Consider the following 144,179-nt stretch of genomic DNA (forward strand, 5'->3'; position numbering starts at 1 on the left):
CCTTGGAGAAGTCCCGTGCGAGCGATCAGGAGCTTCATTCGCGCCTGACGGAGGCTGAGGCTGCTCGCATTGCTGCCGAAGCGAAGCACAAGGAGGCTCGGGCTGAGCTGCTGAGGGTCTCCACCGAGGCGGAAGGCCGGATTGTGGCGAAGGTCTTAGAGGCGAAAGCCCAGATTATGGAGCGGGCAGAGGCGGCGCTGGCCGAGAGGAGTGCGGAAATCGGGCGTCAGGCGGTAGAGGCTTATCGCCAGTCCGCCGAGTTCGCTCATGATATGTCGGAGGCAGTACAGACCTATCGTCAGTCCGACGAGTTTGTCCGTGACGCGTCGGACGCGGGGGCCGAAGCCTTTGTCTTAGGCTTCGAGGAGGGCCTGGCAAGGGTGTCGGCTAAGTACCCCGAAGTTGACCTGAGCGAGATTTCCCTTCTCGACTCCTCTCCGGCGCCATTGCCTGCTGGTTCTCCTGCTGCTTCCCTACCTCCTGCGGACGAGCCCGACGTTCCCGACCCGGGAGTTCCTCCAAGCTGACCTCTTGTCCCTTTCGTTGTCTTCTTTTTTTTTTTTTTGCATACCGGCGTTTTGCCAAATTGTATGGGCCTCGGCCCTGAAACAATGAAAATTAATGCAAGTTGAATGTTTCTTCATCTCGCCTTCGTCCTTCTTTTTCTTTTAACTCTCGGTAGCGTCTTGCTGACTCCTGGCTCCCGAAATTCTTCCGGCGCTAGGCCAGGCATCCGAGGGTTAGGCCTCAGGAAACTCTTCCGGCGCTAAGCCAGGCATCCGAGGGTTAGGCCTCGGGAAATTCTTCCGGCGCTAAGCCAGGCATCCGAGGGTTAGGCCTTAGGAAATTCTTCCGGCGCTAAGCCAGGCATCCGAGGGTTAGGCCTCAGAAAATTCTTCCGGCGCTAAGCCAGGCATCCGAGGGTTAGGCCTCAGGAAATTCTTCCGGCGCTAAGCCAGGCATCCGAGGGTTAGGCCCCAGGAAACTCTTCCGGCGCTAAGCCAGGCATCCGAGGGTTAGGCCTCAGGAAATTCTTCCGGCGCTAAGCCAGGCATCCGGAGGTTAGGCCCCAGAAAATTCTTCCGGCGCTAAGCCAGGCATCCGAGGGTTAGGCCTCGGGAAATTCTTCCGGCGCTAAGCCAGGCATCCGAGGGTTAGGCCTCAGGAAATTCTTCCGGCGCTAAGCCAGGCATCCGAGGGTTAGGCCTCAGGAAATTCTTCCGGCGCTAAGCCAGGCATCCGAGGGTTAGGCCCCAGGAAACTCTTCCGGCGCTAAGCCAGGCATCCGAGGGTTAGGCCTCAGGAAATTCCACTCGTTGGTCGACCAAGGCTGGCGCATGCCGAGGCAACTGGTCGGGGCTTCAGGCTAGTCTGCTCCCGGGATGGTCATCGGGTTAGCCTGGCATCCGAGGGCCGAGCCTCGGGACCTTCCACTCGTTGGTCGGCCAAGGCTGGCGCAAACCGAGGCGACCGGTCGGGGCTTCCGGCTAGTCTGCTCCCGGGATGATCATCGGGCTAGCCAGGCATCCGAGGGCCGTCAAGCCTCAGGAAATTCCGCTCGTTGGTCGGCCAAGGCTGGCGCAAGCCGAGGCGACTGGTCGGGGCTTCAGGCTAGTCTGCTCCCGGGATGGTCATCGGGTTAGCCTGGCATCCGAGGGCCGAGCCTCGGGACCTTCCACTCGTTGGTCGGCCAAGGCTGGCGCAAACCGAGGCGACCGGTCGGGGCTTCCGGCTAGTCTGCTCCCGGGATGATCATCGGGCTAGCCAGGCATCCGAGGGCCGTCAAGCCTCAGGAAATTCCGCTCGTTGGTCGGCCAAGGCTGGCGCAAGCCGAGGCGACCGGTCGGGGCTTCCGGCTAGTCTGCTCCCAGGATGATCATCGGGCTAGCCAGGCATCCGAGGGCCGTCAAGCCTCAGGAAATTCCGCTCGTTGGTCAGCCAAGGCTGGCGCGAGCCGAGGCGACCGGTCGGGGCTTCAGGCTAGTCTGCTCCCGGGATGATCATCGGGTTAGCCTGGCATCCGAGGGCCGAGCCTCGGGACATTCCACTCGTTGGTCGGCCAAGGCTGGCGCAAGCCGAGGCGACCGGTCGGGGCTTCAGGCTAGTCTGCTCCCGGGATGATCATCGGGTTAGCCTGGCATCCGAGGGCCGAGCCTCGGGACATTCCGCTCGTTGGTCGGCCAAGGCTGGCGCAAGCCGAGGCGACCGGTCGGGGCTTCCGGCTAGTCTGCTCCCGGGATGATCATCGGGCTAGCCAGGCATCCGAGGGCCGTCAAGCCTCAGGAAATTCCACTCGTTGGTCGGCCAAGGCTGGCGCGAGCCGAGGCGACCGGTCGGGGCTTCAGGCTAGTCTGCTCCCGGGATGATCATCGGGTTAGCCTGGCATCCGAGGGCCGAGCCTCGGGACATTCCGCTCGTTGGTCGGCCAAGGCTGGCGCAAGCCGAGGCGACCGGTCGGGGCTTCCGGCTAGTCTGCTCCCGGGATGATCATCGGGCTAGCCAGGCATCCGAGGGCCGAGCCTCGGGAAATTCCGCTCGCTGGTCGTGCGCTTGTCGCTCGCTGCCCGACGGGGTTTCTCCGTGGCCAGCCGCGATCATGTTTCTCCTTTTCTCTAAGCGTTGCCTGGGGGAACACGAGAAGGGCATTAAACGCTAATTAATGCGTTACCTGAAAAATCGGATCGCCAGCTGCTGCTTGCGAGGAGTGTTAGTTGAGCGGCCGCGATACGCGGGTTCTTCGAGGAGGATACGGCCTGGGCGCGAGCGGAGATATGTGGACCTAGGGGTACATGACACCCGGATTGTCCTGCACAAAGAATGCGGTTTAAGGAGAATGACGCTTAGGAAATCGCGGGGAGATACGCCTCGGGAGCCGGAACGGCTCCGGTTTCAATGCGCCTGCATTTATTGGAGCCACCCGCATCGGAACGACCAGGGGCCGCAGTTTGGCTATAAATACAGGTGCAGGTACGATGGAGTTTGCCAAGCCGGAGCTGTTCAGGTTGCCATGGATCGCGGACCTCCTCCTTGGCATATGACTGAGAGACTCCTGTTGAAGGAAAGGGGAGGCGCTCCCCTTGCGACTTCAGCCAACTAGCCGTTTCATCTGGGATCAACAAGGAGGGTCTTCCCGGCGGAACTCCGCTCTAGGCGTTTCATCCGGGATCACATCTCCCCTCCTTGAAGTTCAGCCTCCCGATTGAGCTCTGCACCAGACGCTCAGTCCGGGACCGCGCCTCCATATGCTCTTCCCCCTCGAATTCCTTCTCTTTCCTACCACTGGGGAGGATGGGAATATCCTTTGGAGGCGGCGTTCCCCTGGGGGCAGCGGGAGCTTCTTCTGCGGCGGCTCCTCGTCTTTTTGGTGAGGTGCTGGATGGCGCCTCCGGTTAGAAGCACCCACTTCCGGTGGGATTGCAGCTGCTTTGGGTTGAGGGTTTGGGATCCTCGGTCCTCAGCTCCACGGATTCTCCACCTCTTCTTTGCTTTCTTTACTCCCTAATTCCCCTCTGGGAATTTCTTGTAATCACACGAGCACGCCATTGTAACCAGAAATTATTGAAATAAAAAGTGTTGCACCTTTTCAAATTGTCTTTCTGGCCTTGTTGTTCTACTGGTAATACATCCGCAGGTTAGCGGAATTCCAGCCCCTTGGAATTTCTCGGCCATCTAGGGCTTCCAACTGGTAGGAGCCAGGTCGGTTTACCCAACGAACTTTATACGGGCCTTCCCAATTCGGCGCTAGCTTCCCACCTTCCGTAGGTTGAGATGCCTTAGCTCGCCTCAGCACCAGATCTCCAATTCTGAAAAGCTTCGGTCGGACTTTGGAGTTGTAATATCGGGCCACCCTCCGCTGATACATTGCCATCCGAACCTGCGCCATTTCCCTTGCTTCTTCCAAGAGATCCAGGTTCCCTCGGAGTTGCTCCGAGTTGGCCTCGGGTCGGTGTGCGGCTACCCGAGGTGAGGGAAGTCCGAGCTCTACGGGGACAACGGCTTCCGTGCCATAGGTTAGGCTGAAAGGCGTCTCCCCGGTAGGAGTCCGATGCGTGGTCCGATACGCCCAAAGGACATTCTCGAGTTCCTCGACCCAAGCTTGCCCCGTCCGTCCGATCCGCGCTTTGATACCTTGGAGGATTGTCCGATTTGTGACCTCGGCCTCGCCGTTGGTTTGGGGATGCGACACGGACGTGAACCGATGTTCGATCCCGAACTCCTCGCAGAAGTCTCGGAAATGCTTGTTATCAAACTGTCGACCGTTATCCGAGATGAGGACCCGAGGTACCCCAAATCGGACAATGATGTTCTTCTTTACGAACTTCCGGACTTGCGCCTCCGTGATGGTGGCCAGTGGCTCTGCCTCCACCCACTTGGTGAAGTAGTCGATGGCGACAATCAAAAATTTCCGCTGGGCCGAAGCGATGGGGAATGGTCCGAGGATATCCATTCCCCACTGTGCAAAGGGCCAGGGGGCGGTGATTGGCGCCAAGGGAACAGAGGGGACTCTCTGGATGTTGGCGTGGCGCTGGCAGGCGTCGCATTTCCGTACGTGATCCTTTGAGTCTTCCAATAAGGTCGGCCAATAGTAGCCTTGCCTCATGATCTTATGTGCCAGGGACCTAGCCCCCAGGTGCGATCCGCAGATGCCTTCGTGGACTTCGCTGAGGGCGTAAGCCGCTTCCGAAGGGCGGAGGCACCTTAAGAGGGGGGCGGTGAACGAGGTCCGATACAGCCTCCCTTCGTAGAGTACGTAGTGGGCGGACTTCATAACAAGTCGCCGAGCTTGATCTTCATCTTCGGGGAGGATCCCTTCGGCGAGGTAAGCTACAAGCGGGTCCATCCAAGATGGTTCCGGATCAATTGCCATTACCGCTTCAGCCTCGCCGATGCTCGGGGCATCTAGGGTCTCCAGGTATATCGCCCTTGACAAGTTGTGTGCCTCAGCGCCCACCAAGCGGGACAACCTGTCGGCCCTAGCATTTTTGCTCCTTGGGACCTGCTGAATGTCAATACTGCCGAAGTCGGGAATGAGTGCTTGCACCTTCCGGACGTAGCTCTGCATGGTCGGGCTCCGTGCCTCGAACTCCCCTCGAACCTGTCCGACCACCAGCTGGGAGTCGGTGAAGACCTTCAGACGCCGGATGCCGAGCTCCTTGGCGAGTTTGAGTCCCGTGACTAGGGCCTCGTACTCCGCCTCATTGTTGGTCACTGGAAATCCGAACCTCAAGGCATACTCGGCTATCACTCCATCGGGATTGGTAAGGACCAGCCCAGCCCCTCCACCTTCAGGGTTCGACGACCCGTCAATGTGGAGCGTCCAGATCGGGAGATCGAGGCTGGGTGTTTCCGGCGGCCTAGGTTCCGCCTCCTGCACAGTGCACTCAGCGAGAAAGTCCGCGAGCACCTGGGCCTTGATGGCGGGCCGGGGCTGGTAGCGGATGTCGAACTCACCAAGTTCTACTGCCCACTTCACCAGCCGTCCCGCATTCTCAGGATTGCTGAGGATCTGCCGCAGTGGTTGATCGGTCAAAAGGGTGACAGAATGAGCCTGGAAATAGGGGCGAAGCCTCCTGGTCGCAGTCAGCAGCGCGAAGGCGATCTTTTCAGCCTTCGTGTACCGCGTCTCGGCATCCCGGAGGACTCGGCTGGTGTAGTACACGGGCTTCTGAAGTTTTGCCTCTTTCCGAACCAGTACTGCGCTGACTGCGGTTGGGGAGACCGCCAGGTAAAGGTAGAGCATCTCCCCCTCTTGCGGCTTGGACAGCAGGGGAGGAGACGCCATGTACTCCTTGAGCTGGTCGAACGCCACTTGACATTCAGCCGTCCAGAGGAAGTCTTTCGGGCGCTTCAACACCTTGAAGAACGGTTGGCAGCGTTCGGCCGATTTTGCCACAAATCGTCCGAGCGCGGCGACCCTTCCAGCGAGCTCCTGAACCTCCTTCACTTTGGTCGGAGGGGACATATCTTGGATGGCCTTGATTTTGTCCGGGTTGGCCTCGATCCCCCGCTGGTTGACAATGAAGCCGAGGAACCTCCCGGCCGAAGCACCAAAGGCGCACTTCGCTGGGTTTAGCTTCATACGAAACTTCCGCAAGGTGGAGAAGGTCTCCTCCAGATCCGCAATGTGCTGATCCGCATGGCGGCTCTTTACCAGCATATCGTCCACGTACACCTCCATGTTCCGGCCGATCTGCTCCTTGAAGATTTTATTGACGAGGCGCTGGTAAGTAGCGCCAGCGTTCTTCAGACCGAAGGGCATTACCTTGTAACAGTACAGCCCCCTGTCTGTTATGAAGGCCGTTTTCTCCTCGTCCTGTGGAGCCATCATTATTTGGTTGTAGCCGGAGAAGGCGTCCATGAAAGACAGCAGCTGATATCCGGAAGTCGCGTCGACCAGTTGGTCTATTCGCGGAAGCGGAAAGCTATCCTTGGGGCACGCCTTGTTCAGGTCGGTGTAGTCGACGCACATCCTCCACTTCCCGCTCGCCTTCCGGACAAGTACGACGTTTGCCAGCCACTCGGGGTAGCTCACTTCCCTTATGAAACCTGCCTCCAAGAGTTTGTCTACCTCCTGGTCGACCACCCGGATCCGATCCGGGGCACAGTGTCTCTTCTTTTGCTTTACTGGTCGGTGGGTCGGGTCGACGTTGAGGGCGTGAGAAATGACCTCCGGGTCGATCCCAGGTACATCGGCCGCCGACCAGGCAAACACATCAGCATTGGCTCGGAGGAATTCCACTAACCAGAGCCGAGCTTCCAAGTCGAGGTTGGCACCGACCCGGACCGTGCGGTCCGGGCGGCCTCCTTCGAGGGGAACTTTGATTACGCCCTCGGCCGGCTCCCCGTGCCGCAAGGCCACTTCGTCTCTGGCGTCAAGGGACTCGACGCTTAGGGCCTCCATGGGCTTCTTCCCTTTGAGAGTTGCTAGGAGACACTGCCGTGCGGTTGGTTGGTCACCTCGGACCTCTCCAATCCCGGCCGCCGTGGGGAACCGCATGAGCAAATGGTAGGTAGAAACCACCGCGCGAAGGGCGTTCAGTCCGGGTCGTCCGAGGATAGCGTTGTAGGCCGAGGGGACACGGACGACCAAGAACCCGAGTCGCACCGTGGCTTCTGCGGGTGCAACGCCCGCAGTCACAGGCAGCTCAATGACACCTTCGGCCGAGATAGCGTCTCCAGTGAATCCTATGAGGGGGGTGGATGTTTTGTGCAACAATTGTCGGGACAAGCTCATCTTTTGGAAGGCCTCGTAATACAAAATATCAGCTGAGCTTCCACTATCCACAAGAACACGCCTTACATCATAGTTCGCCATAGTGAGAGAGATCACCATGGCGTCATCGTGGGGAGTCTGAACCCCCTTTACATCTTCATCACAAAAAGCGATTACATTTCCGACCCGCTGCCTCTTCGCGACGGCCACTCCTGATGCTTCCGCCGAGCCCCCTGCGTTCCTCACGGGCCGAGAGCAGCCCCCAGTGATGGTGTGGATCACTCCCGCAACGGGTCGATTCTGCTCCCGAGGCTCCTGAGGGGCCGGGTCGGCCGGACGCGGGTCTGCCGGGGGACGTCGGTCGTTTACATATCGACCGAGACGCCCTCGGCGAATGAGAGCCTCGATCTCGTCCCGAAGCTGGAAGCAGTCTTCGGTATCGTGGCCGTGGTCTCGGTGGTACTCACAGTACGCCCGAGAAGGCCTCCTCCCAGGGATCTTCTTCATCTGCCTCGGGACCGGGAGGTCCTCCCGCCCCTTGACCTCCATGAGGATCTGGGCCCGGGGGGCCAGGAGTGGGGTGTACCGGTTGAAGCGTCGGTGCGGAGAACGAGGGCGTGTGGCGCCGTGGTTCCTTGCTGGTGACGGGCTTCTGCGCCGGCGTTGAGGCGTCGGGCTCCTCCTCTGGGGTGCCTCTTTTCGCCTTTTCTTCCCGGGCTTTAGAGGGGCCTCGGCGGCCTCCTTGTTCCGGTGGGAGGCTGCCTCCTCGGCGTCTGCATACTGGTTTGCCCGAGATAACAGCTCCGGGAAGCTCCGCGGCAGGCGTTTGTCCAGGGAGAAGGTGAGTCTGCCCTTCCGGAAGCCACGCTTCAGGGCTGAGAGAGCCACTTCCTGGCTCAGGTTCCGGACCTCCAGTGTAGCCTTGTTGAAGCGGGTGAGATAATCCCGCAGGCTTTCTCCCTCGTTTTGCCGGACATCAAAGAGGGAGTCGGAGACCAGTCGCCGCCTGCTACTGACGGCGAAATGGCTGATGAAGAAGCGGGTGAACTGGTCGAAGGACTGGATGGAGTTAGCCTCCAGGCCGGCGAACCATGCCCTTGCCGGGCCACGGAGGGTCGCCGGGAAGGCCTTGCAGAGGAGCGGATCCGATGCTCCATGGAGGAGCATAAGAGTCCTGAAACTCTCCACGTGGTCCCGCGGGTCCGCCGCCCCGTCGTAGGGTTCGATCGCCGGCATTTTGAACCCCGACGGGTTCGGGGTCCGCAGGATCCTCGAGGCAAGCGCCGGCTAGGAGGAGATCTCCAAGTCAGCGAAGGGATCTTTGGAGTGGCCCTTCAGGACCTGGAGTTGTCTGTGGAGATCGTCCACCCGCCGGTCCAGGGAGCGCGACCGGTGGGTGGGGGACAAGGAGCGGCGCGAGGGGGACCGACTGGAGTGCGGGCCCCTCGAGGACTGGGGTGTCTGAGAACGCGCCCGGGTCCGCCTCTCGTACCCCGCACAGCTCCGATGAGAAGGTCCTGGCAGAATGGACCGCACTCGAGAATCCTCCTCGCGCCGGCGCTCCTCTCCATGGGAGAGGAAGGAGCGCGGGTTGTGAGGAAGAGGCGAGTGCTCGGGGGGCAGCGGCTCCTGAGCCCGTTGCGGCACCCGAGAGATCACACCCTGCAGATTCTGCACTGCCTCCGCGAGGGTGCGAACCTGCTGGGCTAGCTGGTCGAACTGAGCAGCTTCGACCGTCTGAATGGGAGAAGGGGCGGTGGAATGCTGCTGAGAGTGCGTTGGGGACGCAGCAGCCTCTCGGCCGGAGGCGCGAGAGGCTCCGCGACCGGAAGCATTGGAAGCTCCACGACCACCTCGCCGTGCCATTACGATCGTTCTAAGATTCGTCCCTTCCTCTAGCGCCAACTGTTGCTGGTGGTCCAAACCGAGAACGATTGGCACTGCGGTGTGAACGGGGTTCCGTCTGAGTTGTCTTGGTTGGTGTTGGTTGCGCTCCACCTTCCGCCCAGAAACCTGCAAACAAGCCTTGCACCACCACCAGGGTGGTGATGGCCCTCCGACGGTCAAGTCAGAGGAGATTGGAGGAGGAGGAGAGGTGATAATCGCAAGTAAGAGAGTGCTCTGGGAGATATTGCTCACCCCCCCTTTCTCCCCCCAGCCGCATATATACCTGGCTGGGGGGTCTCTCAGGGGGGTTCGTTATCGTGGGGCACGATGGTGTGGCCACTGACATGGCCGTTACAGGGCGTCGTGGAGCAGCACCGGGTACGGCCACGTCAGGGCATAGTGGGGCTCCGCTTTGTACGGCTGATGCAGGAGATCGTGGAGCAGCATCGGATACAGCCGTTGCAGGGAGTAGTGGAGCAGGAGGCCGCGGCGTGCCTCTGGGGAATAGCCTGTCGTTATCAAGAGATCTCCGACTCGGGTCGGAGCGCTGGATCAAGGGGCAGCCGACTCGGGGTCGGGCTGCGGAGCCGAGGATATCCGACTCGGGGTCGGATTGCTGGATCAAAGGGCAGCCGACTCGGGGTCGGGCTGCGGAGCCGAGGATGTCCGACTCGGGGTCGGATTGCTGGATCAAAGGGCAGCCGACTCGGGGTCGGGCTGCGGAGCCGAGGATGTCCGACTCGGGGTCGGATTGCTGGATCAAAGGGCAGCCGTAGTCTTCCTGGGTGCGCGTGCCGGTCACGTGGGGCATGGCGGCTTATTTCCCCCGTAACAGTAAGAATTAAAACTTTTAAAACTAATAGGAAGATCAAATCTTCACCTTGCGCGGGTAGATGATCACCGCGAATCTGAATTCGTGGTTTTAGGAAGAGGGTTCGCTTGAAGCCGTTCAAACGTCCGGCCTCTACGGGTATCCACACGAAGTAGAGATCCGATCAACGTTTCCTTGTCTCCCCGGGGTGCTAGCTCCCTTGCAGAGACTTCCTTTGATGGCTGATCTCCTCTCTTTCTTTCAACTCTTGAAAGTGCTTGAGAGGAGGAAGAAGAAGGAGGGATGATGAAGAAGAACAAGAACCCTTTGCAGCCTTCTCTTCCTTGCTTGCGTTGGAGCCCAAACAAGAGAAGAAGGATGAGCCGGCAATCCCTTTCTCTCTTCTTGCTGATGGCGGCTGAAAACCCAAGGGGAGGATGAAGGGCGTACGGCACAAGGGAGAGGAAATCCCAATGCACTAGGTGCTGCCCCTTGAGCCCCTTTAAATAGATTGTGGAGCTCCTAACTTTTAGGAGCTCCATACTATTTTCCAAGAGGGGCGCCGGCCCCTCTTACCTTGCCGCACCAAAGAAGAGAAGAAGGAGGGGGCGTACGGCCCTCCTCTTGGTTTGCCCTAATCCTCATCTAATGAGGATTGGGAGGCCCTAATCCGGTTTAGTCCTAATTCGATTAGGCTTAGCCAAATTTGGTTCAATGCATACTAGTCCTAATCCAATTAGGACTTGAATGAACCATGACTCAATTGAACTCTTCAATCCTAATCCAATTAGGAGTCATGTTGATTCATTAGATTATTAATTAATTTAGACTTAAGGAATCCTAATCCAATTAGGATTTATTTAATTTTAGTCCTAATCCAATTAGGACTCTATTTGAATCCGAAGTCCTAATCCAATTAGGATTTCTAGGAATCCTACTCCAAGTAGGAATCCAATTTTAATTCAAAACTCCTAATCTCATTAGGATTGAGGAATCCTATTCCAAATAGGAATTCCAGTCCTAATCCAATTAGAACTCTAGGTATCCTACCCGAAGTAGGATTCTTGTTTCAAGTCCAATTAATTAATTCCTTTTTCCTTCTTCAACTTTTTATCAATCAAATTGATTTCTTGTGATTCCTAATCACGATTTCAACCATCGGATCGGTCAATACTTCTAGTGTGTGTGACCCCATAGGTTCTATTCTGACTGGTAGTGAGATATATTGTGATCTCTATCACTATATCATTGAAAACTCCTTTCAATGGGTTGGAACGATTCCAACTCAACTCATTAGGGTTTATCGATCATCAAGATAATCCCTATGAGTCCCACCATCCACCAGTGACACCTAGCAGCATGTAGTGGCTACCCAGCAGAATGGAATGATGAACCTCTAGGTGCAGTTAACGTGTGATACAGTCCTACTATCGTGGATCCCTACAGGACGGAGGTCATGGACAACTCGTCAAACCCCATCGTCTGTCATATGTCAAGATTTATTCGACTTGAGTTCGATAGTGGAAAACTCTTTCTCCACTTTACTGCCCTGGCCAAGGTCTTAGAACTCAGTCTAACAAATCACATAGGATCACTCCTCTTCTATCAAGATCGATAGATTCCTTGTAGGTGCATACCCTACTCCTACAGTGAACCTACTGCAGCCAATCTACACTGCATGGACCCATATGGCTAGAGACCATGTATGTGTGCAGTCAAACTACAATAACCTCACTGTGAGTAGCCGAAGCACCGCAGGTCAAAGGACCAGTCACACTACTGCAACATCAAGTAAGTCACTGACGAGTGGATAGACATCCAAGTGACTTCTTGTCTTGGTCACGCTCAGTACCCTTGTTCTCTAACAAGCACCTGCACTATCACTTCAGTGTCCCTACACTGTGGACTCAAGTCTCGTCCATCCAGAAGAAAAGTGATCTGTGCACTGATCGGATCGATCACCGTCCTCGTGATGATCCATTGATCAGGAGCATTTAGAAATTAATCACCAATGATACATGGCTCAAATTCTCAACTCTTGAGAATATGTATCATCATCTTATTAATTTCTTGGACGATTCATAGACACATAAATAATATGAATGAAAAGATGCCTTTTATTTATTCAATAATAAATAGTCAAGTACAAAATTATGTCCCTAGAATCAACAATGTGTCAGCCAAATTGGCTTCTAGGGCATACATCTAACAATCTCCCACTTGCACTAAAGCCAATTGGTCATATATCTTAGGCCCATCTTTTCAAGGTGGGCTTCAGTCTTTTGCTGACTCAGCTGCTTAGTGAAAGGGTCTGCCACGTTATCCGCGGAGTCTACTCTCTGCACCTCTACATATTTTTTCTCCACATAGTCGCGTATGAGGTGAAAGCGCCGCTCTATATGCTTAGACTTCTGATGAGACCTTGGCTCCTTAGCAAGGGCTATGGCGCCATTGTTATCGCAGTAGAGTGTTATGGCATCTGATGTCATCACATCCAGCTCTGCAATGAATTTCTTGAACCAGAAGCCTTCCTTAGCAGCTTCAGAGGCGGCGATGTATTCGGCTTCCATAGTAGAATCAGCAATGATCGGTTGTTTAGAACTCTTCCAATTCACCGTACCACCATTGCACAAGAACACGTATCCAGATGTTGACTTCCTGTCATCGACATCAGTCATGAAGTCTGAATCTGTGTACCCTTCTACCTTTAACTCTGATGATCCTCCAAAAACCAAGAATAAATCTTTAGTTCTTCTCAAGTACTTAAGAATATTCTTCACAGCTGTCCAGTGTTCTTGACCTGGATTCGACTGATATCTGCTTGTGACACTCACAGCAAGAGCTATATCAGGTCGTGTACATAGCATGGCATACATGAGGCTTCCTATTGCCGATGCATAAGGAATCTTGCTCATGCGTTGAATCTCCTCAGATGTGTTGGGGCACATCTTCTTGGAGAGATGAATTCCATGCCTTAGGGGTAGGAGACCCCTCTTGGAGTTTTCCATGCTGAACCTCTTCAGCACCTCCTCTATGTACATCTTCTGTGAAAGGCCAAGCATCCTTTTAGATCTATCTCTATAGACCTTTATTCCCAAAATATAGGATGCTTCCCCAAGGTCTTTCATGGAGAATTCTTTTGACAACCAGACCTTGACCGAGGTTAGCATGGGAATATCATTCCCAATCAGGAGAATGTCATCTACGTACAGTACGAGAAAAATGACAGCACTCCCACTAACCTTTTTATAAACACATGGTTCCTCTTCGTTTTTGATGAAATCAAACGTTTTGATTGCATCATCGAAACGAGTGTTCCAACTCCGAGAGGCTTGCTTTAGTCCATAGATGGACCTTTGCAGCTTGCAGACCTTGTGGTCTCCATCACTGGAAGTGAAACCCAAAGGCTGTTCCATATAGATATCTTCATCAAGATATCCATTCAGGAAAGCAGTTTTCACATCCATCTGCCAGATTTCATAGTCATGAAATGCTGCAATGGCAAGCAATGTCCGGATGGATTTTAGCATGGCTACAGGTGAAAAGGTCTCCTGATAGTCAATACCTTCGCGCTGACTATACCCTTTCGCCACAAGCCTTGCCTTATAGGTCTCTACCTCTCTATCCGAACCTATTTTCCTTTTGTAGATCCATTTGCATCCAATAGGTACAATACCTTCTGGTGGATCTACTAAGGTCCAGACTTGGTTGGAATGCATGGAGTCTATCTCTGACTTCATAGCTTTCAGCCATTTCTCGGAATCGATATCAGATATCGCCTCGTTGTAGGTTTTGGGATCCTGTATGTGATCCCTATCTCCCACTAGGAACATTTCCTCGGTATCCTCTTCTAGTATACCTAAGTATCTATCGGGAGGATGGGAGACCCTACTAGATCTACGAGGTGGTTGAGGGACATCGTGTACTGGCTCCTTATGAATAGGTTCTATAGGATCCATGACTCGTTGCTTTTAAGAGACTTTCTCTTCAAGCTCAATTTTCCTCCCACTGCCTCTATCGAGGATAAACTGATTTTCCAAGAAGATGGCATGACGGCTCACAAACACATTGTGATCCTCTGAGACGTAAAAATTGTATCCTAATGACTCTTTAGGATATCCTATAAAACGAGCACTTATGGTCCTAGCCTCTAACTTGTCCGCCTGTAGTCGCTTGACGTGGGCCGGACATCCCCAAATCTTGAGATGACCCAGACTTGGTTTCTTACCATGCCATATCTCATACGGTGTGGTAGGAACGGATTTAGAGGGAACTCTATTCAATAAATAAATCGCTGTGAGTAAGGCATCTCCCCAAAGGAACATAGGTAAATCAGTGAAGCTCATCATGGACCTGACCATATCCAATAGGGTCCGATTTCTCCTCTCTGACACCCCGTTGAGTTGAGGTGTACCCGGAGGTGTCCATTGTGAGACTATGCCGTTTTCTTTGAGATAGTCCCGGAATTTCCCACTAAGGTATTCTCCTCCTCGATCTGATCGAAGGGCCTTAAGAGGTTTTCCAGTTTGTTTTTCTACTTCATTCTTGAACTCTTTGAACTTTTCAAAGGATTCAGACTTGTGTCTCATAAGATACACATACCCATACCGTGAATAATCATCGGTAAAGGTAATGAAGTATGAATAACGTCCCCTGGCTAGCACATCGAATGGGCCACATACATCTGTATGTACTAGGGTAAGTATTTCAGTGGTCCTCTCCCCATGTCCTACAAAGGGCAGTCTAGCCATTTTTTCTTGAAGACAGGACTCGCAAACTGGATATGACTTGGAAGTCAATGAGCCTAAAAGCCCATCTTTATCCATTTTGTTCATTCTGTCTTCTCCAATATGGCCAAGCCTGAGGTGCCACAAATATCTTTGGTTTATCTCATCTCTGGATCTTTTGGATCCTTTGGCACTCACATCTTGCTCAGTAACATTCACAGATACATCCATATGTAAATGATAGAGACTGTCAATCATAAAACCACGTGCTACTATTTTATTTCTCAAATAAATAGAACAGCAGTCTTTGTCAAATGTAAAAACATGACCTTCCTGTGCTAGACATGAAACAGAAATCAAATTTCTGCTAGCAACAGGTACATAGTAGCAGTCTCTAAGTATTAAACTAAATCCAGACGGTAGTCGCAGATGGTAGGTGCCCACAGCCACAGCAGCAACTTTTGCCCCTGTTGCCAACCCGAAGGGTTACCGCACCTTCCGCCAGCCTTCTACTTTCCTTTAGACCCTGCATGGTAGTGCACAAATGAGCACTAGAACCAGAATCTATAACCCAACTAGAAGTAGAAGAAACCGTTAGATTAGTTTCAATTATGAGCAAGTCTATACCTTCTGAAGGTGTGTCACCTTTCTTGTTCTTTAGGCTCTCGAGGTATGAAGGACAGTTTCTCTTCCAGTGGCCTTCGACATTGCAGTGGAAACATTTCCCTTTGTCGTTCGCCTTTTTCTTTTGAACTTCCTTCTTTGGCTTCTTGTCTTTCTTCTGCTTCTTTGCAAGCTTCTTTTTCTTCCAAGTAGACTTTCTCTTGGAACCAGAAGTCAACTCAGCAGCAAGGACATTGCCCCTTGAACCTTTCAAGGCTCCCTCAGCAGTTACCAACATGTTGATTAGTTCAGTCTTAGTGCATTCAATCTTATTCATGTGGTAGTTTACTATAAACTGACCAAATGAATCAGGAAGTGACTGTAGGATCAAATTCACTTGTAATTCCTTGTGCATGTCCATACCGAGCTTCTCAAGCTCCTCTAGGTCCTTGATCATGGTCAGACCGTGATCATGGACAGACTGCCCTTCGCGCATCTTCGCTTTGAAAAGCCTCTTGGACACTTCAAAACGAGCTATGCGACTCTGCTCACCATACAACTCTTGTAGGTGTGCCAGTATGTCCCTAGCAGTCTTTATATTTTCATGCTGGCATTGGAGTTCATTAGACATAGATGCCATCATATAGCATTTTACTCTAATGTCATCGTCCAACCACTTTTTATGCATCTCACGCTGAACATCAGTGGGACGTGCTGGTAATGTGGGGATATCTGAATCGAGTATGTAGCCTATCTTCTCACAGTCCAAAACTATTTTGAGATTTCTAAGCCAGTCCTTGTAATTGGTTCCGGTCAGTCGGTTGGTCTCAAGAATACGGGTCAAAGGGTTTGAAGCCGACATTGTATCTGCAGAGAGTAAAGATTCTAGTTAGACTTTTGTACTTGATCCTAATCTGTCCTAAGGTCTTTTAGAACAAATTGTGACTCCCACTATTTTCTCGAATTCCTCACACTCCCCTGGTAGAAAAACGGAAATCACACACGACTAGGGTTTCTAGTGGGTACTGCGGTCCCACCAATTTACATGCCACCTCACCTAACAGTTATTGGTGACACATAGATGGATGAGTGTACAACTCTTGTACAATGCTTCTCAAGCATGTTGCAGTGCAACTTGGTCTCTAAGCCATGAAGACCTCACCTAACAGTTATTGGTCCCATTTCTTAGTTAAGTCAGACCCACTGTATAACCGTAGGAATAAAGTCGTCATTGGGTCCTCACCTAACAGTTATTGGTGCCCAACCCCACCTTTACCCTACAACATCTCATGTCTATAGAGAGGTCCAGCCCCCCAATGCAACTTGACCACTGTATCCAGCCGAGACAAGTCAACATCAGAAAGGCCTTAGCAGCTCTACTACAGTGGAAGACCTATTGACTTAATATTGGTTAATCAGGTCTTAGTGTTTGCAACTTGAGCCTTTCATAAGAGGTAATCGAACAATTGGCCAGGTAAGCAGGTGGGAGGCTCCCCTTACTCAGAGAGTAAGGTCCTAATTAAGTAACCACCTTTCATGCTTTCCTAGACACCAATTAGATCAATTAATCTAATATGACTTGCTCATGTCGGTTCACTCTCGACTTGATTGAGGAGGTTTTGATTTAGGTCTCAATTGGGTTTGCTACATCACATGTAGACCTATCTACCCGACTCTCATTCACATCACATGCAAACGGCGCATTGCAGGGCAGTTATAATCGCGGCAATAATTAAAGCTAAACTTTAACTAGGTGATGATCATGGATTCTAATTAGGTCGTATTACAAGCACATGCACATCAATTGATCAAGTGGTCTTCAACTCTTGAATTGGTTCCAAGCCTCCTTGATTCGATCCTTGATCAACCCTTGATCCCATCGCCATCAACCGCTTGGATCACCTTTCATCTCATGCCTTTGCTTCAACTTGATCGTTGATGTACATCACATCACAGAAATACAACCAGATGTAAAATAAAAATAAAAATAATTTACATCTCCTTTTAGGAGGCACGCAGGCCTCTCAAAACATCAAATAAGATGCATGCAAGCATCTGAAAAATTACATGACATCGCAGATCACATCGCAGGTCATTACATTTGATACCAAAAGGGGTTGAATCCTATGATCATCACCGTATGCTACAATTATAATTTTCAGATCTGAAACTTAACTGATTATATCATGACATAGGTCGCTGATCATGCTAATCATGATTCTAAACTTTGTAATCCCATTAACAATGCAATTAGAATCATCTTTTTATCACATAAAAATCAGCATGTAAAAATCAGCACCCCTGAAAAATCTGCATGCAGAATTTTTCAGCATGCATGATCATTTAATTTTCAGATCTAATATGCCTTTAGATATTTAATTCTTACCTTAATCTACGAAGCCTAGGCTCTGATACCACTGTTGGGAACCCGCCCATGCCGCTGATATTTCAAAAAATTTTTCAGATGGCAGCGGAATCGGCATGCGCGAGTTCGACGTTCATCACATGAACGTTGTTTCGAGACCTTTCGTAATTAGGTAAGAATTAAAACTTTTAAAACTAATAGGAAGATCAAATCTTCACCTTGCGCGGGTAGATGATCACCGCGAATCTGAATTCGTGGTTTTAGGAAGAGGGTTCGCTTGAAGCCGTTCAAACGTCCGGCCTCTACGGGTATCCACACGAAGTAGAGATCCGATCAACGTTTCCTTGTCTCCCCGGGGTGCTAGCTCCCTTGCAGAGACTTCCTTTGATGGCTGATCTCCTCTCTTTCTTTCAACTCTTGAAAGTGCTTGAGAGGAGGAAGAAGAAGGAGGGATGATGAAGAAGAACAAGAACCCTTTGCAGCCTTCTCTTCCTTGCTTGCGTTGGAGCCCAAACAAGAGAAGAAGGATGAGCCGGCAATCCCTTTCTCTCTTCTTGCTGATGGCGGCTGAAAACCCAAGGGGAGGATGAAGGGCGTACGGCACAAGGGAGAGGAAATCCCAATGCACTAGGTGCTGCCCCTTGAGCCCCTTTAAATAGATTGTGGAGCTCCTAACTTTTAGGAGCTCCATACTATTTTCCAAGAGGGGCGCCGGCCCCTCTTACCTTGCCGCACCAAAGAAGAGAAGAAGGAGGGGGCGTACGGCCCTCCTCTTGGTTTGCCCTAATCCTCATCTAATGAGGATTGGGAGGCCCTAATCCGGTTTAGTCCTAATTCGATTAGGCTTAGCCAAATTTGGTTCAATGCATACTAGTCCTAATCCAATTAGGACTTGAATGAACATGACTCAATTGAACTCTTCAATCCTAATCCAATTAGGAGTCATGTTGATTCATTAGATTATTAATTAATTTAGACTTAAGGAATCCTAATCCAATTAGGATTTATTTAATTTTAGTCCTAATCCAATTAGGACTCTATTTGAATCCGAAGTCCTAATCCAATTAGGATTTCTAGGAATCCTACTCCAAGTAGGAATCCAATTTTAATTCAAAACTCCTAATCTCATTAGGATTGAGGAATCCTATTCCAAATAGGAATCCCAGTCCTAATCCAATTAGAACTCTAGGTATCCTACCCGAAGTAGGATTCTTGTTTCAAGTCCAATTAATTAATTCCTTTTTCCTTCTTCAACTTTTTATCAATCAAATTGATTTCTTGTGATTCCTAATCACGATTTCAACCATCGGATCGGTCAATACTTCTAGTGTGTGTGACCCCATAGGTTCTATTCTGACTGGTAGTGAGATATATTGTGATCTCTATCACTATATCATTGAAAACTCCTTTCAATGGGTTGGAACGATTCCAACTCAACTCATTAGGGTTTATCGATCATCAAGATAATCCCTATGAGTCCCACCATCCACCAGTGACACCTAGCAGCATGTAGTGGCTACCCAGCAGAATGGAATGATGAACCTCTAGGTGCAGTTAACGTGTGATACAGTCCTACTATCGTGGATCCCTACAGGACGGAGGTCATGGACAACTCGTCAAACCCCATCGTCTGTCATATGTCAAGATTTATTCGACTTGAGTTCGATAGTGGAAAACTCTTTCTCCACTTTACTGCCCTGGCCAAGGTCTTAGAACTCAGTCTAACAAATCACATAGGATCACTCCTCTTCTATCAAGGTCGATAGATTCCTTGTAGGTGCATACCCTACTCCTACAGTGAACCTACTGCAGCCAATCTACACTGCATGGACCCATATGGCTAGAGACCATGTATGTGTGCAGTCAAACTACAATAACCTCACTGTGAGTAGCCGAAGCACCGCAGGTCAAAGGACCAGTCACACTACTGCAACATCAAGTAAGTCACTGACGAGTGGATAGACATCCAAGTGACTTCTTGTCTTGGTCACGCTCAGTACCCTTGTTCTCTAACAAGCACCTACACTATCACTTCAGTGTCCCTACACTGTGGACTCAAGTCTCGTCCATCCAGAAGGAAAGTGATCTGTGCACTGATCGGATCGATCACCGTCCTCGTGATGATCCATTGATCAGGAGCATTTAGAAATTAATCACCAATGATACATGGCTCAAATTCTCAACTCTTGAGAATATGTATCATCATCTTATTAATTTCTTGGACGATTCATAGACACATAAATAATATGAATGAAAAGATGCCTTTTATTTATTCAATAATAAATAGTCAAGTACAAAATTATGTCCCTAGAATCAACAATGTGTCAGCCAAATTGGCTTCTAGGGCATACATCTAACACTAACTTGGTTTCTTGGTTTAGCAAGAAACAGAATTCAGTTGCCTTGTCCACAGCTGAGGCTGAGTTATTGCAGCCGGAAGCTGTTGTGCCCAAGTTCTTTGGATTAAGCAACAACTTGAAGATTTTGGTATCAAAATGGACAACATACCAATTAGATGTGATAATACAATTGCAATTAATTTAACAAAAATCCTGTCCAACACTCTAAATCAAAACACATAGAGATTAGGCATCACTTTATAAGGGATCATGTGCTGAAAAATGATGTATTGATTATGTATGCACTGAAAATCAATTGGCCGATATCTTTACAAAGCCCCTTTGTAAAGATAGATTCAACTTTTTAAGGAATGCTTTGTGCTTGTATGATCCTAGCAAATAGATTGAACTTGTAATGCAATGCTTTGTAAGCTCTAGAGATACATGTGAATGCTACTCAAACTAATAATACACTTCAAGGTCACATATAGCAAACCTAGTGCTTAATAAGTGAAAACATGAATCTATCAAAGTTAGATGACGAATTGATTGACTTTCCGGAGGATGGTTACCCTCCCTTGGACTCTTCATGGAGATATTTTCAGAGCCTATTTCATAGGCATTCGAAATTTGGTCAAATATTCCTCATTTCAATATTGATAATTCAAAAATTAATTATCAAACTTTTATAGGATGTATTATTGAGGGGAAGGATCACAAACAAGCTCACTCTATATTCACCAAAAGAAATCATGCTGATTATTGTGGTTGAATAAAACAAATTGGGAAAAGATAGAAATAATTCTGAAATTTTTCAGTGCCTGAGACGTCTCTGGCAAATCACAGAGACGTCCCCCCGGCGAGACGTCTCGCATTAGTCGCGGAGACGTCTCGGGGACCGAATGAAAGTTTTTAAAATAGGTCGAAACAGCTCGAGCCGTCCCGAGCTGCCTTCCTTCGTCCCCAACGAAAACCTAAGCCCTAGCCTTCATCTTCTCTCCACCACAAATCGAACCAGAATCTCTCCCCATTTCCCTAGATTTCCAATCAATGGCCCCTAAGAAAGCTAGGCGTACGGGTGGGAGGCGTCCTAGGGTAGCAAACGACGACGAGGAACGGAGGAAAGAGCCCTCCGCGCCGTCTCCTCCGGTTGCTCCGCCAACCGTGACCCTCTCCTGTGCGAATCGTACAATAACCACAGGTAGATACATTGATTTTAATTTCCTAGCTAGTGAGGGGTTCTCTATTGGAGAGAGACTCCATGCCCAAGGTTGGGAACACCTATGTTTCCTAAATATGTCAACCTATCCCGGCCTAATAAGAGAAATGTTTAGCAATTTGGCCTTAGGGAGCTCGGGGTACACCGGATATGTCCGAGGCACATTGGTAGAGATCAATGAGGACATCTTGTCTAGCTTATTACAAATCCCCAAGTACGGTGAGGCTCCGACCTCACATCCCCAAAGGGAAGTTGCCTTAAACCTAATCCTAGGTAGAGAGGACTGCGGTCCTCTTGACATAGTTAAGTCCCAAGACCTCAATGCTGAAATGAGATTGCTCTTGAGCATAATCAACAGGGTCTTGTTCCCAAAAACTGGTCGCTTCGATTTCGTTTCGGAGCGAGACTTAGCCATTATGCACCATATCTTGCTAGGGATTCTCCTAAACCTCCCGAGGCTCATGTTGAACTACATCTCCATATGTCATAGGTATTCCAGATTTAGCATACCATATGGGATGGTCTTCACCCTACTGTTCAAACACTTTAAGGTACCTATCCCTGAAAATGAGCCAGAAAAACCCTTGAGAAACACTGATTACTACAATGAGAGCACACTACATAGGATGGAGTTTCACAAGAAAGACGGGTCTTGGGTTAAGGTCTCTAAAAGAAAATCCCAAATCATAGAGCCTGAGATCCAACATCAGGAGCCTGACCACCTCTCTCCTCCACATAGCCCTATGGCCTTTCCTGATGTACCTTCCAGCTCGGCTGGACCATCCACTTCAGTGCCTCCTCCTCCAGCTAGTGGATCATTATCCTTATCAGATGAGCAGATGCACACCCTAGCATCTATGATGTGCCAGCAGATGAGGGAAGAGATGAGATCAATAATCTCTGCTGAGTTAGCTCCCATCCGTACCTCACATGAAGCACTCCTAGAAGAATTGAAGGAAATCAAAGTTCAGATAGAAGCTATAGCGTCAGAATTGGTTTGTGTGGCAACAAACCAAATAAGAAGATCATGTGAGATACAGGCTGAATTGAAGATCATATCGGATGGTCTTCAAGAGTTGGCAAGTCCTGAAGGAAATGTGGGCAGTGTGGCTGCCCAACTTAGAGGAAGGATTGACAGGGCAACCCATGAGTTTGAAGCACTAGTGACAGCCTTCAATCAATCTCAGGGAGATCACTTTAGAACCCTAATGGATTCAATAAATAGATTTATAGAGGCTGCTGCTGGGGCTATTGAGCGTGGTCGCCGGTGAGGGATATTTTGTGGACATCTAGGGTTTATCTTTCTGTAAAACCCTAGGCTTATTTGGAACTTCTTCTCTTGTATTAGCAATCAATACTTGTAATGGCTTTTTATACTTGTAATAGCTTTTTATCCTTGTAATGGCTTCAAATGATTGTAATACCATATGAATGTCATACCCTTCTTTTTGAAACTTTGTGTATGTTTCTAATTCTGTGATGTGCCATGAAAATGTCATAACATACTTTAAATGTTCAAACTTGACAATGTGCAATCATTTTACTATTTTGCCAACTTAACAATGCATATTAAACAGGGGGAGCACAACCTGTACTAACTGTATTTGAAAGGTCTGAAATGAGTTCCAAAACAAAGGGGGAGTGAAATGAATGCTGAATTCTAATAGGAATTGCGTTTTAGGTACCTAAGGAAAATTTGTCCCCTTCATTGTTGATGACAAAAAGGAGGAGTAGAACCACCAATATGGAAATGGAATGCAAAATACAAAATTTACACTCATACTTGAAAGTTTAATTAGAATCAACAAAATGAAAAGATAAAATTGAAGAATGTTGGCTTTAAGACAATTGTCCTTCTGGAAAAGAAAGGGGGAGTCAAAAGTATTTGGTTTCTTAATTGTTTTTAGCATCAATATTTCATTAATTTACACACTAACTTGATTCAAATCTAAAAGTGATAGATAACATGCCAAAATTGCTCAAAGAGCTACTAAGATCAATACTTATGCATAAGGATAGAACTGACAGTTGACTATATTGAATTATGCATACTGTATCTAGCTCTAACTAAAACACAATACTTGTACATCTGATCAAATACTGTGTATATGTTTAAATTTTAAATTTTGCATATACTCAGTGTTTTGTCATCATCAAAAAGGGGGAGATTGTTGACCCCCTAATGAATTTTGATGAATACAAAACACTAGAGTATAATTCCCTTTATATTAACAATTTATTTGAGGATTTCAGGTGTTTAACTAAGAATATTGTTAAGAATTGTCAAGGCATGTTCCCATATTTTTCAAGGATTTATTGAAGATTTTTTTGAGATGAAGAAATCAGATCAGGGGCAGCCGAGACGTCTCCGGTTTGTCCCAGAGACGTCTCTGGCACGTAGAGGAAGAAATGGCACGTCTGGAGACGTCCCCGGCACCTGCCGAGGCGTCTCGCAAGGTCGGAGTCGACTCCCGACTCTGCGGAGCCGACTCTCTCAGAGACGGCAGAAAGGTCGATTTCAAGGGATACGCGCGAGTCGTCTCCGAAGGACGCGGAGTCGTCCCCACACATAAAGCACAAACTTCCGGAGACGTCCCCAGATAGCGCGGAGCCGACTCTCTCAGGGATTCCAGAGGACTCGTTTTTCATTGAGAGAACTTCGGAGTCGTCCCCGACATCGCGGAGTCGTCCCCACGCATAAAGCATGAACATCCCAAGACGTCCCCGTAAAGTGCCGAGCCGACTCTCTCAGAAAAACAGAAAAATAAGAAGTCGAGCTGTTCTTCTTCGGAGTCGTCCCCAGAAAGCGCCGAGTCGACTCCAACATCGTCAAAAGAATTTTTATACAGCCGAGACGTCTCGCGTTCAAGCGGAGACGTCTCCGGAGCGCCTGGGACGCGACTGACACACTTTTGCAGGTTTGTTCGAATTTCAAACGGCTATATTTTTGTGTCTAACGGATCTATTGCTTGTAGGGCTATAAAAGGGAGCTTTTAAGTGCCTTTAAACCATCTTTTCACCAACCAAACACAAGATCATTCAAGAGAGAAGAAAGAGAAAGAGGTTCAAGGGAGTTAGTGCTTTCAAGAGGAGAAATCAAGTGCATTCAAGTCTTCTTCTGATTTCGTGCTCATCTACTCACTCCCACTCGGCAATCAAAGCTCACATTCAAGCCAACGTGATCCACATCGGAAGAACCATCATAACCCACGCTTCCAACGGCAAAAAGAGTTCTTCCGGTTTTGTTGTTTCTCATTACTATATTTGCTTTCATAAGAGCTTTTAAATCTTTGTAAAACGTTTGAATATTGAGCTTGTTCCAGTCAAGGGACTTGGAACAAGGGATAGGCATCCCAAGCCTAAGTTAAAATTGGGGGATTGTAGGGTTCATTGTTAGCCTGGGGTAAAACAACGAGTTGGGTAGTGCACTCGAAAAACTACCGGACTGTAATCGCTGATTATAGTGGAAATTCCCAAAGGTGTTTGGGGAGTGGATGTAGGAGCAGTGGAAGCTCTGAACCATTATAAACCTTTGTGTTTGCGATTGACTGTGGTTACAACTTTAGTTTCACTTTTGCACATACACTTGTGTGTTTTCTTTTAATTAGACAAAAAGTTTTAAAACACCCAATTCACCCCCCCTCTTGGGTGACCATCTCTGGGCAACAGATATTTATAAATTCTATACAATTGAAAATTGTAGTAGATCTGAAATTAATCTAGTCTTTTAATTTTAATCTTTCCTTTAGATTTCATAAATCTGAGTTAGAGAATTTTAGAAAATTTTTGAAATCTACGTTTCCTAGAATGTTCATGAGATGAACGACCCTGCACGTATCTTTCCGCTGCGATCGTCACAACGTGCAGAGGTAACCCGACATTTTGATGTATCTTTCTCTATATGATTTTGTATATGATGTGCACACTTGTATACTCACTCTTACATCACAAATGTAATCAACTTTTTGATGAAATGAAATGAAAACATTTCTCGTCTCTATGCAATTAGTGTGTATATCTATTTTACTGCATAATAACTTACTTTTTGCTAATGACAAAAAGGGGGAGAAGAATAAAGAATATAGCAAAGTAAAAGCAAACAAGAAGTACTTTAAAATTTCTAAAGAAAAGAACATAACAAAGTAAAAGCAAAACAATTGAAGAAAAGAAATGTTATGCAATTCCAAATGAAAGGAGTTTAAAGCTTAAAAGCTTATTGAGTACACCTTTCATAAATCGAATGTCTAAATTTTAATTATGTACATTTCTATCTAATTTTGTTTTGTCATCTATGAATTTTTAAACTAATAATTTGTATGTGCAAATTTACTTGCATATACTCAGTGTTTTGTCATCATCAAAAAGAGAGAGATTGTTGATCAATTGTGTTTGATCTCCTATTTGATTTTGATGAGCCCAAAACACTTGAGTATATTCTTTATTGTACTAATGTTCTTAAGTGAGTGTTTCAGAAGAAATTACATAAAAACTTAAGAAGAATTCATTAGAAAAAGGTTCAAAGAAATTAAGTTTAGTTGAACACTTAAAATGAACCTTAGTTGTCATTGGACAATCCACGAGACGTCTCCTACTATGGACGAGACGTCTCTGGCACTTAGAAAATGAACTGGCACATCCTCGAGTCGACTCATGACTGAGGCGAGTTGACTCCCACTGTAGAACAGAAGACTGTGTCAAACGTGCCAGTGCGCGAGACGTCTCCAGCTGAGTGCGAGCCGTCTCGCAAAGTGAAGAACAGAACAGTACTCTTCTCCGGGCAGAACGCGAGCCGTCTTTCTCAGTAAAAGACAGTAAGTCTTTTTCAAAGAGCCAGAGTGCAAGTCGACTCCAGTTTGTTACAAGTCGATTATCTACAGAAAGACAGAAACTCAGTTTCAAAAAGCCAGAGCGCGAGTCGATTCCAGTCTGTTACGAGCCAACTCTCTGCAGAAAGATAGAAAGTCAGTTTTAACGAGCCAGAGCGCGAGTTGACTCCAGTCTGTTACGAGCCATCTCCCGCAAAAAAAGCAGAAGACGATTTTTGAAGAGGCCGACCGCGAGCCAACTCCCCACATGCGCGAGATGTCTCCTACCTCAGGCGAGCCGTCTCCTTGAATGCTCGAGTCAACTCTAAATTTGTTGAGACTCCAACGGCTATATTGTTAGAAGTCTAGAAAATGGCAAAACGATTCTTTTCCTCCTCTAACGGCTAGTTTTATGGAAAATAGGCTATAAGAAGGCACTATAAACTGTTCTTCAATGACAAGTGATTGAGCATTAAAGTGCATTAAAAGAGAAGAACAATTTTTGAGCTTTTGAGTGGGATTTCAAGTCAAAAGAGAAAAAGAGCTTCTAAGAGAGATCTTTGCGTTCTTCTCAACTTTCAAGCTGTGTGATCCTCAAGCTTTTCAAGCCATCTGAGAAGGGTCAAGAGAGAAAGAAGCCAAACTCTGCAGCTGCCTTCGTTTCAGGCTTTTTCTCTCAATTCATAGTTTACATTTGCTATATCTGCTTAGTTTAAAGAAGCTTGTAACTGTCTTAAATATTCCTTCCATATCTTGTAACTTGATTCAACGAGAGAATTGAATCAAGGGGTTAAGGCCTTGTCCAAGCCCTTGAATTGGATAGTGTACAATCAAGGTTGGTTCTTGTTGGTAATCCAAAAAACCAACTAGATTCGTTGTGATCCCGGATAAAACAACGAGTTGGGTTGTGAACTCGCAAAACAACCGAGCTGTAATCTGAGAATTGTAGTGAAATCTCAAGTGAAGCTTGGGGAGCAGACGTAGGAGCAAGAATTAGCTCCGAACCACTATAAAATTTTGTATGTTTGTGTTGTGGTTTATTTGTCTTCCCTTCTTTATTGCATTTCCATTATTGCTTAAGCTTAAAATCAAGAAAGCTTTCACTAAGTAGAAAAAGGATAGCATAATTTTTAAAGACCCAATTCACCACCCCCCCCCCCCCCCCCTCTCTCTCTCTCCTGGGTTGTCTTCTGGGCAATACTTATGATGGTTTTCTTATTGAAAAGCCTAACTTTCTGTTACATCTAAACCACTATGCTCCCTATCAAGGATATAATCCAGGCTCCACGAATTATACATAGGTTTGGGCCTAAATTTATTGATATCTAAATACAGAAAAGCATCATATCCTTTTGGTCAAGGGACTATAAAGATATGCCTAGTTCACACCTCAACCCTTAATATAGTGATCTCTGAGATTGGTTGTCGGTGTTGCCTGTTCTTATTTGCAAGTAGATATATACCATTAAGCAAATAGTCAATACTTAAAATATCAAGATTGAGTTCCTCATCCCAAGTGGCGATAGAAATTTAATTCAATGTTTAATTAAGATCAAATAAGGGGAAAAAATTGAACTCTACATTCAATGGCTTGGATCAAATAAACTTAGATAGTCAAAATTTGTATTAGTTTACACAAATTTTCCTTGTCTTCATGATGAAGGATCTTCTCCTCTCAATTATTATATTTGAAGTTCTTTGTTTTTCAAAACAAAAACTTCAATAGTTATTCATCAATCAAGATAAGTAGTCTTTGAATATGAAGTATGATGGAAATCTTAAATCAATTTTCACTAATTGGTTAAAGGATGCCTTACGGGAGAACAATATTAGTTTCAAAGCCAAAACTTCTCAAAAGTTTAAGTTGTAAAATGCAATTAAAGCCTCTAGCTCATTTAAGAGATTTTATTAAACCTAAGCACTAACTGGATATAAATGATGAATCGGTGTTTGTAGTTTAGTTTATTTTAGTTGATGCTCCTAGAGTATTTATTGAATATATTACTGAGATGTTGATTTCAAAGTCCTCAACTTCTAAAACATCATGTTATTGTCAAACTCCTCCATTGCTAAATTAAGAAAGGTTAGTAACATATCTTTTGGAAAATGCACTAAGTACAAAGTACTGATCTATAAGCAATCTACAATTATAATCAGCAAAGGTTCTACAAAAATTAATTCAATAGATAAGCCTAATTCATCCAAAATGATGTATTCCTAAGTATCAGCATTCATCAGCTGTGGAGTTCAACAGTGATGACTATTAGCTAAATTCATCAAGCCCCAAACCCCAAATTATACACAAAAAGAAGGTTTGTTATATTAGGTGGGTTTAAAAATGTGGGAAAATATAAATATTTTGATATTATAAGAGCAATAACCGAAGATAAGTTTATCTCTCCAATAAAACACAACTCCATTTCAGGGCATTTGGATCCTTGTTCCTTAACCCTCTCATAGGTTGAGTTGCAAGTGGTAGCCCAACTCCAATGCTTGGAGGTCTATAGCTTGCCAACTCCAATGGATAGAGGTCCGTAGCTCGACTACAGGCTATAACTCAAACACAGGCCTGCTACAATTACAGCCCAAAGTTGCCCAACTCAAGATCATATGACTTCCACCAATGAACATCAGGTCTCGTGTAAGCAAGTTGCAAGGCTTTGAATCAGCTGGGCTTTGAGGTCTCAGAGACATAACAAGTAAATGATCTTTTAAACAGACAAGAGAAATGCATCTCATATAATTGGAAAAGGAAATAGAATTTTATTTTATATTTTAGTTAATCATTTAATTTTATTTTGTTTTATTCGATTTTATTTAATTATTTTCACAGATGATTGAAGTTTATTTGATGTTGTCAATTAAATACGAGTAATAATATGAACTGAAAGAACACTAAAAGAAATATGTAGAAAAATTCTCAAACTATAGCATTTACCCTATGTTTGGTTGGGATCATGAGAAGAATGGATGGGGTTAGGAGGATGGATGTCCCCATCCCCACCATTTGGTCCAGAAAATCTTAAGAAAAATGGATGAAAAGTAGGAATTACCAATCCATTCTAACCCACTATCCATAAGGGATGGGGCATGTAAAAGGATGCAGTTCTACATTTGCAAAATTATCCTCATTAATATTCCCTAACAATTTTTCACTTTTTCATTCATTTTATTTATTTATTTATTTATTTATTTATTGTACCTATACTATTAACACTATTCTATTAAATTTTATTACTAATTATTTTCGTTTTAGTACATAACTTGCACAATTACAAATAAATAACTAGAATTATATTCGAGTTTTTTTGTTGATATTCAATATTTTTAGTTAACTATTTTTATAAAATTAATTAACTATTTAAATTAAAATATAAATTAATTAGTTATTTATATAATTAATATATAAAAATAAATTAGTTCATATATAATTAATTTATAAAATCATTTACTTAATTAAAAGTAAATTAAAATTAAATATTTATATAACTTTTTGTATAATTACAAATTATAAAGATTATAATTTTTTTATATTGTCCTACCTCTTTAATATATATAAGTATTATAAATTAATAATAATATTTTTTTATCAAAAGATAGTTTAGAAAAAATATCAGATGTCATCTATCCTGGAAGATAGATGAAAGACTCATCCAACCCTAACCATCCTTCGTACCAAACACAAAAAAGTTTACTTGCAATTACCTATTTGTTTGGTTTGCATCATTTTAAATCGGAAATGGAGTTTTGTTATTTATTATTATTCCCAGTATGGAGATTGGTAGCAGAGTTTTTAAGACCAAAAAAGCATGAGTTACAAATATCAGCAATAGAGTTATCAAAACTCCCACAAGCCCAATACAGAACAATTAGCCAAATAATTAATACTAGCTGGCAGTTAGTATGAGCAAAGGCGTGAAAAGGGTCCCTTTGTTTAGCGTGGGGATCACCCTAAGGCATGGAGAAATACACAATGTTCCATGATTTTCCCACCTATTTATGCCATGATTGGAGAGAAGCTTAGGAATCCTCGGCAGTAAAACTTCTAACCTGAACAATTCGACGCAGAAAAAAACAAGAACTTAAAAAGAAAAAAAAGGAAAGGCTACACTCTTCAGCTGCAACGAATAACCTTTTCCCTGAGGAAGGGGCGGGGCCACCAGATTCTTAGATTCCTAGTGTTGATTAGCAAACTGTCTGCAACCAGTCACCTTAATTCTTCTAGCCTATCGCTGTTTGGTCAAAATAGGGGCTCTTGTTCCATCGGCATATTCAAACTCATGTTCGAAAAGCTGCTTCCTTTTTGCTGACCCTCCATGATCCTTAGAATCCAATTATTTTCCACGAAACTATCAAGGATTGAAAAGGAAACGAAGTAGAAGAGGCAATAGAACGAACATTTTGAAAGCAAGGAACATTATTCTGGATTCCCGACCCTGAAACTGGAGACTTAATCCGTCCAAGTCCCTCTAATTTGAAGCAAATTTTAAGAAACAGCGACAACAAGAGGAGACATCCCCTGCCTCTTACAACATCCCCATCAGCTAAAGCAGATGGAATATAGCAGATTAAAATAAAATAAAAAAGAAAATAGAAAAGAAAATTTGCGAAGCACTCCAACGACACACGACAAACGCATCATCAGGAGGCAGTGCGGGGGGTTACCCTCATACGCTCAGGCACCGCATAAACTCCCACTCCTCGTCCTCCTCGTAGCTACCCCCGTCGCCGGCCACAGCCGCGCCGGCGCACCCTTCCGAGTCGGAGCTCATCCCGTCCCCGCCGGTCTCGCCACCGACGACGAGGTACGGCATGGAGCGGAAGGCGCAGGCAAGGGTAGTGGCCACGGCGCCGGCGTCGACCACCCCTCCACGAGCGGCGGACTCCTCCGCCCGCCTCTTGAGTGCCTCGAACATGAGCTCGGGCTCGTGCTGCATCGCTCGAAGGACATCCGCGCACGACGGCCCTGGCACCGCCTGCGTCACCGCGAAGCAGTGCGGCCCGTCGCTCTGCGTCACCCGCACAACGCTCGGCCCCCCGAACAGGTTGTGCAGTCCACCGAGCGCCTCCTGGTAAGCCCCTCCCAGAAACATCCCCAGATAGTAACCCCCCTCCTTGCCGCCGCCGCCGAACTCGTGCAGCGGGAGGCTCCGCCGCCCGCCGATGAATCGGTCCACCTTGCCATCGCTGTCGCACGTCAGGTCCGACAGCACCCCCTCCACCACCGGCTGCTGGTCGAGCCGGTGGATTGGGACGATGGGGAACAGCTGCCCGATCGCCCAGAAATCCGGAATCGAGGTGAAGAGAGAGAGGTTCACATGGTACGTCTTCACCGGTTTAGCCAACCCGATCTCCTTCGCCACCAGCTCGCAGAGCCCGTCAACCGCCGCCAGGTGCTCGAGTCCAAGAAGCCCATCCTTGAACTGCTCGACACATTTCCTCTTCAGCTGTTCCGTGTAAATCAGGCACTTATCGCAGTCAAACTGAAAGGTGGCCTCCATCAGATCCCGGTAGTCGCCTCTCATGTCATCAGGCAGGTCCTCCAGGAGGTAGGTCAGGCCGGGTCCAAGGGCCGTGGCCGGATCGACCGCGGCGACGGCTGTGGATGACACAGCCTCGAAGATGAGGACCGAGTGGTGGGACACCAAGGCCCGGCCGCTCTCGCTGCAGAGTATAGGGGGCGGCACGCCTTTCCGGTCGCAAGCGTACTGGACCGCCCGGACAACGGCTTCCGCATACTCGTCAAGGCCGTATCCGACGGACATGTCCGACCCACTGGAGTGGGAGCCATCGTAGTCGATGCCGAGGCCGCCCCCCACGTCGATCACGCGCATCGCCGCACCCAGCCGCGCCAGCTCGCAGTAGATCTGTGCGGCCTCGCCGACGCCGTCCACCAGGAGGGCGGTGGACGGGATCTGCGAGCCGATGTGGAAGTGGAGGAGCTGGAGGCAGTCAAGCATCTCGAGCAGCTGGAGCTTCCGGGCCACCGAGAGGATCTGCGCCGTCGTCAGACCGAACTTACCCTTCTCGCCGGACGTCGACCCGAAGTGGCCGGAGTGCCGTGTCCGTAGCTTCGCCCTGAGGCCGATCACCGGCCGGACGCCGATCCTCCGGCTGGTCTCCACCACCGTGGAGAGCTCCTCCTCCTGTTCAAGAACAATCACCACGTTCAGATCCAGGGTCCGCGCGAGGAGAGCCAGGGCGACGTACTCCTCGTCCTTGTAGCCGTTGCAGATGAGGAAGGCATCGGGGCTGCCTCGCGCGAGGCAGCTCATGGCGAGGAGGAGCTCCGGCTTGGATCCGGCCTCGAGGCCGAAGCGGAAGGGGGCGCCGAACCCGACGACGTCCTCGACGATGAAGCGGTCCTGATTGCACTTGACCGGGTAGACCCCCTGGTAGTGGGCGCCGTAGCCGGTAGAGCGGATGGCGAAGTCGAAGGCGGAGTGTAGGGACTCGAGGCGGTGGCGGAGGACGTCGGGGAAGCGGACGATGAGGGGGAGCTGGAGGCCGAGGCCGCCGGCGGATTTGGGCTCGGAGGCCTTACGGACGACCTTCGTCAGATCGATCTCCTGATGGGGGAGGGTGGAAGCACCATAAGGGTGGACGGCGATGTTGCCGGCCGCGTTGACGGAGAAGTACGGGGCGCCCCAGCTGTCGATCTTGTAGAGGGCGGCAGAGAGGTCGGGAGACCAGAGAGAGACGTGTTCGAGGGCCGCCGCCGTCGAGGCCGTCGGAGCGCCGCCGGGAAATGGTCCCGGCGCGGGAAGAGAGCCATCCCAGGCGAGGGCGTAGCCAGGAGGGGCGACTGCAGCGCCTACGCAGGCCAGGGCCGGCATCTCTTCCCGATCGCAGTAAAAATGGTAGAAAAAGAAAAAGCTAGATTTCTCTCAGATTTGAAGAAGGGGGCTTTGAAAGCCGCCGAGGCCGGAGCCCCGGCTACCCCCCCAAACGAGGCAGGAGAGGACTGAAATAGAGGAGAAGAACTCTAGCTCGCCTTTAGAGCAGCTGGATATCCCCACGCCGCACCTTCAGAAGACGGCGAAAACAAAGAAATAGATGAAAAACGAGAAAAGAGAGGAAATAAGCCTAGATAGCCGAGGATCTGGGAGACCAACCGCCCTGGATTTGGCTGGGATAACAGATCTGAGATCCGAGAACAAGGGATCTACGAGCGGGAGAGAGAGAGAGGGAGGATGGCTTTCTCGATCTCTCCGACGCACGGAGCGGAAAGAATAAAGAGGAGAGAGGAGCAGAAAGAGTACCTAAAGTCCGGCGGCGAAGGACGCCGGAAACCTAGACGCGGGCGGCGGAGGAGTGGAGGAAACCTAGCGGCGTTATGGCTCCGGCTGGGAATAAAACACAGAGTTCGGGGAGCGGGCGAGAATTGCATGAGAACCGTGGGGGGTTTTTATAGGGCAAAAATAGCCATTTTTTCCTTTTCTTCTGGCCGGAGGAAATAGTGAAAATTAAAAAATCTCTTTAAAATCTACCTTTTTTCTATTTTTTGATTTTTCTTTGTACCAATTTATTGGTAGGAAGAATAATGATGGAATATCTCGTCCGTGACTTTTGCTTCTTCTTTTGTTTCGTCTATCTCGCTAAGATTCGAGATCCGCCTCTCCGCGTCGATTTGCCGCGTGGCCGTGGACTGGGTCCCGCGCCTTCACCGAGTCTTCAACGCCCGTCACTCTTCATCTCTCTAGAAACCGCCGAGTATAATCTCGTGGTAATATCGCGATACCTGGGATTCCATTAGTCTATAGTGATGAGGGTGAACCGGCGACGGCGGGCCGTAAAGGGCGCAGGCCTTATCTAGAGAAGAAAGCATCTCATAAACGGAAACTACTGACGAACCAGATGATGCCACGCTACCGCTCGAACGGATTATCTTCCGAAAATCACGCGAATCAAAAAAACGGTGGCGTTCAAAATGGCATTGGAAATCGATAGGTAACCATGCTGTTATACTCGTGACCGTCAAGCACGTCAGTGGACCGTTTAGAGAGAGAGGGAGAGGGTGGGGGGGCAGTTTACATATAAAATCTAAAGAATATTTCATATTGGCCATTTTTCCTAGTATATAGGGACAAATAATAACTTTCGTGGCTATTGTTTCGAATGATTTAAGCCTGAGCAATTTAAAACAACTAATAGGCCAATAACTGCGTTATTGGAAACTTGCCCTGGATCCTGGATTCATCATAAGGTGGTGGTGGAACCCACGGTTGGGTCCCTTCTATTATTATTCTAACAGATAGGAGGACACCCTCAGTGACCAGGGAAGGGGAGGTCAGAAGCGGGGAGGGTGCGTTGTGGTCCGGCGTAGACGGTGTGGAAGGGATCTCCGGGGGATGATCTACACCGTTGAAATCGTGCAGCTGTCAGTTATCCATGTAAAGAATTAAAAGGAACGAAATTTAACATAAAGCAATGCGCGGTTAGGAGAAGGATTGGGCCGGCCACCAAACGTTGGACATTTGTCTCCTCTTATTTTGACTATTTAAGCATATCCTTAAGGGCCCAAGTTGGACCTGTTCGTTTGCGCGCGCTTTTTCCTTGGCAAACCGGATGGACTAAACCGCACGACAATGAAAAGTCTTCCCTGGATGTAATTAGTCATTAAATTCATGAGTAATTGGTGTGCATTGTATGTTATTGCTCATTCTTGATTTATCTTTAGAAATTTTTCCTCGTTTCCTTTTAACTTTTTAGAAATGAATTCCCGCTGTTTATATCTCCTAAATAAATAGCATTTGCACCATACTTTTTTTCGGAAAAAATATAAGGAATTACATCTTTATTATTATTATTATTCCATTTAAGAAATAAAAGAAAGAAAAAAAAAGAAAAACTAAGACGGGAGGAGATCTGGACCAAAATGGGACGGGCAAGACTCAAACCCATGTGTTTGGTACCCATCCCAAAAACTTTTCCAAATGCATTAGACAGAACTCTAAGACTTGTTATAAGCTAAGGTTGTTTGGCTGCATGCAAGTTTTACTAAAACAAATGCCTATAAAACATGATTATATTTTAAACAAATTTTACGGAAAACAAGATATCTAAAAGAAAAGTTTTACGAAAAAAAAGAGAGTCTGGAGAGACTTGTTTTCCATAAAATTTATTTTTAGATTATATGACTTAACAATTTTGCCAAAATAAATTTTATACAACACAACTGAATAATTATTTTTATAAAACTCATTTATTTTGAGTTTTCTATATAATTGTTTTAATAAAACTTATCAATCAAACAATCTCAAAATTAGTAGTTTCTTATACTAGATTTCTATCAATATAAAATAAACTGTTATGATGAGACAATAAGAAGTGGTGCCTTGATGACTAAAAATAAAATAAAGAGTGGTGCATGAATAATCCTGTTTCCCACGTGTCCTCTAAAGGAAGGCAAAAGCAATTAGTTAGGTGATACAATGGAAGAAACAAATGTTAAACCAATTAATGCTTCATTAAATGTGAAATATGTTGTAGTCACCAATTGCGTCTGACTCTATGTGCAATGCACCTCCAGAAATGGATAGTATAAAAGATATATAATAAACTTTATTATTTATATATCATCAGCATCGCATTGTAAAAAATTAATTTAACAAACAGAGCAAGTGCAACATCAAAATTGTTTTCTTGAATCAGATGCTTTGTCTCCATTATTTTCATAGTGATGTAAGAAATATAATGTGAGAATAATTAAATGACCGATTATTTACACGACATCCTAACCCAAAATCTGGTTAAGTAATAGCCGCTTGGTATTGTTACAGATCAAATAATGAGAAACTAGTCTAAGTAATGAGAAATAGGTTAAGAGGGTCAAGTTTGATGTGAAAGTTATTAGCCGAGGGATTGAAAGTGGTTAAGGAGAAAGATGGTTTGAGGAGTCAGTCATGTAGTTTGAAAAGAAGAGCTTCCTTGGTCGATTCAAGTAGTTTGCCAATTCTTCACATTCCTATATTTATGTGAGGGCTTTACCCAGCAATCATCTTTTCTCTTGTAAAAGAGTCAGTTTCATGCCATCCGAGATTCCCTTTCTGATCTGAAGATGATGGGAATCATCAAACAGAGTTGCCAAGATCGAATGTGAGAGATTGCCATTTGATTTACCGAAAGCAGAGGAGGAATTAGTAGCAGGTTATCAAACCGAATATTCAGGTATATTATTTTTTTGATTTTATATTGCTTCTTACCTAAATCTATTACTTTCTTCATTATTTGTAACAGTTCTTTACTTAGGTGGGTGAAATTTTTCTATTTCATACATATCTATGATTGAAGGAAAATGGCTAATGTGGTGACATGTAACTAGACCTAAGAGTAGTAACAATGATGAGATGATCAAGTCCTTAGTAGATACCATGCAAGATAGACCTAACCATGACTAAAAGGAATTAGTTGGATTAGGCAAAGTGATTGTCTGAGACTCAAGCCAAGTTCTAAAGCTAGCAGATATAGGTTGATTATAAGTATAGTTTGTCAAAGAGGATAAGTAGTGATTTAAGAAGACGATTGCGCTTTGTGTTATGGAAGGAAGCCTCAAAAAGAAGATGTGAGTGGTGGAAGTGGTTGCTAAAAAATCAAAAAATGATAAATCGAAATGTGGACAATAACCAACGGAATAGCAGTTACTAGTAAGAGATAGTTTTTGGCATCAAAAGAGGATAACTATCTGAAAGTTTAGAAGAATGTGTAAATACGAAATAGTAGTCTAAAGAGTGGCCCTCTAGCTACCAATTGAATCAAATAGCAGAATAGTCACCGCTCCCTGTCTCAAATAGGTCGCACTCTACTAGCAAAAGTGTTTGAAGGTCAAGGTTGTAGGATTCATTGCCATCTATGTTGGGTTTTGACCCACATGACCACATCGTGGTCAGTTACGATCCCGTGAGAAGTGGAGGCATTATCCTTGATGGTAGGATAACATAACGGGTCTCACCCTCTGCCTAGATAGGGAACACGGCATCGGTCTCCATCACCGGGTGTTCGAACAGGGGCCAAGAGGGAGATACGAACTAAGGACTTGATCATCCAGAAAACAATGGATCCAGGTACGCTTCCTTTATTTGAAGACTGGTTCATGATCCTATTTATAGATGTTCCTACATGTGGTATCAGAGCCTGGTTCATCCTAGAACCAGATCACAGTAAAAGGGTAGATCACAGGGACAAGGCAATGATCGTTTTGGCCAGTATAGAGGCGATCTGATCATCGCCATGTTGACCGGCCGTCACTGGGATGCCGGGATACTGTGCCGAGAGTCGACCATTGCGTTGTCCCTGGATGGCTTTGGCACCATAGAGGCGATCTCCGGCATTGGGGTTGTTTTGCCGGCCATCACAGGGTCGGATTCATGGATTTGAGAAACAACCCCACTCGGGGTGACCCTGCTGACGCTGGATCTGGCCGGCATATGCCGCCGTGAGCCATCAGAAGATCCGGCGTAGCCGCCGGCCATGGTCTCCCTCCCACTCTTAAAAAAAAAAAAAAGGGGAAGATAAAACTCACCGGAGTCAGTGCGGGTGGTTCGACCGTCCGGGTGACGCCGTCGGGCGGCGTTTCGTCCGGCGTCGGGCCCATCCCGGTGGCGCCGTCGGGCGGCACTTCGTCCGGCGGCATAATCGCCGCCCGCTGCTCCTAAGAGCCGACGGGTTGGGTTCGGCGGAACCCCAACCCGCCGGCGTTGCCCTGCTGGCGTGCGACCGCCGGTGGGCTCGCCATCGGGCGGCGAGTCCACCGGAAGGAGGCGGCGCGCTCGTCGCCCGGCGACCGGAGGCTGGCGGGCTGGGTTCGGCGGAACCCTAGCCCGCCGCTAAAAGAGGAGGAAGACGGGTCGGGATCGACCCGTCTTCAGTTCTTTAAAAAAAAAAAAAGTATTAAATTATTCATAACGGGTCCGGGTTTTGAGTTTTAACCCGAACCCGTAATCGTTAACCCGCTGCATTTAAAAGGGCATAACAGGCATAACGGGTTCGGGTTTTTTTTTTTTGGGTTTCGATCCGAAACCCGAATTCGTTTAGCCAATAGAAGGAAAATTTTCCGTTAAGCCCTTATGAAACATTTTATTTTTTCATACAGCCCTCCCGGGGATGTTAAAAGAATGAAATGTTTCTGTTTAAGTCCCTGTGAAACTTTCTATTTATACTAAAGTCTTAGAGGGCTGTTACAAAATGAAAAATGTTTCTATTAAGTCCTTGTAAAGTATTTTATTTATACTGAAATCCCTAGAGGCGATGAAATTGTTTCTGTTAAGCCCCTGTGAAATATTTTATTTATGCTGACATCCTTCCAGGGCTGTAAGAAACAAAATATGTTAATTTAGTCCCTGTAAAGCATATCATTTATGCAGAGGTCCTCAAAATATGTTAATTTAGTCCCTGTAAAACATATTATTTATGCAGAGGTCCTTGTAGGGTAATGTGATAAAAAAAAAAAAATTGTCATTTATTTTACATTTTAATATACTTGATAGCATGATATGACACATGTACTGATTGTGTAGATTAGTAAAATATTAAATACATGTTTTATTTTAATTTGTCATATTATGAATTGTCAATTATGTGCAATGTCATTATTTTAATTTGATGTCTATATTATGATATAGTTTGGTAGTTGCCAAAGTAACCCAACTAGAATGTTTAATAGACATCAAGTCATCAAATACTCTAATCCCAGGTATTAAGATAATGACTTTGCAAATTATGACTTACAGTTTTTCAATCATGAGATATTATGGATTGGCCCAAAGGTGCACCACTTTCAAATGATTGATTTGCTGAGTTAGGATAATTAATGAGTATCCTTGATTTAATAGGTATTGGATGCTCAAAGGCAACTGACCTATTTAAATTTTGGACCTATATCATTAATTATTCCTAGGTGAATTGGGAATCACCATAATAGTAATTTAGTGTTTCATAATTACTACCCAAAGGTGTATTATGGTAATACTGTTTATGTTATTCATCATTATTGCTAACTCAAAGTGTTAATGTTGTAAGCATTTTCTTATTGTTAATTTTCTTATTGCAGTATCTATTCCTGTTTCGCTTCATTCGCAAGCTTCATCTGTTACGATCTTTAATGGAACTAATTTCTCAGAGTGGAATGAACAAGTCCAGTTTCACCTAGGTGTTCTGGATCTTGATTTAGCACTCCGATCTGAGAAACCGGCTGACATTACTGATTTGAGCAGCTCGGAAGAAAGGTCTTTTTATAAGACTTGGGAAAGATCGAACAGATTGAGCATTATGTTTATGCGGATGAGTATAGCGAACAATATCAAGTCAACGCTTCCTGAATGTGACAGTGCTCAAGCATTATTGAAAACTGTGGAAGAACGTTTCCGATCTGCTAATAAGTCTCTGGCTGGGACATTAATGGCTAAACTTACCACCATGAAATTTGATGGTACTTGTGGGATGCATGAGCATATCCTTGAAATGACAAATATAGCTGCTAAGCTGAAGGCTCTTGGGATGGATGTGAATGAATCCTTTTTAGTTCAATTTATTTTGAACTCCTTGCCTCCTCAATTTGGATCATTTCAAATTCACTATAACACTATTAAGGATAAGTGGAATGTGAATGAATTGACCAGTATGCTTGTACAAGAGGAGACAAGACTTAAGCAACAAGGATATCATTCTGTCAATCTTGTAAGTCATGGAGCCAAGAAGAAATGGAAGAAGCCAAGAAAGGGCATGAAGAGTGGACCATCCAAGGGTAAAGAGCCTCATCATGATACCGAGGTTCATAAGAAGAAACAAAACAAAGATAGATGCCATTTTTGCAAGAAATTGGGACACTATCAGAAGGACTGTCATAAACGCAAGGCATGGTTTGAAAAGAAAGGTAAGCCTTTGGCTTATGTATGTTTTGAATCAAACCTTACTGAAGTTCCTTCTAATACTTGGTGGTTTGACTCAGGTTCTAATGTTCATGTTTCAAATACGATGCAGGGATTCCTTACAACCCAGATGCAAGATCCAAATGAGAGTTTTATCGTTTTGGGGAATGGGGTTAGAGTTCCTGTAACAGCTGTTGGAACCTATCGTTTGCTTTTAAATACTGGTTGTCATTTAGATTTGCTTCAGACTCTTTATGTTCCTTCTATTTCTAGAAATTTAATTTCTGTTTCTAAACTTGATGTTGAAGGATATTTCTTTAAAATTGGGAATGGTAGTTTGCGTCTTTTCAAAGACAATGTCTTCCTTGGTTCTGGTGTTTTGTGTGATGGCTTATATAAAGTGAATCTTGATAATCATTTTGCTGAAACTCTTATGACCTTGCATCGTAATATTGGAATTAAACGAAACATGATAAATGAAAGATCTTCTAACTTGTGGCATAAAAGATTGGGTCATATATCCAAAGAAAGATTAGAGAGATTAGTAAAGGATGGAATTTTGTCAAACTTAGACTTTACTGATCTCGGTATGTGTGTAGACTGCATTAAGGGAAAGCAAACCAAACACACAAAGAAAGTTGCCACAAGAAGTGAAGAACTTCTTGAAATTATCCATACAGACATTTGTGGGCCTTTTGACTCCCATCATTTGGTGGAGAGAAGTATTTTATCACCTTTATTGATGATTTTTCACGTTATGGTTATGTCTATTTGTTGCATGAAAAATCTCAGGCAGTGGATGTCCTAGAGGTATACATTACTGAGGTTGAAAGATAATTAGATAGAAAGGTGAAAATTGTCAGGTCTGATAGAGGTGGTGAATATTATGGTAGGTATGATGAAACAGGACAACACCCTGGCCCATTTGCTAAACTCTTAGAAAAGCATGGCATACGTGCTCAATACACTATGCCGGGAACGCCACAGCAGAATGGAGTAGCTGAAAGGCGTAATCGTACACTTATGGATATGGTTAGGAGTATGTTAAGTAATTTTCCGTTACCCATATCGTTGTGGATGGAAGCCCTTAAGACCGCTGTATACATATTAAACCGGGTTCCTAGTAAGGCAGTTCCAAAAACTCCTTTTGAGTTATGGACAGGAAGGAAACCGAGTTTAAGACACCTGCATGTTTGGGGTTGTCCGGCGGAGGCCAGAATTTATAATCCACATGAAAAGAAATTGGATTTTAGAACGATTAGTGGATACTTTATAGGTTATCCCGAAAAATCCAAAGGGTATAGGATTTACTGTCCTAACCATAGTACGAGAATTATAGAGACCGGTAATGTCAAATTCATTGAGAATGGTGAAACCAGTGGGAGTGATAAACCACAAAATGTGAAAATTCAAGAAGTTAGGGTGCAAGTCCCTTTACCCATAACTTCTAAGAAAATTGTTGTTCCTACAGTTGTCACACAGTTTAATAACAATGAACAACAAATTAATGATCAAACACTCCATAATGAAGTTATCACCACTGAACAAGTTGTAGAAGAACCACAAGGGATGACATTAAGGAGATCTCAAAGAGAAAGAAGATCTGCCATTCCAAATGATTATATGGTTTATCTACAAGAATTTGATTTTGATATAGGGACAAGAAAAGATCCGGTTTCTTTTAAACAAGCCATAGAAAGTATTGATTCGACTAAATGGATTGATGCCATGAAAGATGAGTTGAAATCAATGGATCAGAATGAAGTCTGGGATGTTGTTGATTTGCCCGAAGGTTGTAAAACAGTTGGGTGTAAGTGGGTCTTTAAGACCAAGCTCGACTCAAAGGGTAATGTTGAACGACATAAAGCCAGACTGGTGGCCAAAGGTTTCACTCAGAAAGGAGGCATTGATTATAAAGAGACCTTTTCTCCTGTATCTAAAAAGGACTCATTTAGAATCATTATGGCTTTGGTTGCACATTATGATTTAGAGTTGCACCAAATGGATGTAAAAACTACTTTTCTGAATGGGAGTTTAGATGAAGAAGTCTATATGGACCAGCCCGAAGGTTTTCCATTAAAGGGAAAAGAACACATGGTTTGCAAATTAAAGAAGTCAATATATGGTCTTAAACAAGCTTCCCGACAATGGTATCGCAAATTCAATGATACCATCATTTCCTTCGGTTTTAAGGAAAACACTGTTGATCGGTGTATATACCTGAAGGTCAGTGGGAGCAAGTTTATCTTTTTGGTCCTATATGTTGATGACATATTGCTTGCCAGTAGTGATCTTGGCTTATTGTATGAAACTAAGGTTTTTCTCTCAAAGAACTTTGAAATGAAAGATATGAATGAGGCAACCTACGTGATAGGCATTGAAATATTTCGTGATCGATCACGTGGATTGTTAGGGTTGTCTCAAAAGGCATATATAGACAGAGTTCTAGAGAGATTTGGTATGGAGAATTGTTCAGCCAGTGTTGTTCCAATTCAGAAAGGGGATAAATTTAGTCTCATGCAATGCCCACAGAATGAATTGGAACGTAAGCAGATGGAAAATATACCTTATGCTTCTGCAGTTGGTAGCTTGATGTACGCTCAGACCTGTACCAGACCGGACATAAGTTTTGCAGTTGGAATGCTAGGAAGATACCAAAGTAATCCAGGGATGGATCACTGGAAAGCTGCAAAGAAGGTGATGAGATACTTGCAAGGAACAAAGAATTACATGCTTACATATAGAAAGTCAGATAGCCTTGAGGTGATTGGCTATTCGGATTCAGACTTTGCTAGATGTGTGGATAGTAGAAAGTCAACGTTTGGCTATTTGTTCCTATTAGCTGGAGGAGCAATCTCATGGAAAAGTGCCAAACAGACAAGCACTGCTTCGTCCACCATGGAAGCAGAATTTGTGGCATGCTTTGAGGCCACGGTTCATAGTTTGTGGCTGCGTAACTTCATCTCGGGACTTGGGATTGTCGACTCTATTGCCAGGCCGCTGAGAATCTTTTGTGACAATACTGCAGCCGTCCATTTCTCCAGAAATGACAAATATTCTAATGGTGCCAAGCACATCGAACTTAAATATTTTGTTGTCAAGGAGGAAGTTCAGAAACAAAATGTGTCTATAGAAAATATGAGGACAGAGCTCATGATTGCAGATCCTTTGACAAAAGGTTTACAACCGAAGACTTTTAAAGAGCATGTTGAAAGAATGGGTCTTAGTTGTAATCCATGATATTAGTTGAGGATTGTATTATGTTTATTTCTTTGACACTTAGATATAATTGATTATGTTTCTGATTTTCCTGTTCTTCAAATATATGTACATGTATGGGTTTGAATGTATGATTACAGGAATTGTCTTTGACAAAGACATAATGTTTGACCATTAAAGATACTTCTCATTTATGGACTATGATTAAATAATTTGCTAGTGTTGTAGTACTTGGAAGGAACTATGTCATTATATTGATGTGGAACCGCCTTGACTCGCATTAGTAAGCTGTTTAATTATGGTATTATGATGACCCAACTGACTATGGATTAGAATGATGCGCGCCTAATGTTTATATCATTTCTAACCAAAGTATGGTCATATGGGTCAAGTGGGAGAATGTTGGGTTTTGACCCACATGACCACATCGTGGTCAGTTACGATCCCGTGAGAAGTGGAGGCATTATCCTTGATGGTAGGATAACATAACGGGTCTCACCCTCTGCCTAGATAGGGAACACGGCATCGGTCTCCATCACCGGGTGTTCGAACAGGGGCCAAGAGGGAGATACGAACTAAGGACTTGATCATCCAGAAAACAATGGATCCAGGTACGCTTCCTTTATTTGAAGACTGGTTCATGATCCTATTTATAGATGTTCCTACAATCTATCCTCTTTCTAGCTCAGATATCGATGGCATGCCCACACATCAATCCACCCAAGTCTATTAGCTTGTTTTCCTTCCTATCCCCAACCCAAAAAAAAGAGAGAAAAGAGCACCAACACTGTTAGATGTCTCATAGAAGTTGGTACTACATAGTAGTATAGATTATTAGGTAGGGGAATTGTTTCTCTGCAACAACACAAGACTTGAAAGAGTCTCTAAATAAACAGTTTTCTTGTTTCTTGATCATGACATAATAAATCATTTCGAGCAAAAGAAAACTAATAATATTTAAATATTGGTCTTCTGATTTTATTGCTATTTTTTCCTCAAGCTATTTACAGGCACCATCTTTCAAAATGGGAGGAGGAGCTTGACATATGGTGCTTGGCTAGTTCAATGCGAGAAATCTAATTATGGTACACTTCACTTATGTCATCTCAAAACTCAAAATCATTTAGTAACATAGTTAAATGACTATTCTACTTAACATAAGCAAAACATGGTAGCACGTCAATAACAAATATCCCAAATAATTTGTAGTGCATTAATTATTTGTTTTTAATCGTCTTATAAATGGCTAAAAACTATTCTTTTTTTTGTAGACATACCAAATTATTTGTTCAATTGGACAATATATATTTCCAGGACAATGCAATTGCATGGCAATTACAGCATGATTAATTGTAACGGCTGCAACTTATGGTACAAGGTCATGAAAAAAGCCTATAATTTGACATAAGACACGTCAAGATTCAAAATAAAGTTAAAAGTATCTTACATCCAATCCTTCGATAATAGTTTGCATGAAAGTTTTTCTTTTGGACCTAATTTTGGTTTTTTATTTAGTAATTTCTCATGGCACCTCTAAATCTTCTCCTTCCTGCTCCTTTGTATCCATACTTTATAAATATTTTTTTCATTCTTTAATAAAGCGCGGATAATGACTTACTTCTTCCATCATTAGTCATTATTTCAACAACAACAAAAAAAAATCTCGTGGCACCTCCAGACCGGTGACCACCTCACCATATATAGCTACATTAAGACTTAGTGGTGCCGCTTCGCCTATGGACCAGAGCATTCCATGAATCCAAGCGTGACGCATCACCATTTGCAAGAGGGGCACCGGGCATGCACAGCCTTTACATGACACGTCTCTCTTTGGACCACGTTAAGTTACAAACTCATGGTTGAAACATCACCATCTGCAAGTGGACTTAACAAAACTTAAAACGCGTCAACTGTTCTTGGATCAATTTGGAGCCACAGATGAGCCAAGTAGTTTGTGAATACCACGGACTTGGCTAGACTTAATCAGACTCGAGGTCATACTTCATCAGAAACTCAACATCTCAAACTTGTATAATTATCAAACAGTTTAAGCATGATTATTTGCAGTCGAGCTTTAACTAGAGCTTGGCTTAAGCCTGACTACGCCTAGCTGGCAGAATCTACGCCTCCTTGAGTCAACAACTTTCACAATCCGAGCCGCTCCCACGTCTTCTATGGACCCCACATGGCCATGCGACTCCATGAAGAGTGTGAGTCACATGGTGTGCTCTCACTTTTGGGTCCAGCAAACACGGCCAATGGCATCTATATACCAAGAGATTCTAGACGTTAGCTGTTATGCTCCTTTCACGATATTACTGTCGTGAGAGGATCCATTCGATTTTTCGAGTACTTCTCCTTTTCCTTTTTTAACTCTTAGAAAGGGTCATGTGGAGAGCGAGGCTAGGCCGACCTTATCCCCGGAGAATCTGTGCGTTGACGCCCCAGCCGACGGTTTGAACGCGGTGTTTTCGACAGGAGAGCCCGACACGCAGGCCTTCACGGGCAGCGCTCGTCAAAGGGATCTCGCTAACGGTCAAAAATACGGCCACAACACATCATGGCTTGCGTCTTCCACCGCCCCAGGGACAAGTTTGGCAATTTATTTTAGGAGCACTCCCACGTGCACGGTTTTATCTTACTTTCACGCATGCTTGGTCCAAAACAAAGGCTAACAATTAAAGCGATCATCTGATCAACAAGCCTGATGGTCAGAGCTGGGCATATGAGGTAAGACTTGGTTCGATGTTGCGACATCATGTATCAAAGCATTTGACATATATGAGATCTCATGCATGCGCACATAAGAAACACAACAATGCACCTCGTCCTTTATATACATCTTGATGTATGATATTTGACCAGTAGCACTCAGACTATGTGAGCATTAGACTTATCGAATGCCTACTAGGTGAGGAATATATGGATGTTAAAATGTCTGTGTCATCTGTTTGCCAGTCATGCGTGCAAGTCTAGATATATCGACTATGTTATAGTAATTCTAGATGCAACAATATATGCAATTCAGATAAAATCGACTCATTGTGTTAGGTGAGGCATAAATCTTAGAATGAACAGTCATCCGTTTGCCATTCACTGACATGGGAAGAGTCATGCATGCAAATCTAGATACATCAGCTATTTTGTACATAAATTTGGATGCGGCAACGAACGTCAGATGAACACCGTTTTCTAGTCCAAATATTGAGCCAAGGTATTGGCTCATATGAATATTTGACAGTCATGAATATAAGATAAATAAAATAACCACTTTTATTGCTTTATTTTGACATATATATATATATATATATATATATATATATATATATATATATATATATATATATATATATATATATATATATATTGTAAAGCATACTAGCTAAGAATTTCTAATCCTTCTTTAATTTACAATATCCCATTTGGTTTCTGATTTAGTTTAGATAAAGTTAAACTTAAAAATTAGGCATCTCTATGTTTTCTATCATTTAATATTTGATATCTTAGTCATTATTTATTGGCCAAGTGATTAGAAAGATTACCAGATTCTGTGTGGACCATTTTGACTACAATCGAGAGGACTGAACCGGATCTAGAAGTAAGATTTGCTGCATTAAAAAATTGGATCGTGTTCTAAAATTCTGGAAGCCATAACCTACCCATATGGCATCCAATTGAGGCATATTTTTTTTTTTTGGAAATCAAGTAATATTTTAAGCTCTATGACGTGATATCTCACCAAACGATGAGGCACACCAAGTAATTAATCATGATCAAATTCTATTGTTGGGGTCTTAAGCAAGCCCGTTTAAGCAAAAAAAAATTTCTTTTAGGAAAAATTTGGCTGATATATCTTCCAATTAGGAAAAATTAGATAGAGCAGCTACAAATAAAGTTATGTATAAGTCGAGATCTACATCCTGTAGAATTTTAGCTTCTTTATGATTATTGCCATCAAAATCTAATCTAGTAGATAGAAGGCTTCTGGCGGATCCGCAGAAGAGGAGGAAGATCCAATATGTGCTGGATGACCTATACATAGAGAATGAAGAAGAGCTCGAAAGTCACCGAAGCTGATCCAGTCGAGAATCCTTCGATGCTTAAGTCAGACAAGACTTCAAAAAAAAAAAGCAGAAAGGAGAAGAAAGTATTGTAGAATAATTTGAGATACATACTTGGCACCTTGAGCCCCTTTTTATAGATGTGAAGTCCTTGTTCCATTAGGGTTGGACTTTTCAAAGTCTTAAGTTAAGCGAAGAACTATCTCTAGGCTTTGCTTATCTAGATCTACCTAGAAATATAAGTGTAATACCTAAGTCGTCTAGGCCAGGTCCATTTGGCCAGCCCATAAGCATGTTTCAGCCTAAAAATGAAAGAAAAAAAAAGAAAAAAATATGATGCACATGCTGCGCACATGCGAGGAGAGAAGATGACTCCCGATGGGAGTCTTCTTCCTCTCGAGTTTGACGGACGGAATCTGACTCGGAGTTAGATTCCAGTTGGGACTGAGCTATATTTAGAGCTACTCCCCTCATCCCCTCCCATCACATTGAAGAGCCCAAGTCTCTGATCGACTCTATCACTGAATATTCTTTATTTTTTCTCCTTGAATGCCGACCACTTCCGACACCGTTACCATTGCTAACTATCGCTGAAAGCCAGATAAGAATCTGACAACCTTTAATTGGCCTCTCTCTTTCTCTCTCTCCTTCTTTCGTGGTCCTTGGAAGCTTTGATTCTCGCTGATAATCACCAAAATTTTGCCAGAAACTGGATGCTTTGTTTTTCCTATTTTTGTGAAAACCAGCCTTCTTCTTCAATTTTTTGGTTGTTTCCATCGCTAATGCCTGTCGCTGGGGTCCATCCCAGAACCCCTGCAGTAGCTTATGGCCATGGTCGGAGTTCTGGCCATTAGAATCCCTCTGTTTCATGGTTTAAGGGATCGAAACCTCTATTTTTGATGGGCTTGGGTGCTATCGGCCACCAATCATCACCGGCCGCCTGTTGGTCGGCCGTGAGTCTCCTGACCCCAGATACCACCACGGTTACCTTTTTCTGCTCCTTTCTAATTTCTTGGCTAGAGAGACAGACTCTGTTCTCTCTTCCTCTCTCTTTTCTCTCTCTTCTCCATTCTTTCTCTCTTTTATTTCTCTCTCTACTCTCTAGAGATGATAGATCCAATAAGATACTCCTCGTAGTGATTTTGAATCAATCATGGTTGAAGGGCAATGGTCCATGGTCGTCGGGTGGCGCGCTAGCCCCCTCTTGGCCCATTCCGGACATTTTTAGAATTGGTCACTCCTAATCTCTGTTGAGCCATCTATGCCCTAGTCCGAGCATGATTCGACGAAATCACCTTGATCGAACCAACCCGGATGTTGGGCACCCCTGCTTGGTCAGCCCTATGAGGGTATTGGAATTTAGAATTTTAATTTTTAAAATAATTATGATAAAATTTTAATGAAAATATAATTTAGGCTCTTAGAGGGACTTTTAGGATTAATTAGATCTATTAGATAGATTACATTCGCAAGATAAGTAACGTAACCTTTTTCTAAATTTATTGATAAATTATAAATATTTTCTAAATCGAATTATTCTAGAATTATTCTAGATGTATGGTGTTTTATTATTATTATATACATTTTTTAGAATATTGTATGATTCTTGATTGAATGCATTGATTTTGATATGGATTATGTTTGATTGAATTTGATATCTCATCTTACAATTTGGAACACTGAATATACTTTTAAAAGGTTGATAGTTATATGACTAGACATGTGACATCTTATTAGATCGAAAGTGTGATTAAGTGTGTAGAACTTTGGTTGATCTAAGCCATTGAAATTTGCTTGTTCTGAGAGTTGCTAAGGTCAGTTTCTTGATATGAGAGTTGTTGAGTCGGCTCTTTAACCTGAGAGTTGCCGAGGGTGTCTTCTCAATATGAGAGCTATTGAGGTCAACTCTTTGACTTAAGAGCCGCTGAGGTCGACTCTTTGACCTTTGCCCTATGACCCGGCCTTTAGAGGCCTTAAGCTTGGAAGGCATCTTTCTGTAAGTCGTTATCACTTAATGTCAACTCATAAAGGCTACAGTCTCCTTTGAAGAAGCTTCAGAAAGCTGTCCCTATATGAGGTCAACTTCTAGACTCTTACCCTCTAGTTCGGCCTTTAGAGACCGTTATGCTTTGGAGTTCCTCTTAATGGGTCCTTCTTTATGTCAGCTCTAGGAGCTATTATTGAGCGACGTCGGCTTATCTTTGCCTTTGCCCTCTAGGCTGGTCAAAGTCGTTATCAAGTGAGATCGGTATATCTTTGCCTTTGCCCTCTATTCCCAGCCTTAGAAGACCGAGTTACAAGAGTTTGGCTTAAGGTTGGTTTTTGGTCCTAGGCCATTCTAGTGTTTGACTTTCTGGGTTTTTTTTTTGAATGAGTTATTTGATATCTAGTAACCAATTGATCAAGTCAAGTATTGCCATCTCCCATCTGAGCCTAGGTGGTGCTGGAACTTTTCACCTCGGCTAGCTTTGCATGTGATCGTTTAGGTCAGGCTTGCCACTTTCGATCCAACCTAGTTTGGGTTAGGATTACCTCCTTAGCTAGCTTTGTTCGCCATCGGTTAAGTCACATGTGCCACCTTCGATCCAACCTAATCTGAGCTACGATTTCCTCCTTAGCGAGCATCACTCATGATCTATCAAGTCGAGCATGCCAATTTTGATCCAACATAGCCTGGGCTAGAATTTTCTCCTTGGCTAGCTTTACCTACGACCAGTCTGGTCGGAAGTGTAACTTTCAATCCAAACCAGCCTAAGCTAGGATTTTCCTCTTAATGATCCTAGGGACGGATCTCATGGATGTTGCCTCAGCCTAGTTTGAGCTAGAAAATTTATCCTTGTAGTCTCTACCGAGGATGGATCCCATTGGTGTCACCTCAACCTAGTTTGAGCTAGGATTTTTCATCCCGATAGTCCTTGGGATGGATCCATTGGTGTCCTCTTGGCCTACTTTAAGCTAGGACTTGAATTTTGGAGAGTTGTGAGCTATGAAAGCTAGTTCTCAAATATTTAAAACCATTTCGAAATGTTTAGATCAATAAATATTCAATTCATACATGGCAAATGTGTCATACCTATTTGAGTCTTGTGAGATATACTGTAGCTTAGTTTGTCCCCATACTTGGGTTTCGATCCCTTGTCACCGAGCTCAACAGATTTTTGCTATTTTGCATGCCAATAGAGCTAGCTCGATAAAGTTCATGTGCTGGATCCATCCAAAATGGTAAAAATAGATAGGGAGGCATCAAATTGATCTATAGCTACAAGTATGTGATGACGAACTGAAGAAATAGGTATAAAATAATCAATTATATAATCAAAATTAGGGCAAACAAAGGCCGAAAATGGAAAGAGCACATCTAAGAATTTAGGGTACGAGTTTTGAACCATTTACAAAATGGGTGAACCGAGCGGTCAAAGAAATTGAATTTCCTTGGACCAATCTGGTCAATGTAGCCGGGCCCAACCAGCCAACGCTAGATGTTGACAAGTCACCCAAGCTGATGATGCGGTTGGATCCACTAGACCGCCTCGGACTTAATTATTTGGTTATTTTTGCTTTTAAGTCCTTGATGTTAATTTTATTTCAGCATAGCCTTGCTCGGGTTAGCCGACTTGGCCTTTATTAGAGTCGCTTTGGGTTTAGTTGTTTCTTGAATTCAATTAGATCAAGTCAAGGGGTCAGGTAGCCACCTATAAATAGATGTGGTGAGCACCTATTTCAGCATGCAAAAATTAATTGAAAGGCTTTTGCCCTAGCTCTCTTCCCTTCTCTCTTCTCTTCTTGTGACGCCTTCCCCCTCTACCTAGGCCGCCATCCAAGGCCGCCGCCCCCTCCTTCATCTGGCTGCACCACCTCTGTCCCGAGAGGCCAGCCACCTCCTCCCTCTTCTTCCTCTCCTCCTTGATCCCTTCCAGCCTCTACAACAACTCCATCCCGTTGGATTATCAGCCCGTCCTTCCCTGCGCAGTCATCAGTCGGAGGCTGATATCTTAAGATCCCGATATTCTCTATAGACTCACGACCAACCGATGGAAAGCTAACGCGGAGATCTACAACATATCCAAAATTAAGATCGATCTGACGGACGGATCTTTAAAAATCGTATCTGCAATCAGGTCGGAACTACCCTTCCAGAAATCAAGAAGAGTCAAGAATCTTGGGATACGGATCAAATTCTATCGGATCGCATCAATTTGGTATCAGAGCAGTTCAATCCTTGGCCTTGGAAGATGGTGAACACCCGCTCTACAACCTCGAAGCAGCAAGAAGCGGCATCTTCAAGGGGCGTCGACCCACATCAAGAAGGCTCGCGATCACCCGCGGCCTCGGCGGACCTGAGACCCGATCTTGATTCCACCGACCGTCTCTTGGAGTTCTTGCGTGGGAATCAAACAACTATGCAGCAGAGCCAACAACAATTGATGGAGAAGATGGATACCACGCAACGCCATATCGAGATGATGTTGCAACTATTGCTAAATCAGCGGCAAGAAACTCCATCGGGGGGAGCTCCGCATCGGACCCGGGTGGAATCTCCGGCCCCTACCCGTGGACGACCAGGACGGAGGGGACCCCCTCCTCGTGAGCCTCTCCTTCCCAACCCACCAGAGGAGATGCGGCTGGACCAAGGAGAAGATCGACCTAGACCTCGACCCGAGCTCATACCGATTGGTGCACGCGCTAGGGCTCGGGGGATAGCCCGATTGGCATCGACGACGGGTCAGATATGGAGGATGATCCCATCCAAAATTTTCAGATGAGGAACCAGCGTGTGGGGGAGTACCCACGCCGAGGATATGAACGAGATCGGGACCGTAATGGAGATCGAGAGGGAGGAAATCGCGGACTGACTCTTAGGCTGAAATTTCTCAAGTTTAAAGACGGCGATCCTCTCGATTGGGTGTATCGAGCTGAGCAGTTCTTTCACTACCATGGCACAGCGGAGGACCAAAAGGTATTGATCTCATCTTTTCACCTAGAAGAGACCGCCCTGCGATGGTTTCAAACCGCCGACCGAGCCCGACCTTTCAACGGTTGGAAGGATTTTTCTGCAGCAATTTGTCGGCGTTTCGGCCCTACCGAGTACGATGACTTCCGGTCTATGCTATCAAGGGTCACCCAAAAGACTATTGTTAGAGCCTTTCAAGAGGAGTTTGAGAGGATCAGCAACCGAGTGGTGGGGTGGAGCGACTCCGCGCTGAAAAGCGTATACCTCGGAGGACTTCGTGTCGACATTCAAGCCAAGGTGAGGACTTTGCGGCCACAATCTTTGGAGGATGCTTTTGCCTTGGCCCTAATGGTGGAAGAGAAGATCAAGACCACTCGATCAGCGGCACGGGGCAGCTGGACCAACCCTCGGGCCGGCCAAACCGCATGGGGCTCCATCGGCCAGCCGAGAGCGCCGACGGTTGCAGCAGCCAACACAGGGCCGAGGACCCCTCTTCGCTTGTCAGGTGATGTCAAGAGGGTTGAGCGTCCACCCGGGAGGACCTTGACACCAGCACAAGTGGAGGAACGTCGAGCAAAAGGCCTATGTTTTCGCTGCGACGAGAAATTTACACCGGAACACCGGTGTGCGCGGCCCGTCGGAGCGGTGATGTTGATCGACGGATTGGAGGACGAGGCCGTGGCTGAAGATGGTGATGAGGTTGCTGAGGACGAGTCCCAAGATTTAGAGGCCAAGGAAGAGGACGTGCCACCTCAGATTTCATTGCATGCCTACTCCAAATCGGCGACACCGAAAACGCTACGCGTGGACGGCATGATCAAAAGACGTGTGGTGTGTATCCTCATTGATACGGGCAGTACCCATAATTTTTTGGATGAGAGGCTCGTCAAACAGACCGGTCTCATAGCAGAGCCAACATTGGGCTTCGACGTGGCATTGGGTGACGGAGCCACGTTGAGGGCGAAGGGCATATGCCGAGGCATCACTTTGACGATCCAGGGCAGCCAATTCAAGCTCGATCTCTATCCGTTGGCATTACGAGGAGCTGATTTGGTCCTTGGTACGCAGTGGCTGCAGAGTCTTGGCCTGGTTACATTCGACTTCGCCGAGATGTGGGTGACTTTCAGACGGAGCGGACGGCGAGTTAGATTGGATGGCATTCGGCCTAGCCCAAGGGCTGCACTTCAGCCCCTAGTCGGCTTGCCCGGACCCGGCGCGCACAGCTACTTGATGCAGCTCTTACCTCTGTCGACGGAGACCACGATGGAGGCAGGTATATCTATTGATTTGGCTGCTCTCTTACAGGGGTTCGCAGATTTATTTGAGGAGCCTCATGGTCTTCCACCCGAGAGGGAGCACGATCATCATATAGAGATTGTACCGGGAGCAGAACCGACGAATGTGAGGCCTTACCGCTACCCGCACGTTCAGAAGGAGGAGATCTCAAAGATGGTATGAGAGATGTTGGAGAGCGGCATCATTCAGCCCAATAGAAGCTCATATTCATCGCCGGTGCTGCTGGTACATAAGAAGGACGGGATGTGGCGATTCTGCGTTGACTACCGGGCACTTAACGCGATCACCGTTAAGGACCGATATCCGATTCCAGTCATCAAGGAGCTGTTGGATGAGCTTGCTGGTGCAGAATACTTCAGCAAACTTGATCTCCGTGCCGGATACCACCAGATCCGTGTCAGGCCCGAAGATGTGCACAAGACGGCGTTTCGGACACACGATGGCCATTATGAGTTCCGGGTGATGCCGTTCGGCCTCACCAATGCACCAGCGACCTTCCAGAGGCTCATGAATGACATATTCAGACCATTACTACGATGGTATGTCCTTGTATTCTTCGATGACATACTGGTTTACAGTCGTTCATGGCAGGAGGACCTAGAGCACTTAGAGGAAGTGCTGAAAATTCTGCGCAGAAATCAATTGAAGGTAAAGCGATCCAAGTGCCTATGGGCCGAGCCGAAGGTTGAGTACCTAGGCCATGTCATCTCTGCTGCAGGTGTGGAGCCGGACCAAGCAAAGATACATTGCATGACCGATTGGCCGCTACCCAAGTACCAAAAGGAGCTGCGAGGATTTTTGGGCCTAACCGGTTATTACCGCCGGTTTGTGGAGGGATATGGAAAGATCGCCACGCCACTGACCCTGTTGCTGCGAAAGGGCGAGTTTAGATGGACCGAGGCAGCGACGGAAGCGTTCGAGAAGCTCAAGGAAGCCATGACGACGGCCCCGGTTTTGGCGCTACCCGATTTCGCCAAATCGTTTGTAGTCGAGTGCGATGCTTCCGGTGCCGGCATTGGTGCTGTTTTGATGCAGGAGGGATGGCCAATTACTTTCATGAGCAAGGCGTTGTCCCCTAGGACCCGCTCGCTGTCCACATATGAGAGGAAGATGATGGCGGTCATCCATGCAGTCGCAAAGTGGAGGCCGTACCTTATCGGCCGCCGATTCATCGTTCGGACTGATCAGCAGAGCCTTCCATTTTTTCTTGAGCAGCGCATACATACTCCAGCCCAGCAGAGGTGGGTGTCGAAGCTTCTCGGCTACGACTATGAGATGGTGTACAAAAAGGGCGCAGAAAATCGAGTGGCGGATGCACTATCGCGCCATCCCGAGTCCGACGAGTTGGCGGCTTTGACTACGCCGGTTTTTCCTTTTATTTCAGACTTGAGGACCGCCACATGCCGGGATTCGGACCTAGTACAGATCCAGAGGGAGTTGGCAGCAGACTCGAGCAGTCATCCCGAGATCGAGGACCGAGATGGGTTGATTCTGGACCATGGGTTGATCCGCGTGCCCACCGATTCAGCCATGCGGCAGGTATTGATCCAGCACTTCCATGATACTCCTTTTGCTGGACACGAGGGATTTTTCAGGACTTACAAGAGGCTGAGCCAGAGCTGTACATGGGTAGGCATGAAGGCAGCGGTCAGAGCTTATGTACAGCAATGCGATGTGTGCCAAAGGGCGAAGGCGGATTCACTGCGACCTGCGGGTCTACTTCAGCCTTTACCGATTCCTGATCAGGTTTGGAAGGATGTGTCGATGGACTTCATTGAGGGGCTGCCATTAGTTCGAGGGTACTCAGTGATCATGGTCGTTATGGACCGCCTCAGCAAGTATGCCCACTTTTCGGCGCTCGCACATCCATTTTCTGCTCGACGGGTGGCAGAGGTCTACATACGGGACATTACTCGATTACATGGTATGCCTCGGACTATTGTTTCTGATCGTGACCGCATTTTTGTTAGCGCATTCTGGCAGGCTTACTTCAAACAGCAAGGGACGAAGCTTGCCATGAGCTCGGCTTACCACCCTCAGACCGATGGGCAGACGGAGGTGGTAAACCGCTGCATCGAGCAGTACTTGCGCTGTATGATTGGTGATCGGCCCCGAGAGTGGCTTTCTTATTTACCTTGGGCCGAGTATTCGTACAACACCGCTTTCCACTCAGCCATAGGGATGACACCCTTTGAGGTGGTGTATGGACGAGCACCACCGACGCTGCGAGTTTATGATCCACTGTCACATGCGGACCGAACAGAGGCAGATTTTGAGCTCTTAGACCGTGATGCTACCTTACGGCGGTTAAAGTTCCACATAACGACTGCGCAGAACAGGATGAAGTAGCTGCATGATCGGAAGCAAAGAGATCCAGTATACGAGGTGGGCGACTGGGTATACGTCAAGGTGCAGCCTTATCGACAGTTGACACTGCGGCCCATGGCGAACCAGAAGCTCTCTCATCGCTTCTATGGGCCCTTTTAGATAATGGAGCGCATTGGACCCGTGGCGTATCGCTTGGACTTGCTGACTACATCGAGAGTTCACCCGGTATTCCACGTGTCGCTTCTGAGGGCTCGGCTTGGACCCAAGACATCTGTCGGCCCAATCATACATGAGCCACCGGAGGACGAGGTAGTGGAGCCGGTTCGAGTGCTGGCGAAGCGCAGAATACGAGTAGAAGGACGACTGGAAACCTAGATACTAGTGGAGTGGCTGGGGAGGGCAGCAGACCAGGCCACATGGGAGTTTGAGACTGAGATACTTGATCGTTTCTCTGACTTCCGACCTTGAGGACAAGGTTAAGGGAAGCGTGGTGGAGTGATGCGGTTGGATCCACTAGACCGCCTCGGACTTAATCATTTGGTTATTTTTGCTTTTGAGTCCTTGATGTTAATTTTATTTCAGCATAGCCTTGCTCGGGTTAGCCGACTTGGCCTTTATTAGAGTCGCTTTGGATTTAGTTGTTTCTTGAATTCAATTAGATCTAGTCAAGTTAAGGGGTCAGGTAGCCACCTATAAATAGATGTGGTGAGCACCTATTTCAGCATGCAAAAATTAATTGAAAGGCTTTTGCCCTAGCTCTCTTCCCTTCTCTCTTCTCTTCTTGCGACGCTTTCCCCCTCTCCCTAGGCCGCCGTCCAAGGCCGCCGCCCCCTCCTTCATCCGGCTGCACCACCTTTGTCCCGAGAGGCCAGCCACCTCCTCCCTCTTCTTCCTCTCCTCCTTGATCCCTTCCAGCCTCTACAAACAACTCCATCCCGTTGGATTATCAGCCCGTCCTTTCCTGCGCAGTCATCAGTCGGAGGCTGATATCTTAAGATCCCGACATTCTCTCTAGACCCACACCTACCGCTGGAAAGCTAATGCGGAGATCTACAACATATCCAAAATTGAGATCGATCTAACGGATGGATCTTTAGAAATCGTGTCTGCAATCAGGTCGGAACTACCCTTCCAGAAATCAAGAAGAGTCAAGAATCTTGGGATACGGATCAAATTCTATCGGATCGCATCAGCTGATGTGGTAGGTGATATGTTGATGTGGCAGAGGATGTGGCTTCTTCTCAATGGGTCAGATTTAGGTTGAAATATGACAGATCTAAACCCAGATCCATGAAGAGGTTTCGCTCTTCATGAGGCTTTGGATCTGAAACCCTAGAGCATGGTTGTTAGAGAGGGAAAGGCCTATATTAGAGAGAAGGCACTTAAAGGGAGACAAGCAAGGCGCTGCAGGAGAGCAAGGGCAAAGAGGATTCAGGTAGCAACATCATTGACGATAGCAATGAACAAAGGTAGGCAGCCTAAGTTGATGGCGGGAAGCTGGAGCTCAGCAAGGTTATTGCTGAGGCAATGCTCAAATGAGGTATCTAGCTTCTTGAGGGCATCGAGGTCGAGCACCTCCACACCATAGCTCTATGACTTCTCCACAACCTCCAGGAGACAAAAGTTGGTCTTTCAATGTTGTTGGCAGTAGCTGACGGGTGGGGGCTTTATTGTGCTTCCTCTTGATGTAGAGAGCAGTAGAGGCCATTCATGGCAAAGGTCGTCAGCCATCGGCAGAGAGAGTGGAGATTAGAGAAGGGCAAGGTTGCTGGTTCTCGTGAAGGAGGAAGTGATGATGGGTCTCATCGGAATGGAAATGTCATGGAAATGATGTCATGGAAGAGGGGTTGATCATAGAGCGAAAAGGGCAGTGATCAGCGATGGTGGCTCAGGCTGCGTTGGCATCATCCTCAGCCTTGGCCTTCTTCCTCTTTCACATAAAGAAAGTTGGTGGTGGAACCAACCAAGATGTATGTCATCCGACCCAACCTCAGACTCTTTCTTCCCGACCTACATGGATGCAGATGAACATACCCTTGGCAGCCTTCATAGGGGACGGGGGCACAATAAATGTTGGATCTAAAGACCACAACCATGGTTGCAGTTATAGTGGCAACAATGGTGGAGGTGTATGCTCGGTTAGGCTTCTTGGTCTCACCATTGCCGAACTCATTATTGTTGTCAAGCTTTTTGGTGGAGAAGAAGGATCCAGCCTCACCGAGACATTGGTGCTCTGGTTGCATGGTAGAGAAGAAGCTAGGATCTTGGATCAATCCAAAGCTCCAAATTGACTGGAGGAAGAGAAGATATTCGATGAAGGAAGAAGACTAGGTACATTCTCATTTCCCATAGACAATGCTAATATGTTGCCTCCCAAATCCAATTTGCTAGATGGAAGGCCGCTAGTTGATCTATATTAGAGGATGAAGATCTAATATGCATTGGATAACCTAAACACAAGGAAGAAGAGTTCAAAGGTTGCCGAAGCTAATCCAGTTGGGTACCTCTTGATGTTTAAATAGGGCTTTGAGGAATAGCAAAAAAGAGAAGAGAGTATTGTAGAATAATTTGAGATGCATACTTGGTACCTCAGCCCCTTTTTATGGATATAGAGTCCTTGTCTCACTATGGTTGGACTCTTTAGAGTCCTAAGTCAAGTGGAGAACTATTTCTAGGCTTTTCTTATCTGAATCAGCTTAAGAATATAAGTTCAACTAAAACTAGTCCCTACTATGCCACATGTTAGCTTATGATTGGAAGATGAGATTTAGCCAAATCAATGATTATTTCAACTAGTTATATCTATTTTGAAAAAGTTACTTTCACTTTCAACTAGAAAAGAAATTCAACCCGAATTGTATAAGGGAGACCTTAGTAGTATAAATAGAGACTATGCAACTCGATTTATTATCCATAAATTAAAGAAAAAGAGACCTAGATCATACTTTCATCAATTTTTCTACTTTTTTTAAAAAGATTCGAGATGTGTAGGTTGAAAAATTATTTTCTTCTTCTTGATCGGATCACCAAATGAAGGAATAGAGTTAGATCTTAAATTTTCTTACAAAGACTTTATTTCAGTTGGGAGAAACCACTATTTCAACTCAATTCGCATATAGGAATTATTTCATGTGTAGGACCTTCTACATTACCTTATCTTTAAGAGATTTCCAATAAGATAATCTCCATGCAGGTATTGCATAACAAAATTTAGAGAAAGTATGATATCAACAAATGATGTTTTCACATTTGCATCTGTCCAGAAATTTCGTCCATACTAAAGCAGGATACAACAATAGCATGCGAATAGCTTCATAATTGATATCTTTTCCTATCTTTAGGATTGCATATGCTCTATTACTTAACATGTAATACAATAGGGGTGTGTAAAAAAGGGGCCAAACTACGAACCTAACCTAAATCGGTCTCTTTGATTTAGTTTATATCCTTTTTTTTAAAAAAATTGGTATGGTGTTGGTTTGAAAAAGTCTTGAAATAAAAATATTCAATTCAATTTCTATTTGAGTTTTTAGAAAACTGATTCAAATCGATCCGACTTGACCCCTATTCAACCCACATATACATATATATATATATACACACACATACATATATATATACATATATTTATGTATATATACATATATATATACATATATATATACATATATATATATACATATATATATATATATATATATATACATACATACATACACACACGTTCAAACCAACTTGGCCTGAACCCAACCTGGCCCATATGTATATATAAGTATACACATTCAAACCGAACCGACCTAACCCGACCCATATGATATACGTGCATATATATTCTTTTTTTTTTTATATACATATTTAGACTTAGTCTAGTCCATTTAGTCCAGCCAATTGAACATCAATATTATATTAAATAAAATTTTTATATTTTGACTTAGCCCAATCCATGCAGTCCAACCCATTGAACATCAACTCAATAAACTTAACCAAACTAAACCAAATTTTTTGGGTTTGTTTGAACCCCCTTATTTTAACAAGTCAGTTTAGTTTTGGTTTCAGTTTGAGAAAACCGATTTTAATCAGTTCAATTCCAAAAATAATCCTAAACTAACCCAACCCAAACAAACCATGCACACCCTTATATACATATGTGGGTGCAAAGTCCTAATTGGATTAAGGCCATACACTACTTCAAAAGGATTACAACCAGTAGTTTGACTTGCGAAACGGTTGTAGGCAAACTCCTCCTAAGATCCCACTGACGAATGTTTTTACCCACTCACGGTTTGGTGCTTCAACTTTCTGCCCTCTTCTACCACGGCCTCGACTAGCCATGATGCTATGATACCAATTTGATGTCGAAAAAATAAAAGGAAGAGAAGACAAACAACGAGCAAACCAAAACTACCTAGAATTTGAGCATAATGGTAAAACCAATTTTTTAAGGACAAGGACAATGGATAGATAAAAACTCACTACCCAAAGAAATCCACCCAAGGGATACAAAGTTTGATGGAAAAAAAAACTCACCACCCAAAGAAATCCATCCTTGGAATACAGAGTTTTAATTATCACTACTCACAGACAATCTCTCTGAGATGCATAGCAAGAGCATGCTCACCAGCCAAAGAAATGCTTAGAGATACAGAACACCCAAAAGAAGGAACCCATCAAGCCAAAGGCTTAATCCTTAATTCACTCAAACTTGAAATTAAATTTTCTAAAAATATAACATAGGGCATCTCTTTATATATACACATTTGGAATGCTTTTCAAGCAATTACAATCAATAATCCTAAATGTAAGGAGAAAGAAAAACACCATAAGAAAAAAGATCATAACCAAAAACATGAGAAAAAGCATCCCAAACTTAAAAAAAGGAAAAAACATCATAAATAGGCTTTCCAAAATTTACCTTTATTTAGGTATAAATCAAAAATAAATTGCCATAATCCCTGGTTGAAAAAGACTCTCCTTAAGCACCCGTGTCAAAATTGCCATAGACAAAATTTCTTTTTTGTTCTGCCGTTTGAAAAAAACTCTCCTTAAGCACCCGTGTCATGAAATTTGCCTCCTATAATAGCCATCATTCTAGCATCAATAAGGAACCTTATGAAGCCCTTTATGAAAGAAAGTGCAGGTCTCCGCTACTGGGATGATATTGGTGAAAAGAAGTTATTGGGTCCTGAGTTAGTCCAAAATGCCAGGAAAAAAATTTATTGATCAAGAAAAGATTCAACATAGCTCAAGATAAACAAAAAAGTTAGGCAGATAAGAAAATAAGAGAAATAGAATTCCAAGTGAGTGACTTTGTTTTCTTGAAGGTTTCACCCTCAAAAGGTATCATGAGACTTAGGAGACATGGTAAGCTGAGTCCTCGCACATCGGGCCCTTTGATATTCTCGATAGAGTAGGAGAGGTTGCTTATAGATTGGCCCTGCCGCCTGAGCTATCCAATGTATACAACGTCTTCCATGTTTCTTTACTAAGAAAGTATATTCTGGATCCGAGTTATATGGTGGAGTATGAGCCATTGCAAGTTGAAGAAGATTTGACTTACAAAAAGCTTTCCATATGTATTATTGATCACAAGGAGCAAGATTTAAGGTGGTGCAGTATTTCCTATGGGAAGTTCAGTGGAGCAATTATTCAGAAAGGAAGTCTACTTGGGAGCTTGATGAAGAGATGAAAGCTAAGTATCCACAGCTTTTCAAAACTTCATGTATGCTAATTTTGAGGACAAATTTTTTTGAAGGGGGACAGAATGTGAGAGCCTAGTCCATTGACCGTTTTGCACTTGTTTTGGGCTTGTGGGCCGGCCCGAAGAGGCTAGCCCAGCCCTTCATGTGCACTGCATGTGACGAATTGGAAGAGGACAACTCTGGCAAAGATTCTCCTTCCTCCCCGATTTTGATCGCGATCGCGATCGAAATAGCTATGTTCCAAGCCAATCTAAACACCGAAAAGCTCGAATTTTTGCCTAAATAAGACTCCCCATCCTCCTCCTTTGAGACCCATCAATGATTAGGGCTTGGGTTCTCTCGATTTCAAGCTTCGTTCTTGAAGTTCTTCCTCCAATTTTTGTCGAAAAGAGTCGTCGGGAAGCCTCGCCGGACTGAGGGATGAGTTCTCTATCTTTTTCTCTTCCTTCCATTATGTTTTGGGCCTTCGTTCCCATGGATAATATTTCAATTTAATAGGTACATTGTATCATTATCTTGATGTTTATTAGTTAACCCAAAAAATCAACAAAAGAGGGACACATGGCATGTACATGGATGATGACACATCCCAAACTTGCTACACAAGCTAGACATGTGAAAACATTTTTGGCCCTCATGACTTGATATCAATAATGTCACATTTTTGGCCCATCATGGAGCATAGATAAAGTCACATGTCCAACCCATGATAATGCATCAATGATGTAATATTTCTATCCAATAACGGAGTATCGCGAGCATCATATTTTCAGCCCATAATGAAATATAGACGTTGTCATCTTTCCAGCCTATAACAAGGCATCAGTACTATCATGTTTTCAATCCATGTAAAGGCACCGACGATGCATAGCTAGTCGATAGGATTTATACCAAATTCAATTTATCAAGTGTTCAAATTCACATCCAAACATAATCAAAATCATTTTTCTAAGCTTTATAATAGAGTTATAGTTCTAAAGTTTTCCAAACTTGTTCCATGATAAAAAAAAATCCAAACCACAACTAATCATGAATACTGTTTTCATTTAAAATAATCCTAGCCAAAACCAAGAATATGAGAATCTCACAATCAAAACAAAAGTTTAATAGCTTAATAAATCACAAAAAGGATGTGCTAAGGATACTTACCTCAAGACATCTAATCTATTGACTTGCAAAGTGCAATTGATGATAATCCAATTCAAGTGGTGCACAGTCTTAACAACATCCAAAAACACCGAAACAATCCCTTCAACAACCTAATAATTATTTACAGCATATCAAAATACAACCTACATTTGCATACAAATGATTTCCTAGAATTATTTTGAAAGTCTTGGTAAAGGTCACTAGACCCAAAATAGAGTCAAGGCACTACCCAAATAAGACCTCTCTATCTTTTGAATTGACCAATTATAATAATAATAAAATCCAGAAACAGATTTTTATATATTTATATGTACAACACAATATGCCTCATGATCTACATTTAGAGTCTAACCATATGGTTCCATATTCTGAATTTCAAGAAAATAATTTACTGAATTTTAACTTCTGAAATATTGTATCCTCAGCAGAAAACTAACAAACAGAAGTTTTATTTTGTAGAACTGAAATTAGAGAAATATAATATTAAATAATATACTATTCGGTAGTTGAATTTGCTAAAATTTATTGTACAAAAATTACTGTGTGTAGTTCTTTATTTGCAGAATTGAAGACACTGAAATGTAATGAACAAAAACTAATAATTTGAATATTACTTTGCTGAAATTTATTGCTTAGAAATTAAGTACATGTTTTTCAGTTTGCAGAAATTAAAAACATATTCCTTTTGCTGGAAACTAATTTTGTGGAATTTATTTTGTACAGAATTCTTTTTTTTAACCAATTAATATTTAAAAAAGTATTTGCATGTAAAAATAATATTAGAGAGGATAGAAATGTACCAGGAGACCCTCTATCTGTTATCATGGAATCACACCCTCCCTTCACTGCTTCACATAGGATGACATGTTAGCGCAAGGGACATTCCCATATTTTCTCCTATTTATAATATGAAAATATCCATCTCAGGATCTTATTCTGTGCTCATTTGACTATCGTACTGAACTGGCTCAATTGTTGGATATTAAATAAATAATTAGCATGGAGAAAAATTGAACTCAAGACCTCCAGTAAATCCGACCTCCAGCAAATTAAACTTAAAATTTATAATAGATACATATAAGATATGCTGAACCAATTTGAACCAGCATGATACTAGGTTGGCACAAAGGTGGTTTCACTCATTCTGCTCAATTTGGGGCAAATCAGGCTCCTACTCTTTTTCTCTTCTTCTTTCTTATTGTCAATCTAACCTTGGGGAATATCTATCACAGAAGCAAGGGTAGTGTTATAGAGGGCTAATCAACTATTTCTCCTCATTTTGTTTGCATGAGTTTGTTAGTTGATATGAAGGCTTTTATGGTTATTGATTGCACAATACTAGGAAAAAGGACAGCAGAAGACTTCTTCTACCTTCTTGACTTTTCAGCTTGTATATGTGATAAATTAACAAGAAAAAACATATTTCGAAAAGAATTCAAATCCTCGCACAAAACAGGGGAAGAGCATAAACTAGAACAAAGTAGATTTTTCTTCTTCTTCTTCATTCCAGCACTACAAACAAGTTCTCATACGTGGGTAACTAACAACATATTAAGTAAACATAAGAACTTAGTTAAACATAACAACAAATAATATTGTGTACAGTAAATTCTAGATTTCTAGCACACTAACGTCAACATGCGCTTATACAAGCTCCAAAATACAAGCCAAGAACTTATACAAAAGAAAGAAAAATTAGAGAAACACCACCTTTACTTTAACCAATTTGCATTGACATCTTCTGGGCTTTAAAATTTTTTATTTGGATCCTTTGAGTTACCATCATGGCCAAAGATGATTCTGCTGTTCATGACCATTAGCAGAGTGGTGTTATGTGCCCATCACCTGATAACTTAAATTTCTTTTAGGACTAAAATTCCCCTAGAATAATTAACTACTTTTTAAGATTTTCGATACACTATATATGATTAGCAATGCTGATTTTGTCGAGTATTGCTACCACAATTATAGTGAAAATAGGAAATAAAAAATCTGGTCATGTCCATCTTGAAGAAAACATCCACCAAGGTAATCACGTCAAGCCAGGCACTGTGAGCTAGAAGATCTGAAATACATCCAGCACTTAATGGGTTTACTCGTTCTGAGCATACTATGGTGTTTAAAATTATTGTATCTCTTGGCATTTTACCAAATACTTGTCGTGTATATTAGCCGAACCACAGATAGGATCGTCTAGATGTTGGTGGGGGGATGATCGTGAATGATAGCATAGAGAGGAGGCAGGGTAGAAAGATAATGGCTAGCGGTAGCAAAAGATTGCGGCTTGCAACTAAGGGAGAAGAGAAGGGTGTCTGCACTACTCCCAATGCCTTATATTCCATTGACCTCAAATCAACATCATCAAATGTCTCCACACTTTGTTCCTTGTTGTGAAAACATTGAATCACTTTTCGTTTACTAATAAATAGGCATTGCATGAAGAACTGAAAGGTAAAATAGGATTGAGTGGAGCAAACCTATAAGGTGGAATATTCCTCTCTTCAGTATAAAAGAAAATCACCATCAGATGTAACTCCAAGATTATTCTACCTCCAAAATTTGGTTTCAAGGATGTCACACACATGATGTCCTAAATTTCTAAAACCAAAAAAAACTTCTTATGATCATAGTCAAGTGCTACTTGGGTTGAGGCTTGAACATAGCCCGACTTCATAGATAAAACTTAGTTCTTGAGTCGAGCTTGCACTTATTCATTATTTTCTTGGATCAAGCTTGATATAGTGTTAAAGATTATTATTTATTGTTTATTATTATCCTTGATCAAGTTTCATATATTGGTATAGCGGTACAAGGCAAGGACAAAAAGGAAAGCGAAGAAGGTGTGATAGGAGCAAGGAGGTCGCAAGGGTGGGCTTGAAGTGGAGGTCAATTCAGATAACAATTCAAAACTCGGACAGTAGAGTTTATTGGGCATTGAGGTTCGGTTCTCCGCCTCCATCTCCAGGCGATGGAGGAGGCGTGAGAAGAATTGTGGAAGGCGGAGGCGAGGAGGAGAAAGAGGCGGAAGATAGTTGAGATTGATTCATAGAGAAGGGGTAGCACATGAGAAAGGTGAAGCAAGATGAAGAAGGAGGAGGTGGAATAGAATAATATAATTTAGGGAAGCGAAAAGGATTACGTAAAAGGCTTAAGAAGAATATAATATTTTAATCTTTCGTGATGGCTCACTAATAGCATGGGATGGTGGATGTGTTGTAAGATCGCATTGGATCAATATGGAAACTCAATTGACCCATTAAAAGTTTTTAAAGCCGAGGAGGTATGAGTGCAAAACGATCAGAATAGAGAGGGTGTTTCTATAATTTTTCCAAAAATAATCGGTGTGTTACTACATTGTTGTCCACTTGGGGCAGGACTAGTAAAAATCGATGCGCTTTCTGAAATCTCAACTATTTGGACCTGAATCTAAAGAGAGGGGTGGCCTAGTTCATGAGACTCTCACAGCTGCAGAATTTGGAGAGGGTCATATCACACAGCCTTATCTTCTTCGCTTACCAAGAGATTGTTTTCATCTTTTATGCTGATGAACTTCAGGCTATAATGAAGCAAGTTTATTGTTATGCCAAAATTCACCCTCTTGGATCCAAATCCAACTGGTCCTTACATATTTAGGGTTTGGTCACAAGTTTAGACTACAATTCTCTATAAATCTAGGTAGATTGGGAGGTGCCAGAACCTCACCCAGTAGCATGCCTACTAATAACATAGGATATGGTAGGATTCAAAACCATGCACAGTAGCTTGTCCAGGCTCGTCATATTATATAGAAACAAGCCAACCAGCCAACGCATGGCTTGATTCGGCTCGTTCATAGCTTAGTTTTGCAGTTAACCGTAATTCTCCCGAATTTTTCACTAGAAAAAGGTGAAGAATTTTGTAGAGTGAGTCCGTTGACAAGCACTGCACCGAGATACTGTTTGGCTTCTTAAAAATACAAAATGCTCGGCCTAGAAGGCAACACCTAGTGCGGGTTCTCAAATCCCGTGGCCTTTGTCGAGCTCTCCTTGCAAGGTGGCCCACATTTTGGTTCTTAAGATTCCTGGACAACTTGGAGACTCCTCAAAGGCACCAAAAGGCAGCGCATTCTAATGCGATGTTTTGGGTCTTTAAAATCTTCTCATTTTATCGAGGAGCCGAAAGTGCAATAAAGAAGGGACCTTCCTTCGAATCTTGTTCCAACTTTACGGGTTCAAACATTCAACGTGACGCGCGTAGCATCCATGCTTCCGAGCGCCGACAAAGGCAGACATTCATCACGGAGCATCCATCGTTGCCGATACTTTTAAGGTGTCGGCAACTAAAATTTTTATTCTCACATGGCCGATATTTTTATAGTGCTTTCGAAAGAACCAATAATAAAATTACTAATATTTATAAGCATCGGTATATACGTTAAAAAATATTAATAAAAAGTCAAATTTTTCTTAGTGATCATGAGCTCTCCTACTTTATAGAGGTATTAATGGATAGCAAGAGAATTATTTAAAATAATTATTTTCAATTAATTAGTAAAATACAAGCAAAATACCTCTGATTCAGAGGATATGACAAAAAATAAATATAAGATATTAAAAACTAAATATTGATTTACATTTAAAAAAAATAATATATCACCATCAAATATGTGATATAAAATTACTTTTTATGTCCAAAGCCCCATACTCGGTCATAAGGATAACGAAGTCTTTAATAATAAGTACGGATGCAAATGGGCCAGGTCAACCTGTGACCCGACTTACATAAAACCCGATCCAACCCGAATTTTAGGACCCGCGGGGCCGGATCGGATCCTAAATTTGGAGCTGTTCTATTTTTTGGGTCAGATCGGGTCCACCCAATTTTGATTCGGACCTAGACCTGATTCGACCCATTTTTTGGATCAGTTTTATACTATTATATAGTAGAATTTTGAATATAAAAATACATAGATCCGGATCCGACTCGAATCCGATCCGATTCGAATGATCCGTCGGGTCAAAATTTATAGGCATGGACCCGATCCGACCCGAGCCGATTTTTAACTGGATCGGATCTGGGTCTAAAATTTAGATCCGAACAAAAAACCGGATCAGATCGGAGTCAGTTAGAATCCAACCCGATCCGACCTACTTGCAGCGCATAAAAAAAATAAAATTATCAAGACTGCAACAATGCATCCTCACCTTATTTCTAATGTAATGAAAAGAATCTTTCCTAATCACTGACTACCGCAAAAAAAAACCCTTCTAACTACGTTTCTCTGGACTCCAGTCGGATGCCCTCCCTTCATTTCCTTGTTGGTGTCAGCCATTCCCTCTCTCTCCTAATCACTAACATCCAAGAAAAGGGCTTCGGATGGGAATGACACTCATCTGTCAGACAACTTTTGGATACTTCAACATACTTAGGCCCTATTTGGGGGAGCTTTTGGAGGGCCAGAAAGCACTTTCTGGCCCTCCAAAAGTACTTTTAGATGAAAAACTGTGTTTGGTAAATTTTTCAAAAAGCTGTTTCAGCTTTTGCGGGAAGCTGAAAACAGCTTTTGGGAGGAAGCTCCAATTTGGAGCTTTTAGGAGGAAGCTGTTTCAGCTTTTTCGGAAAGCTGTATTTTTGACAAAAATGTCCATATTAAAATAACATAATTACATAGTTTATCCCTGTATAAACCTAAAAATCTGCTGGAGCCAAGAACCCAAGCCGTCAGACTCCCTTTCGTAAGAAAATGTATTTTTCTTTTCAATTTTTGTATGCATCTCTTGAACCACATTTTAGAAGAAAAAAATTTTATTCCTTTTCCATACCTTTCAAAATCAATCTATTGTTTTTTTTTTTTATCATCAACCTCGCGGCCCACGCTGAGGTCCTCCTCGAGCGTGGACCACACAGAAGAGCCCCTGGACCGCGGAAAATTATTTTATGGAAAATTATGGGAAATTATTTTATACTAATAATTATAATATTTTATACCTTTATTTTTGTATTATACTATAAATATAATATCATATTATATTATATCATAATACATTAATATGTTATGTTAAATAATTTAATATTATGTTATATTATGAAAAATTAATTTATACTAACAATTATAATATTTTATACCTTTATTTTTGTATTATACTATAAATATAATATCATATCATATTATATCATAATACATTAATATGTTATGTTAAATAATTTAATATTATGTTATATTATGAAAAATTAATTTATACTAATAATTATAATATTTTATACCTTTATTATTGTATTATACTATAAATATTATATTATATTACATTACATTATAATACATTAATATGTTATTTTAAATAATTTAATATTATGTTATATTATGGAAAATTAATTTATAATAATAATTATAATATTTTATACTTTTATTATTGTATTATACTATAAATATAATATATATTACATTATATCATAATACATTAAAATGTTATGTTAAATAATTTAATATTATGTTATATTACCAAATATTAATTTACTCTAATAATTATATTACTATTATGCTATATTAACATAATATTATTTTATATTACAATAATATTATACTATATCGTATATTTATGTATTAATTTATGTTATGTTTTATTATGTTCTGTTGTATAATACTATGCAATGTCCTTTATGGTAATTTTGTCATATAAAAGTACTTTCTCAGCTTATTTACCAAACACAAAACAAAGTACCACAGCACTTTACAAATGTAGTTACCAAACAGCAAACAGCTTTTTATAACAGCTCTACTTCAGACAGCTCTACTTCCAACAGCTCTACTTCCAACAGCTCTACTGCCAACAGCTCCCCCAAACAGGGCCTTAGCATGCTGCAGAGGTCTCTTCCATCTTTAATGCCCATTTATATCCATTCCTACAAAGCTGTCTTCAATCTTTATTCTTCCCATCAAAACTCCTGGAAAGAAACAAACGAATAGATTCTTTCAAAGGGAGCCTCTGGTGGTGGTAAACTCAATACCTGGTCATCAGTTTAATGAGTTTGGATGTGCTTCCCGTCGAGAATTTTCATGACGACAGCATCCCCGCTCTCCACGTGGTGCGCATATTTCATCCTCCCAAAGTTCTCCCCCTCCTCCTATTCTTAACCATGGCCAATTATTAAACTTTACAAATAATCAAGGAAGAAAAAAACCCTTCCCGATATACCAAAGTATTTTAAATATACTTCTCAAAAGAGGCTTGCGAATGGGAAAGAGCCTCATTTAATTGGATGACTTTTGGATGCTCTAGCATCCTTCTAATCGTGTACTTCACAAGTTGCTAAGAACTCCATTTAGGAGAAAAAGAAAAATAAAAATTATATTTAGATAGAAGAGGGCTCTACCTCTCCACAAAATTAGGGCTGAAAATGATCGAATATAGATCGAATATTGATATATCTATATTTGTGTCTATATTTTTCAATGAATATAAATATGAATACGGATATTGAACGAATATCAATTTAATATCTATATTTGTTCTAAAAAAATATAGATAATATTAAACATATCCATATTTATTATAAACGGATACAAATACGAATCAGATATTAAATATATACATATTTTTTTATCTGAAAACAGATATAAATAGGATATTTTTTTGTATTAATTAAATTTTGAGGAAAATTTAATAGTGAAAACTAGCGATAAACATATGATCATAAAGAAAGGATTCAATTAAAAAAAAATTTTAATAAACATTCATCAACAATTAAATAATCATAAAAGATATATTCAATAAAAAATTATAATTTCAGCAAGCATTCATCAAAAGCAAAAAGTAAAATTTTAATGAAAGCAAGAATTCAAAAATAAAAACCATAATGACATATTCATAAAAGATAAATTTAATTAAAAAATTATAATTTTAGTAAATATTTATTACATAAAAGAGAGATAGTCATAATTCAAAACTCTCTTTAAAGCAAGAAGTAGATCATAGAATTCTAAGATATTTAGAAACAGAAATAAAGAGTATCTTATATTGAGAATTCAAATGATCATGAACATTCTTCCTAGTTAACATGAATATATATTCATCCATACTCATAATAGAAGTACCTAAATATAAATATGAGAAAATAAGAAAGTCAATTAAGATATATGAATATTCCAAAATAATAATCATTCAATATATATATATATATATACTTACTTTCTCACTAGAGCTCCTATATTCTAGCTTCATCTAATGACACAATTATGATAAGGAGAACTATAATATTATATCAGATCTATGGCATCCAATATTAAAAGAGCATGGATTTAAATGATAAGTGAATCAATAAGTAGCATAATGCCCATAATACAAATGATATAAGAGCAAGGATTTAAATATATAAATAGCATCAAAAACACAACCACCATCCACCATAGTTAATCTCATTTAAAGATAAACTTCAAAGACATCCCAACACAAATATCTTTAGAAAAGTTTCATAAACTAATAAGTAGAATAGTTCAATTTAATGGAATGACATCATGTAACAATCTTCAATGCTCCAATCATCCTGTAATAAAAATGATAATATTAGTATAATAGTTTCAACATATATAAACAAAAAGAATATACTAATTTTTTAAAATGATGTATCATATTCATTTACTTTATCATAGTATATAAATTGATGTTTATTTGTTTGAGTCTTCAACAAAAATAGAATAGATATCCGACACAACTGAAGAATCAAGATCATGAATAATAGATTCAATAGTACCTAAAACAAAATTTAAAAATAACTAATAAACTACTATAAATAAATTAAATTTTACAAAAATCTTATATAAAATACAATAATTACCTTTTTTCTCATAGCTTAGCCAATCTTGAGGACAAATCACAGCTTCAACAATATCAGGATCTAATGAACTTCAGAATGCATCTATCACTCATCTACGTATACTAAATGTTGATTTCGATGCCACCATAAATACTGAAATTGCTAAAATATCTCTTACAATTCAACCTAAGATAGGATACTTTGGGCCATTATATTTCACCAGCCTAAATATCAAAAACATCAACTTCAACCTATGGCAATAAAGGCTCCTCCACATATATATATCTAAATCTATTTTCACTCGTTGCTGCTGTGTGTTCTCCTTCAAAAATTATGCAAACCTTATTTTTCTTCCTGCCATCTCATGAAACTCACCAAAAATATATTCACTACCTCTCGATGAACCAATATCATCCATAAGTGAATGAAAGAGTGTTGCCCAGATAGACAACCCAAGAGGGGGGGGGGGGTGAATTGGGTTTTAAAATAATTTGAATAATTAAAACGATGTGGTTGACTAATTAAAAACTATTGCAAGTTATTTAATTAATGCTAAGTGCTGTGAGTGATGTGAGGGGAAGAAGAAGAGAGACAATCCAACACAAACACAAGGTTTTATAGTGGTTCGGAGCTAACCCTTGCTCCTACGTCCACTCCCCAAGTCTCACTTGGGAATTCACTATAACCCCCTTGGATTACAGCCGGTTGTTTTCCAAGCTCACAACCAAACTTGTTGTTTTACGAGCTCACAACGAACTCGGTCGGTTTTTCCAGGCTCACCGACTAGAACTGCTCCGATTGTTTTTCCGGGATCACAATCAAACCCTTACACACGTTGGTTTTAACTCGGCTCACCAACCAACCTCAATCTCCTTGATTCAATCCCCGATTGAACCAAGTAAATACAAGTTGTTGAAAGAAAACAGAAAATGAGCTTCTCAAAAAGCAGATGAAAACAATATGAACAATAAATGAAGTTAAGAAGCCTCAAACGCTTTTAGATTGGAGATGAGGAATGGCTTCTTAAACTTCTGGTCTCCTCTAGAAAGAGTAGTCGACTTGAATGCAGGAGAAGGAGGCTTTAATTGCTGGGAAGATGTAGTTGGAAGCAGTAAATGCAGATCTTCCTCTTTTTCGTTGAAGAGCACGTTGCGGAGCTTGAATGCTTGATTAGTTGGAGTGGAATGGTTGTTCTCTCCCTTGCTACAGTCCTCTGTGGCTATTTAAGCCAACCCCCACGGAAACTAGCCGTTAGAGTGCTTTTTCTGCCCGTTCTGAACACTCTGCGCAGCCTGACAATATGACCGTTGGTGGGTTGGAGTCGACTCGCGCGATCAGGAGTCGACTCGGCTGTAGCGGGAGTCGACTCAAGCTTTTTCGGAGTCGACTCGGCAACTGTTCCAAATTTGAATTAAAGTTGCCTTCACGACTGGGAGTCGACTCGTCTTGACCTGGAGTCGACTCGTCAACTTCTGGAGCTGACTTGGCAATTTTTGGAGTCGGCTCATCCACTGAAGTCCGTGGATCCAATTTTGAATTTTGTCCACTCGAGTCGACTCGACTGTCCTGGGAGTCGACTCGAATCTCAGAGCCCGAACTTCCGATCCTCTGTCTTTTGGCTCGTCCAGTCTTGGAGTCGACTCGAACTTCCTTGGAGTCGACTCGGCTCTCAGTTTCCGAAAGATGGTCTTCTGCCTTTTGACGTGAAGCTGTCTTGGAGTCGACTCGAGCTGTCTGGGAGTCGACTCGAATCTCAGAGGCAGTAACTTGGTTTTCTGTCTGTCTTGGGGTCGCGGTGTCTTGGAGTCGACTCGCGTATTGCGGGAGTCGACTCGAATCTCAGAGTCCATAAAATGCTCTCTGACTTTTTCTTTGTGTACCGCTGAGAGTCGACTCTTGCTTTCTCTGGAGTCGACTTGCCACCTATCGGAGTCGACTCGCGTTCCACTGGAGTCGACTCGAATCTCAGACCCGAAAACTGTTCTCTGACTTTTCTGCCTGTGACTGCTTGGAGTCGACTCTTACTTCCTTGGAGTCGACTCGGTGAACATCGGAGTCGACTCGCGCACTTCGGGAGTCGACTCGCTGACAGGTTTTGAGTTGAAGCTTTCTGTCCTTCTGTCTGTTCTCAGTCGGAGTCGACTCGTACTTATCTGGAGTCGACTCGAGCTCGTGCTAGTGAACTTGATATGCTTGGAGTCGACTCGTGATACTCGGGAGTCGACTCGAGTCTCAGACATTGGTTCAAATAGACTCCTTAACTTATCCAAAAATTATGAACCAAGTCTTGGGACACTTAGACAGAATTTTCACTGAAACACTCAATTGAATTCATTAGTAATCAAAAGATATACTCAAATGCTTTGAGCTCATCAAATCAAATGGGGTTTTAATCAATCACTCCACAATCTCCCCCTTTTTGATGATGACAAAACTTTGAGTATATGTAAAATGAATTGCTCAATAAATAATGAAATAAAATCCATAAATGAATTCAAATATCTGGAAATTCAATTTATCCAAGCTTGAAAGGAGTGAAACAATAAATTTCGGAGTTAAAGCTCCTCCTTTCATTTGGAATTATATAAGCCTTCATATTATGCAATCAATTGTTTGGCTTATATGTCATTAATGATTTAGTTTGATTAAAATTCAGATTCTCCCCCTCAACATATGCATTCAACTATGTTTTGATTCTCTGAATTTCCTTTTAATGCTTTGAAGTTTTTGAACTGAATTTTTTGTATTTAGAGGGAAAATCTGTCAATTTGTTCTTGTGTAGGATTCAGCTAATCTCCGAATATCCCTTGAATAGATTCTGGAGATTACTCCATTAGGAGCCCCAAAAGAGAGATAATGAGCCTCGAGGTACCGAATCCACTTAGAACAAATTTGTGTGTTTTTAAGAGTTTTATGTTTTTATTGATTTCCATTGATTTCTTTTACATATTTCGCCCCTTTTACATACTTTATACATATTTCTCCCCTTTTTTTTTACATATTTTATTTCTCCCCCTTTTTGTCATCATATCAAAAAGGAGGTAATCACACACAATCAATGGCACAACCAATCATCAAATGGCACATAATTGAAGATAAAATGTCTACTCATTGTATTGATATGAATGTGAATACATGTGAGAATACAATAAGTAAAGTAAAACAAGACAAAACACAAAAACATCTATGGCCTCCTCGAGGATGAGGCACCTCCTCTCGAGGATGTGGGTCCTCCTCTCGTGGATGTGGCTCCTCCTCTCAATCGGCTCTGCTCCATGAGGAGAGTGACTGCATCTGTAACATGGCCAAGCTGCGTGATAATAGACGTAGTGGCTCTGCTATGTGTAGTGGAGAGCTCAGTCACCGACGTCTGAAGCCCAGTCACCGACGTCTGAAGTGCGTCCAGCTTGTCGATGAGTACATTCGACAAGCGCTCGGCCCCCTCGGTGGTGGTGTGCATGTCACGACCTATGTCCTCTCGCATCTGTCGAGTGGTGCTCGTGACCTCACTCATGCTGTGGAACTGGGCCTGGACCAAACTCCGGACATTGTAGATCTCTTTCCGTACATGAGCCGTCATGTCAGTCACGGCTGTCAAGGAAGGGACCAACTGAGAAGATACGGGTGCAGGAGTGGGAGCAGGCACCGCACCTCGGAGCTCCCGAAGCAGCTCATCCCTCACATCTCTGACTATCTCCTGTCGCAGCTCCCGGAGCTGCTCAGGATCAATCCGGACCTCCATGGATGGTGGAGCCGAGGAGGAAGGTCCGGCGGAGGTGGTAGGAGCAGGAGGAGTGGATGGAAGGTCTGGATGGTCTGGAAGGTCTGGGAGTCTGAATCGGGCTCAGGACTGGGTGAAGGTCTGGTGGTCTGAGCGGTGAGGGTAGACTTCCTAACCCATACCCCCTCTCTCTTCCGAAACCCCATCCTGTGTAGGGTCCCCGCACGCGTGCGATCAGTCCATCGCAAAGCGCGAAAGGGCTCCCCCTCAGGAATGGGAACCTCGTACTCCCTAAAAAGAAAGGTGAAAATCATGCCGTATGGGAGGGTGAGCCTAGGTCTATCTAGGGGCTCACACATATACCTATAGATGAGCTTAGGGAAGTTGATTGGGGTGTCCTGAAGGATATAGAACATAAGAGCTAGGTCTCTCTCATTTACAAAATCAAATCTCCCTGTCTTAGGGAAGATGGACCTAGACAAAATACTCAAGAGGATCCGCACCTCAATCGGTAGTGAGCTCGCGGATACCTCGTCTAGAGGTGACTGGGGTGGATGTCCTAGAACGGCCGTAAGGGCCTCAACCCTATCCTCAGGGTGTGCGGGAGCCACCCCTGCTAATGGAAGGTGGAGGATGTGGGCAATAAGATCCTCCGTGACACGCAAAGGGACACCGGCTACTGTGCCCTCGATACCTCCATCTCCCCGATGGACGGTACCATAGAACTCTCTAATAAGGCCCGGGTATGTGGGGAGGTCCAGTGTAAGGAAGTACTCTAGGCCCTGGGCCCTAAGTCTATCACCTATGGTGAACCCTTCCCGGGAGAGGAAGTCGAAATCGACATACCTCCCGGTGGAGACGACCTTCCCGGCCAATGGCCTCGCGGGAACCGCCCTAGGCGGGGAACGAGCCGGAGGTGGTTGCCTCGCGGGATCGTGCCGCGCCTTGGAGCGCCGCTCGGGACCGGCCTCGGGTCGGGACCTCTTCCTAACTACGGTCTTACGCGGCATTTTGACCTAAACTGAGAGGAAAAACCTAGAGGACGGTGAAGGACCGACGGAAAAGACTCGGAACCGACCGGGAATGACCTAGGAAGGGAGGAGAACTCAATGTCCGGCGAAGAATCGACGGAAAAATGGCTTGGAGACGATCGGGGACGACCTAGGAGTCGGCTCTAGGGCTTTTTGAACAGTGGCGGCTTGAAAGAAAAGTGTTTTCGAAACGACAATTCTAGGGTTAAAAAGTCGGATCCCGACTGCGAGTCGACTCTACTGAGTCGTGAGTCGACTCGACCTCGAGTCGACTCCAGAATATGCGCGAGTCGACTCTCCTTATGCGCCTGTGGACCTCGAGTCGACTCCTGACAGTATGCGAGTCGACTCCCCCTCTGCTGCCATCTTTGCGAGTCGACTCCCGCCAATGCGCGAGTCGACTCCCCCTTAGGAGCCGGCTCTGAAACTTACTCGAGTCGTCTCTAACCTTGGCACGCACCTAAAAATCATGCTATAATCGTGCCAAATGAGGGAAAATCACCTAATTAAGATCTGATTTGATGATCATTGAAAAGGAACTCTATTTTAACCACATTGTAATCATCAAAATCAATGAATCTAGTGGAAACTACCACTAGGATGGATCAATCACTCCTAATCCCCTCCTAAGCACACTAAACCTCTCTTCACTTAGGGGTTTTGTAAAAATATCTGCTAATTGATTATCAGTACAAACAAATTGGAGTGTCACATCACCATTCAATATATGATCTCTTATGAAGTGATATCTTATCTCAATGTGTTTAGTTCTTGAATGTTGAATTGGATTTTTAGTTAGGTTTATGGCACTTGTATTATCACAATTAATGGAAATTTTATCTTGTTTAATGCCATAATCTTCTAATTATTGTTTAATCCATAAGATTTGAGCACAACAACTCCCGGCTGCAACATATTCAGCTTCTGCAGTGGATAATGCAACCGAGTTTTGTTTCTTGCTAAACCATGAGATAAGGTTTTCTCCTAGAAATTGACACGACCCGCTGGTACTTTTTCTATCAAGCTTACATCCAGCGAAGTCTGAATCTGTGTACCCTATTAAGTTTAGGCTAGATTCTTTAGAGTACCATAGCCCTATGTTCTTAGTTCCTATTAAGTATTTAAAAATTCTCTTAACTGCAACTAGATGTGATTCTTTAGGATTAGCCTGATATCTAGCACACATGCACACACTAAACATAATATCAGGTCTACTTGCAGTAAGATACAGTAAAGATCCTATCATACCTCTATAAAGTTTTTGATCTATAGATTTACCTGATTCATCTTGGTCTAACTTGCATGATGAGCTCATGGGGGTGCTGATTGACTTGTTTCCCTCCATGTCAAACTTTTTGAGCATCTCCTTGATATATTTGGCTTGATTGATGAAGATGCCTCTTTCAGACTGTTTGATTTGAAGCCCGAGAAAGTAGTTCAGCTCTCCTATCATGCTCATCTCAAACTCACTCTGCATCAAATCAGCAAATTCCTCGCAGAGGCGATTGTTAGTAGCACCGAAAATGATATCATCAACATAAATCTGTACTAATAACATATCCTTATTTTGCTTTTTCAGAAATAGTGTTGTATCTATATTTCCCCTAGAGAATTCATGTTCTAATAGGAATTTGCTAAGCCTCTCATACCATGCTCTAGGTGCTTGTTTTAAACCATAAAGTGCTTTATTTAGCTTATATACATGATTGGGGTATTGATGATTTTCAAAACCAGGAGGTTGTTCTACATATACCTCCTCATTAATATACCCATTTAAAAATGCACTTTTTACATCCATTTGAAATAGTTTGAAGTCCTTAGAGCATGCATATGCTAATAGTAGTCTAATCGCCTCAAGTCTAGCTACGGGAGCAAAGGTTTCATCAAAATCTATACCTTCTTCTTGATTATACCCCTTTGCTACTAGTCTAGCCTTATTCCTTATAACAATTCCATTTTCATCAAGTTTATTTTTATAAATCCATTTAGTACCAATAATTGGATATTCAGAAGGTCTCTCTACTATATTCCACACTTTGTTTCTAGTAAATTGGTTTAGTTCTTCTTGCATTGCATTTATCCAATTTACATCATTTTCGGCTTCTTCTATATGTTTGGGCTCAAAGTGTGAAACAAAAGCTAGATGGTTATTCAAATTCCTAAGGGATGCTCTAGTCCTAACGGGTTGAGATGGATCATCTAGAATTAGTTCCTTAGGATGCCCATGAGCATACCTCCAAGCTTTAGTTAGCCCATGATCCATAATAGCCTCTTGGCTTGATGATTCTCCTTCAATCAACTTTTGATTATCATCTTGTAATCCCATCTCATCTATCTTTTCTTCAAGTATTTCAGCATCATCATCAAAATTAACCTTCTTACTAGACGAGATGTCACTAGAGTCATCAAAAACAACATGTATAGATTCTTCTATAACTAAGGTTCTTTTATTAAAGACTCTATAGGCTTTACTAGTTGTAGAATAACCTAAGAATATTCCTTCATCAGATTTAGGGTCAAATTTCCCTAGATTATCTTTCCCATTATTATGCACAAAACACCTACATCCAAAAACATGAAAATAATTAACCTTTGGTTTTCTGTTTTTCCACAGTTCATAAGGTGTTTTCTTTATAATGGGTCTCAATAGAACTCTATTTAGTATGTGACAAGAGGTATTAATGGCTTCTCCCCAAAAGTACTTAGGGAGGTTACTTTCACATAACATAGTTCTAGCCATTTCCTCTAGTGTTCTATTCTTCCTTTCCACCAATCCATTTTGTTGTGGTATTCTAGGTGCTGAGAAATTATGGGTTATCCCCTTCTTACTACAAAATTCATTAAATGACTGATTTTCGAATTCGGTACCATGGTCACTTCTAATGGCTATGACTGAAGACTCTCTAGCATTTGTTACTTCCTTATGGAACTTCTTAAACATAGAAAATGCTTGATCCTTATGCACTAGGAACATGACCCATGTGTACCTAGAGTAATCATCTACTATAACTAGACCATATTTATTTCTACCTAGGCTTGTTGTTCTAGTTGGACCAAATAGGTCCATGTGTAATAATTCTAGAGGCCTAGAGGTAGAGACACATTTTATGGATTTAAAAGAGTTCCTAGATTGTTTGCCAAATTGACATGCTTCACAAATTTTGTTCTTTTCAAATTTTAATTTTGGCAAACCTATCACGGAGTCTCTTTTAACTAGTTTAGTTATTGTGTCCATGCTTGCATGACCTAACTTACGGTGCCATAACCAACTAGCATCATTATCTTTAGTTTCATTTACAACTAGACATTGGTTATGTTTTGCAAGATCTTCTAGGTCTACAACATATACATTTCCACGTCTAATCCCTTTAAAAACTAAACTATTATTATTAGGATTTGTTATAATGCATAGTGATGGTTTAAACATAACATCATATCCTTTATCACATAATTGACTAATGCTTAACAAGTTATGCTTAAGACCATCAACATATCTAACATTATCAATAAAAGTAGAAGGGGTGATTTGAACTTTACCAATACCAATGATGTGACCTTGGTTGTTGTCTCCAAAAGTCACAGCACCTCCCTTCTTAGCTTCAAGGGTGAAAAATTGATCTTTGTCACCCGTCATGTGCCTTGAGCAGCCACTATCCAAGTACCAGCAGTTTTTGTTGACCTTGGCTGCAAGACACTCCTACACAAGCAAATCATGTCATCTTAGGTACCCAAGTTTTCTTGGGTCCTTCATGGTTAGTCAAGTTGGTTCCTTTTGGAACCCATACCCTTTTAATTTTCCTTTTTGTTTTATTTTTCCTAAAATTACACACATTTGCTTTATGACCTATAGTACCACAGCAAAAGCAAGTTATTTTCTTAGTTTTAGTTTCCCCAGCTTTAACAAAGAAGTTACTAAGAAGTTTTTGTTTATTTCTTGGTTTATACCCTAAACCCGCTTTATTAAATACGGCTCGTTGACTATTAAGTATCATGTTTAATTTTTCAGAACTATATGTAAATTTTTCAACTAAGGGTTTGTATTTGTTAAGTTCTTTAGTTAGAGTTTGATTTTCTGCTTTTAGGTCATTAAGTTCTTTTGTGAGATCCTTATTTAAGATTTGTTTATGATTTTTAAGTTCTGAAAGTTCCTTAGTTAGTTTTTCATTATCTTTAGTTAAGGTACTATTCTTTTGAGTTAAAAGTTGGTTGCTTGTCTTAAGTTCTATATTTTCTTTGATGATTAAATCCTTATCCTTAACTAATTTATCGTATTTATGTAGGTATGATTGATTAGCTATTTTTAGTTCTTTATTCTTAAGATTTTTGGCCTTATATTCTACCATTAATTCATTAAATGCATCATAAAGTTCATCAAAAGAAAAATCAAGATGCGTATCGGAAGTTACCTCGTTTTCGTTGGCCATGAAGCAGAAATTGGCCTTCTCTTCTTGTTCATCATCTGATGAGGAGGATGATGAGTCGGAGTCGGATAGTGTAGTGACAAGAGCCTTCTTCTTCTTGTATTTACTCCCCTTCTTCAGTAAGGGGCACTCTGCTCTTATGTGACCCGGCTTCTTGCACTCGTAACACCCAATCCCCTCATTTTCCCTTTCCTTACCTTTGTCCTTGCGGTAGGAATTTGAGGGGCCTCTCCTTTGATGATACGCCTTCTTGTGGTTGATAAATTTCTTGAACTTGCGCACAAGAAGTGCCTCACCATCATCTTCCTCATCTTCTTCTTTTTCACTGCTGCTGCTGCAAGATAAGTCCTTGTTAGATGAAGTAGATTTTAGTGCTAATACCTTTTTCTTATGAGAGGACTCTTCCTCGTTGTGTTGCTTCATGGTTAGCTCGTGCGTCATCAAGAATCCAAGGAGCTCCTCGAGTGGTAATTTGTTCAAGTCCTTGGCTTCTTGGATTGCCGTCACTTTAGCTTCCCAAGACCTTGGTAGACACCGAAGGATTTTCCTGACAAGCTCACTGTTAGTATAGTTCTTGCCAAGGCTTTTTAGGCCATTGACAATATTAGTAAACCTAGTGAACATGCATGTAATTGTTTCATTAGAATCCATTTTAAATAGTTCATATTTATGAACCAATATATTAATTTTGGATTCTTTAACTTGATTTGTGCCCTCATGGGTCACTTCAAGTCTATCCCAGATCTCTTTTGCAGAGTTGCAAGTAGAGACCCTATTAAATTTATTTCTATCTAAGGCACAATAAAGTACATTCATAGCTTTAGAATTAAGTTGTGCCTTCCTCATGTCATGTTCATCCCAATCCTTTTCTAGTTTGGGTACCTTGACACCCTCTACATATATGGATGGGATGTATGGGCCATTTACTACAATGGTCCACATCTCATAGTCTTGGGCTTGGATGAATATTCTCATCCTAGCCTTCCAGTATGAGTAGTCGGATCCATTAAAGAAAGGGGGTCTTTGGGTGGACTGACCCTCAATGTGGGAAGATCCAAATGGGGTTGTCATTTTGATCTTTTAACTCTTGGGTGGAAGAGTTTTAGGCTCTGATACCACTTGTTGCCCAGATAGACAACCCAAGAGGGGGGGATGAATTGGGTTTTAAAATAATTTGAATAATTAAAACGATGTGGTTGACTAATTAAAAACTATTGCAAGTTATTTAATTAATGCTAAGTGCTGTGAGTGATGTGAGGGGAAGAAGAAGAGAGACAATCCAACACAAACACAAGGTTTTATAGTGGTTCGGAGCTAACCCTTGCTCCTACGTCCACTCCCCAAGTCTCACTTGGGAATTCACTATAACCCCCTTGGATTACAGCCGGTTGTTTTCCAAGCTCACAACCAAACTTGTTGTTTTACGAGCTCACAACGAACTCGGACGGTTTTCCCAGGCTCACCGACTAGAACCGCCCCGATTATTTTCCCGGAATCACAATCAAACCCTTACACACGTTGGTTTTAACTCGGCTCACCAACCAACCTCAATCCCCTTGATTCAATCCCTGATTGAACCAAGTAAATACAAGTTGTAGAAAGAAAACAGAAAATGAGCTTCTCAAAAAGCAGATGAAAACAATATGAACAATAAATGAAGTTAAGAAGCCTCAAACGCTTTTAGATTGGAGATGAGGAATGGCTTCTTAAACTTCTGGTCTCCTCTAGAAAGAGTAGTCGACTTGAATGCAGGAGAAGGAGGCTTTAATTGCTGGGAAGATGTAGTTGGAAGCAGTAAATGCAGATCTTCCTCTTTTTCGTTGAAGAGCACGTTGCGGAGCTTGAATGCTTGATTAATTGGAGTGGAATGGTTGTTCTCTCCCTTGCTACAGTCCTCTGTGGCTATTTAAGCCAACCCCCACGGAAACTAGCCGTTAGAGTGCTTTTTCTGCCCGTTCTGAACACTCTGCGCAGCCTGACAATATGACCGTTGGTGGGTTGGAGTCGACTCGCGCGATCAGGAGTCGACTCGGCTGTAGCGGGAGTCGACTCAAGCTTTTCCGGAGTCGACTCGGCAACTGTTCCAAATTTGAATTAAAGTTGCCTTCACGACTGGGAGTCGACTCGTCTTGACCTGGAGTCGACTCGTCAACTTCTGGAGCTGACTTGGCAATTTTTGGAGTCGGCTCATCCACCGAAGTCCGTGGATCCAATTTTGAATTTTGTCCACTCGAGTCGACTCGACTGTCCTGGGAGTCGACTCGAATCTCAGAGCCCGAACTTCCGATCCTCTGTCTTTTGGCTCGTCCAGTCTTGGAGTCGACTCGAACTTCCTTGGAGTCGACTCGGCTCTCAGTTTCCGAAAGATGGTCTTCTGCCTTTTGACGTGAAGCTGTCTTGGAGTCGACTCGAGCTGTCTGGGAGTCGACTCGAATCTCAGAGGCAGTAACTTGGTTTTCTGTCTGTCTTGGGGTCGCGGTGTCTTGGAGTCAACTCGCGTATTGCGGGAGTCGACTCGAATCTCAGAGTCCATAAAATGCTCTCTGACTTTTTCTTTGTGTACCGCTGAGAGTCGACTCTTGCTTTCTCTGGAGTCGACTTGCCACCTATCGGAGTCGACTCGCGTTCCACTGGAGTCGACTCGAATCTCAGACCCGAAAACTGTTCTCTGACTTTTCTGCCTGTGACTGCTTGGAGTCGACTCTTACTTCCTTGGAGTCGACTCGGTGAACATCGGAGTCGACTCGCGCACTTCGGGAGTCGACTCGCTGACAAGTTTTGAGTTGAAGCTTTCTGTCCTTCTGTCTGTTCTCAGTCGGAGTCGACTCGTACTTATCTGGAGTCGACTCGAGCTCGTGCCAGTGAACTTGATATGCTTGGAGTCGACTCGTGATACTCGGGAGTCGACTCGAGTCTCAGACATTGGTTCAAACAGACTCCTTAACTTATCCAAAAATTATGAACCAAGTCTTGGGACACTTAGACAGGATTTTCACTGAAACACTCAATTGAATTCATTAGTAATCAAAAGATATACTCAAATGCTTTGAGCTCATCAAAATCAAATGGGGTTTTAATCAATCACTCCACAAAGAGGAAGAAAGTTTTCTTTCATACTCGCTATCAGGCCTATGATGACATTATCAACATCTTTATTTTCTTTCATGCGTAAGTGAATGAAAGAGGAAGGAAATTTTCTTTCATACTCACTATAAGACCTCTTTTTCTCCATTCAAAGGATAGATTTATAAGTAATATGATTCGACTATCTTTATTTTATAGCGAGGATCTAAGAATGAACCTACCGCTAGCATAAGATTAGATTGCTGCCAATATTTGTCATACTTCTTCTTCATAAATAATGCCTAGAGAGAAAAGTTGATGCTTAAGATTTGTGCTCCATTCAACAATTTTCGACTGAATTTTATAAAATTCTTAAAAAAATGATTTGTAGTTGGATAAATTGTGCCTGGAAGCTCGATGATGTTACAGAAATTTTTTAAAGCTTAACAAAATACTTTTATCTTTTTTTATTGATCATTTGTTGGACACATATCAAATTTATAAGGATCAAAATATTGTAATCTCTTTAAGGTCTTCTTATAGTAATAAGTTTCCTAAGCATCATTTACATAGAGTTCCAGCATGTAGGGACACCAAGGGACAAACTTCTGTGTGCCTCCAAATTACATTATGTAGCCCTCTTCTTGAACTCTTCAAACTATAATAGAGAGCTTTGAACGATTGTCACCATTTCTAGGATATTTTCAATTGCCATGTTAATTTTTTTCAGTCCATCTTGCACAACTAAATTAATAATGAGTGTAGCACATCTCATATGAAAGAATTTGCTATTACATACAAGTGTTTCTTAAAGCCTTTCCACAATTTCTCTAACCCAAACATCATTGGCATGATTATTGTCCAAAGTTAATACAAATAACTTATGATCAATATTCCAATCAATCATATTTTTGATAAATGTGTTGCATAAATTGACTCCCATATGTCTTTCTCCCATATGCATAAAATTAATTATTTTCTTTTCAAAAGCCAATTATGATCAATAAAATGTGTTGTCACACGCAAATAAAATTTATTTTGTCTAGAAGTCCATAACTCCATGGATGCACTTATGCGGCAAGAAAGTGGACCAAACAAATCATAGACCTTTTTTTTTGCTCTAAATATGTCTCCATAATTCCCTTTGTAAGAGTTATGCGACTCTTTAATTCAAAAGATGGTTGCAAAGATTTAATAAAATCAATAAATTCTTCATGCTCAACTATAGAAATAGATATTCATGCATAACAAGTGTACATATAAGCTTCATTCAGATAACCTCTTCATCATACTCATGTATGTCCAAAGAAAAAGTACCATCCTCTCTTTTTAATGATGTTTGCAATATTTATTGGCTTTTAGCATCAATATTTTTAAAAATCGATGATAACTATCAAGATAACTTTTTAAATATGTTCTCCCTAAAGTATTGGCTCCGTTAAATATTCTTTTGCAATGATTACATCTTGCTTCTTCTCTTTTAATAACTTTTCTATTTACTTTCTTTTCTACTTCATACTTTGCAAAATCATCCCAAATTTTAGATGTTAATTTACTTCCCAAATTTCTTGCCCCTCTATTTGATTTGTAGGCTCAGTTGATTTACCATTTGCATCTTTAATAGTCCCACTAGAAAACATGATATATAACAATTGCATTCAAATTACAAGAAATGAAATACATGACAACCAAAAATATATTTATGAATATAGATAATAGTATAAAGATGCAAAAACTTTTAACAAACATCATTGTACAACAACAAAAATAATGAAAACTTTTAACAATTATTTTGGTTGGTATAGTAGAAAATTCTTAGGCTACCACGACTACATTGGCGGATAAAGCAAAACTCATTTATGCACTTTTAAATCTATCCTTGCCTCCTAATCCATTACAATGGCTAAACATGAAACTTCTGCTACTGGGAAGTAACTATATATTCATTAATCAATCCAAAGCTTGGCTGAAGTTGGCTTATTTGCATCTCTATTTTTTGTAATTATAATGAAAATTAAAATTCAAAATTACAAAAAAGGCATGATCAATAATGAGAAGCAATTACAAACAAATATGTAGAACATCTCACATGACAAAGGGAAGTAACCCGGTATCACATATACATTGTGGTCCAACTTTACCATGTGGATGAATACGACTTAAAAATGCATTAGAATCCATAAACACCACATGGACCACTTTTCTTTCTCCCAATAAGGATCTTAAATAACAATCAAGAATGGGTCATAAATAGTTTATTGAGAAAGATAATAGATAATTGCTGAGCCCAGAGTAGTTGGTAGCCTCTTTCGTCTGCTTTGTGTTAATCATATTTGAGGTGTTACTAGAATTTTTGGCTCACTATAGATGGAATACTGAGTTTGTATGTATGTGTGTGAGGGGTGGTTGGTTTGCACTCTAATTGCATTTTTCTTCAAACACTGGTTCTAGTCTGTTATGCATCACAGATAGCTCAAGCAAAAACATCGTGCAATGGATCTAATCAACAGCTTCATCAATATGGAGTAAGCATGAAGCTCTAAATGAATCATGCAGCAAGACTTCTGTAGATATTCATGTATAATCCATGAAGAAAACTTCAAGTATACATGATCATTAATTTTTTTTCTAAATTTAAGTGAATACACATTTAACTATAAATGCTAACACATGCCTGATTGGCAGCTGCAGTTGCACTATTATGGCAGAATCTAGCTCTAAATATGTAATATTCTTTTAGATTTTTTCTTCAAATTGTATGTCATCCAAGGCTTGATTAATCTTGATTAATCTTCAAAAAATAGAAAACTATTCTGTTCAGCATTCCTTCGTTAATGATGCAAGAACTTTTAACAAACAATTTATTAATTTGACTTGCTTCCAATAACATATATCAACCCCTTCAATTGCTATGAAGCTCTCATTTAGTCTTCAGTTAGTGTAATTTTGTCAGAAGGTTGAGATGGGAACATTGATGTTTTAGGTTTTAAAAATTAAAAAAATATGTCGAATAGTATGTAAATGTGTTTGTGCTACTATAAATAGTTATCTCTTGTGTGTGTCTGTGCATTAATTATAGTTGGATTGTCACAGCAAGTTCAGCCATCAAAATAAACATTCGAAAATGAGGCCCTAAGATTATTGAACAAATGAAAATGTAAGTTAGATCGAGGCTCTACCAAAATGATAGTTGATAGCTACCATTATGTGATCCATTTTGCCATGTTTGTTATACAAAGAGTTGCTGGAATTATGTAGACATATCTGACGCAAGAAGGCACCAAAGTTGTCTGGTTAAAAATGTCGGAGAAAAAGGAGTCTCTAGCAAATATGATGAATGTGAAGAAACCCTAACCCTGAGATGGCCTAGATGGATGCTAGGTGAAAGAAGGATGGATGGATTTTGGAATAATTATTTTATAGGAGTGATCCATACCCATTTTTCCATAATAAGGGTGAAAGATAATGTTATTTACCTGGTTCAAAGGGGCTCTGAAAACATAGCAGATCTAAATTTGCGGAGATATCATAAATACCGCTCATAGTTGGCCAATTGCTGGTCACCAACTTGGATGGGAACTATGGATCCTCCAAAAAATCTCACGGCCATCGCCAGTTGCAATCGCTAAGTTTCGGTGCTTTGGAAACCAGAACTCTAGCTGCTCGAAGATGATGAAGACAATATAGGGACGAGTTCCAAAGTAGTAAAGATGTGCAGGTGAGTTCTATGGCACCTCCAAGGAATGTCATGGTTGTTGCCGGTTGCAATCACCGGGCTTCGGTCCGAAACCCCCAGCTACTCGAAGACAATGAAGAGTCGAAAAGAAAAGGGGACTAGTACTCGGGTGGAGACGATTGCGTCGAATGAAAAGCAGAAGGAAGGGAAGCGTATCAAATTTGGGTGATGGGTTCAGGTTAGCATCTGCCATCTAAGTTAGACTCCTTTCTTAATACGGATATCCGAATCCGAATCCAAAAAAAACAAGTTAATCGACGCCATATCCGTATCACAAAGATTTTTGAGTTGACTATCTGGATCCATATTTGGATCTGATCAGATTAAGAAAATAGTATCAGAATCCGATCCAAATTGGATACAGAAATGGATGCGGTCGGATAAAATCCGACCCGCTTTCACCCCTACACAAGATACAAGGAGGTTTGTTTTGGACAGTAGATTTCTGAAGAAGGAAATAACTTCTAAAAGGAAAATGATCTATTAAGAAGAGTCCAATTTGTTCAAAATTGGTGACTGAGTATGTTTGATTTTCTATGATTTTTCTAAGATCTTTCTTAAATTTTGGAGAGTGTAGAGCTTTCTTTTTCTTATATGTTTAATAGTCATTGGCGTACCTACTAATGCACGTGTAGAAAAGAAAACTATGATAAAAAATTCTTGTTGATTTTAAAAATTGTTTAGTTGCATAAGATTGGATTATTTGATTATATTACATTACCGTCATTAATTATACAATTGTAATGGAATAAAATTATATAATTGTTATATAAAGATGCAAGATCTCATCCAAAAAGAATAATCAAAAAATAGATGTTAAAGTTACGTTATACTTCATAAATATAGTAATCAAGTAGCAAATAGCTTTTTATTAAAAGCTTTGCTAGCAAAAGCTCTACTACCTAAAGCTCTACAGATTAAAGTTTTACTACCTACAGCAATGCCAAGTGGGGCCTATTTAAGAATCCAAAACTGCATGTGTTTTTGCACACTTTCTTCATTAACGCTCCGGTTTCCTCACCAAATGAAGAGTCCAATCACAAATAAAAATAGCATAACTAGTTCATAGTCAATCTTAGAAGGGCTTCTGTTTGAAGTTTTCCATAACCCATATGAGTCGTAGGCTGGATTGACTATAATACTGTTTACAATGACTATAGACGAGTCAAAAGATCATAATTTGAAACCACTAGCCTTATTTTAATAAGATCACTAGCCTTATTTAAATACTAGACATTATGAGAGCACACTTTTTATGTAAAACTAAATGCATACCTATATGGATTTTCAATATACACATATAGCGGGCGTGATAGCACTCCTACCGGCACAAGAAATCCTGCTTCCAAGAATTATTGCGAGAAAATGAGAAATTATTGAATACTAGAAAGCGCATGTCAGTGATAAGTGAATCTCAAACTTTTGGTATTCACAGAAAGACACCGTAAAACATTTTCCTCCTAACACCTTATGTGGGCCCCTCCTCATTCCTAATCGTAAGCATAGGAAGACGTTAAATTACCATAATTTTTCTCAACTAATTCTGCATTATCTTATCATAATTTTTACCTAATCTGTATACGTGAAATCTGACATTCGAAAAGACAAGATCCAGACCACCTCTGTCCCCTCATTCCCACAACTCGCTCAACCTCCACATCATTCAACAGAAGTTTGTTGGTGAAGCGTTTGTAATGTCAAAATTTCACCATCCGACGCAAAAGATTTCGAGATTTTCACGAGATCATAACTTGTCGGACCTTGTGGGTCATGTAAGCTGGACCAACCCATGGCGGGATTTCTGATCGTGGAAAATGGCAGCTTAGCCCTTCAAATTGGATTCGGGTGTCACAAAGCCACTACTTGACGCTAGCATTGCATCATCCCATGAACCTCCATTGCCACAATGTTAATATGTTATGGAGCCAAGCACATATTTGTGGTGTATGTTATCACACTTTCTAGGTCATCCGGTGGCATACACATTTTATTCACGCACGGTGGATATGTATAATGAGCCAATGGAAGCTTTGGGTGGTGACAAAAGGGATGATATGTCTAATAATAATAATATGTGAATGGCATGGACGTGGCATGGCTGTTAGGTCAGATCTAAAGCTCTCCCATCCACCACTAGGAGTTGTATACTGGTATAAACCAATAGGGGAAGAGGGGGAAGAGGGATAGCAATATATTTTAAGTAAAAGCAAGAGAAAAATAATAAGCATAGGATAGAAGGGTAAGACAAACCTAACAATGAAGGGGACTTGTGCATGACGGATGGAAGGTGATTCCGCCGTGAGTCATAGCGTCATCCAAATGATTATGATTAGGCGAGCGTCCATACACTCTTTACCGAATAGAACTTTCATAACAATGAGTTTGGAGTGATAAGATTAGGTATTTTTTGGTACAACAAAATGTAGCATGAGGCAGAAGAAGACCATTTCCTTCCATGGATGACAAGATGGCGCTATTTCCGATTTTTTGGTTGTATATTACCCCTGGGACTGGTTGCTTTTCGTTGGCAAATGATTGACAAGCGGGAAGGTCATCAAATGGAATAAATTAGACAAAAGGAAAACATAAGATATGAAAGATGGGACGTGTACTAACAGGGTTGATGCAATACAGAGAGAACACTTTTTTTAAAAAAAGAAAAAAGAAGGTAAGGATGGAAAATTTTGGTTTAGAGTAATGCCTATTTTAATAGTTTCCGAGACAATCCATTTTGTTATCCTTATTAATAAGGATTAAGGAGTAGACACGGTTGACTCGATGATGATCGAGGGCTTGCGCTTGCTTGGAGTCGACTCTTTGACCATGGTCCTGGACCTTACTTCTTCGTTTCTTTTTTTTTGGATTGGGGCTCCTCCCTGGGTGAGGGCACATCTGTTGAATAGATTCATAATAAACAAAGATCGGATGAAGAACTATCAATTGAAAAGATCAAAATCAATGGGGGCTTAGCTTCAGCATGTCACAGAAAGATGTTTAGGGGCAGCGTCTACAAATTCAGAGGATTGTGTCACTACACAAAAAAAGAAAACTTCCGATTCTTATTTGCCGACGCTTATTCCAAGCGTCGGCAAAAAAATTTTTCCGTCAACATTTGCCGACGCTTTTTAAAAGCGTCGGTAAATGACGACGCTTAAAAGCGTCGTCAAAGTTAATATGTAATTGACGACACTTTTAACGACGCTTTTTTGCGTCGTTAAATAACGACACTTAAAAGCGTTGTTAAAAGTGTCGTCGGAATCCAAAAAACCACCTCATTTTACTCCCACATTGGCGGATCTGAAAAAAAAACTGTTTATATAGCCAAACCCAACCACTCCGCACGGATAGAATGAAGGTACTGATCGAGGAGGTTGTTTGTATTTCTGAATGGAGGAGAAGATGCAGACAACAAATGGTAATTTTCTTGGCAAATGGTAATTCGCGACGCTTTAAAGCGTCGGTAAAGAGTTCTTGGCAAATGGTAATTTGCGACGCTTTAAAGCGTCGGAAATTAGCGACGCTTTTAAAAGCGTCGGAAAATGTTTTTTCCACTGTAGCATAGGCGACGCTTTACCAACGCTTTGGAAAACGTCGGGATAGTTTCTATCGACGCATAAAAGCATCGCTAGTAGCCAAAAAAAGCGTCGCTAATGTCCAAGTTTCTTATAGTGTGTGTAACTCGAGAGAGCAGGTGGAATAGGCTAAAGAACTTTCTTACCTATAATGAAAGCCACAACTCTAGCGAATTTGGTGTTGGCATTTCATTGCTTGTTATGCTTGTATTAGAATTTTATTTCTAGTTTATTTTTATTTTTTATTCTAATTCTAGTTAGAATATTTTATTTTTTAGTGTTAGTACATGCTAAGTTAGGCTGAGTCATAAATTAAATATATAAGAGTCTTTTTTTTTAGTAGGAGATACTGATGTTTTTGTCTTTTAATTAGTGAAAGAGAAAATGTGGTTTTTACAATAGGTCCAGAGTTACATGAAGAGAAGCATTTTAGAGAGACATGATGCGTCTTTGTGAGAGGGAAGCCGAACTCATTGTTTTGCCGCTGTTTTTTTTTCTTCTTTAGGTAAATTTATTTTCCTCTTTCAAATTTTTCTTCCATTTCTGTTGTTAGATTTAATTGGTGTTTGTTTTAGATCTTAGGCTGACATGTTTGATCTAAAATAAGTAGCATATCATTCTATATGATATGAGAGTAAAGTTGGAGTATGGCTAAGTAGTATGCGGCTTCAATTAGATTTATCTAGAGAACAGTTTTCGAAGTGGCGAATTGATTATTGGTTGTTTGTGTGTTTATAATTTGACGTGGTTCTAGAGCTTTTACTAATTCACTGTACATGTGGGCAAATGTGTGAACTCTATTGTGATTTGATATTCATATCATGATAGCCGACTTCACTAACATCAATACGACTACTTTTGCTACCACTTGTCTCCATAAGTTGAATAATACCTATTATCCATTTTGGAAATCCATTGTCAAAGCATATCTAATAGAACAATGTATCTGGGATATATGGAAGAGTCAAAGATGATGCCAATAGATACTCTTGATAGTGAGGTTATGAGAAGACAGTGGAATCTGAAATATGAGAAAGTGATGTAGATTCTCTAAGATATAATAGATTGAATTATCTCTATGTTCAGGATATAAAGGACTCGAAGAAAGCATAACATATTCTTGTGCTTGTCCACTTAAGAACTAGAAAGATAAGACATCTCAAATAAATGTTGCCTAAAAAGTGAGTTTTGACTCCAAACTTTTCCAAAAATCCAAATAAAAAATAGAATATTTATTTAAAGATTAAGATTTGAAGCAAGAGGAGGTTAATCAAATAGAGTTTGGATCAAGTTTGAAAGACTCAAAATAGGCCGAGATTGATTAGCTCAAGGATCAATCAAACTTAGAAAACAATTTGGAACAACGGGAGCTTAATGAGATGGATACTGTATCAAGTTCAGTGGAGATCATGATTGAAGAATAAGTTGATTTTGAAATTCCTCAAAAAGAGTCAAAAGATGCTTTAGATGAATTGATCTTACAGATCTGTATTGAGGAGTCAAATCATATAGAGGAGTCTTAAACTGAATTTATCTAGAATATGGATGTTCCTTGTAAAGATTCAGTTTGTTGTGAGTTTGAATAGCTAATTAATTTTGAAGTAGCTTCAAAGATCAAGCAATAAGAAAATATGCTTGGTGTGGATAATTCATGTTATACCTTAATATTCAATAAGGCTTGTGATGTGCTAGTTATTTTTGAATCTACTCCAGATTTTAAACAGTTAGAATACTATATGCATAAAGATTTAATTCCATAAGTAGGAGCCAACTGTGTAAATGATATATATGGAGCTCCTCAAGTGGGGGTATATCAATATGACCAAAGTTTTAGTACTAATTTTACTTATCTATAGATAATGGTCGCTGCTTTTGTAAACATTAATTGTAATTGGTGATTTAATATTTGTTGGAGTATATCGTCGCCTTCAACATATGCATTGAAGGGGACAAGCTAGCGAAGGAGTTATTGTTTGAGCCAATAAAGAAGTTGTGTTGTTTAATTATTGGTTTAGTAAGTCACTACATGTAGTTGTTATTATAGCAATGATGGTAATAGCTATTGTGAGATTTCACATTGACAAGTTCAACATTGTTAGTATGACCTTTACAATGAGGGGGAGTGTTGGAAGTCCATTACTTATCATGCTTGTACAAGAATACTATTCCTAGTTTGTCTTTATTTCTTAGTTCAACTATAGTTGGAATATTTTGTCTTTTATTGCTAGTTCATGTGATCTAGGAGGATCCTTAGACTTGATGTAGACCACTTTGACCACTACAAGCATGGCTGGATAGGATTTAGAAATAAAATCCACCACATTGGAAAGCCGAGTTGGATGCCAAACTTCAGGAGGCAATAATTTGGTCATACAATGCCCGATTAAAATGTACTGCTTTTTGATTTTTTTGGTTGTATCCATATACATTATGTATGATACTCCCATTTTCAGTACACAAAAAAAAAGATGGTCTTTTTTTAAAAAAAATAAATGGATAACTTATCGAGATCTACAATTTTGGACCAACCTCTAAGAGATTAAATCAGGCCAAAATTTCATTATTTAGGCCTCAAAATGGGTCGGTCAAACTAAAAGTTTATTTTTTGGGTATGATTTTGACCGTACGTAACTCTCTATCTAATAAGAATCAGACGACATGACAGAAGATAGAGTTGATGTAGAAGTCGAGATCTATTTTTCACAAAATTTTAGCTTTTTTTAGAAGATTTTACTAAAGATCTGTATCTTAGAAAAGAGAGTCCTATTGGGATTAGGAAGAGAAAACCTATCCAAATTGTGTAAAGGTGGACTTCACCATTATAAATAGAGGCTATATACCTCAATTTTTTTGTAGATGATTTAATAAAAGAAAAGAAGAATTAAATCCTATCTTCGCAATATTCTATTTTCTTGTAGTTATATTCTAAAATATTTGAATTGAGAGGTTGAAAAAAATCCTTCTTCTTCCCAATCGGATCAAGTTGGATCAGAGCTCTGATCTTCTATATCTATGGGGGCCTCATTCATAGTTAAGACATGTGCGGAATACAAGCAATCGAGAAAAAGGCTATCCATGCTTCAAGTACATCGATGGATAAAGGCAAGTATTGTTGCTAGTTTTTTCTCGATGAGTGATGATGAGACGAGGGGATGTCTCATACAACTAGAAGAATAGATTGCCTAACTCACCAAGATCATCTCGAGATTGGCGATACCTTCAACGCAAATACTAGAAACTCCTATTGCGGAGCTGTCTCCTATGGCTCGAGATGAAGAACCACCATCCAACGTGGAGGATGAGAATGAGCGATCGATGGATATGAGAAATCTCTCTCTTCAATCGTTTAAAGTTTAGGCTCGAATCGAGAATCCTGTATATAATGGGTTGTTGATAAAAAAAAACTAGATAACTGGCTAGACCAGTTAGAGATATATTTTTCTATTTATGAATACTCTAATATCTAAAAAGTAGCTTTTGCTTGTCTCAAGTTTTTCAGCCATGCTCTTATCTGGTGGAATTCATACATGAGAAACAACGATGTTTAAAATCTGACATTGAATAAATTTAAGAACTTAATCAAGAGGCAGTTCTACCCAATCGACCATGAGGAGGATCGGTGGATCAAGTGGTAATTTTTATGGTAGAAATATGATCAGTTTGTCTAGGACTACATCATCAAGTTCCACATGCAAGCAATCTTCTTCAGAATCTTCATCAACGATCGTGCAGTTTTTATGAAGTACATCTGAGGTCTCCAGGAGAGCATCCGAAAAGAGCTGAAATTCTTCAAAACTGAAGATATCAGTAAAGCCAGCATGAAGGCTACGGGGATTGAAGAGAAAATTAGCCTAGAAAAGGTTAAAAGAGCGACACGTTCAGAAAAAGCAGTGAAAATCCATGTCAAGAGAGGGAGTAGAGTAAAAGGCAAGCCAAGACGACTCAAAAAAATTACTGCGATCATTGTGGCCTCTATGGACACGTCAAGAAGAAGTGTTAGAAACTTCAACCTGAGCTACGGCTGAAGAAAAGGATACAGAAGGATGAGAATTTTAGAAAGAAGAAAAAGGCATTTTTCAATATTATAGAAGTTGAGAAGCTACCCGAGCTTGAGCAAAAAGACTCTAAATTAAGTGTGACGGCGAAAAAACTCGAGATAGCAACTAAAGCAGATCTAAAGGCACGAGAGAAACTCTTTCGCATGAAGATCTAGGTGAAGCAGAGCATTGTAGAGGCTATTATAGATCTTGAAAGCCAAAAAAACCTCATCTCTGAAAATTTGGTTCAGGAGCTGGGGTTGCAAACTAAGCGTTATCCATTTTCCTACCCTCTTAATTGGATTTAGAAGGATGTCGAATTGAATATCACCAAGCAGTATACTTTCAAATTTGCCATAACTGAGACGTATATTGACAAGATAACTTGTGATATAGTTTCTTTAGATATTTTTTAGGTTATCCTTTATAGCCCATACCTTTGGAATCGAGCTGCAGTCTTTTACCGGCATCTAAAGAAGTATCGTCTTATAAAGAATGAAAAGGAGTTCATGATCAATGCCTCCAAAATACAAGCTAACATTGACTTTGCAATTGTTGCCCAAGCGAAGTGACATATTAATGCTTGCAACAAGTTTGTGATGATGATACAAAAATTTGATACTATTTATGGGAAGCCAAGCTTTCATTATTTGGTTCTATTGATCGATCTACCGAGATCAAGATTGAGGAGTCACCATAGTCGTCATTGTTGCCCAAGGTGACAACCCAAGAGGGGGGGTGAATTGGGTTTTCTAAAAATTATGTTCCCTAATTTTTACTTTGAATAGACTGCAGCAGAATAATAGGATGTTATTTACTTAAGCTCTAGGCAATTACAAGTAAAGCAGTGGAAGATTAAGCTAGAGCAATTATACTATGGCTTTAGGGTGCAATTGATCTAAAATTAACTTATAGTTGTATGATCAATCTTAATCTATGTGTATGGTAAGAATGGAGTGGAAGCTAAGCAAATCACTTATAACTCTATAGAAAACAAAGCTAGAGATATTACACAATCAAGCATGAATGGAAGGCATGAAATACAAGAGATAAGGCATCACAAACACAAAGATGTATAGTGGTTCGGTGCACCCCAGCACCTACATCCACTCCCCAAGACCTCTTGGGAATTTCACTATAATCCCTTAGATTACAGTCGGTTGTTTTACAAGCTCACAACCCAACTTGTTGTTTTGCGAGATCACAACGAACTCGGTCGGTTTTCACAGGCTCACCGACTAGAACCAACCGATTGTTTTCACGGGCTCACAATTCAACCCAGTTGGTTTTCCCAAAGGCTCACCAACCACAACCTTACAATGATTGTTTTCCGGGTTCACAATCAACCCAGTTGGTTTTCCCCAAAGGCTCACCAACCACAACCTTACAACGTTGGTTTTTCCCTTTGGCTCACCAACAAACCTTATCCCCTTGATTCAATCCCTTGATTGAATCAAGTTACAAGATATTAGAACAAGAGTTTAAATCAAATACAAGCTTCTCAAATAAGCAAATATAGCAAATGTAAATAGGTAAAGAAAAGAGAAGAAGCCCTCAAACTAATTTGTAGATGGAGGAACTCGGCTTCTTCTTCACTTGCCCCTCTTCTGATTTTGCACGAAGTAGAGGATCTCCGAGGCAGCACACGGATGGAGAGGAAGCTTTGGGATTCACTTGGATGCTCTTCTTCTCTCTATTTTACTTTGAATGGCCCTTTTGTGCTTATGGAAGATTTTCCTTGTAATCTCTTTCAAATCTCTTCCCTAAATATTTTCTCCCACTTTCATGCATTCTTCCCTAGCTCTCCTCTTGATTTTATAGCTTTAGAGGGAGTGGAAACAAAAATCTAGCCGTTAGAGACAAAAATAGAGCCGTTGGAATCAAGAAAAAACTAGCCGTTATGCCTCCCAGCGTGCTAGAGTCGACTCGGCTGAAGCAGGAGTCGACTCGGCTGAAATAGGAGTCGACTCGTGAATAGTAGTCTGCCGGCACTGTAGCTGGGAGTCGACTCCGCACTGTAGCACTGAAGTTGGAGTCGACTCGAGATCACTGTAGCGCTGAAAATCAACTCTCTATCTTTTTGTTTGTTCTCAGTCGGAGTCGACTCGTAGAGTATCGGAGTCGACTCGAGCACTGTTTCTTGAAACTCTAGAGTGCCAGAGTCGACTCTAAACTTCCAGGAGTCGACTCGAGGACTATTCTTTTGAATTTTTCTTTAAATTTGCTCCTCCAACTTAAATTCTTTAAACTTGAAACTTGGGCCAATAAATTGTAGCTTTCTTCCAACTTTTCTTGAGAGCTTTGGAGGCCTTCTTGTATTCTTCCAATCTTGCTATGTTCCTTGCAAAATAAATTATCTTTCTTCTTGCAACACAAACATTAGTAATTATACTTCAAGGTTTTGTGATCATCAAAATTAATCTTTAAATCAATTTTTGGGTCATCAATCTCCCCCTTTTTGATGATGACAAAACTTGGAGTATATGCAATATAAAATATAATGTGTTCTAGAAGTAATGCATAGCTAAGTTGCATGAAGTAGAAAACATATATATTTAAAAACATACTTCATGATAATGCTTTAGATTTATTCAGCTTAATACAATCAACATATTTCAATTTAAGCTGATTTGTATTCAATTCACAACATAAAGCATTATGAGCATATACTTAGATATTTCTCCCCCTTTTTGATAACATCAAAAAGGTTGCAAGATAATGAAACATTAAGCACAAAGATAAGAATACTCAAATATTTCTTTTTCTTTTTGTACTCTGATTTGCATGTCAAATTATTACATAGAATATGAATCATATAACTCAAGGCAATAATGTTAAAAAAAGATTAATGAGCATAGATCAGAGCCAATTATAGTGAGAACACATCGAATGTGGTTCCAAAGATAGTTTTCAAATCAAGTGTAGGTGGAATCTTTCTCAAGTTAATTCAAGAAGTACCAAGAATGATATTCAAAGAAAGCACGAATGAAAATCTCACCATTCTTTAATAATAAATATGAAAGCTTGTTCATTTAAGATCTTTTGCCCAATATATTAAGTATTTTAGCAACATGAGAGCAATTTAACTAATTTTCAGAGTATAAGAGCAATATATTAAGTATGATTGTAAAGGTTTTTTTAATGGTGTAAAAATATTGTGGAATAAATACTAAAACATGAATTCATGCAATTTATGATATATCTTAGAGTATACATAAAAATGAAAGCTTTGAAGGTTCTTTTAAAGCTCTTTTAAAGACTTTATTCCTTTAAAAAGAAGCACATTTTGGTACATATAATAATGAATTGGCACTAAATTGAAGTTCTAAAGAATAAGCCAATAAGAACTCATTAGTGAATTCCAAAAATAGGTTTTCTAAGAGATACTCAAGAAAATTCAACACATTATTCTTCCTCTATTTCATTAGACTAGAGGCTCTTAAGATCAACTGTTTGAATTGTAATTTGGTTCATGATTGATGCATAAGATATACTAACCAAATAACAAGCCTCAAGGTGTATCATAAAGATTTTCAAATTTAAATTTCAAATGATACATATTGGAGAGTATTAGGATCACATCTCATTTAGTATTCTTTCTCTCTCCTTTAGTTATAGATTTATGCGATTAAGTTCCATAAGATCTCTCCTTCTGAAATTTTCTTTCTCCCCCTCAATTGATCATTCCATTTAAGAGTTTAGAATTTGAAAATAATGTTCAATAAAATTGTCAATCTCAAAAAAAAATATTTTCTATAAGTTTCAGCTTATTTTCATAAGACTCAAGGTTTGAGATAAGACAACCTTTATAGAACTCATCTCAAGGTATAAACTTATTATATAATTAAAGCAAGTCTTGCAATATAAGGAGGTTCATCAAAATCAATCCATAAAAATTCAAGGTATGCATCAAATTAAAGTAACTTTAGGATAAGATACTGAATATCTAAAGCTCCCCCTCAAAAGATGCATTCTTCTTTAATCATTCTTTTCTTTTGTTGAATTTCAGATTTTAATGATAAACGTGAATAAAACTGAAACTTTATGATATCAAGAATGTAGAGTGATCTAGAATTATTCAAAATTTATAGCAATCACTCTTTTTAATCCTTCAAGAACAAGTTATGCTTCCTCTTAATTTTTGAGAAAATGTACTGAAATATTAATCAGAAAATGATTCATTTGAAGCTCAAATTCTTTCAAAAGCATTTACATTTTCTTTCTTTTAAGAATCATTTGAGTGAGCTGAAATGTTTCTAGACTTAAGATCATTCACTCTCTTAATAATATATATATATATATTGATGGAAGTATTTAATAATGTAGGAGAGAAAAACATATAGATGATCATTGAAGTATACATATTTATAGAACTCAATTTCTTAATCATAGTTTTTCATGAAGCACAATAAATCTTTTTCATATCAAAATAAAATTATATATTTAAAAAATATTTGTTTGCAATTAAGATCATTGAAAGACACATCATTTAGACCAATATTAGTACACTTTAAGGATAAGAAAAGATATGTTTCGGATGCGTATCGAGACAATCAACCAAGGCATCAAAATTAATTCTGTTTTTCTTATATTAAAATTTTCATTTAGAAATCATATTGAGTTATTCTCCTGAATGACGCGATCATTAAAGCATATAACTAAGGTTACAAAAATGTAACGATATAAGCATTTTTAAGTTACGTTTAAGCTTTTATACAAAATCAGATTCTGAATTTTCATAAGAATTTCCAAGAAGGCTTTCAAAATTATAATTTGAGATATGTATCTTCTAGATTGTAGCTCATCTTAAATCACTAAGATTGAAAATACATATTTCAATAACATTCGAGCACTTTCAGAATCTTTGTATTTAATATTGAGTTTCGATACAAAATGGAGGATATTTTAACAAGTATTAGGACATTATGTATCAAAGTTAGGCAAGTATAAAGATAGATCAAGATCAATTCATTTTGCCTAAATAGAAATATCCTTCTCTTCTTCTTTTTGTAAATCTATTTAACTTTCAAAGATAATCGTGAATGATAAAACTGAAATTTCTTTTTAATATTACTTAAAAAAAAAACTTTATGTAGTATTTCAAACATTCAAGCATTGGAACATTACAAAATATTGAGAACTCATAATTCAAGACATCATGCCATATGCAAAATATATTATAGTTTGGGCAAACCATGAAACAATTTCTAAAAGTATAAGTCAATCAATATATATATATATAGACATGATATCAAAAATTAATAATTAAAGACCTTAATCATGCCATAATAAGATTTAAGTTATTGATTTTGCTCAATTAATTTACGAGAGAAGTATCTAGAATTACCAATTCATTCTGCATTCTTCAGTCAAATACCTACTAGATTTCTTATGTATGAACTTTTGGCTGAAGAAGGTCCTCTCTCTTGTTTGCATGTGAATGTTTATTGTATCTTACATGGAGATATCCTTCAAGTTGAGATCTCTCATTTTCTTGCTCAAGGATCCTGCATTAACAAACTCCTTTTCTTTCTTGAAAGAAAGTCATTAGTTTCTTCAAGATACAAAATATTCATCCAACATATTTTTTAACTAGATGACTCAATATAAGATATGACAATAGTTGAATATTGAGTCACTTTACTCAAGAGATTGCCTAAATATAAGCAAGCACATATCACTTGAACTAAAGAGATAGTTTCATTAACCAAGATGGTTCAAGGACAAGCATGTGAGGCAATAGGAAGATTTATCAAGGTCAAATCAATTTCTCAAAAACGATTTAGTTTAGATTTTATTTGCTTAAGATAATTATTAATAAGACACGCTAGCTAAATTTTAATCAACTTATCTTAAACAGTTGTTTCTATCTAAATTCAGATTATGATTTATTTGTTATCAATAAAATATGATTCATTAAACTTAGATTGAAGTCTTGCACAAGGTCACATAATGAGCATACATCCGGTCTACTAGCTGTATGACAAAATAATTATTCTATCATGCTTCAATACAGCTTTAAAACAATAGATCTACTTTGCTCATCCTTTTCAAATTCTACAAGATGGGGTCATAGACATACCTTCTTCATGCCAATCTTCTATAAGAGTTTTCTTGTGGACTAACTTTGGTCAATGAAGATCTCCTTTCTTGTTTGTCTTAATTTGGAGTTTGAGAGAAGATGTTAATTCATTCATCATACATATTTCAAACTCACCTTGCATGAACTAAGTAAAATCTTCATATAACTCTTCATTAGTAGAACCAAAAACGATGTCATCAATGCATACTTTGAGCAAATAAGATATCACAAATTCTTCTTTTTGATGCATAGATTTATCACTATTACTTTCTATCAAAAAGGTTACTTAAGCTTTTATATCATGCTTTTGATGCTTGTTCCAAATTATATATTGCTTTATCATATTTGTAATGAGTGTTTTCAATATGGTGGTAATTTAACATATATCTTCTTTAATAAAGTAAGCACATAGGTGTCCATTCTACACACTCATTTGATAGAATATAAAGCTCATAAAGCAAGCAAATGATAATGGTGATCTTTATTTCTAATCATGCAAGAATCAAGATCTATTTCATCTTTTCTTGATTTAGTCTTTTAGTAGTCATCAATTTTTCTTTATTAAGTGCATTTCTGAAAAACTCAATTTGGTTATAATTATTAACAAGTTTTCAGATTGTTATATGTAAAAGATTAACCATATATAATTTAATCATTAATCTCATAAGGAACAAAATGAATTGATATTTCTACAACTCGAATCTTTTCATTGAATGTTCTATATGCATTGCTTGATGAATGATATCCAAGGATAGAAATATCTTTATCAGATTTGGCATTATTTTCATAAGAACATATCAAGCATAGTATGTACGACTGAAAAATATGAGAGATATGCAATAGTTCATTTTCTATTTTTCAGAAGATCAAAAGAAGTTTTCATCAAAAATAGATCTAATAGAAGTCATATGTATGACAAGCAGTAATGATAGCCTTTTAAAAAAAAATTATTTAAGTAGATGACTATCATACACAATTGTCTTTTTCATTTCAAGAATTCTATTAACCCTATTTTACTTAAGGTGTCCTTGGTGCTGAAATAATTAATTTCTGTATAAACTTTATCAGGATTTTGGTTTTCAACAGTGTGCCATGATACTCTTTATCTTCACAGTTTGGAAACCTTTATCATTTGAAACACTTTTACAAGATTTAGCAAATACAGAAAATATTTCAATTTTATTTGCCAAGAACACATCCAATGTAAGCTTTTGAAAACTTAGTGATGGAAACAACATCTTTAGATTTAGAAATTGATTTTTGTTTGTTTCCTTAGTTAGCATGCATAGTAAACTTTGACCTTTCAGAAGATAATCTAAGTAAGCCAATGGCAAGGTCTTTTGAGATTAAGTACATACTAGCATGAGTTGATTTTATATGCCAAAGATGGTTTCTTTAATCTTGGTATTCATAGTGCATATATTCAAAAGCACACCAAGTACACATTATCATATCTATGATCAATAAACAATAATGCCATGGATAAAAACTCTCAATCAAGCATATAGAGAATTCATAGAGTTATTCTTAATAAATTGATTAATCTTTTAGCAACTTATCCAATAGTGAGTAAAGTATACTATAAAATGAAGTGATTTGATTATATTTCCAAAAGTATTTTCTATATCACAAAATTGGTCAATACTTGCAATTCATATTTTAATCAAATACTAAAGCAAAAATAATGATGAAATGCAAGGTTTACTGATTTCATTATTATTATTATTATTATTTTATTATTTAAAATTACTTTTCATAAGTATGTTTTAAGTTTCATTTTTTGACGTGTGTCTAGAACACCCATTTGTATGAAAGTTCTATTTGTTCCATGGGTATCTTGGCACACCTATGTCTACATCCTCATATTTTCATTTTGGGTACCCAAGCTTGCTTGGGTCCTTGAGAGTTAGGACATATGGTTCCTTTTGGAACCCAAATTTGTTTAATTGTAATAACTTTACCACTTGATTTAATTATGTTAGAACGATAGGTAAAGTTGTTATGTCCATTCTTTTCATGTTTGAAATATGTTATCTTATTTAATGGTTTGCTTGGTGAATTGATAACCTTTTTCTCAAGAGATTTATTGTTAAGTAAAGGAGTCAAGCCAAGTTTTGATTTATCATAAGCAACATATTGGCTTTCAAACATCATTTTTAATCGCTCTGAACTTACAGTGAATTTGTTAATAAGAGATTTTGATTGGTTAATTTCTTCACTTAACTTTTGATTTTTTTTAATTAAATATTGATTTTTCTGAATCAATTCTTCTGAATTTAACCTTAAGCTTTTATTTTCAGAATTTAGTTTGTCTTGTATTTCAGCAATAGAATTTCTTTCTTTTGAAATTTGCAAATTTAGCTTTTTAAGATTTTCATTTTTCATAGCTAATTTTCTACATTCACCATACAAATCATAAAAAGCATTTAAAAGTTCATCATAAGAAAATTCTTCTTGAAAATTATTTGATGTAAAAATAGATTCAGATTTTACCTTATCTTCTTGTGCCATAAAGCAAAAGTTAGTTACCTCTTGTAGTTCTTTGGAGCTAATATCATCATTGTTGCTCCTAGCTTTCATTTCCTTGCTTGACTCTTCCTTGGTCAAAAGTTTCTTCCTTTTTATCTCTTTCTTTCTTTCTTCTTGCTTCCTCTTCTTCTTTGTCTTTAGGAAGCTTTTGAATTTTTTTGTTGTTCTTTCTTCCTCGAGTCGACTCGGGTTAACTTGGAGTCGACTCGACTGACTTGAGAGGCGACTCGAGATCTTCGGGAGACGTCTCATTCTCAGAGGCCGAAGAGTTTGTTTTCTGTCTTTTGAACTGTCCTGCCTCGGAGTCGACTCGGACTTTATTGGAGTCGACTTGGCTAACTTGGGGGTCGACTCTGAAATACTTGGAGTCGACTCGTTCACAGGGTCTCCAAAACTGAGTCTCTGCCTTTCAGACTGTTTTCCTCTAGGAGTCGACTCGGACAAACTGGGAGTCGACTCGGCTGATGTGGGAGATTCTGCAGTCTCACTATTAGTATGTAATTGAAGCACATGTGAGCTAAGTTGAGATTCATCATAAATAATTTCTAAAGTATCCCAGATTTCTTTAGCAGATAAGCATGCAGAAATCTTATTAAATATAGTTTCATGGATAGCACAATATAGTATGTTCATAGCATTAGCATTCAATTGTGCTAAGTCTTTTTCATTAATAGTTTGAGAGAGTGTGTGAAGGTCATTTATTATGATATTCCATAAGTAGTAGTTTTGTGATTGAATAAAAATGCGCATGCGTGCTTTCCAATATATGTAGTCTATGCCATTAAATAGTGGAGGCCTATCAATTAATTGTCTCTCTTCTAGAAGACTATCTATTTGAGTTGTCATGATCTTTGGCTTTTGATCGTGAGATCAATAATTAATCTTAGAGCACCTGCTCTGATACCACTTGTTGCCCAAGGTGACAACCCAAGAGGGGGGGTGAATTGGGTTTTCTAAAAATTATGTTCCCTAATTTTTACTTTGAATAGACTGCAGCAGAATAATAGGATTTTATTTACTTAAGCTCTAGGCAATTACAAGTAAAGCAGTGGAAGATTAAGCTAGAGCAATTATACTATGGCTTTAGGGTGCAATTGATCTAAAATTAACTTATAGTTGTATGATCAATCTTAATCTATGTGTATGGTAAGAATGGAGTGGAAGCTAAGCAAATCACTTATAACTCTATAGAAAACAAAGCTAGAGATATTACACAATCAAGCATGAATGGAAGGCATGAAATACAAGAGATAAGGCATCACAAACACAAAGATGTATAGTGGTTCGGTGCACCCCAGCACCTACATCCACTCCCCAAGACCTCTTGGGAATTTCACTATAATCCCTTAGATTACAGTCGGTTGTTTTACAAGCTCAGAACCCAACTTGTTGTTTTGCGAGATCACAACGAACTCGGTCGGTTTTCACAGGCTGACCGACTAGAACCAACCGATTGTTTTCACGGGCTCACAATCCAACCCAGTTGGTTTTCCCAAAGGCTCACCAACCACAACCTTACAATGATTGTTTTCCGGGTTCACAATCAACCCAGTTGGTTTTCCCCAAAGGCTCACCAACCACAACCTTACAACGTTGGTTTTTCCCTTTGGCTCACCAACAAACCTTATCCCCTTGATTCAATCCCTTGATTGAATCAAGTTACAAGATATTAGAACAAGAGTTTAAATCAAATACAAGCTTCTCAAATAAGCAAATATAGCAAATGTAAATAGGTAAAGAAAAGAGAAGAAGCCCTCAAACTAATTTGTAGATGGAGGAACTCGGCTTCTTCTTCACTTGCCCCTCTTCTGATTTTGCACGAAGTAGAGGATCTCCGAGGCAGCACACGGATGGAGAGGAAGCTTTGGGATTCACTTGGATGCTCTTCTTCTCTCTATTTTACTTTGAATGGCCCTTTTGTGCTTATGGGAGATTTCCCTTGTAATCTCTTTCAAATCTCTTCCCTAAATGTTTTCTCCCACTTCCATGCATTCTTCCCTAGCTCTCCTCTTGATTTTATAGCTTTAGAGGGAGTGGAAACAAAAATCTAGCCGTTAGAGACAAAAATAGAGCAGTTGGAATCAAGAAAAAACTAGCCGTTATGCCTCCCAGCGTGCTAGAGTCGACTCGGCTGAAGCAGGAGTCGACTCGGCTGAAATAGGAGTCGACTCGTGAATAGTAGTCTGCCGGCACTGTAGCTGGGAGTCGACTCCGCACTGTAGCACTGAAGTTGGAGTCGACTCGAGATCACTGTAGCGCTGAAAATCAACTCTCTGTCTTTTTGTTTGTTCTCAGTCGGAGTCGACTCGTAGAGTATCGGAGTCGACTCGAGCACTGTTTCTTGAAACTCTAGAGTGCCAGAGTCGACTCTAAACTTCCAGGAGTCGACTCGAGGACTATTCTTTTGAATTTTTCTTTAAATTTGCTCCTCCAACTTGAATTCTTTAAACTTGAAACTTGGGCCAATAAATTGTAGCTTTCTTCCAACTTTTCTTGAGAGCTTTGGAGGCCTTCTTGTATTCTTCCAATCTTGCTATGTTCCTTGCAAAATAAATTATCTTTCTTCTTGCAACACAAACATTAGTAATTATACTTCAAGGTTTTGTGATCATCAAAATTAATCTTTAAATCAATTTTTGGGTCATCAGTCATCGATGAGGAAGGATATCAACGAGCATCATTACCATAAAGTTCAGATGCAGGAGCAGAACAAGTGGTTTGCTGAGGCTCATAAATGAAGAAGAGCTTGACCAGAAACTATCTCCAAGCAAAACCAGATGGTTCAACCGTGAGACGAAGGAAGCAGACATTTTTTTACCTTCAATTCTAATTTAGTGGTAGCTAAATCTTTTAAATAGGGGCTGCCCTGATTCATGAGGATCCTTAGACTTGATGTTGACTACTTTGGCCACTACGAGCAGGATTGGATAGGGTTCATGAGCAAGATACGCCACATCGGAAATGCAAGTCATATCCCAAATTTTAGAAGACAATAACTAGTCATACGAAGCTCGATTGAGATGATCTTATTTTTTTTTAAATTGGGTATTTTTTCAAGATCTACCATTTTGATCTAATCTCCTAGAGGTTGGATCGGCCAAAATTTTATCATTTTCCAAAATGGACCGGTCAAATCGAAAATTTTCTTTTTGGATAAAACTTTGACCATGCGTAGCTCTCTTTCCAAGAAGAATCAAACAAAGCAACAGAAGAAAGAGTTGATGTAGAAGTCAAAATCTATTTTCTCCAAAATTTTAGCTTTTTCTAAAAGATTTCTAGAGATCTCTATCTTAGGAAAGAGAGTTTTACTAGGATTAGAAAAAAATTCGACCCAAATTATGTAAGGGCAAACCTCACCATTATAAATAGTGGCTTTGTACTTTATTTTTTTGTGGATGATTTAATTGAAAGAAAAGTAAATTTAAATCCTACTTTCGCAATATTCCTTCTTCTTCTAATTATTTTTTGAGAAATTCAAGTTGAGCGATTTGAAAAAAATATTTCTTTTCTCCAATCAGATTATCATGTTAAGTCAAGTCTTAACTCAATATACAAGAGTTTATCTTTTAGTGAGAGGTAATGGTATATATTTTCATCTTTTAGTGGGAGAGAGTGTGTGTAAAGAAAGGGAGTGAGTTAAATGAAGAGAGGTTGGGAGAATTTTTAGAGAGGTTAGAAAGTTGCATGGACTCTTTATAAGAGAAGAGATGAACTCATTATTTTGGCCTTTACTTTTTTTCGAAGACATTTATTTTTCTCTTCTGAATTTTTTCTTCCACTACTATTGCCTGATTTAATTGGTGTTTATATTAGGTCCTCGACCGACATGATTGATTTATGTCAAATAGTATGCCATTCTACAATTGAAATGGGAGAGAGTTTTTGTTCTTTAAGAAGCTTTTTTTTTCCTAGGTGCTTTGAGTAGCATAGTGTTATATCCGATAGGCCAATAATATATATCATCAGTTTTCATTATTAATCTTTTACTTATATTTCTATAATGATCATTGTGACAAGCATATTTTAAAAATTAAAAAATAATTTGAAATAGCATACTTCTAGATATGTAACAACCATTATAATAATTATAACAATTAATGAGAATTACAGCGAACATATATTAGAAGAGAATAACATCATTATTGAAACTATAGATGGGATAGGTATGTCCATTGCCATTACATGCATTGACCAAGATTCCATGAGTTGTAAGACCTCTATAAAAAAACCCATCTTCATTGGTAGGCTAACTCCAGTCAACTACAAAGTCCCTCTCTTTTTTTCTCTTTTGTATTTCTTTCATTATCCCTCTGGCTGCCACTTTTTTCTCTCTCTTCCTCTCCCTATGCTTCTCCCTCCCTCTTTTAGTGAGCCAGATGTAATTATTTTTCGCTCCTTGTTTTCTCTCTCTCTCCTCCCCTCTCCTTTATCTCTCTCTTTCAACTATCACATTTGGCTACCGGTCAGAACAAGCCATCATTGGCTAGATTTACCTACTACAAGTCCCATCGTCTTAAGTTTCTCTCTCTTTATAATTTTTCCTTTGAAGAGGCTTGATCCAACCTCTCTACTTCCCTCCCTCCTTTTCTCCCCTCTCCCCTAATTAGATTTTTCATGCTTGCTCCATTTGAAAATTATTAGGCATTTTGCGCTCTCTTCATAGTAGGCAATCAGTTGTTGATGGTCTGAACGGGCTCTCTATCTTTACATTTTTTTTTTTTTTTTTTTTTTTGCTAAAAACGGGTTTTCATACAGTACGTGTGTGAATACACCCAATAAAGTTAAAAAAGACTAACTCACGAAGAGCCAGTGGCAGCTTCCCCTCCCCCATCCAAAAAGTGTACCCTGAATGATGAGCCGCGAAGGCAGCCACCCAGTCGGCTGCCCCATTAGCTTCTCTGAATACATGTTTGGCCTGGATGGCCACCCCAACCCCACATATCGTCCCTATATCCCGAACCAAGGGATGGTCTGAGCCCTCACCCCTCAGCTCCTCCTGGATCCAACTAATAACTGTGGCTGAGTCGCCCTCCAAGACAATCGCGTCAGCCTGCAGTACCTGCCTCGCATAACGAAGACTCGCCCAGGCAGCTCGTAGCTCTGCCCCGGGCACCGACGTACCGAAAACCTGACAGCCTCCTGCTGCCACCACTCTGGAGTGCGGATCCCGTATTACAAAACCCACACCTCCTCGCGCACCTCCATCCATGACCGATCCGTCGAAGTTGACCTTGAGGAAACTCGGGGGTGGGGGTTCCCAGGTGAAAAACACCTGCTGAGGAGCTGCCGGAGCAGAGAGGGAACCCCAGGTGACCCGAGCTATCAGAGGTCCATCTGAAGAAAGTTTGATCTCCAATGCCTGGACTCGCGCGAACTCCGCAACGAACCTCGGTGACACCCTGCGCTCACCGAAGGTGCGGGCGTTCCTCGCCAGCCAGATCTGATGTGCTGTGCAGGTCGCTCGAATAGCCTCCTGACTTGTCCGGGGCCGGGCCAGCCACTGCTGCATCATCTGTACAAACTGAGGCCTCCCACGCCAAACCTCCTGCGGGAACCCTGCCCACAGCCATGCCGACCTCGCCCACGTACACTGGAAGAGCACGTGGTCGATCGACTCCTCAACACTACATGTCCCGCACTCCGCAGGGATCCCCCAACCTCGCCTGCTCAGCACTGCTCTCGTCGGGAGGCGATCCCATGCCACCTTCCATAAGAAAAGTGCCGCCCTCGGGTGGAGCCCAGACCTCCAGATCCAAGTGTAGTCCTGCCCCGGCTCATGCTCCTGCAGGATAACATCGGCGAGATCTCTCAGACTGACCCTGGACCGGCAAGAGGTGCCCCAAACCCTGACATCAGGCCCCCCGCAACCTGGCACCGGAAGGGACCGGATCCTCTCAGCTAGGTATCCTCCGAACAGCTGACATAACCTAGCGTCATCCCATGCTGACTCTCCTGGGGCAAGAAGATCGAAGACCCGCAACCCCTCCACTGCCTCGGCATCAATCATGGTCGGCCAACACCTCAGTGGAACAGTATCCACCCATGGGTCCGCAGTCACATCAATACTCCGCCCATCGCCAATCAGCCACCTGGTATTTGCTGACACCGTCGGCAAATACCTCCCAATCTCACGCCACATGAAGGAGACTCGTCGCGCTCTCCGTGCCGCCTCTGAGCCCCCACGGCCATATCTGGCCGCCATCACCTGACTCCACAGCCCGTGTGGCTCTAACAAAAACCGAGCTGCATGCCGAGCAATGAAAAGCTCGCGCCGCTCCAGTAGGGACTGCACCCCGAGGCCGCCCTCACTGGTAGGCCGACAGACATGCTCCCAGGCCACCAAGTGCACCCCGTGGCCTCCGCCGTATGACCCCCACAGGAAACATCGCAGCAGTCGCTCGACCCTCAGCAGGGTCGACTTCGGAACCACGGTGTTGGCCATGAGGTATACTGGCATGGACCCCAACACTGATCTGATCAAAGTCAGTCTTCCCATCATAGACAGGGAGGCCGCTCTCCATCCCTCCAACCTGCACTCCACCCGCTGCACCAGGTAGGAGCACTCTGCCACCCGCAGTCTGCGACCTGTGATAGGAACTCCCAGGTAGGTCAATGTCTCCTCCTGCTGAGGTATCTGTAGAATCCCTCGGATCTCCTGTCTGACCCTGCTCTCCGTACTCGGGCTGAAGTGAACTACTGACTTGTGGAAGTTAACTCTCTGACCTGACGCCGCGCAATAGTCCGCCACTACCCTCCGAAGGACCCGTGCATCAGAAACCCGCGCCCTGGCCAAAAGAAGGCAATCATCAGCGAAAAGTAAGTGGGAAAGAGGACTAGCCCCCGTGGCGGGAACATAGGCCTCGAGCTCTCTGCGGGCACACACCCTCTGCAAATCACGAGACAAAATGTCAGCACAAAGAATAAACAAATAAGGTGATAGAGGACATTCCTGACGCAGCCCCATGGTGGACTCGAAGAAAGGGGAAGGTGTGCCGTTGACCAAGATAGAAAACCTTGGACCCCTGACACACCCCATGATCCAACCGATCCACTGTCTGTGGAAGCCGTACACCTCGAGTGCCTGCTGAAGAAATCTCCAGCTGATCCTGTCGTAAGCTCTCTCCATATCCAGCTTAATAGCCATCAAGCTACGTCGCTTCGATGCTCGCTGCAGATCCCACATCATCTCCTGGGCCAACAGAACATTATGGGAGATGTTTCTGCCGGCTATAAAAGCCCCCTGCTCCTGACTGATAATGCCAGGCAGTAAGGGCTTCATCCTACGGACCATTATTCTGGCCACAACCTTATACAAGGTTGTGCACAAACTAATGGGTCTGAAATGGCCAGGCTCCGCCGCCCCCTGACGCTTCAGAATGAGTGTGATGAAGGTAGCCTTCCAGTCATCCGGCATCCTCTCCTGAGAGAAGAAGCACTGAATAGCCTCTACCACTGCTGTCCGAATGATACCCCAATACTGTCGGAAAAAGAACGGGGGGAACCCGTCCGGACCCGGAGCCTTGTCTGGAGCCAAAGCCCAGACTGCCTCCTGAACCTCCTGTGCGGACACTGGTCGGACCAGGGCTGCGTTCTCAATATCCTCGATTCTCGCATCCACCCTCAAGGGATGGTCTCTGTCGCCGGACTCCTCATCCGCCGTCCATCTGTCACGGAAGAAGTCCAACAAAACCTGGCGAATGGCAGGCTCACCTTCCACCCGATGTCCAGACCCGTCTCGCAGCGAGTGGATAGTGCTCCGCTGCCTATGGATAATCGTAGACTAGTGGAAGAAACTAGTATTGCGGTCACCCTCATGTACCCACTGAACCCGAGATTTCTGTCGCCAGAAGATCTCGTGCTGCCGTAGTAGTGAGTGGTGGGTCGCTAGAAGCCCTCGGAGATCACCCATATCATCCACCGAGAGCTCACCTTCTAGATCTTCTTTCCGCTGCAACTCAGAGATCGCAGTCTCTACCCCCTCTACTCTCCGGAAGATGTCACCCACAGTCTCACGGTTCCACCGCCGAAGGCGCCTCTTGGCCAGTTCTAGTTTGCGCGACACCCGGTGCATAGCATCTCCACGCACCGGGATGCGCCATGCCTCACGGACAATGTCCCAAGACTGGGGGTATGATAGCCAAACCTTCTCAAAACAGAAGGGGCTATGATGACTAGGTCCCGATGATGTGGAAATCAGCAGGGGGCAATGGTCTGAGGCGATCCGAGGTAGGTGACTAACCCTGCATGTAGGAAAACAGAGGATCCAGTCCGGGGATGCAAAGGCCCTATCTAGACGCTCCCAAACCCTAGCACTGCCGAGCTGATTATTGCACCAAGTAAACTGAGGTCCAGAGAACCCATAGTCCACCAGGCCAGTACGCGACACAAAATCGCGAAACTCCCTTCTGTCCGCTCTATCCATAAAGGCTGCCCCACCCCTCTTGTCGCTCGAACTCAATATGCAATTAAAGTCGCCAACTACAACTGTCGGGACACCCTGGGCGGTAAGGCTGGCGATCTCCTGCCAAAGGACTCTCCTGACCCTATAATCCGTGCTCGCATACACCCCACACAAAACCCATGGCGCAACATCCGGTGCCGAAGCAACCATAACTACCTGTTGGGGGCAGTTGTGGAAGACATCAAAGGTCGCCACCCCTCGCCTCCACAGTAGCAGGATACCTCCCGACAGCCCTCGGGAATCGACTGCGTATGACTCCCAGTCCCTCCCCAAGCGCCGTCTCAAACGTACAAGCCCCTCACCAGATAGCCGGGTCTCGCTGATGAAGCAGATCTCCGGACAATGAACTTGCACTAACCGTTTGAAGGATGACATGAAGGACGGCTTGGCCGCCCCCCTACAATTTCAGGCTAGGATCCTCATGGATCACAGTCCACGTAGTCGGCCTCTGACCCATCCTCCCCCTGGGCCGCGGGGCCAGCCTCAAGCGTGCTACCTGGGCCCTCCCACTGCTCAGCAGATGCGACCTGCATGACTGCCGCCCTAATGTGCTGCACAGCAGTCGTGTGGTCCGTGTCCCCTCCCATCACCATTGGTACGGCCTGACCCCCCTACGAAGGCGGCACGATGTGGTCCCTGGCCTCGCTCCCACTGGGTGCATCCTCCCGCTGCTCATCTCCAGTCGGAGGCCAAGGGCCAAACCGAAAGACTCCATCATGGTAAATGCCCACCCGCACGTCCCCAGGCTGAGCCCCACTCGTCACACCCAAAGTGAGATGATCGTCGTGTGCGGGGGGACCCAGCTCCAAATCTGCTCCCTGATGAGGACGCCTAAACCGGAAAGGCCCGGCTAGTTCCTCGCTCGGGCCTTGCCACGCAAGTCCAGACCGACCCTCCAGGCGCGTATATGAGTGGGCCTGTGGGCCTAAAGAGGCGTGGCCCAAAGAACCAACCGCGGGCTGGGCCTGAGGGCCCAGCGCCCGCGATTCCTCGGCAGACCGCGCGGCCCCTTGGCCGCGCGCATCATCGCACGGGCCCAGCAAATCCTGGGCCCGCACGACCTCAGCACCGGGCGCTTTCAGCGCGCTCGGCGCGTCCCCAGACTCCGGCATGCTGCTGGGGCAGAGCGCGCCAACAGCGCGGGTTGCGCCGACTGCGTGGGCCGCGCCCGCGTCGCGGATCGCGCCCCGGCCCGCCCCCACCGACCTGCGACCCCGGCGCCCGGCCTCGTGGGCCCGGTAGCGCTGGGGGGGCCCGGTTGGGTTCCCTCGGCCCACAGGTACAAGGGCCAGCTGGGCCCCCCGCCCGGTACCCCCAGGTGGGCCAAGGCCCGCCTGCGGCCTGGGCCGCTTCTGGGTTTTGGCCCGGGCCGCGGCAGCCCGGCTAGGCTCGGGATCGGCCCTGATCGGAGCCTTGCCGAGTCGTCGACTCAGCCCCGAGTCCCCAGACTCGGCCAGGAGGTCATCGGCCGAGTCCACCATGAAGGGGCCGAGGGAGGTATCCGGGTGGCCATCCCCCCCAACGGCTAGTGGGGACCGGCGGCGAGCCACCTTCGCCGGCTTCTGCCAGCCATCGGTGTCCGTCGGGGACACCGGCGCAGTTGGTCGAGCTGCCGGAGACAGCGGCCGAGTCGAGGGCAACCCGGGCCCCGGGTGCGCCTCGGTCGTCTTCCCCGGCCACGGCGGCCGATTCTCCCGCGGGACTCGTTGCCGTGTCGCCACCATCCAGGGACCGTAGATCGGTCCCTGTGCGTTCTCCCCGACGCCCGGAGCTGGCTGGGCAGACCCGCCCCCTGGGTCCACCGCCGCCGCCGAGGCCGAAGCCGAAGCCGAACCCGAGCCCCCCTCGGCGCTAGCGGTCGCCGGAGAGCGGCAAGCCGCTACCTGGTGGCCCATATGCCCACACCGGGAGCACACCGGGGCATTTTCGAAGACGAAGGGCTGCCATCGCACCTTCGTCTTCCCCTGGATCAGCACTCCCGGCAGCAAAGGTTTGGTGGTGTCAACCACCACCCTCACCCGGGCGAAGCCCATCGCCTGCCGCTGTTCTGTGAAGCTGTCCACAGCAACCGGCTGGCCCGCCCGAGCAGCTATGTAGAAGATGGTCGACGTCGACCAATATTCCGGCGGCAGGCGAGGCAGGCGGAGCCACACCGTTGCCGTCTGCACGGCCTCCTCACCGGGTTCAAAATCCGGCACCCAGGGGGTCATGGCGAGTAGTTGCCCGGCCACCACCCACGGGCCCTCGCTCAGCGCCCGGTCCCGGTCCTCCATCGACCGGAACCTCAGGGCGAGGTAGCCGTCCGCAAGCGGGACGGCCACCACCTCTGTCAGCTTAGTCCGGGCGGCGACTTCCTTCGCCACCCACTCGGCTGGGACACGGCGGCCGAAGCTCCGGACCACCGCTGCCCGCCCTTCCCACTCGAGCCGGGCCGCCGCGATCGGCTCCTCCGGAGGATGCAACACCTCCGGAAAGCAGCGGCTCAGCCGCTCGATCTCCGCGGCCGTGGGCCATTGAGTCACCCACGGCCCTGGCCTCGTCCAGGCTCCAGAACTCTTACCATTGCCTCTCGCCGCTCCCTCCGTTGTCGTCCTCGTCGATTGCTTCCCCCTCCGATCCATAGGGCGCCCTGCAAGGAAGAAGACTTTAAGTAGACCCTGTTCCGTCGAGCTGTTAGCAGGTCCCGTCGCTAGTCCCGCCACCCGGATGGACGACCGGCCTCCCGCGACGCCGGAGACCACTTCGCCTAGGCCGGCGTCGACACCGACGGAGAGTTCTCCGGCAGGAAACTATCCGTTAGAAGTTTCCCCAGAGCACTGTTCCGTCGTCAGACTTTTTTTTGACAAGCTACTTATATTGAACTTCTCAATGCACTGATTTTTTTGGTGAACTTTAGGCAACAGGACAATCTAAAACTTAAAAACTGAATTTTCTTTTTTTTTGGGTGAAAAAAAAAAGGAGAGGAGGGGAGGGGCAAAACTCTATCCACGTAGCAACCTCCACTGAGCCTTCCTTTCATCAGAAAATATTCGATGCAGGTTGCAAGTTTTCGTGTGCCCTTTCCAATCCGTGGAAAATTTCACTAGGCCATCCACGTGTGAGTACGTCATCCCAGCGCCATCTCAATACTGATAGAAGGAAAGCATATCCACATAGAACTATCCAGGCATAGAGTATGCGGTTCCTTGATTTAATCGACGCCCGCGTATTGAACTTGCCGCTTGCACCACCGCAAATAAAAAAAATATATATTAAAATAAAAGCCACGAAGCAATTGGAACTTTGGAAGGAACGTACCTCTTTTTTTTTTTTTGGTAAAAACGACAGTTCATATAACTCTAACTTGAGTACATCCAGCCATATCAAAAGAAAGTAAAGAGAACAACGGAATGGGACTATCAGCTGCTGATGTCCAAAGAAACTCTCCGGAGTGCCTGGCAACGTAGGAGGCGACCCAGTCAGCAGCTCTGTTCGCCTCCCGGTACACATGTGTAGCATGAGAGTCACCCATCTCCTGAACCAGTCTCCTAGTCTCACAGATGAGTGGATGACCGTCACCGAACCTGTCCACCCCCTGGATCCAATCGATCACTACCGAAGAGTCTCCCTCGAGATGCACCCGGATGGCGCCGAGGACCCTCCTCGCGTAGGATAAGCCCTCCCAAGCAGCCCTCAGCTCTGCTCCAATAACGGTAAGCCCTGGTATGCGACGGCCACTAGCGGCTATCAATCTGCCCCTCCCGTCTCTGATCACAAATCTCATACCTCCAGAGACACCATCCACCGACCGACTACCATCAAAATTCACCTTGAGATGACCAAGGGGTGGGGGTACCCAAGAAACAAGGGCGAACCTGGGCGCTGTAGCAGTGGAAAGAGTACCCCAGATGTCCCTAGCCATCCCAGAAGTGAACCACGCAGTAGCCGCGGTAATCTCCCCTGCATATAGCATAGCTCGATCCACCACCATCCTCGAGGACCACCTTCTACCCTCAAATAGACCAGCATTCCTATCCAGCCAAATATGATAAGTCAAGCGTGCCATCATGATGCCCGCCTCAACAGAACAAGGGCTCCGCATAGAGGCTCTCAACACGTGCATCAGATCCTGAACCGACTCCACCGATTGGGGTAACAGAACAGGAGACCTGCTCCATATCTCTCTAGCCCTGGGACACTGTAATAGAACATGGTCAATGGTCTCCTCGATACCTGAACACCGATCACAGCACTGAGAAATCCGCATGCCCCGTCTGGCTAGCATACCCGTGGTCGGTAGGCATCCCCATGCCACCTTCCAGAGGAAGAGCGCCACCCGCGGATGACACCGTAACCGCCATATCTATTTGCCCTCAATCTGCCGGTCTGACACCCTACTGGTCAAAGTGTGGAGATTCCTGGCTCGCACCTGTGCTCGGCCCATCGGCCACCAGACTAACCTATCTGGCACCTCCTGCATAGGAATCGGAAGGTCCATGATCATCACTGCCAGCTGTTCCCCAAACACCTCCCGAATCAATCCCTCCCTCCAGCAGCCCCCCTTTGGGTCCATCAAATCACTAACCCTAAATCCAGCGATCCTCGCCGAGTCCACCAAGGTCGGAAGACGGCTGATCGGCTGCTCAGTCACCCACCTGTCCTCCAAAACATCTATAGACCGCCCATCTCCAATGACCCATCTCATCTCTGATAGCACCAACGCAGCCCTAGCACACATCTCCCTCCACACCGAAGAATGGAAGCGGCCTCCACGCACTCCAGATATCAGAACTCCATATTTGGCCCTCATCAACGAGGACCACATGCTGTCAGGCTCTAGTACAAACCTCGCTGCATGTCGAGCCGCTAAAGCCCTCCGCCTCCTTCGGAGTTTTGAACTTGCCGCCATCAGGGGGAAGCTTCGAAGAAGCCAGCGCTGTCGTAATATCATGGAGCGCAGCGCCCGGCGCGGAGACTGTCACGTCTTCCCACCTCGGCAATCGCACTTGGCCACGAAACCGACCGAATCTTGGGCAGGTTTCGGACAGATGGACAAAAGCTGTTTTGCGACAGCGTATTCATTGTCTGACACATAGCCGAAAGATTCGGACAGACCTCCTTTTCTACAAACACGGTATCCTCTCGATTTTTATTTTTATTTTATTTTTACCTTCTTTCACCGATCTAATAGCTCTGCTTGGATTGGTGAGAAGCTTGATCAAGTTCGTCTGATCGAGGAAACCGGTCAGAGGTCAAACATCATTGCAAGCTTGTCTCATTAAACGGGCTGAGCGTGAGCATTCTGAAGAAACTTGCATGGATGCAGAGAACAAGGGAATATAAGTTTAACCCCTTAATACCGAAGGTGGACCTATTTGTTAAAAATATTTAACAATTTTAATATATAAAAATATTATTTGTTGAATTATTTTGTTTCTCTTATAAAATTGTTCACGTTGTATAACAAAGAAATGCATCGTCCGTGCAAGATGAGATCAAGATAGATTTTTTTAAGAAAAAATGATAAAAAAACTAATTGTGAAAGAATTTTTTTAAAGGAAGAATTAGATGATAATCTTTAAATCAAAATAATATAAATGCTTGCAGCATTTTTGTTGTGCGCCACATCTTTGAATTCTTTTAGAAAACATCATATCTTTAATTTGAAAGAACTCAATAGTTGTATGGAAGAATTACTAGTATGTTGTTAATGTATAAAACTGCAAACAAGCCCTTATAGGCATACCATAGGTAGCTTCTAAATACTATGCTGTGGGAGGAGGTTCTTTTCTTGAAGGCAAGCCATGAGCCACGAGTCATGAGCAAGAAAAAGTTTCATGACAAGCAATACAGCAAGCATTGGCTATGAGAGTTGCCCACGCTCCATTGTTCTTTATCCTTAAGATTTGAAGGATAGATTGCACCTCATAATTGTATTTACTCTTGTGCTATTTATTATTACAATTCAAGTTTACCAACAAAAAGCAGCCCGAGACATGAACGCGTATGCAGACAAACACACACACACACACACACACACATATATATATATATAAAGTGAGAGAGAGAGAGCAATCTGTTCGATTACCATTTTAAAGATTAGTCCAAAGAGAATTGAAAGAATTTGGGCACTAATTATGGGCTTATCATGGAAAGTAAAGTAGCCTGGATTTTGATGAGTAGCGTATCATGGAAAGTATATAAGCTTGGATCTTTACTGATTTTAATCAATTCAGAAATTAAAATTTGAATAACACTCGAAGGTGAGGATGTCTTTTGATTTTGGAATTTGGGATTCTTTGGAGTCCCATAAATAGAGCTGGATGCAACTTAAGTACTTGTAGGTATGGACTAATCCACTAGTATAGATGCCTATGACTCAATTTGCATCGTAAGTTTAGTTGCTTGTTAGGCTATAGTTTAGGGCTATCTTGCGATTGATCAAATTGTAATCAAAATAGCTGCAGGATGAGCCACAATTGCTGAAGTAGTTATCTTAATTTTTTAAAAAATAGTTTTTCTCTCGTCCTCTATTTTTTCTTCCTTCTCCTCCTCACTCCGCTCTCGAGTTCCTCCTTGCCACTACCTTCGATGATGTTGCTGGCACTAGCCGCCTCCTCTTCACTACAGTTGTCTCTCCCCTTTCCTTTCCCCTCTCCTCCCATGCCTTGTTCTCGAGTCCCTACTTGTTGTCACCTTCGAATTTGCGGTCGGTCCCTATCACCACCTGGAGGCCACCTCCTCCAACTCGGACTTCACCACGCCACCCTCCATTCCCCCTCCTCCTCCTTCATTGCCCTCCCCTCCAACCTTCTTCGTCCTCCTTAAAGCTTGTACTGTTGCCTGCTCCGTCCCTATAGGCACCTAGATGCACGCTCAAGTACTTGCCTTCATTTGGCTTAGATGTTGGCCTCTTCATCTAGAACACTTCCATCGCCATGTACATAAAGTACGAACTTGATGTCCACTCACAAGGTATTCGATGTCTCTCAACGATACCCTTCTATTTCCCAAATCCTTCTCCAAATACAAGAAGCAAGCTTTTGTTGTAAGCCACTAACTGCAACTTAAGTAGAAATGTGATGCCACTTGCAATGCAGCATCATCTACAAGGTTCCAAATGGGGATGGGGTTGTAATTCAATTGGGATTACAAGGGAGAATAAATGGTTTACAAGGGCTTATAAATGGTTTGTTATAGAATTTGGGAGGTCTTGGCCCAGTCATCTCGTTGGATCTGTTAGTATTATGCCCTCAAAAACCAATTTGTAAAATTATTTTAATAATTATTGAATTATTTATTTCTCCTTTTCATATATATGTTTATTTATTTATTTGGTGTTTGATTGTGACATGAGATGTTCATATGGTATATATGTTGAGTAACATTGTAGAAGGACTACACCGATGATTAATGAATCATAGACACGGAGTGGTGGTCTTTCGATTCTTTGTTAATTCATGTTGTTCTAGGCCAAGTTACATATTTTAGGCCTATACTCACTGTGCCGCTATATAAATAGGATGACATGCTCCATCATTGAGGTAGAGACCTTAAGCAGACGAGTGGGTGCATTGTAAAAGTACATGTACTGAACGAGATCCAAATATGAATACCTTCTGGAAGTGATCACTAATATTAAGAAGAGTATTCAACATAATTAGTTTATATGTCCTTTGACCTGAGAGGTCTATGCAAATATATTTGGTGTGTTCTTGTGCTTTGACTAAGTCAATTGTTGATGGTCTTCTCAAGATCAAATATATAGATAAAGTTGGGTCTTAAGTACATCAGATAGATTTGTATAAATGCTCAATAAAGAATCCAGCAGCCTCAATTTGAGGTAGTATATTCAGTATATTTGTATAAGGTTGGACCAAAAGAAAAACTGGCGAATGAGATTTATGAAAATTATTTTCATTATATTTTATTATTATTATAAATAAAATATTTATTTATGAAATTATTTTAGAAATAATTTTTGGGGTCCAACTGAATTACAGAATAAGAATTAAGAATTATATAAGCTAGAAATTTAATCAGTAATATTTTTTCAATCCTATTGGCAAATGTGGAATATAGTGTGGTGAAAGGATAAATAAACAAAATTGTAATCAAACACTTGGCAAGTGGTCCCTTGGAGGATAGAATGATGAAGATTACGCACAGTTTATTTTATAAAGGTGCACTCTGTACAAGTAGGAATATCCATTTCCATGTGCACCTATGATGGGTGGAGAATTTGTGGTGAGGATATAGGGAGATCCATATATTGATTCATAACATCTATCTTAGCCATGCTCCATATTGCATCTATAAGGCTCAGTTCTAAATCCATCTCTACAAATTTGAGCTAATTAGGTGTGACAACATTGAGCTTGGGTTAGTAGGTTTGAGGTAAGGGTTACGAATTTGGATTAGGTAGCTTCAGGTTGGGTTTAGGTGGTCTAGGGTTTGGACCCGGTAAATTGAGTTGATTACAACCAAACATGAGAATTATTCACCTTGCTATAGCTGGTGGTGTCTATACTAAGACTCTCTCTTATGCACTCTTTCCTTTCCACATCCTCAAATCATAATAAGGGTAAAATTAAAAATACAAAAAGATAAATTAGTTTGGCCAGCTAAGTTAGGGAAAAGGAGCATTCAAGCATGGTTATTCCATCTAGTGTTTAGATTGGATGGATTGAATGGATCAATGTTTAGATTGGGTGGATTGAATGGATCAAATCGCATGTAGGTCAGGCCACCAAAAAACCTACTTTCTCTAGAAACCCATTCAACCTCTATCCGAGCTTACACACCTCCAAGTTAACAGTGCATTAATAAAAAAACAAAAAGTGTGATGGGATTGGGAAAGAAATAAATAAGGACCCAATTCACTTTAATACCCATGGTTGGAATCCGACCGAGGCCCGAATTCATTCAAAATTTCAACCAAGCTCAATCCAAGGCCAAATTTGAGCTTAGCCTAAAGCTCGATTGCTTCAACCCAATCTAGGCCTATGCATCTCCTCCGAGCTCCCATGCAAAACAAGAGAGAAGAAGAGAGAGAGAGAGAGAGAGAGAGAGAGATGGAGATGAAGGGAAAAGCCGGTTTTTGCATTCATGTAATTTTAAAAAATTTTAGAAAAATGCAGCGGAAAGATAGAATTAAACTCTTTAATTCCTAGCATGCAAGGGAGATCATATCTCAAAAATAAATTATAGGAACGTTTAAACTATTTATGTAAAAATAACTATAAGCATGATTAATCATAGAATTAGAAAATCAGCAATCCTTGTTAACTTCTAAACCTAACTAAGATAAAATAAATCTCATACTTTATGATGAAGAGGTTGGATTTGAAGATCTGAAAGTCGAGCCTCGCAGCCACACACGTGTCTGGCCTCTACAGATGATCCACGCGAAGCTCCAGGTTGATCTGATCCCGCGGAAGTGCTAGCTTGCATGGAACCCTGCTGTGGCTGATTTTGTTCTTCCTAAAATCAATCAACCTTTGATTGATCTTATGAGATGAAGGAAGAAGATGAAGAAGGAGAAGAGGAGAAGAGATGAAGTGACCCTTTTCTGAATTTTTCAGAACTCTAAGTTCTTAAAAAAATCATAATCACTAAACCCTTGGCGTGGAGAGGAAGAGGAGAGAATTGATTCATAATGTCTCTCTTGCTACTCTTTTATAGATTGGGTTTAGGGCTTCTCCTAATCTTATCAGGAGTATGGGACTATAACCCACCCTTGGATTAATGCCAAGTGTCCAATCCTTGTGCTCATAGATGCATGACATGTGTCCACTTAATCAATTGATTAATTTTCTAATCACATTAGGATTCCTAATCTTATTAGGAGAATTAATTGATTTGGGAGCATGCATCCTACGACGCCATGTGGACTTTAAAGTCCGCATAGTGTGAACATGACTTAAGTCATATTCATCCTACGACGACATGTGGTCTTTAAAATCCGCACAAACTTTGGTTTAATCAAATTGACCCAATCATGAACCCAAATTAATTTGGGTTGAAACCAATTTGATTTGGCTCATTAATTCAGCCCAATTGCAATCCAATTACAATTAATTCCACTTAATTCTTCATAATAATGACTCTTAATTGACTAGAGTCAAACCCTAATTTAGCCCAAATTGAATCTAATTCAATTTGGCTTAATTAAAGTCCAATAATTCAATCAAATTAAATTTATTAGTAATCCAATTACTAATTAACCCTCCAATAATTCAATAATTATTTTAATGCAACTTTTGCTTAGGATAATTTTGCCAATCGAATTGATCAAACTACCCCTGAATGATTCTTAATCATTAATCAGCCATTTGATCAACCTAGAAACTTCTATGCATGTGACCCCATAGGTTCGAACCTAAGCTGGTAGCACCTCCACCACAACAGCACACCGCCTGAGTTTTAGTTGCACTACTCAAGTCCACAAATGTTTTCTATACTTTATTAGAACCTGATCCATCAAATTTTCAGAATATCACTTGTTGTCTAAATTTGTCAAGAATGGTTCGCATATAAAGAAAGAGCTATCAATCCCAACTAAACAACCCGGGTACACAGAGGTCCAATACAATGGAGTCAAACCAGCCATTACCACATGTTACTAGGTTCAGTCCAACCAACCTTATTCATGCTTATTGTTATTTTTATTTTTAAAACACATATGAAGATTACAATAGTCCAACCCCATTAGGCTCTAGTAAGATCCATATAACGAGCTTTCAGCCAATGACCCCCGATCCAGTTGGCTCAAGACATTAGGTGAAACACCCCTCGGGCTTAATTACTCGAATCAGACTACACCACGAGGCCAGACTTGTCATCATAAGGATTTTTTTTTTTTTTTTACAATTATGCAAGAAAAGAGAAGATAGACTGAACCATATATATATTTTTATTATATATGTAACTGCATCGTGACTATAGGTCAACCAAGGTCGGATCATAAGGCACCTAAGTAATCTAGTCGGGATATTCAACCTCTATCTTTATGTGAAAACCAAATCCTGAACCTTATGGTACGAACAAGGATACTCATACTTCTTTTATGGATAAGGCTAACAAAAATGCAATTAACAAATGTAAACTCCTGAGGCTTTCCTATTATCATTAAGTACACGTGTGGGGATCTAATAATAGGTCACTGATCAGTCATAGTATGCATGTATTCCTTGCATTAATAGTTGCACAAACTCAATATGAAAATACATGTGCATTTGCTCAGAAAAGAAAGTAATGGAATAAATCAAATGCAAAAACTTTTTTTTTTTTTTTGCAAAATATTTTTCCCTCCCCCCAACTTAAATATTGCATTGTCCTCAATGTAAAAGATGCAAGAAAGCTATATGTGAGAAACAATAGAGAAAAGAATATTAGAGAGAAGAAGAATACCTTGAGCTGTTGATTTCCAGAAAAGAAGACCTACAAAATAAGAAAAAAAATAAACGAAAAAAAATAATTCTAACTAATATACACATACCTTGGCCGTCATGCTCAGTCATAAGAAGACTCCTCCAAGGGAAAGGAGTCCTCTTCATCTGCAAAATTCTCAAGAAAAGGTTTTAATCTGTGTCCATTTACCTTAAAAATTTGACCATCCTGTGGATTCTCAATTTCAACTGCCCTGTGTGGAAAAACAGTTTTTACAATGAAAGGACCTGTCCATCTTGATCGTAACTTTCCAGGAAACAGATGTAAGCGAGAGTCATACAAAAGAACTTTTTGTGCAGGTTCAAAAGATTTTCTTAGAATTAATTTATCATGCCTAATTTTCATTCGTTCTTTACAAAGTCTAGCATTGTCATACGCATCCCGACGAATTTCATTCAACTCACTTAATTATAATTTTCGAATTAAACCAGCATCTGACAATTCAAAGTTCAATTTTCTAATGGCCCAATATGATTTATGCTCTAATTCAACAGGTAGATGACATGCTTTTCCATAGACTAGCCAATACGGGGACATACCAAGAATAGTTTTATAAGCAGTACGGTAAGCCCACAATGCATCAGAAAGTTTTAAAGACCAGTCTTTGCGTGATGGATTCACCGTTTTCTCTAAAATTCGTTTAATCTCCCGATTGGCTAGCTCTACTTGGCCGCTAGTCTGCGGGTGATAAGGAGTTGCAATTCTATGAGTGATACCGTACTTTCGTAATAGGATCTCAAAAGGCTTATTACAGAAATGTTTTTCCCCATCACTAATTATAACCTTGGGCATCCCAAATCGTGAAAAAATATTTTCTTTTAGAAATTTCAAAACAGGTTTGTGATCATTAGTTCTACAGGCAACAGCTTCTACCCATTTTGACACATACTCAACACCAACTAAAATATACTCATATCCAAAAGACGGTGGGAATGGACCCATGAAATCGATGCCCCACATGTCAAAAATTTCAATAGCAGTAATGGGCTGAAGAGGCATCATTTGCCTACGAGTTAGACTTCCAACACGTTGACATGGGTCACATGTCCTACAGAACTCGTGGGCATCTTTAAATAGTGTAGGGCAATAAAAACTACATTGCAACACCTTAGCTGCCATTTTCTTAGATGCAAAGTGTTCTCCACAAGCACTGGCATGACAAAAAGAAAGTACACTTTGTATCTCATGTTCCGAAATGCATCTTCTAAAGATTTGATCATTGCAATACTTGAACAAATAAGGAGCATCATAATAATAATTTCTTACTTCACGCAAGAAATTATTCTTATCATTCGATCCCCAATGCTCCGGCATCCGGTTAGTGACAAGAAAGTTTGCAATATCAGCATACCATGGCATAGTAGAAAGTGCAAACAATTGCTCTTCAGGGAACGAGTCCTTGATGGGCAACTGTGGCACCGAATCATTAAAAACTAGCCGTGATAAATGGTCAGCAACCACATTCTCTACTCCCTTTTTATCTTTGATAGTGATGTCAAATTCTTGGAGTAGAAGTATCCATCGTATTAAGCGTGGTTTAGCCTCTTTCTTATCCAGTAAATATTTTAGCGCTGCATGATCCGTAAAGATAACAATAGGAGCACCAAGGATATAAGAGCGAAATTTGTCTAATGCAAATACTACTGCAAGCAATTTCTTTTCGGTGGTGGTGTAATTCATTTGAGCATCATTTAAAGTTTTGCTTGCATAGTAAATGACATATGGCTTATTATCCTTGCGTTGTCCTAGGACAGCTCCTATCGCATAGTCACTAGCATCGCACATGATCTCAAAAGGTAATGACCAATCGGGTGGTCGCACGATGGGTGCAGTGCTAAGCATAGACTTCAACTTTTCGAATGCCTCTTGACAGGTTTCAGTCCAATTGAACGGTGTATCAAGGGATAGGACGTTACATAATGGTCGGGCTATGACACTAAAGTCCTTGATGAACCTCCTATAAAATCCGGCATGACCCAAAAATGATCTAACATCTCTAACCGTCTTGGGTGCAGGTAGCTTGGCGATTAAGTCAATCTTAGCTCTATCAACTTCCATGCCCTTCGATGAAACAATATGTCCTAGGACAATTCCCTTTGGCACCATGAAGTGGCATTTCTCCCAATTCAGTATCAGGTTCTTTTCTATACACTGAGCTAAGACAGCTTGTAAATGTAGTAAACAATCATCAAAAGAATCGCCAAAAACAGAAAAATCATCCATGAACACTTCCAAAAACTCTTCGTTCATGTCTTCAAAAATACTGAGCATGCATCTTTGAAATGTTGCAGGTGCATTACATAACCCGAACGGCATCCGACGGAAAGCGAATGTACCAAAAGGACAAGTGAAAGTAGTCTTCTCTTGATCTTCTGGTGAAATCTCGATTTGGTAGTATCCGGAATAGCCATCGAGAAAACAATAAAAATTATGTCCTGCAACTCTTTCCAAAACTTGGTCTAGGAAGGGTAAGGGAAAGTGATCTTTCCTAGTGACCAAATTCAATTTTCGATAGTCAACACACATGCGCCAACTCGTGGGGACACGAGTCGGGACTAACTCACCCTGCTCATTTTTGACTACCGTCAGACCTGCTTTTTTGGGCACGACTTGAGTAGGACTTACCCACTTGCTATCGGAAATTGGGTAAATAATACCCACGTCAAGCAACTTGAGGACTTCTGCTTTAACCACATCTCTCATCGTAGGATTCAACCTGCGTTGCATTTGCCTTGTGGTTTTGGCATTGTCCTCCAAATATATCCGGTGCGTGCAAATTAAAGGGCTAATCCCCTTCAAGTCTGCAATAGACCACCCTAAAGCTCCTCTATGATTCTTTAGAACACCAAGTAATTTTCTTTCTTGGGCATGATCAAGATCAGATGAGATGATTATAGGAAAAGTGTCATCGGATCCAAGAAAGGCATACTTGAGTTCCTTTGGTAAAGGTTTCAACTCGAGCTTAGGTGCTTGTTCATGGGATGGTACTATCTTTGCTCCTCGAGATGGCAAATGTTCAAATTCCTCTATTCTCGGTCTCCACCCATTGACCATCATGACATCCGAATTATCTAAAACAGGTGGGACCACATCATCAGTAGTACCTTCAGAACACCAATCTATCAAACCATTATCGGCTGATTCAGTAAATGCTTCTTTTAAAAGATATTCTTCCGCAATGGTTTCAACCCATTCAACCTCTTTACTTTCTTCATGATCACTGGGTTGTTTGCCTATACTAAAGACGTTCAGTTCCAAAGTCATATTGCCAAAAGAAAGCTTCATGACACCATTCCTACAATTGATCAATGCATTAGAAGTTGCAAGGAATGGACGTCCTAAGATGACTGGAATCTGAGATGGTGAATTGGAAGCCGGATGTGTGTCCTGTACGATAAAGTCGACAGAAAAATAGAACTTGTCTACTTGGACCAACACATCTTCGATAATCCCTCTAGGGACCTTCACTGACCGGTCAGCTAATTGTAAGGTCACAGTTGTTGGCTTCAACTCACCCAAACCGAGTTGCTCATATACCGTATATGGCAACAAATTCACACTCGCTCCTAAATCTAGCAATGCTCGCTCAATCCTAAAATTGCCAATGATGCACGAGATAGTTGGGCAACCTGGATCCTTATATTTAGGGAGAATATTATGCTGTAAAATTGCACTCACATTTTCAGCCAAAAATGTCTTCTTCTTGACATTTAAACGACGCTTGACAGTGCACAAATCTTTTAAAAATTTTGCATAGGAAGGCACTTGTTTGATTGCATCAAGAAGAGGTACATTGATTTTTATTTGCTTAAAAAGCTCAAGAATTTCAGAGTTTGGTTCAATCTTTTGCAAGGGCTTTAATCTTTATGGAAATGGTGCAGGTGTTGGGAACCCGCCCATGCCGCTGATATTTCAAAACAAAAATCAGATGGCAGCGGAAAGGGGGCATGTGCGGGATCAACGTTCATCGCATGAACGTTGTTTCGAGACCTTTCGTAATTAGGTAAGAATTAAAACTTTTAAAACCATTAGAAAGATCAGATCTTCACCTTGCGCGGGTAGATGATCACCGCAAACTGATGATCGTGGTTTTAGGATGAAGGTTCGTTTGAAGCCGTTCAAACGTCCGGTCTCTACGGGTATCCACATGAAGCAGAGGACCGATCAAAGCTTTCCTGTCTTCCCGGGGTGCTAGCTCCCTTGCAAAGACTTCTTTTGATGGCTGATCTCCTCTCTTTCAATCAACCCTTGATTGTGCTTGAGAGGAGGAAGAAGAAGGATGAAGAAGAGGAAGAAGAAGAATCCCCACGCAGCCTTCTTTTCTTCCTTGTGTTGGATGAAGGAAGGGAAGGGGAGGAGCCCGCCAACACTTGGAGAGCTTGTTCCCTTGCTTGCGGCTGAACCAAGGGAGGAGAGGGGCTGGTGGCGGCAGCAAGAGGAGGAAGAGAGCACACACTAGGGCGCCGGCCCTAGGTCCCCTTTTATAAGCATCAAGGGCTCCTACAAGTTAGGAGCCCTTGACTACTTTCTTTCTTTGGAGCGCCGGCCCCTTCTCTCTTCTTGTCGCCCTAACCAATTGGAGAGGGGCTGATGCCCCTCTTACTTGGTTAACCTAATCCTCTTCCAAAGAGGATTAGGTGCCCTTTTCATGGTTTAGTCCTAATCTAATCAGGATTAGCCAAATTGGGTTCAATCTATGCTAGTCGTAATCCAATTAGGACTTGAATGAACCATGACTCAATTGAACTCTTCAATCCTAATCCAATTAGGAGCCATGTTGATTCATTAATAATTAATTTGGACTTAAGGAATCCTAATCCAATTAGGATTTGTTTAATTCTAGTCCTAATCCAATTAGGACTCTAATTTAAATTTGGAGTCCTAATCCGATTAGGACTCTGGGAATCCTACTCCAAGTAGGAATCCAATTTTAATTCAAAACTCCTAATCTCATTAGGATTTTAGGAATCCTATTCCAAGTAGGAATTCCAGTCCTACTCCAACTAGGATTCCCAGTCCTAATCCAATTAGGACTCTAGGAATCCTATCCGAAGTAGGACTCTTGTTTTAAGTCCAATTAATTAATTCCCTTTGTTCCTTCTTCAACTTCTTATCAATCAAATTGATTACTTGTGATTCATAATCACTTTTCAACCATCGGATCGGTCAATACTTCTAGTGTGTGTGACCCCATAGGTTCTACTCTGACTGGTAGTGAGATATATTGTGATCTCTATCACTATATCATTGAAAACTCCTTTCAATGGGTTGGAACGATTCCAACTCTACTCATTAGGGTTTATCGATCATCGAGATAATCCCTGTGAGTCCCACCATCCACCAGTGACACCTAGCAGCATGTAGTGGCTACCCAGCAGAATGGAATGATGAACCTCTAGGTGTAGTTAACGTGTGATACAGTCCTACTCTCGTGGATCCCTACAGGACGGAGGTCATGGACAACTCGTCAAACCCCATCGTCTGTCATATGTCAAGATTTATTCGACTTGAGTTCGATAGTGGAAAACTCTTTTTTCACTTTATATTACTGTCCTGGCCAAGGTCTTAGAACTCAGTCTAACAAATCACATAGGATCACTCCTCTTCTATCAAGGTCGATAGATTCCTTATAGGTGCATACCCTACTCCTACAGTGAACTTACTGCAGCCAATCTACACTGCATGGACCCATATGGCTAGAGACCATGTATGTGTGCAGTCAAACTACAATAACCTCACTGTGAGTAGCCGAAGCACCGCAGGTCAAAGGACCAGTCACACTACTGCAACATCAAGCAAGTCACTGACGAGTAGATAGACATCCAAGTGACTTCTTGTCTTGGTCACGCTTAGTACCCTTGTTCTCTAACAAGCACCTGCACTATCACTTCAGTGTCCCTACACTGTGAACTCAAGTCTCGTCCATCCAGAAGGAAAGTGATCTATGCACTGATCGGATCGATCACCGTCCTCGTGATGATCCATTGATCAGGAGCATTTAGAAATTAATCACCAATGATACATGGCTCAAATTCTCAACTCTTGAGAATATGTATCATCATCTTATTAATTCCTTGGACGATTCATAGACACATAAATAATATGAATGAAAAGATGCCTTTTATTTATTCAATAATAAACAGTCAAGTACAAAATTATGTCCCTAGAATCAACAATGTGTCAGCCAAATTGGCTTCTAGGGCATACATCTAACAATCTCCCACTTGCACTAAAGCCAATTGGTCATATATCTTAGGCCCATCTTCTCAAGGTGGGCTTCAGTCTTTTGCTGACTCAGCTGCTTAGTGAACGGGTCCGCCACGTTATCCGCGGAGTCTACTCTCTGCACCTCTACATATTTCTTCTCAACATAGTCGCGTATGAGATGGAAGCGCCGCTCTATATGCTTAGACTTCTGATGAGACCTTGGCTCCTTAGCAAGGGCTATGGCGCCATTATTATCGCAGTAGAGTGTTATGGCATCTGATGTCATCACGTCCAACTCTGCAATGAATTTCTTGAACCAGAAGCCTTCCTTAGCAGCTTCAGAGGCGGCGATGTATTCAGCTTCCATAGTAGAATCAGCAATGATCGGTTGTTTAGAACTCTTTCAATTTACCGTACCACCATTGCACAAGAACACATATCCAGATGTTGACTTCCTGTCATCGACATCAGTCATGAAGTCTGAATCTGTGTACCCTTCTACCTTTAACTCTGATGATCCTCCAAAAACCAAGAATAAATCTTTAGTTCTTCTCAAGTACTTAAGAATATTCTTCACAGCTGTCCAGTGTTCTTCACCTGGATTCGACTGATATCTGCTTGTGACACTCACAGCAAGAGCTATATCAGGTCGTGTACACAGCATGGCATACATGAGGCTTCCTATTGCCGATGCATAGGAAATCTTGCTCATGCGTTGAATCTCTTCAGATGTGTTGGGGCACATCTTCTTGGAGAGATGAATTCCATGCCTAAGGGGTAAGAGACCCCTCTTGGAGTTTTTCATGCTGAACCTCTTCAGCACCTCCTCTATGTACATCTTCCGTGAAAGGCCAAGCATCCTTTTAGATCTATCTCTATAGACCTTTATTCCCAAAATATAGGATGCTTCCCCAAGGTCTTTCATGGAGAATTCTTTTGACAACCAGACCTTGACCGAGGTTAGCATGGGAATATCATTCCCTATCAGTAGGATGTCGTCCACGTACAGTACGAGAAATACGACAGCGCTCCCACTAACCTTTTTGTAAACACACGGTTCCTCTTCATTTTTGATGAAATTAAACGTTTTGATTGCGTCATCGAAACGAGTGTTCCAACTCCGAGATGCTTGCTTTAGTCCATAGATGGACCTTTGCAGCTTGCAGACCTTGTGATCTCCATCACTGGAAGTGAAACCCAAAGGCTGTTCCATATAAATATCTTCATCAAGATATCCATTCAGGAAAGCAGTTTTCACATCCATCTGCCAGATTTCATAATCATGAAATGCTGCAATAGCAAGCAATGTTCGGATGGATTTTAGCATGGCTACAGGTGAAAAGGTCTCCTGATAGTCAATGCCTTCGCGCTGACTATACCCTTTCGCCACAAGCCTTAGGTCTCTACCTCTCCATTCGAACCTATCTTCCTCTTGTAGATCCATTTGCATCCAATAGGTACAATACCTTCTGGTGGGTCTACTAAGGTCCAGACTTGGTTGGAATGCATGGAGTCTAACTCTGACTTCATAGCTTCCAGCCATTTCTCGGAATCGATATCAGATATCGCCTCGTTGTAGGTTTTGGAATCCTGTATGTGATCCCTATCTCCCACTAGGAACATTTCCTCGGTATCCTCTTCTAGTATACCTAAGTATCTATCGGGAGGATGGGAGACCCTACTAGATCTACGAGGTGGTCGAGGGACATCGTGTACTGGCTCTTTATGAATGGGTTCTATAGGATCCATGACTCGTTGCTTTTCAGAGACTTTCTCTTCAAGCTCAATTTTTCTCCCACTGCCTCTATCAAGGATAAACTGATTTTCCAAGAAGATGGCATGACGGCTCACAAACACATTGTGATCCTCTGAGATGTAAAAATTGTATCCTAATGACTCTTTAGGATATCCTATAAAACGAGCACTTATGGTCCTAGCCTCTAACTTGTCCGCCTGTAGTCTCTTGACGTGGGCCGGACATCCCCAAATCTTGAGATGACCCAGACTTGGTTTCTTACCATGCCATATCTCATACGGTGTGGTAGGAACGGATTTAGAGGAAACTCTATTCAATAAATAAATCGCTGTGAGTAAGGCATCTCCCCAAAGGAACATAGGTAAATCAGTGAAGCTCATCATGGACCTGACCATGTCCAACAGGGTCCGATTCCTCCTCTCTGACACCCCGTTGAGTTGAGGTGTACCCGGAGGTGTCCATTGTGAGACTATGCCGTTTTCTTTGAGATAGTCCCGGAATTCCCCACTAAGGTATTCTCCTCCTCGATCTGATCGAAGAGCCTTAAGAGTTTTTCCAGTTTGTTTTTCTACTTCATTCTTGAACTCTTTGAACTTTTCAAAAGATTCAGACTTGTGTCTCATAGGATACACATACCCATACCATGAATAATCATCGGTAAAGGTAATGAAGTAAGAATAACGTCCCCTGGCTAGCACATCGAATGGGCCACATACATCTGTATGTACTAGGGTAAGTATTTCAGTGGTCCTCTCCCCATGTCCTACAAAGGGCAGTCTAGCCATTTTTTCTTGAAGACAGGACTCGCAAACTGGATATGACTCGGAAGTCAATGAGCCTAAAAGCCCATCTTTATCCATTTTGTTCATTCTGTCCTCTCCAATATGGCCAAGCCTGAGGTGCCACAAATATCTTTGGTTTATCTCATCTCTAGATCTTTTGGATCCTTTGGCACTCACTTCTTGCTCGGTAACATTCACAGATACATCCATATGTAAATGATAGAGACTGTCGATCATGAAACCACGTGCGACTATTTTATTTCTGAAATAAATAGAACAGCAGTCTTTGTCAAATGTAAAAACATGACCTTCCTGTGCTAGACATGAAACAGAAATCAAATTTCTGCTAGCAGCAGGTACATAATAGCAGTCTCTAAGTAATAAACTAAATCCATACGGTAGTCGCAGATGGTAGGTGCCCACAGCCACAACAGCAACTTTTGCCCCGTTGCCAACCCGAAGGGTTACCGCACCTTCCGCCAGCCTTCTACTTTTCTTTAGACCCTGCATGGTAGTGAACGAATGAGCACTAGAACCAGAATCTATAACCCAACTAGAAGTAGAAGAAACCGTTAGATTAGTTTCAATTATGAGCAAGTCTATACCTTCTGAAGGTGTGTCACCTTTCTTGTTCTTCAGGCTCTCGAGGCATGAAGGACAGTTTCTCTTCCAGTGGCCTTCGACATTGTAGTGGAAACATTTTCCTTTGTCGTTAGCTCTTTTCTTTTGAACTTCCTTCTTTGGCTTCTTGTCTTTCTTCTGCTTCTTAGCAGGGTTTTTTTTCTTCCAAGTAGACTTTCTCTTGGAACCAGAAGTCAACTCAGCAGCAAGGACATTGCCCCTTGAACTTTTCAAGGCTCCCTCAGCAGTTACCAACATGTTTATGAGTTCAGTCTTAGTACATTCAATCTTATTCATGTGGTAGTTTACTATAAACTGACCAAATGAATCAGGAAGGGATTGAAGGATCAGATCTACTTGCAATTCCTTGTGCATGTCCATACCGAGCTTCTCAAGCTTCTCTAGGTCCTTGATCATGGTCAGACCGTGATCATGGACAGACTGCCCCTCACGCATCTTCGCTTTGAAAAGCCTCTTGGACACTTCAAAACGAGCTGTGCGACTCTGCTCACCATACAACTCTTGCAGGTGTGCCAGTATGTCCCTAGCAGTCTTCATATTTTCATGCTGGCATTGGAGTTCATTAGACATGGATGCCATCATATAGCATTTTACTCTAATGTCATCATCCAACCACTTTTTATGTATCTCACGCTGAACATCAGTAGGACGTGTTGGTAGTGTGGGGATATCTGAATCGAGTATGTAGCCTATTTTCTTACAGTCCAAAACAATTTTGAGATTTCTAAGTCAGTCTTTGTAATTGGTTCCGGTCAGTCGGTTGGTCTCAAGAATACGGGTCAAAGGGTTTGAAGCTGACATTGTATCTGCAGAGAGTAAAGATTCTAGTTAGACTTTTGTACTTGATCCTAATCTGTTCTAAGGTCTTTTAGAACAAATGTAACTCCCACTATTTTCTCGAATCCCTCACACTCCCCTGATAGGAAAACGGAAATTCCACACGACTAAGGTTTCTAGTGGGTACTGCGGTCTCACCAATCTACATGCCACCTCACCTAACAGTTATTGGTGACACATAGATGGATGAGTGTACAACTTTTGTACAATGCTTCTCAAGCATGTTGTAGTGCAACTTGGTCTCTAAGCCACGACGATTCACTGACTCTGGTTTGATCTTCCACGACACTATATTAATGCACACGATCGTATTCAATTATGACCAAAAAAGAACCATTTTCTCCATCACTTCACAGGTAACACAATTCCCCTCTATAAAAGGGGAACCCCTCCACCTTGGAGGGGGTTGGACTCTGAAACCCAGAAAAAGCATATCTTCCCCCCTCTTACATATTAGCCCCCTCTGACTTAAGCATCGGAGGGTCGGCACCGAAAACCCCGGCCACCGGCTTGTTGCAGGTCTCCCGGAGAACGCCGCCCGCCGACGGACCGCCTCCTCCTGCCGTTCCAGCACCGGAGCTCCTCCTTCTCAGCCGACGGTCGCTCCCGAGTCCAATTTCCAGCAACAGGAGGAATTGGGACAGCAAATAGAGGACATTCGGGATAAATAGGACTCCTCATTCGTCATCCCTGGATTTAAAAATAAATCATAATTATACTATTTTATATTACTATTTGACTTGGTACACTAGTAAAATGGGTTTACCATTGAAATTGATCTAGGTAGTGAAAATTTTATTTCATTCTTTTATTCCTCTTTACATGCCTAAAATATTTTGGGTATTGAATCACTACTTCCATCTAAATATTACCATATTGTTGGGGATTAGATTTGATGAGAAAACAAAAAAACACAAGAATTTTGACTCCTAGAAAGTTTTTAACTCAGCACTCTTTTTCCTAATTTCCTCCACATATTAAGCAGGTATAATTTAAAAAAAGAAAAAACAATATTAGTTTAACCTATTACAATCAAAAGTTGTACTACAAGATGAGCTGTCGCATCCCTCAACAGTGCTGCTAATGAGTCCAATCCAGACCAGGCCCACCATGCCAGTGTGATTTGGGCTTATATTGAATTGTTATATTGTGCTGTGGGCCTAAAAAGTAGGCCCCATACTATTCTATGTTCAATTTGGCTTGGCCCATGCCCCGAAGTGGGCTTGGCTTAGTGCTTTGAAAATTGGGCCCTGAACCTCTAATTCGTTCCACTCCCTCTGCTGTTTTCTTCTTAATCACGCATGAGTCATGATGCTTGCACGCCATTTGGATGAGAACGTGGCGGCAAGCAATGGGGAGACAACTTGGTGGATTTCCAGTACTGGATTGGAAAATGGTGAGGACTTTGAAGCAGATACAGGGTGCCTCGGCGCTTTGAAGCAATTGTTTCAGCTGGAAGAAAATCTCCTATGCGAGATGGATCTTACGGATTGGAAGTATCATCCTTGAAGAGGATTCAGCTGCGGTGATTGATAGAAGAGATGGACGAGAGCAGAACATCTGCTACTAGATGACATCTGGTGGCTGATAAAAAAAGTATGATGCTTTTCAAGTCGTGTACGTGTATCGAGAGACGAACAGCGCTGCTGATTGAATTACCTTTTTTGCTATCCAACACTCTATAGAGATATATTGGATGTCTCGATTTCTCCCACACTAAGCCGGCTTCTCTCTTCTATTCGGGTGCTAATGTTAATGCTGAGGTAGCATGAGCCGGCGATGTATTAAAAAAAGATAAAAAAAGGATAAATGAGGTAGAATGCTGAGGTTGCTTCCAATCGCCTCATTTGTGGCCGTCATAAAAAAAATAAAAAAAAGGATAAATGAGGTAGAATGCTGAGGTTGCTTCCAATCGCCTCATTTGTGGCCGTCATAAACCCCTATGTGTCGCGTATGGATGACTGGATGCCCATGCGGCAGGCGCTATGGCCATCTGCTAAGGTGGCTCGAGAGTCACGCAGGCTGAAATGTTGAATGGAAGAGTAACGTCGGTCGAGAATAGAAGGCGTGAAATTGTAACTGGCCGTACATCGAGGCGGGTATCCCCTACCTCCAGTGACGAAGGAAAACGCAAATGTCAACACCTTCTCCCTAGGCTGTACCACTCTAAGATATTAGAGCGACATGATATCTTGAGGGAGAGAGGAAAAGATCAACTCCTCCGCACCGGGACACCTATACTCTCCGTTTGAGGCTGGTAATCATGTACGGTCACAGTTAGCTGATTATGACAATGGTTGGTGAATTCGTACGGCATTGAGCATGCCCTTTTACTATTTCTTCCCACCGGGAAAGGCGCTCTGCTTGAGCCCTTGCATTCCAACCCGGAGAATAGGACCCACTTCTTGCTCCCTTCCTTTTTGCCTCCAATTTGGTTGCAGTCATGTGGACATGGGGGCTTGCTCCAAGTAGCCAGCCTTCCATATTCCATGGCTTACAATGCGAAGATTGGAGGAGATAATGCAGATAAAGAGAAGGAAAAAAAAAAAGAAAAGATGGGCTGGTGCTGTGACTTAGAAAATGTGTCATCTTGGATGCGCGGCGTTCTGACCAGGTGCTCACTTTCATTCACGGATGGGTTTGGTGTGCCTTCCATGCTTGGAACGCACGATGTCAAATGCTGTTGTGCTTTCTTTCCTCAGACAAACGTTGAGGATAACTAAGATGGGAAGGAAAAATGCTGAAAATCAAGTCAAATCTCGGTCCTAAGAATCCTGGTCACGATGGATCCCCACCAACTGCTACTTGCCAAAGAATGCATAAGGTGGGGAACTGGGCGAAAAAAGGACCAGCCTTCCCATTCAGTAAGAGAGAGAAAGGGGGTGAAGGGGTAGGGAGGAAGAGTGGGAGAAGTTATGATGGAGAGAGGAGGGAGATTCACAGATTTGAAAGTAGTAGAGAAGGCAGAATAGCAGCTATTTTTAGGGCCTGATTAGGGTTTGGTGGGTCAAGAAATGGCTCGTTGTTTAGCCCGCGTCACTGTCAGAGGCTTTAGACAGTATTTTATTTTTTAATTTTTTTGATCGCATTTAGACTCGTTGGGTGTGCGCCGTCATTGTACCCAAAAAAAAAAAATCTTTTTTTTCCTCGTCTATTTTGCATCGCTTCAAATGGCATGGTATCTGTATAAATATGATGTGGTGCATTCTGTGCAAGTGGTTAAATATATAAATACTATTAATCCGAAAGGTTTGATTTTAATGATTTAAAATATTTAAGTAAAAAGTTTACTAACCAGTTACTTTAAATATACTTGAATATTTGCAGAAAATTAAAAAAAAAATCTTTCAGTAATTCTCAATATGAAAAATTTAAACCTAATTACCTAACTTATGCACAAAGAAATTCGACTCCAAAAATACCTTGAAGTGACCCTTGAATGCTCAAATGCAATAGCAGCAAATTTCAACTTGGGCTATCTCAAGAGCCAATCCCTGAATTACAACGAGTCAACCTCTGAATGACGTGTCGACCCATCTGCGCATGACAATAGTAATGGCTAGCTTTTTTGTAAACCAGAATGGCCTTTTTTATTTCACAATAGCTCTTTCGACCTGTCTAATGGCTAGAAGTATCTTCCGACCATTCCTTACTGGTATAAATGCATAGAAATGCCAAAAGAAAGACAAAAGATTGTGAAGAAAATAAATGAGGAGTAATTGAATAGCCAAGAAAAAAAAAGGCTTCACAAAGAAAAACATTCAAGTGTATTCATTAAGAGCTAAAATATCACATCATCCATTGCTAAGAGAATTAGTGAAGAGCATTCAAGTTCAATCAAGGCCAACCAACTAATTCAAGGCTCTATTTATTTTGTATACTTAAATTTAAAGAGTTGTAATTCTTTTACTTTGTATTTCTCTTATATTCTACTAGATAATTTTTAGGATTTGAACTTGAAAAAATGTCCATCCAAACCATGAAATGGATTGTATTGAGCCTAGAGAATGGCTCATTAGTGGTTTTGGTTAATTGCCAATGATAATCAACTAGGTTGATTGCGAGCCTAGCTAAAATAATCAAACTGTAATCTTGAAAAGATTATAGTAGAAATTTTCAAAAAGAATATCTTGAAGAGTTGATGTAGGTGCAGGATTGGCACCGACTACTATAAAATTATTGTGTTTGTCGTGTATAATCTATGTACATTAAACTCCTACATATTTACTTATGTTCATCATTAACTGCAAATGACACACACAATCATTTAAGTTCTATTCTGCTGCTTTTTATTTAAATATTTTGAGAAGCCTAATTCAGCCCCCCTCTTGGGTTGTATAGCTGGGCAACAAGTGATATCAGAGCCTTTGTACTCAAATCCCTTGTTGACCAAATAATCTAAGAGTTAAAGATCTATGGTAGCCCCAAATAGAACTTCTCTTCTCAAAGGACGGTCCACAAATAGACCTCCACTTTTCAATAATACAAATTATATTTATAGGAAAGCATACATGTGCATCTTTGTTTAAGCACTAGATTATGGCATGTGGAGTCTTAATTAACAGTCCTCATACATCCACTAAAGTCATTGATGGTGTGTTTCTTTCTAAACCCAAAGTGGAATGGGATGAGTATGATAAGAAAATGATACAGCGAAATGCTAAGGCTATGAATGTTTTAATTGTTCTCTTAATGCTAGTGAATTTAATTGTATTTCAACCTATAATTCTGCTAAAAAAAATTGGTATAGGTTGGAAGTAACTCATGAAGGTACTAACCAAGTCGAAGAATTGAAAATTAATATGCTTGTACAAAAATATGAATTATTTAAAATGAAATGAAATGAGTCCATCACTGAAATGTTTACTCATTTTACTGATATCAAAAATGGTCTTAAAAGTCTTGGCAAATCTTATACTAACATTGATTTGGTGAGAAGGATTCTCAAGTCACTACCAAAAGATTGGAAGACTAAAGTGATTGCTATTCAAGAAGCAAAGGAACTCAATAACCTTCCTGTAGAAGAGCTGTTGTGATCTCTGATAACTCATGAGTTAACCTTGAAGTAAAATTTTGAAGAAGAAGAGTCAAAGAAAAAAAAAACTATTGCTCTCAAATCAGTAGCTCAAGAATAGAAAGAGAGTGAAGATTCTGAAGACACTAAGGGTGATGAGGAGATGGCCTTAATCACCAAAAAGTTCTGACAATTCATGAAAAGAAAAAGACAAGAAATAAGAGAAAGGCCATTGGCTAAGGGAGAGCAAAGCAAATAAAAGAAAAAAGAGCACCCGCTGGCATGTTATGAGTGCAAAAAACTAGGTTATTTCAAATGGACTACCTAAGATTATTTCATAATGGACGACCTACTGCCCTCGAGAAGTTAAAAAAGAAAGCCATGGTTGCGACTTAGAGCGAAAGCAACGAGTCGAGTTCAAAGGAGGAGATCCAAGAAATAACGAAAGCTTGTGGCTTATGAGGATGAGGTAAACTCTGATCACATTGGTGACTTCATCTTTGATGAGCTTCAAGAAGCTTTTATTGAGTTAGTAGATGAATTTAAGAAGTTGTATGTAAAACATAAAGAATTGAAACTAAAAAATTAATTTCTTATAAATAAAAATGAGAAAACCTCAAAAGTAAAACAAATTTTATTAGTAGAAGAAAATCAAAAGTTAAGAAAAAGAGTGGATAAACTAAAACCAATTATAGATAAATTTATTTTAAGTTTTGAAAAGCTAAATACAATTCTAGATATCCAACGAGTTGTTTTTGACAAGCAGGGCTTCGCATAATCCTTTACAGAAATAGAAATCATTGAAAAATATGTTTGTTAAATCATCAAGTAATTCCTTAAGTAACAAAACATGTTTTCAATATGAAAAGACGGACAACAAATTCTTTATCTACAGTTATAGAATAAGCATCAAAATAAGTAAAGTGGTAATTAAAAAAATATGGGTTTCAAAAGGAACTATAATATCTAACCTTCAAGGACCTAAGAAAGCTTGGGTACCTCAAACAAAAACTTGATTTATATATTGTAGGTGTGTCTAGTGGCTCATGGATCAAATAAAAGATGATACTTAGATAGTGGATGTTCTAGACACATGACAGGAGATGAATCACAATTCAATTTTCTTAAGACAAAAAATAGAGGGGTGGTCACCTTTGGCGACGATGGCAAAGGAAAGATTATTGAAATTAGTAACATTTGGTGTCATTCCTTCTACCTTCATTCAAAATGAATTGTCAGTAGATGATCTCAAGCAAAATCTCTTTAGCATCAGTCAACTATGTGACAAAGATTTTAGAGTAGTTTTTGAGTCCTCTATATGCAATATTTTTAGTCCCAATGAGCATGACATAAAATTTACAGGGCATAGGCATAGAAATGTGTACATGGTCAATCTAGACCATTATCCACGAAAAATATGCAATGCTTAGCTCCAAAGAATACCAACATTAGTGAGACTAGTTGGCTATGGCATTGTAGGCTAGCCCCATGCAAACATGGATCTTATTTCAAAATTGGCTAGAAAAGATCTAGTTATAGGTATGCCTAAATTGAGTTTTGAGAAAGACAGTTTATGATGCATGCCAATTATAAAAACAGAGTAGAGTTTCTTTTAAATCAAAGAAGATAGTTTCAACTTCTAAGCCATTAGAACTTCTGCATATGGATTTGTTTAAGTCAACTAGACCTACAAGTCTAGGTTGCAAACAATTTGGATTTATTATCATTGATGATTTTTTTTAGATTTATATGAATTTTTTTTGGCACATAAAGAATGAAGCTATTTCTGCGTTTTCAAAACTATACAAAAGAATTTCAAGTAAAAAAGTTTAAAAGTTCTTAAAATCAGAAGTGATCATAGAACTTAATTTAAAAAATAAAAATTTAAAATTTGTAATGAAAATAGTATTGAATATAATTTTTCTGCAACTAGGGCACCTTATTAGAATGGGATGGTAAAAAAAATAGAACCTTTGAAGAAATGGCTAGAATCATGCTGTGTAAAAACCATCTTTCAAGATATGTTTGGGCTGAGGTAATCAACACAACATGTTACATTCTAAATAGAGTTTGAATCAGACCATTATTAAAGAAAACACCATATGACCTTTGGAAAAATAGAAAACCTAACATTGGGCATTTTTTATATTTTCGGTTGCAAATATTTTATACTCAATAATGGTAAAGATAAGTTAGAAAATTTTGATGCCAAATCCAATGGGGCCGCTTTTCTTGGATACTCATCTTCTAGCAAGGCATATAGAGTATTGAAGAAGAAAACCCTAGTAGTAAAAGAGTCTATATATGTTGTATTTGATGAGACGAATGATCTTTCATCAAAAAAGAAAAAGCTTTTGACGATGATGCCGATTTATTGGGCAAGAAAATGAAGGACCTCACCTTGAAGAACATATCTACACAAGATGCAATGGACCATAAAGAAAAAAATAATGAAGATGATCAAGAAAAGAAGGATCAACCACAACAACAATCTCAAAATGGACATGACTTACCTTAAGAATAGAGGTATGCTCATAATCACCTAAAGAAACTTATAATTAGTGATCCATCTCATGGAATAAGAACTAGATCCTCTATTAGAGATATTATAAGCGAACTGAAGGAAAAGAAGACATCTCTAACCCACCTCTTATATGCTCCCTATGCTTGCGGACTCTAAAAGAGTGCTCGACCACCACCCTTTCATAGACTCAATAAGGAACCGTCCATCAGTGAAGGTTTCTCTCCTTCTGTAGACTTTTCTACTCGAACTACCTTTTATTATAGGTTGCCTTTTCTTTCGGAGCGTTTCGGACATCTCCACACCACCGTGACGCAGATGAGGAACAAGCCTACGGCCACGAAATTCGACGGCAAGCTTGAATTTCAAGAGGAGGGGTGCCACAGAATAGCTATGGAAGCTTCCTCGACTCTACTGTTAGACTAAACTACTTCATTCCTCCTGAGGGGGAGAGCAAAGCGGGGTGAGAGCCAACTTCTCTCTTCTCTGCATGCAGACAATCAGAAATACTAGTTTTGACTTCACTTCAACTTGACTTCAAGAGCTAGAAGCCACAAGTCGAGCCCCTTTTTTTTAAACATTTAGCTTTTGTATCTCAGATTCAACCCAAAACTATAGAAGAAGCTGAACAAGATAATAACTAGATAATTGCCATGCAAGAAGAATTAAAACAATTTGAAATAAATAATATTTGGAAGCTTGTAAAAAGACCCAAAGATTCTCTTGTAATAGGAACAAAATGGGTAGATAGAAATAAATTAGATAAAGATGAAAATGTTAATAAAAATAAAGCTAGGTTAGTTGTTAAAGAATATAATCAAGAAGAAGATATTGATTTTGATTAAACTTTTAGTCCTGTTGTTAGATTAAAAGCCATTAGACTGATACTTGCCTTTGCTTGCACTATGAATTTTAAATTATTTCAAATGGATGCTAAAAGTGCTTTCTAAATGAATTTATAGTAGAGAAAGTTTATGTCGAATAACCTCCTAATTTTAAAAATTATAAATTTTTAAATCATATTTTTAAATTAAATAAGGCTTTATATGGTCTAAAGCAAACTCCTAGAGCCTGGTGTGAAGGGTTGAGCAAATTTTTTATAGAAAATAAATTCTCAGGAGGAATTTCATTAAAAAAAAGATGATAATGTCTTAAGTATTCAAATATATATTGATGATAATATTTTTGGTGTCACTAATGACGCTTTATGTCAATATTTTGTTAAGTCATGCAGGGAGGGTTCGAGATAGGCATAATGGGTGAACTCACATTTTTTCTCAGACTCCAAATTAAATAAACTAAAGATAGAATCTTCATCAACCAAAGCAAGTATAAAAAAAAATTCTTGGAGAAATTTGGCATGGAGAAAGCCAAGCACATTGGTACCCCTATGAGCCCCTCTTGTAAATTAAAAAAATATGAACAAGGTAAAAGTGCTGATTTAAAGCTTTGTTGAGGCATTCTAGGTTCAATACGATATCTTACTATTAGTAGACCTAATATCATGTTTAGTATTTATTTATGTTGGAGGCATTATAGGTTCAATCCAATCGTAAAGAATCACACTTAACAGTTGTTAAAAGAATCTTAAGATATCTAAACGGAACACAAAACTTAGACTTATGGTACTCTAAACAATCATCAATCAGCGTAATTGGATATTCAGATGTAGATTTTGCTGGTTGTAAAATTGATAGAGAAAACACTAGTGGAACTTGCCAATTTCTTAGAGCTAACTTAATCTCCTAGTTTAGCAAGAAACAAAATTCAATAGCTTTGTCTACAGGTGAGGCTGAATACATAGTAGTTAGAAGTTGTTATACTCAAATCTTGTGGATTAAGAAACAATTTGAAGATTATGCTATAAAACTTAGTCGAGTTGAACAAGAGCAAAAGGACTGACCTCTTCCCCGGCTCACCGTGAACTGGGTGACTTTTCACTCCCTTAGTATTTCTATAAGATGTGACAATACAAGTGCAATTAACTTAACTAAAAATTTTATACAACACTGAATAACTAAATATATTAAGATAAGACATCACTTCATAAGAGATCCTGATCAAAACAATAATGTGATGCTTAATTTTATTTGCTCTAAAAAATAATTAGCTGAGCTTTACTAAACCCCCTAGTGAAGATAGGTTTAGTTTAATTAGAGGTGAATTTGGAGTTTATAACCCTTTCAGTTAAAATGTTTTTGTGAAGCTCCTAATTATTTTGTTGGTTTAATTCAATTTCATTCTTTTGGACCTACATGAAAATCTTGTATCCCTTTTTCTTGTGAGCCAACCCTTAGTCTAAGGAGTCAACTCTAGATATTAAGGAGTCAACCCTTGAAATAAGGAGTAGCTTCGAGTCGACTCTAGAGTTAACTCGAAGTTCAGCAGACTGTGGAGGAGCCGGCTCATATCTAAAGACAAGTCGACTCTAGATTGTTGGTCAACCCTTTAGGTTGACACATAGAGACCTAATTTTCTTTAACCGAGCTGACCTTTTTCTTTCCGTACTTCTTTCCCAAATCTGCCTTCTCTCCTTCAGCTTGGTCTCTGAAACTCTCTTTGCCTTCATTGATCTCTCCCGCTCACCTAGTTTCATCATATTAATCCCCCTCAATGGTCCCAAAGAAGATGCTTCCTCAGAGAAGAAAGTTGCCTGAAGATCAAGGAGAAGAAAAGGTAGAAAGAAGTGACAGGGGAATGTCTTCCATCCCATAGCAATCAGATGGTCGCTCATCACTCCTTCCAATACAATCATCCTCTCTAAGTATCCCGAACAGAGTACCATTTGCCTAAACAAATATTACTCTCGGAAGAAACATAGATTTCTACTTCTTGGAAAGTGACAGTTTAGCAATCGGAGAACTAATTAGAGGGCAAGGATTGGAATACTTCTGCAGACTCAAAGGACCGATCTATCCTGACCTTGTTCAAGAATTTTAGCAAAATATTAAGTTCAAGATGGGGAATGTAACTTCTGTTATTAGGAATGTAGTGATTGAGGTGGATGACT

The 144,179-nt window shown here is 41.7% G+C and overlaps 2 protein-coding genes and 1 long non-coding RNA gene across 3 annotated transcripts; all 3 read right to left on the minus strand.

The window, feature by feature from the left end:
• Positions 1-30,368: 30,368 nt before the first annotated feature.
• Positions 30,369-33,368, minus strand: LOC103697802 (arginine decarboxylase-like). The gene is made up of 2 exons (XM_008779734.4): positions 33,232-33,368; positions 30,369-32,995 (listed from the first exon to the last, which is right to left on the minus strand). The coding sequence occupies exon 2, from the start codon at positions 32,803-32,805 to the stop codon at positions 30,637-30,639; it is 2,169 nt and encodes a 722-aa protein (XP_008777956.1). The 5' UTR covers positions 32,806-32,995; positions 33,232-33,368; the 3' UTR covers positions 30,369-30,636.
• A 3,474-nt stretch (positions 33,369-36,842) lies between these two features.
• On the minus strand, positions 36,843-37,806 carry LOC113462898. Its single transcript, XR_005507396.1, has 2 exons — positions 37,491-37,806; positions 36,843-37,041 (listed from the first exon to the last, which is right to left on the minus strand). It is a non-coding gene; the product is annotated as an uncharacterized LOC113462898 (long non-coding RNA).
• Positions 37,807-62,411: 24,605 nt separating this feature from the next.
• Positions 62,412-112,573, minus strand: LOC120104997. The gene is made up of 5 exons (XM_039117014.1): positions 112,434-112,573; positions 111,343-112,377; positions 108,792-111,183; positions 62,538-62,647; positions 62,412-62,445 (listed from the first exon to the last, which is right to left on the minus strand). Exons 1-5 carry the CDS (start codon positions 112,571-112,573, stop codon positions 62,412-62,414), a joined length of 3,711 nt encoding a protein of 1,236 aa, XP_038972942.1.
• Positions 112,574-144,179: the final 31,606 nt, after the last annotated feature.

This window comes from Phoenix dactylifera, unplaced genomic scaffold (genome assembly GCF_009389715.1).
Source record: "Phoenix dactylifera cultivar Barhee BC4 unplaced genomic scaffold, palm_55x_up_171113_PBpolish2nd_filt_p 000162F, whole genome shotgun sequence".
In the NCBI taxonomy this organism is placed as follows: domain Eukaryota; kingdom Viridiplantae; phylum Streptophyta; class Magnoliopsida; order Arecales; family Arecaceae; genus Phoenix; species Phoenix dactylifera.

Coding starts and splice junctions, on each gene's coding strand:
- LOC103697802 (XM_008779734.4), bottom strand. CDS start 32,805: ATGCCGGCCCTGGCCTGCGTAGGCGCTGCAGTCGCCCCTCCTGGCTAC.
- LOC120104997 (XM_039117014.1), bottom strand. CDS start 112,573: ATGGTGATGGGAGGGGACACGGACCACACGACTGCTGTGCAGCACATT. Junction 111,184..111,342: donor CGACAGAAATCTCGGGTTCA/GTGGGTACATGA, acceptor CTTCCGTGACAG/ATGGACGGCGGATGAGGAGT. Junction 62,446..62,537: donor AATAGATTAGATGTCTTGAG/GTAAGTATCCTT, acceptor GGTTTTGGCTAG/GATTATTTTAAATGAAAACA.